The sequence below is a fragment of the Myxocyprinus asiaticus genome, chromosome 14, assembly GCF_019703515.2.
Source record: "Myxocyprinus asiaticus isolate MX2 ecotype Aquarium Trade chromosome 14, UBuf_Myxa_2, whole genome shotgun sequence".
Classification (NCBI taxonomy): domain Eukaryota; kingdom Metazoa; phylum Chordata; class Actinopteri; order Cypriniformes; family Catostomidae; genus Myxocyprinus; species Myxocyprinus asiaticus.
The window spans coordinates 34,504,333-34,618,843 of NC_059357.1; the positions used below are offsets into that span (position 1 = coordinate 34,504,333).

Below are 114,511 nucleotides of genomic sequence, written 5' to 3' on the forward strand. Positions count from 1 at the left end.
ACACACATGCAGAGCTGAGTGAATAGAGCTCCACCTGCACTCCGAACAGATGGGTGCAGAAAAAGGCAGGAGCATGCTTTTTCCTTCTCTTTGCCCTCTCTCTCTCTTACCCAAGGTTCAATTTTTTCTTTATTTTGCTTTATTTGTCCTCCTCCTGCAGCGTCCACCTCGTATTCTGTCCTCTAGTCTGGTGCACTGCATTTCTAAAGTGGTGTAAATGGTAAGAATAAGGCCAGAATTTGTTCAGTACTGAGAAGGTAGAATGGCTGTGTATTCTATAAAGGCATAACTGGGTGAAGATCATTCCTGGACACAACACTGCTCACTGTTTAAATACCTGGCCATTTTTTTTTTTTTTTTTTTTTTGTCTGACTACAAAACTGTGTACTTACTTAAAGGAATGTTAGGTTCAATACAAGTTAAGGTCAATTAGCAGAATTTGTGGCATGATGTTAATTGCCGTGAAAAATAACCCATCCTTTTCTTTAAAAAAAAAAAAAAACGCAACAACACAGTTACAGTGAGGCACTTACAGTGGAAGTGAATGAGGCCAGTTTCGGGAGGATTTAAAGGCATCTGTTAAAACTTGTGCATTATTTGACCTTTAAAGTTTAAATTGTTGTTTTCACTGTCGTTTTAGGGTTTACTGCATTTCGTCGTCATGGCAACGAAGTTGGAAAATTAGATATAACTTTACACAGAAAAGGTTAGTCACACCAAAATCATGTTAACGGGATAGTTCATCCTCATGCCATCCCAGATGTGAATGACTTTCTTTCTTCTGCTGAACACAAATGAAGATTTTTAAAAGAATATCTCTGCTCTGTAGGTCCATACAATGCAAATGAATGGGGGCCAGAACTTTGAAGATCCAAAAAGCATATAAAGGCAGCATAAAAGTAACCCATATGACTCCAGTGGTTAAATACATGTCTTCAGAAGAGATATGATAGGTGTGTGTGTGAAACGGAACAATATTTAAGTCCTTTTTTACTATAAATTCTCCTCCCTGCCCAGTAGGTGGTGATATGCACAAAGAATGTGAATCACCAAAAACAAAGAAGAATGGGAAAGTGAAAGTAAAAGTGGAGATTTAGAGCAATATAGGACTTAAATATTGATCTGTTTATCACCCACACCTATTATATCTCTTCAGAAGATGCGGATTTAACCATATGGATTACTTTTATGCTGCCTGTATATGCTTTTTGGACCTTCAAAGTTCTGGTCACCATTCACTTGCATTGTATGGACCTACAGAGCTGAAATATTCTTCTAAAAATACTTCATTTGTGTTCAGCAGAAGAAAATGAGTCATACACATCTGGGATGGCATGAGGGTGTGTAAATGATGAAAGAATTTTCATGTTTGGGTGAACTATCCCTTTAAAATGTATATTGTGTATGTCTTGTGGCTGAACTTTTAAAATAATGAGTATTTTAACTGTTACGGATTGGCCCCATTCACTTCCAATGTAAGTGCCTTACTTGAACACAGATTTTTGCTACTTTTTTCTTTTTTTTAAGAAAAGAAGGGATGAGTCAAACTTATTTTTTGTGGTAATCAACATTATTCCACAAATGCTGCTGATTGAGCTTAACTTGTATTTTAACCTGGAATATTCTTTTAACTATTTATATACTATTATGTCAGAAACATATGGTGCATTCTAAAGAAACATTGATTGTTACATGTAGAATCCCTAGATTACATAATCGTACACAGACATCATTTCTATCCATACCTAAAATAAGGAAGATTATTTCACAGAGATTTATACTTTGTGTACATATATAGATTCAAATACAATTTTGGGTGTTAATGTCACATAGATGTTACACATTAATATTTTTTTCACATAATCACACACAATGCGTGCAACAGTGCCAGCAACACCTGAAATTATGGAGATTTTTAAATCAGTACATGCATTATGTATGATGTGGCAATAAGCAAGTTCCACCAACTCCAACTGTCTCCTTAGTGTTCCGTGGTGGTGCTAATATTAAACTTCCACAAACTGATTGCAGTGGTTGTTATCTCAAGCTCCCTTCCCCCCTCCAGTCTCAGGGAGTAGGTAGAGCTCACTGAGACAGGCTGTTTGGTCTCATCTATAATGCATCTCCTGCCCCAGGACTTGATGGGTGACAAATGACCTATTTCTGCACAGACCCCCACTGGGCCTTGACCTGAGGGAGTGTGTGTAGTGTTGCGTTCAATTCTTGCGTGTATATCTCTGTTTGCATTTGGGTGTGTGTGGAGCGGGCCGGATGTTGTTTCATATGTGTTGAGTGTCCGTGTGGATGAAGATGGAGTGTTGCAGAGCATGTAGGCATATGAAAATGTATTCTGAGCTGTTGAGTTGTGAGGGGGCTGTTGTTCCAGAAAGAGAATGTGTTTGTTTGTGTGTTTATGTGTGCAGCGGAGATCGCAGGTCACCTTCATCTGCATCGGCCATGGATGACCTTGTGGAAATCTCAGCTAGCGCTATGTCTTCAACTGAAGTTCTTGTCTGATTATGCAGATTGCAGACAGTCACAGTACAGGTATCAGGCATCAGGAGTCAGAGAGTTACTGAGTGGGTGGTACTGTCGTTGGCGTGCAAATGCGCTGTAATGCATATCAGAAAAACAGCATTTTCTCGGTGCGGCTACAGTGAGTAATATACACAATGATGTATATTTTGGCTGATGAGTTCTTAGGAAATCAGTCGAGATGGGCGAGTGGGTAGATGCGTTCAAACTCGTTAACCCTCAGACAATCTAGAGAATAGAGATGGTTGTACATTTTTGGGTTACAGGTTAACAGGCCAAGCATTCTCTGGTAATTTTGACTCGTCGTGAGCTTTGGCATGGATGGAGATTCTTCATAAGTCTGTAGCATAGCATGTCTGTCATGCTCCTTTCTCATGCTCTTTTTCACTTTCAATTCTTCCTCTCAGTCCTTGTCCTGCATCTCTACCCCAGTCAGATTGTGAGTGTGGGCCCTGTCTGATATTTTACATAATTGCCTTACATAAGTAGCCAGCACAGCTCAGAGCTTGGATGATATTAGTGGCGATGAATATTGCATGAGGAAGGCACTCGTTAAGCGTTAATAAGAGGATAGAGATGGGCTCCACTGTCAATCTGTCTTAACCCCGCCCCCTCTACACTGTCAAGCCATGACTTTGCTCAGACTGTACTGTGTGTGTGCGCGAGGACCGGTCGCAGAGATGGAGGAGGGGACAAGGGCGACCGAGTGAGAGGGAAAGATTTATACATTAGGTGCGGGTGTTTTTTTCTGTTTTGTTTGATGAATAAAGGCAGTACTTGTGGCACAAAGAGCCCAGGTCTGTTAGCTGCCCACGGTTCTACACGCACCCCATTCACACTTAATGTGAATAAACCAGCTTAATTGCAGAGACTCATTAAGGGTCTTCACTTGCAGCAGGGCAGCTGAATCCAGCCCTTGGGTAAGAGGGCATGTGAAGCACCTATTCACCACCCTAATTCAAAGGATCAAGTACGGCAGTTGCTTAAAGCTCTTTTGGTAATTTCACTGATGATTTTTAATGTTCAGGAGCCCCTCCAGGAGAGGCGATTAAGAGACTGTCGCTTTTGTCCCCCATGGCATTACAGTACAAGAGACTCTAAGGCTCTTTTTTGCTCTTTCAATGATCATTGATTTTAGTCACTTTTTTAGGGCCATCAAAAGGTAGTTGTTGTGTGTAGATGGTTGGTGGAGAAAACTGAACTATGCACTGCTTTTTTAGCTAATAACAAAAAAGTGTCTGTTTTACATTTGTGAATTGTGGATTTACATATATGGGAAGAAAGCATGTAATGATTGCACTGAATCTACTTAGCACTAGCACAGGAGATATGATTGTGTTAAGCAGATGCGTTCCATTGCTAGAGCTAGTGTTATCCCGCTTATTATGGTCTCAAGTAATGGATTAGAGCTGCTCAAATTTCTGCGCTATTTGTATTTAAGTATTGCAGAATTTTTAAATGGTTGAATTTGAATAAAATATGTAACTTTTAATGTAACTCATTACCCAAAAATAAATAAACAGATAATGAACAGATAAATAATATGTACATGTACACCTCTAAACATTACACATGCGTCATTTGTTTTTTGAATTTATACAAGTACAGTCATACGGTATTTTTTAAATGTCAGATTGCTTTCTACCCCCACGTGAATTTGATTTACCTCCAGTCCCAAACCACCTCCTCTTTCTGATTCCTATCTTTCAGTATCCACTTTATGGATGTGACATTTTTTAAAGTACACTCAAAAATGAAGCCATTACCCTTACTCAATTGAATCTGAGAAAGTTTTTACAAGCAATTTAATTTCTTTAATTCAGCTTAAGTCAGTTTCATTCAGACAACATAACTTAGTTGGATTAGGTCAAATCAATGTACAATAGTAGTTTTAACTAAACTTTATTAGGTTCATCAAACTAAATTTACTACTGTTTAGTTTAATTAGTTTTCTTATGTTGGTCCAACTTGATTTATTTCATTTATTATTAGTATATGCTAGGTGAACAAGTGTAAGGACAGTGAAACTGTTGCACTGTCAATTTGATATCAACTGCTTAGAGCCAAGCAGCACTCGGATCAAACAGCACATGAAAGTAAAAGTCCATCCTCAACCTACAAATGCCATTCTTCACCACAATGGTAACCCTCAAAACTCCATCCTAACAGACACTCTTTTTAAATACCAATTAAACAGAACATTAAACATTAACAAATATCCTCCTATTCTCATCTTGCTCAGAAAATGCCTAAAATAACACTTAATTTCGACACTTGTTGACCCCATCCATTCCCATGCAAAGCATGCTGGGAAAAACTCAAAAAATATTTATAAGTAAACGTCAATGTTCTAGAATTGTGTTGCTTTAATCCATTTTAATTAAGTAAACTGAACAACCTGCAAAAATCCTTTTTTGAGTGTAGCAATACTTTTAACATAGTTTAATTTAAAAAAAAAAATTTTTTTTTTTGCTAACTACAATTAAAGGGGTCATGATGTATTATTTTTTTAAATAATTTTATTAACTTCCCTGAGGTCCAGTGATAATGTTATAAATGTTGTTTGCATCAAAACAGTCACAATTTAGTAATATCTGATCATTTTCCACCCTATTTTGGCCCTCTGTCTGAAACGCTCGGCCTCAGTGTCTCCTTTAAACGTCAACGTAAACACCCACTGTTATGATTGGCTAACATCATGCAGACCCTCAAATTCAGCAAGCTCAGTCGGAAGAGAATGTACAAGCCCCTCAACATTATAAACAAAATTGCAGGGTTTACACATAACGCACAAACAACACATTGCATCTGAATATATTAAACTGTTCATATCAAGCACAGCTGTTAACACTCAGCACCATAAACTACCAAACAGTCATGACATTTGAAATATTCATGAATGAAATGGTTTACTAACTGCCCCATCCTTCAATAACAGTTTCTTTGCAAAGCTGGAATCGTATTATGATGGTTCATAAACAATCAACACTGACATGAGCCAAAAAAAATGAACACATCATTGTCCAAAGCACGGCGAAATGATGCACACACATACTGAAGGCGCACTGAGGTGCACATTGCTGGAAACACACCGAAACGGTCAAAGACGTCCATCGTCAAAGACGTCCTATCTTTACATACACCAACAATTAAAAATAGCGCAGATGTGCAAAAGAACGCATCCATGATGTGTTTGTGCTCAAAGCAACAAGAGACAGCAGTTGAATGAAAGAGAATTGCTTTTCCCTTTTAGATTTGTAACTTAACACCGTCTTTTAAAAGCGGCAAGATACATGACAGTGGTCAAAGACTTTGTGTAATTCATGTTCATATACAAAATAATTAAAAATAGCCCAGATGGGTCCCCTTAGGTGTTATGTTAGTAATAGTTAGCCATGGAAGGCCTGCTCTCTTGACTTGAACTGCGCGCTGGTGGGTGGGGCCACGGCTGCGATGACGAATATTGTGGGATGTGTAAATACAAATGAGCAATGTTTTGTGATGTCACGAACAGACATATTTCAAAACGAGACCTTTCAGCAGGGTGGCAGCTATAAATGCTCTTTTTAGACTGGGGAGGCAGGGGTGGGTTTATGATTTCTGAGGCCCCAAGCAACCGACCAACCCAGGGCCCCATTTCGAATTATTTTAAATCATAATGTTAAATTCATCCTATCAGCCGTTGTAGCCAAGTACATTCAAAATGTTTAATGAAATAAAAATCTTGTTAAAGATAATTAATGCATGTTTTCCAGTTTTTCCACAATACAGTGATAAAAAAGCAATATTTACCTACATATATATTTTTTTTACAAAACACTTTTTTTTTTTTTTTTTTTTGTGAACAGGGGTGCAAAACTACTTCACCCAGTAACATTTTGGAACTCCGTTGTTACAGTATATATATTAATATTATAAACTAACAATTATTTATTGTTGTCCAGACTGTCATTATAATATGATACAGTAATATTATTATTACCTTGAGGATTTGTTATATATATTTTATATTATTATTGACTACTTTCACCTAGAGCTTATATTCTGATGCTGCAGTGTATTGTTCACCATGTTGCAAAAGGCTGTATTTTATGTAAGCATCATAGGCAACATTCGTTACAGTATTGTAACAGTAAACATACAAGGCATGACGGCCCCTCAGAACACTAGAGCAGCAGGGGGAATACATTTGACGTTTATCAAGCGCTGAAACTTTGCATGGTGCAGAATAATCTGGAATAATGTTAAACATTGTAACAGTCACCTCTTTGCAGCCTGAACTTGTTCAGAACGTTAAATCTTTGTGACACCTGCGCTAAAAGCAACCTAGATGCAGCACAATGAATGAAACAGAACGCAGGTGTCTCGACGTGCGTTTTTGAGACCTGAAGTTCTATTTAACTTGACACAATGTCTAAAAATGTTCCAGTCCTGCGTGATACACTGAAGAAACAATGAGCTTTGTGAGCCGCGCATGTACCCAGAACAACATGTCACCCCTCAAGCGGTTTTTGCAGAGCTTTCCTACCGGGGCACCAGGCCCCTGACGTCCAGGGCCCCACGCAATTGCGTAGTTTGCGTGGTGGTTAAAACCGCTACTGTGGGGAGGAAGTTTTGAGTTCTGAAATTTACAGTATGTTTTTATAGTATAGTTACCTCTTATATATCGAAATATGAAGGAAAATGTTATTCTCCATTTAAAAAACAAAAAAAACACACTTTTACAAAATGCTCTAAAGTCTGTTTTAAATACTTAATTTCAATGTTATCAGTATAATAAACACTGGAGCTTTTTTGCTTAAATATTCTCAAATATTTATTTCAGTAGTTTTTTAGAGCAACCGTTCAACTTTTTTTACAGACGTGTTGTGAATTAATAGTATGTCTACTCAAGAACAACATTTCAGCATAATTTGCACCTCTCTTCACATACTGAAAGCTGTAACACAGGATGTAAGAACATGTAATGAAGAGGAATCTCATTACCAGCTGAGCGTGACAGTTCATATAATCATAGCAATACGCTGTTTGGCATTTTTTATGACAGTCTTCCATAAAGGGTCTTGACACATGATCACATGGAATGCTGTTTTAATGTTGAGTTTACATGTAACATGTTGTCACCTACAATATGTGCAAACTGTAAGCAACACTAAGTGCATCTGTCAAATGATAGAATGTACAGTGAGGTCTTCTTCATTAAAACCAGGAAATAAACAAAAAACAAAAAAGAAAAAAGAAAGAAAAAAATTATATGACTTAAAATATAGAAGAAATATCTGAGATTCTGCACTATTTCCAGATCTGTAATTTGCAAATCCTTTGACGAAGCACCACATTTCCTTACTTTCATTGAAGCACACAAGATGCTTTTATTGAACATTGATTCGCACAAACTTGTGGAGTCCATGCCAGCTCGAGTGCATGCTGTCAAAAGGGTGACAAAGAAATTACTTAGAAATTTATGTAAATGTTTAAATTTTAATTTTCACTCTAATTATTATGCTGAAATATTATTTGTAATAATCTATGTGAAATTATAAATAAATAAAATAAAGCATTTTCACTAGTGGTCTCAGACTTTTGGACCCCACTGTAATATAGTCATAATTCATCAGTATTGAGGCACATCTGCAAATTAATTCTTAACCAAAGATTTATCAGATTGAATGTGGCTGAATGTGAATTTTCATAAGTAACAACCAACAAAATGAAAGAGAGAGTTGGACATGCTTGTTGGCTTGCTCTAAACACCACTTTAGCACATTTGTGATAAGGTGTGATAAGAGTGCTTACAAGATTAGGCAGTTATAATAAACACTCATAATTAATAAAGAACTAAAATTTCTCACATCTCCAATCACCCTTCATATGACAAATTCATTTATCTAAAATCTCATTTCCATTTTACACACATAACCTCCTTACGTGCGTGCATCACACATGACAGAGGTGTTTGTGTAGTGCCATTGAGTGTCTGTGCATTTCTGGTTCTGATTTTGCTGTCTTTTAGTAGAGACGAGAGGAGCTTCTGAGTCTGATAGGATTAGAATGAGAGATGGGCGCTCTGGGCCTGTGCTCCCACCGTTTAGTGGGTTCCGAGTCCTGGGGCAACACTCCCAGCCCCTCAGGGTGGCGAGGGCTAGCGGGACCATGGGGGGTGTGGGTTACTGGGTTGGTACAACAGTTCTTAGAGCCTCGCCGCATAGTTCTGGGCCATTTTCGGGTAATGGATATTGGCCTACTCTTGGCCCTGCATGCATTATTTGGCATTTTCTCCTCCTCACTCTGTTTTTCCTCCTCTGTGTTTTCTCCGGGCTATTATTAGAGCAGACAGGCTGGTGGGAAGATGAATCTGACTTAGACGTTTCTTGTCATCTTTTTATTTATTGATTCTCTTCAGCTTTCCATGCACCGCGTGCGTAGATGTGTGTGTTGGCATGCACATGTTCATTTGTGTGAGGCGCAGTAAACACATGCAAAAAGATGGAAGATTTTCCCCAGTTCCACGCCTATACGACACTTACATTTATGCTCCAGCATTTTTATTAATATGTTGGTGCTGTGGGTGGGATAAAGGCCCCATATCTACTAGAGAGCATGTTTTACACCCAATCTTGTTAAATATAGAGATGCCTTTATTAATCTTTCATCTAGACTGCGTTGGTATCCAGGGAGAAAACCTTAAATACACAAAGCACCAGAATGCCCTCTTTCTTTTCCATCTTGCTTTCCAACTCTTCCACTTGCACAAGCACTTGGGCTCTTTCTCATAACACATAAATTAGCACATCTAGATGCATCATGCACTAAGGAAAGAAAAGCCCCTAATGTCTAGCATGTCAGTGTACTTACCTAACCCTTAACGGCCTTAATGGAATTTGAGTTCCATGAAAATGTCTCGGGCCTAAAAATAATTGTGTTTTAGAATTGGACACATTCGATAGGGAAGAAAAACTCCAAAATATTACACATACACCACCCATTGTCTATTTATTCAAAGTACGGTCATTTTTCTTGAATGTCAGATTGTGTTCGACCCCCATTCGTATCAGATTTATATTCAGTCCCAAACCATCTCATCTTTCCCCTTCCTGCCTAGTCTAGTTCAGTCTCCAGGATTCACTCCTCATCTTTTCCTTTCCCTGCTTTTCTCTCACCCCACTGTAATGGGAGACTTGCAATCAATAGCACATTAGTCTGGCCGGAAACTCTACTGGAATTAAATATGAATGACTGAGATTGCAGCTCTACCTGCCACTGAGAGCACAGGATGAGGCCTCTGAGGGGGAGGGGAGTCAGTAAATATCCCACTTATGAGACAAACCATAGGGGTGTGTTACATGGTGCTGTGGTTTTATCCAAAGCATGCTGCTGAGGTTTTATCAGGTAAAATGTGGTGCAAGTCAAGAAAAACACTCACACAGTTCAATTTTAGAGCGTGCAGACTGTCCCTCTTAAAATATAGTGTACATCTGAGGCCTTGTGAGGCTCTGTTGCATGACCCTGGGCGCAGGGTCTCAGTAAACTGAACGCTGCACTGCTTTGATCGTTTTTATGGCCTGACCCATCAATAATGTGCAAATGCGCTGGAGTAACATGTTGTTTGATTTACTTGGGAGCTACATTTAATCTTAACAGAGATGAGGCTGTTTGTGACAGATGAAGTGATATTGTTCCCTTCCCCATCCCACGAGTGAACCCCTCCCTCTCCTGTTCCTTGACAGATGCAGAGGGAGGAACAGGGCCCACTTCTCTTTCTTCTCATTGATTTGCTTGCTTGAACTCTCATGGATGGTGAGCAGGGCTGTGGGGGTTGGTGATTTCCTGCAGGTTGGTTGGGGGGGGGGAATCAGAGAAGTGCAAATCAGAGTAATGCTTAGTTTTTTAAAGGGATAGTTCACCCCAAAATGAACATTCTCTCATCATTTACTCAACTTCATGCCATCCCAGTTGTGTATGACTTTCTTTCTTCTGCTGAACACAAAAAAGTGTTTTAGACAAATATTTCAGCTCTGTAGGTCCATACAATGCAAGTAAATGGTGGCCAGAAATTTGAAGGTCCAAAAAGCACATAAGCGCAGCATAAAAGTAATCCATAAGACATCATATCATTTCTGAAGACATGGATGAAAGAAAGAAAGTGTATGAGTTGGTTCATTCAAAAATGCACAACTTTTACTCCCATAGAGAAAAATAAACAAAACAAAAAACTATGTTATTATGATTTTTTCTAAGTTTAACCCCTAACCCAAACTTAAACCTGACCATAAAGTCTAACCCCTGACCCAAACTCTTAAACTAAATAAAGTGTTGGATAGGAGGCTAGCTAAAATGTGGTGCCGGTATTTTATCGATTTGAAATTCTGTTTGTTGAGTGGTTGGTCTCTATGGGAATAAAAGTCATACCTTTTTGTATGAGCAAAGTTGTACAATATCTTAGGATTTAACCATCTTGTGAGTTGTCATGAGACTATGTTTGCTAGATGGACATCTTTGACCACTGCACCGCATCTCACACAGCCGTGTTTTTAGATGCCGAATCAGGTAAAAAAAAAAAAAAAAACTCAACTGTTAAAAACTACTGTTTCAAACTGTCTTAAGACAGCTGCGTTCTGATATGTTCGTTGTGCTGCATCTAGGTTTTTTTTTTTTTTAGCACAGGAACGTTCTGTCTGAATTGTCAGTAAACACTAAACATGAACCAAGACTGTCAACACTTTCGCATTCATTACTATATGTGCAATGGTAATGATATTGCAGAAAAATGCCAAATAAATAAATAAAAAACCCTTTTCAAAGCTTTCTCGAGCAGTGAGCCTCTGAAACCAATGACCAGGCCAACACTGTTTGTACTGTTAGGCTTTAAAACATTCTAAATTGAAATACCCATAAAATACCCTAAAATAACATGCAATGTTTGGATATTGTCTTTTTTTTTTTTTTTTTTTTTTTGGGTCCAATCTAAGATTCTGGTTTGAATCATCATAGGCAGGGGTACAGGGAAATTTGAATCCCAGTTAATTTCTCTAAAGTACTGGTAACAATGTTGTATGAGTAAAATGCTGGAATGTGTGACTGTAGTGCACATACTTGAAACACTACCAATCATTGCTTATCACTAATCACCTCTTAAGGACACTGTAACAGTAAAAGGCAAAGTAGCAGTATAGATTTCAATATCTCTTGAGGAATTGGCAAGACTTTAGTAGTTTTGGGAGTCGTTAGCCAAACCTCCCACTGCCCCTGGCCCATCAGTGGCAGGACAAATTCCATTAAGTGACCAACAGCTGCCCCGTGACAGATGCTGGCCAGTGCCGCTCCTCTCCACCATTGCCTGGAGGCTCGGGGGTTATGGGGAAGACGAGAGCAAATATAGCTAGAAGGATGCGACGTGTCAAAACTTTTAGAGCAACAGTCAAATAAGCATCTGCCCTTTCCTCACGCTTTAGCCGGCATCACTGACTTTAAGAAGCTCAGTGCTTTCAGATGCCAAACCATGATCTTACCGCAGACTCCATGACTCATTCTGATATCATTCGCTTCAAAAATAAATGTGACTGATTATGTCAAACATTTCTCGTAATATTCTCTGTTCTGATCTCGGCACTATATTAGGAACACCTGTACACCTACTTATTCATGCGATTATCTAATCAGCCAATCATATGGCAGCAGTGCAATGCATAAAATCATGCAGATACGGCTCAGAAGCTTCAGTTAATGTTCAAATCAACAATCAGAATGGGGAAAAAATTTGATCTCAGTGTTTTCATCCGTGGCATGATTGTTGGTGCCAGATGGGCTGGTTTGAGTATTTCTATAACTGCTGATCTCCTGGGATTTTCACACGCAACAGTCTCTAGAATTTACTCAGAATGGTGCCAAAAACAAAAAACATCCAGTGAGCAGCAGTTCTGTGGACAGAAACAGCTTGTTGATGAGAAAGGGTTAACGGAGAATGGCCAGACTGGTTTGAGCTGACAGAAAGGCTTCGGTAACTCAGATAACATCTCTGTACAGTTGTAGTGAGCAGAATAGCATCTCAGAATTGACAACATATCAAACTTTGAGGCAGATGGGCAACAACAGCAGATGACCACGTTGTGCACTTTATGAGGACCATTTTGTTCCTAACAAAGTGCTAAAAGTGTGCATTTAAACAGTTAGTTCCGGCGTTCCAAGAGGGGCTGATATTTAGAATAACATCACTGGGATGCTTCACTCTTTGTATCACTCCACTTGTATGTCTTTGTAGTGTTCCAGGCAGGCAATCAGTATGCACTTCAAGCAACAGCTGCAGCTGGTACAGCTATGAAGCTGTCGCTACTTTCTGATGTTGTACTGAAACTGTCTACTACGTGACAGATTAGGGAAGTAAATGTAATGTTTAACAAGAGATGATGTGAAGTGAGTAGAGTAGGTAGCCTAACCATCCTTCTCAACACTCATATGTTTAATGTATTATCCATGGTTGTTTAGAATAGACCTTGAAAAATCAATAATATTAATAATAAAATATGTAAGTTTGTAATATTGACATTGTACAAGAGTTAAAACTCTTATTCTGAAAGTAGGTTATCATTTAACAATAAAAACAACCCTGCTCTTGCTGTTTTAAATGAATTTTTTTTCATGCTTGAATGAATGATTGCTTCATTCCACCATTCTCGATGTGGCTGCTTAAGTTTACTTCCAGTCGCCGTAGCTGTCCCATTTACAGCTGACGCTTAAATTCCCTAGTATGCGTGTAGCACGGCGACATGCAATCGTTGGTCCTGTGTTGGCTTTGTTTGGAACTATTTTCATTAGCAGAGTAAAAATAGACAAAATAACTTGCTCTACTGTGTCTAAAATATAAGTAACTCAAAATTAACTTCTTGTTTATAGAACTGTTTTAAAAGCAATTATGCTGTTGTTCCGTATATCAGCTCGACTGTGATTACCCGGTGCCCTGGAGGACTACATACAGTAAAAATTTACTTTGGCGAGTAAATAAAGCTCACCAGTTCGCTGGTAACATTTTGGGGAATGGGAACGTTACATGATTTAAAGGGATAGTTTACCCAAAAATGACAGTTCTCTTATCATTTACTCACCCTCATGCCATCCCAGATATGTATGACTTTCTTTCTTCTAATGAACACAAACAAAGATTTTTAGAAGAATATTTCAGTTCTGTAGGTCCGTACAATGCAAGTGAATGGTGACCAGACCTTTGAATCTCCAAAATGCAGATAAAGTTAGCATAAAAGTAATATACAGTACTGTGCAAAAGTTTTAGGCACTTGTGAAAAAACTTTCAAAGTGAGGATTTCTTAAAAAAATAATGACATAAATAGTTTTCATTAATCAATTAATGTCATACAAAGTCCAGTAAACAGAAAAAGAGCTAAATCAATATTTGGTGGGGCCACCTTTGCCTTAAAAACAGCCCCAATTTTCCTAGGTACACCTGGACACAGTTTTTCTTGGTTGTTGGCAGATAGGATGTTCCAAGTTTCTTGGAGAATTTGCCACAGTTGTTCTATTTATTTAGGCTGTCTCAATTACTTCGGTCTCTTCATGTAATACCAGACTGACCCAATGTTCAGTAGGGTCTCTGTGAGGGCCATGCCATCTGTTGCAGGGCTCTCTGTTCTTCTATTGTAATCTTTTCTATTTGCAAAAGGAATGTTTGTGAGTATAATATGTATATTTCCTATTGATACACTAAAGTAGCAGATATAAATAACCATCTTAAGACAAATGTTTTTTGAAACATCTTATGTGCCTAAGACTTTTGCACAGTACTGTATAAGATACCAGTGGTTAAATCCATGTCTTCAGAAGCTAAATGATATGTGTGGGTGAAAAACAGATCAATATTTAAGTCTTTTTTTTTTTCACATTCTGGAATATAGATTACTTTTATGCTGCCTTTATATGATTTTTGGACCTTCAAACTTCTGGCTACCATTCAGCATTGTATGGACCTACAGAGCTGAGATAGTTTTCTAAAAATCTTTGTTTGTGTCCAGGAGAAGAAAGAAAGTCATACACATCTGGAATTTCATGGGGGTGAGTAAATTATTTGTGGGGGGAACTATGCCTTTAAAAACGATACTGTAGGTACTTATGTAAGTGGTGTAAGCAATTCAAAACAAAACAATACAAATGGTTAAAAATTTTAAAGTTCCTCAGTGGAACATTTACCATCAGAAGTTTATCTAGGATGCCTAAAACCATGATGTGATACACAGGGTTGGGGAGTAACGAAATACATGTAACGAGATTACATATTTAAAATACAAAATATAAGTAACTGTATTCCACTACAGTTACAATTTAAATCATTGGTAATTAGAATACAGTTACATTCAAAAAGTATTTTGATTACTGAAGAGATTACTTTGCATTTTATTGTCATTTGTTTCATTTTTATATTTAGTCCTTTCAAGATGGAAAACATTTATACATATAAATGATTCAAAAATCCAAAGTGCATTTGAACAGCGGTGAAACACTTTCTTATGATGTGTTACATTCATACGAGCAGACAGAGAAGTAAGTCTGAAGTAAGTTTGGAGCACAAGAAATAGAAATAAACCTTGTGTAAATTGTCAGCTTTACGCTAAACTAAAATGCTATTTCTAGCCATTATACATGCACATGTTACCAGACACAATCATAGTTTTATCAAGAAAATTCACGTTGGATCATAATTTCTTTTTTTCTAGTAAGACCTTTGATATTAGGGCAAAAATCATATTCTTGATAATAATTTTTGTATTGTTTTCCTGTAAAAATATCTTAAAATCTTTAAAACAAGATCAATTAGATTTATCTTGTTTTAGAAACAACACTGCATAAGATATTTAGGTTTATCAGAGAATGAATTTTTAACATGTGTATTTTGTCTTATTGTACTGGCAGAGTTTTTATAGTCAAAACAAGTGAAAAAATCTACCAGTGCTGAAGAAGTAATCCAAAGTATTTAGAATACGTTACTGACCTTGAGTAATCTAATGGAATACATTACAAATTACATTTTACAGCATGGATTCTCTAATCTGTAGTGGAATACATTTCAAAAGTAACCCTCCCAACCCTGTGGGTGGGTTTGTTTCTACTTCAAGAGGAATAATACTGACTTTGCAGATTAGCAAGTACACCAAAAGCCAATAGGAATTTACTTTATACCTCCCAACCCTGGTGACACATATGTGGAATATTCCTCATAATAAACCATCAAAACTAAAACATTAGGAACAAAATCACAATATTGCTTTGCACTTTTGTAGCAGGTGCAGTTTCACAGAGAGAGTGACACAATCAATGACTCATGTTATTTGTCACAAATATGCAAGGAAAATTGCAAAACAGGGACGCAAACTCATAAGAGATGAGAAAGGAAAGAAATCATAGCAAATGTTCCAAATGTATGTTTTCAGTTGATTTGTACATTGCATTTAAAGCTTTTTTTTTTAGTCAATTTTCAAGTCAATTTAATAAGAAAAACATAGAACATTTTACCAAACAATTTGGGCAAATTAGCTTCAGAAAAGGTGACTTTAGCTGAAAGGTGAGTAGTTTGCATCCCTGAAATAATTCCATTGTCATAAGCACAAACACATTTTAAAAAAATAAAAATAATGCAAAATATAGTTTCATGGCCAGTAAAAAATATTATTGGCCTGCAAATTTTCTCAGATCAACAGGTGTGGAAAATACGCAATATTGGACCCTGAGTCTATATCATTAAAAAAAGGTTTACAGCTGCAAACTTAATGTCCTGGAGCAAGGCCATAGCAAGCAAGTGGTTAATGATATAAATGGAGCTGGCTGCAAGGGTGGGATGGGGAAGGGGGCGTGCACTGGGCATGGGCGTGTGGCAGAGTGAGCAGGTGGATGACGGGCAGCTGAAGAGTGGAGCAAGGGGGAGGGGCACGTCCATTTTGGAGGACTCTTGGGGTTCAGAGAGACCCTGAAAAAAAGGCAGCCCCATCTGGAAGAGGGGTGGGGGCTGGGGTGTGAAAGAGATCTAGAGGGTGGCGTCTGACACTCTCTCTTTTGTTCTTCGATAATGCAGCAGGGATGGGGGGGGTGCTTTCCTGCCCGTGGGGGATGGGGCAGTCAAACAATAGTGCTGGTCGAGGAACTGAAAGACTTCGACGAGGAGAGGCAGGAAGAAAGAGAAGAAAGGAAAGGACATGATGTAAATGCCGCCTGCCTGCAGCGAAGCTAATGATCCTGAGGTTTAAACTCAAAATATACAACTATTGATAATTCTTCATCTGGGTGTCACATGTTGCATCTCACTACCAAAAGAGTGCCATAGACTTTAGAAGCAGCACACCATGGATTGTATGACAGTCGCAATGCAGTAATTCTCTTAATGTAATTGCTCGAATGATGGTCCATTACTTCTCCGAGCCAGTCCACTCCCATTGGTACAGGCAGCTCATCCTTCAAAATCACCACACACACACACACACACACACACACACACAAACGCACGCAGGCACACACACACACACACACACATACACTCCCAAATCAAGTCATACAGATGATACAAAAATTCCTAGGGAGACAGCAATAGCAAAAATCCCCAAAGCTTCACAACACAATTTTCTAGGTCTATATTTATTCCTAGAGATACTAGCATCAGGTTTTAGTACTGCACAGTGTCTGGAGCCAAAAAGAGGAGAAAGATTCATTTATTTTCATTAGTATGGCATCGGCCCCAGAGTTCACACTGCTGTGAAGGGAATAGACTGCACATAAAAAATATAACATACATGGCCTTTACACAGCCCCTCCTAAAACACACTAATAATGCCCTTGTTCTCTCTGAGAACCTGAACACACACACACTATAACAGTCATTCCTTAGGTCAGTGCTGGCTTGTTGTACCTGCAGTAGCAGCTCTTCCTGGTGCTGAATTAATGGGGCATGGTGCTGAGCTGAGCTATAGGGAGGAGGCAGCCAGCACTATATGGTCATACCTCACTGACCATGGGGGATGGGAAGAGGTTACAGCAGCAAGAAGGAGAGATGAATGATGGCTTTGCTCTAAACTGATAAATGTTTGTCCTTGGGTGAAAGAAAATGTCAATAAACGTCTCTTGGTTATCTGCTTTTGGATGCGAGACTTGATTTATGTAAAGGAAACAGAGATATCGTACTTTTTAAATTATTATCATGAGATTATTGGCAGAGCTGAGATTCAATTTATTAGTGTAAGTCTGCGGTCTATACTATTATTCAACCAGCAGTGGAGGGTCTGTCTCTGAAATTAAAGAATCCTGGTGTGCAACAATGGTTCCTAGATATCTACAGTATAACTGAAATCCATTGTTACACTGAAGGACGCTGTGCGCTCACATTATCTACATTATTATTACTACTATTATTATTATTTATGCAGTTATTCAGCTCATGTGAAAAGATTCATGAAATCTGATTATCTGGTATTCTAGTTCTGGACAATACTGCTTCTAGACAATAAGGTGGAGAGTTGAGTGGTTATTTCCTGGCCACCGCCTTTTCAGACTCTGTGTCTCCAGAACTTGTGGAGTAGGACAGCTCTCTCTGGTGGCCATACAGCAATATAACTCCAACATAGTATGATGAAGAAGAGATTAGGTAGACTTACTGCACACATATTGCATTACATGATTAGGAGCATCAGATTCAGGACTCCAAAGGATAATGCTGTTTTATTGCGAATGTGAATGGGGCCAATGCGTAAACGTTAAAATACTCAGTTTTAAAAGTATAGCCACAACACGTGAACAATACGCATGTTAACCTGATTTTTAGTGTGATGAAATCGCTCACTAACCTTTTCCGTGTAAAGTTAAAGCCAATTTTGCAACTTTGTTGCCATGATGTTATAATGTCAACAAACCCTAAAATGACTGTAAAAATAATGATTTAAAGAACTTTACAGCTCAAATAATACATGAGTTTTAACATAAGACTTAATGTAAGTGCTTTTATAATATGATAAGCTTCACATTTCTGCCTTTAAGCCCTTGAAAAATTGGCCCCATTCACTTTCATTGTAAGTGCCTCACTGTAACCTTGATTTTTGCTTTTTTTAAAGAAAAGGAGAAATGAGTCAAAATATTTTTTTTGTGGTAATCAACATTATGCCACAAATGCTATTGATTTGATGCAATGCGACACAATGCAGCGGCTTGAGGCTGTCTACACTTGACACATCGACACAAATGTTCTAAACTGTTTAATTGTGTTGTAGTAGCGCAAAATGAAGTGGGACACCAGTATACTCTTGGCTGCGAAGCAAAGTGCCGCAATGGGTGCTTCCAGTGTAGACAGCATTATTGATTATAATGGGTTCTATTGCTTTTGACGTGATGTGCTGCGACGCACCATTTACGTCTGGTGTGGGCAAGGTGTAAGAGTCCAAAATTAACTCTTAAAATGGCTCTCATTTTAAAGGTGCACTCATTAAAAAAGGTGTTCTCCTTAAGAAATGAATCGTAATTTGTATTAAATCATGACCACTCACAAGAAATGAAGATAGTCATTATAGTCATATCAGTAACCTTATAAAAGCTGTTTTATTCTACATGGAGAGGGTCCCCTCATGGGGGCCGCCATGTTAGAATCACATGACCAGTCGAATACTACTTGCTTAAACAGGTCAGGTCAGGTTACTTTATTTATACCCGTAGGTAGATTTGGTTTGCAGTGGGTGATTTCATACGTTTGACACAGTATTTACAAAAACAACACAAACAGTGTACAACATAAAAAATAAAAAATGACATGATAAAAATGTCAGTAACCCCCTTGTTATTGGACACTTTTACTCATGGATTAAATTTATTATGGCTGACTGTGAATAGCGAAATTCTACAATGGCATCGGTAACAGAAAACTTTGGTGTTTGAATGATGCTGCATCCACGATGTTAGGTGTCAGTCTTTCCAGATGGCGACTCTCTGTGAAAATGCGCCTGAAGAACCATCGTGATGTTGCTTCTCATATTTTCAAAAGTCTTCTCAAGTTCTCCTGGTCTCATATTCACATTTTCATTTTGGTGGGTTAATGCAAGGAATTTCTGTGTCGCCACATGGAGTTCTTGAGGGGAAAAACACTGCCGAATGTTGTTGTTTTTTTGACGCCGTATAAAGTAAATTCCTATTGGCTTTTGGTGTATTGCTAATCTGCAAAGTCAGTATTATTCCTTTTGAAGTAGAAACAAACCCACCCACAGGGTTGGGAGGGTCACTTTTGAAATGTATTGCACTACAGATTACAGAATACATGCTGTAAAATGGAATTTGTAACGTATTTCGTTAGATTACTCAAGGTCAGTAACATATTCTAAATACTTTGGATTACTTCTTCAGCACTGGTAGATTTTTTCACTTGTTTTGACTATAAAAACTCTGCCAGTACAGTAAGACAAAATACACATGCTAAAAATTCATTCTCTGAGAAACCTAAATATCTTATACAGTGTTGTTTCTAAAACAAGATCAATCAAATTGATCTTGTTTTAAGGAGTTTTTAGATATTTTTACAGGAAAACAATACAAAAATTATTATCTAGAATATGATTTTTGCCCTAATATCAAAAGTCTTACATGAAAAAAGAAATAATGATCCAACGTGAATTTTCTTGATAAAGAAATATGATCGTGTCTGGTCACATGTGCATGTAAAATGGCTAGAAATAGCATTTTATCTTAGCATAAAGCTGACAATTTACACAAGGTTTATATCTATTTCTTCTGCTCCAAACTTACTTCAAACTTACTTCTCTGTCTGCTCATATGAATGTAACACATCATAAGAAAGTGTTTCACCGCTGTTCAAATGCACTTTGGATCACATCATTTATATGTATAAATGTTTTCCATCTGAAAGGACTAAATATTAAATTAAACAAATGACAATAAAATGCAAAGTAATCTCTTCACTAATCAAAATACTTCTTGTAATTTTTTAGAACTGTATTCTAATTACCAATTACTAGTTACTTATATTTTGTATTTTAAATACGTAATCCCGTTACATGTATTCCGTTACTCCCCAACCCCGTCCATACATCTCCTTGAGTTATCCAAACGATAAACATCGTAGAACCCCAGAGGCACAGTCAGGAAGGAGCGTCATTCCTTGAGCCAGTCATCGTCATCATCATCATGAGCAGCAGCAGCAGCAGCGCCATTCCGCTCCAAACCGATGGGAGGCGCCATTGTGCGTCAAAATGACACAAGGAAGCTTATATGACTCCGCTCCACAATAATATACCAAAATACAGGGAAACTGTAAGCCGCCCTACCTGTTTAGATGGGATGGCAACTCTAAACAGCGAACGGAGGGCGTTTGCGCACAAGATTAACAGGTAGGTTAACTTTTCAGATTATTAAACAGTAAATGTTTTGTAAAGTTGTTGTCCCAAGCATCGGGATTCACTCGCACGGGACAGATTAGGAGATCCGCCACGAGTTACAGAGAGATTGACCTTTTGTTTAGTTCAAAGCACCGCACTTCGCAACACTGACACTGCATCTAAACTGGCTCTGTTTTACTGTCTTAATAGATAAAGTACTTTGCAATGAAGATATGGTCAATTTATGCTATATATTAAATGATTAAGGCCTCGTGTAAGTGATAAATGTGGATCAATTCAGCGCCATGAACTGTAAAGTGATCACCGATAGTGATATAGGAACTAAGAATGTTGTTTTGAAAGCGGCTACACTTTTAACTATTCAAATAGATATCACTTTGCTTTTCGGGAATGTGCCTATAGGGTCATCCATTTATTTAGTGAAGAAGCTTGCTGCACTGAAAAGTTATGAACGATTACTTAGTCATTAAGATGACTAATGTAGCTAGCCAACTCAAGCGATTGGTCAGTTGCTATTACTGTTTGTCAAAGCAGAAAAACTGGGAAATATTATTTTCCCCTTTATAATATGTCTTTATGCCTGCTCATTAAGAGTTAAAGTTCTTAGACAGGGATCATCTCACTTTTTGCTGAGGATGCATCACTGGATCTTGCACGAAGAAAGACACAAACAGATCAGTATGTCTGTGTGATTTATTGATTGTTTTTATTATTATTTTTTTAATTAATTTTTTTCCAGAGAAATTCAGGCTGTCTTTGTTCGTTATAGACCAGGTTAGAGCAACCCTTATATATGATATAGAGATTAAAATCCCCCCAGCATTCCAATGAAAAAAAGACTATGAAGTCTTGGAATGTGGATGAAAGAAAACAAGCCTGCGGAAAGTGTCCTCAGTGTACACTGTTCCCTTACAAAAGGTACTGTGACTGTACCATGTTACAGACATGATAAAACCAGGGTACTTTGAAATTCCATAGTATTGAATGAGTATTATGTTCATACACCATTGTATTTACATTAGGGGCTGAACAATTTGACAACTAATCTAATTGCAATTATTTAAAAAAATACTGTGATTGCAGTTTGAACTTGCAGTATGATTATTAACATTAAAAACAAAATAGTAAGTGTTTTTTTTGACCAAAGTTAATTCATGGGCAAACATGATCCACTCTCAGTAGAAATACTGTTCATATTTGAGTCCTCTTAACAAGAACCAGACCAAAAAAAAAAAAAAAAAAAAATACAAATTTACATCACCTTCACTTTGTATCTGTTCACTGTGTACCTCTTTTTGTCCATTTTGCGTTTGGGTCTCAGCCCACGTTGCACAATTATTTTTTAGAACCCTATAAAAAGTTATTATAAAGAAATTATTATGGAAGTATATTTTTGTATATTTGTATTATTCTAAAACAGTAGTATATTTATGTAATAATTTACATTTAAACCTTAAAGGAATATTCCGGGTTTAATACAAGTTAAGCTCAGTCAACAGCATTTGTGGCATAATGTTGATTACCACAAAAAAAAAATATTTCGACTTGCCCCTCCTTTTCTTTAAAAAAAAAAAAAAAAGAAGAAAAAAAAAGAAAAAATCTAGTTCCAGTGAGACACTTACAATGAAAGTAAATGGGGTCAATCTGTAAACGTTAAAATACTTACTGTTTCAAAAGTATAGCCACGTAAACAGTACGCATGTTTTCATTATTTTAGTGTGATAAAATCACTTATGACGTAACGCTGTAAACCCTAAAACGACCGTAAAAACGATTAAAATAACTTTACAGCTCAAATAACACATGAGTTTTAACAGAAGAATTAATGTAAGTGTTTTTATAAAATTAATAGCTTCACATTTCTGTTTAAACTCTCCAAAAATTGGGCCCATTCACTTCCATTGTAAGTGTGTGTAAATTTTAAGTCATAATTAATTGTTGTGGTAATCAACATTATGCCACAAATGCAGTCAACTGAGCTTAACTTGTATTTGACACGGGTTATTCCTTTAAGCCTTTATTTTGGTGAAACACCGAAGGAAGACGCTCTTATCCACTCTTCTGTCCACAAAAACCCTGTTTTCTGGGGTTACTTTAAATTTGCATAGTAACTTTTAGCAGCAAAGCTAAATGTGTAATTAGTAAATCTAGAGTGCTATAAATTTTACCTGCTCACGTTATTAGCCGCACACGTGGTTTGAGTATGTGTAAAGGCCGATTTATACTTTTGCATTGAATGCCGTAACCTACGCCATAGCCTGACATGTACCTCTTCAAAAATGTAGTAGCACGTGCGTCGACTACACTTTGTTTCCTGAGACCGCCCCCCAACATAAGAAATTAATTTCTACGAGGTATCGTTGCATTTTCTCTAAGATTATTTTCATCGTATGTATCCACTGATCAGTGATCGTGGCATATTGTATTTGGACTTGTTTCATTTCTGCTGTTTTTATATTCTGTTTATTTCATGAACAACTGAAAATACGACAAAAGGCACAGCTGTTTACAATATATAAACTGTGCTTTTTTTTTTACTTGATATATATCTGGCATTTCGGTGAAACAGTTCTTGTATTTTACTGAAGACCTTCCGTATGATGACATGCGTTGTGTGTAGCTGAAAATGGCAAGCGCCAAGAGGAGAAAATGAGCCGCTGATAGAGAAGCCCCCTGTGTTATTCAGGTCTCCTGTCTGGGAACATTTTCTTTTTGCAGTCAATTACAACAGCGATGTCAACTTTTTTGACCAAAATAGGCACCGTTTGCAGACATTGTATGATGAATCATGTACGCCGATATCACCCGGAGAAAGATAGCACGCGGCGCACACCGAGCCGCAGGTGAACCGAAACTGCACACACCTCCGTTTTTAAGCAGGCACTCAGGGTTAAAGGAATAGTTCACCCAAAAATGAAAATTTGCTGATAATTTACTACCCACCTCTCAGGCCATCCAAGATGTATCTGAGTTTCTTTCTTCATCAAAACAGAATTTAAGACTTTCAGGATTTCATTTCAGGCCTCCTCCTCTAAACAATGCAAGTGAATGTACTCCATTTTTTGACGGTCCAAAATGCATATTTAGGGTGCATCAGAATAATCCACACGTCTCCAGTCGACAAATAAAGTTCTTCTGAATGCAAACGATTGATTATTTTGAGAAACAAAACAATACTTATATACTTTTGAACTACAAATGTTCACTTCCGTACGTCTCTGTGATGCACGCTCATGAGAGGGATGATATAAGCTCGTTGGTAAGGTCACGCGTCACGTGGAGGAGGAGTCAGGAAGCGCGTCAGTGTTTTCAAGAGAAACTTGCACAGACTAAATAAACACTGCGTGAGAGCAGCGCGGTCAAACTAGAGTCCTTTGTGTGAGACTTGACAGTAAAGTGGCATGAAGGTGAGTTATTTATGCAGGCAGTGATGAGTGAGTGAATTGAGTGCAGGTGCGGTGAATTAGAAATCGGGTGATGAGGAGCGGAGCGCTGAGGGAGGTGCAGAGCCCGAGGGAGGCGTGACAATGACAAAGTTTTCACACATACCCGAGTTCGCTGGAAATACAGTACGGGCACAGCCGATGAATTCAGATATCGACCCTTTGTTTCTTTTGATGGTCTGAAATCCTCAGGGGTAAAATGTTCACTGCACACCCTCCAGTATTTGAGAGAATGTAGGGGTGTACTGATATCCAGGTTCAGCACGATAAGCCAGAGCTTCAGTCGCTCATGATCATGTATAGGCAATCGATGAAAAGTTAATATTTTCCCGGTGTGCATTTCCTTTGGGGTTTCTGAAGGTTGAAGCATCCAGGATACACACGCCAAACGACCATTTTGAACAATACACTTATACAAATCTACAGCAAAGACAATTAAACTTTTGTACAGCGCTCCACTTGTAAACAATGACGCACTTTCTGCCTCCTCCACGTGACACGTGACCTTACCAATGAGCTTACATCATCCCTCTCATGAGCGCACGTCACAGAGATGTACGGAAGCGAACATTTGTAGTTGAAAAGTATTGTTTTGTTTCTCAAAATAATCAGTCCGTTTGCATTCAGAAGAACTTTATTTGTCGACTGGAGTCGTGTGGATTAATTTGATGCACCCTAAATATGCATTTTGGACCGTCAAAAAATGGAGTACATTCACTTGCATTGTTTAGAGGAGGAGGCCTGAAATGAAATCCTAAAAGTCTTAAATTCTGTTTTGATGAAGAAAGAAACTCAGATACATATTGGATGGCCTGAGGGTGAGTAAATTATCAGCAAATTTTCATTTTTGGGTGAACTATTCCTTTAATTCAGACATACATGAAACAATAACTAAAACACTTGTGGTGTTCATTGCCATGAAGTTATGTTGCCATACTTCGTTGATGAAGATGTGGGATTTCAGTGTATGATTAAAACACTCGAGCCACGACACGAGCACCCTTCTCGTATCCATATTAATAGCAAAGTTCCTTCTATATGATGTACAGCTTCCGAATGTTGAATATATGTTGAGTTGAGTTTGAAATGCACTGTATGTTGATGCATGTAGCGTAATTGTGCAGGTATTACATTAAAATATTGATTTAGTAATTAGAGTAATTTTTTTTTTTATGGTTCAGGTCCCTAAAGAAAATTAACCATGGTTTTACTATAGTAATATTGAAGTATGAAGTAACTATGACTGCTGTCACTGCTGGTTTTGATACAGTTAGCCATGGTTTTACCACAGTAATACTGTAGTATCCATATAGTAACCATGGTTTTTACTATATAACCATGACAGTAACCATGTTGATTTTGTGGTTACTATTATTTTACTACAAATATCATGATTAAAATATGGTTACTGTAGTAAAACCATGATTTTTATTAAGGACAAACCTGTTGAAGTGTTTGTTACCAAATACAGTATTCTTACTTTGGATTTGGAAGTAATATATATTTTTTCCGAACATAGCAAATACCGAACCATACCGAAACCCTAAAACCATGATACAAACCGAACCGTGAGAAATTTAAACCATTACACCCCTATTAAATACTACATACTTTGAACTTAGTTTTAATGCTTCAATAATTTCATAAATACTTTTAAATCCACAAATTGCATTGCTTATGTTTATTTATCAAATGTACAGTTATTTCATAAATTAAGGCATTTTCTCCCAATACAATAGCATTTTTGGCTGTATACTCACAAAACAACGCAAACACATTAATGCAGAACTACGCGTTGCCACTACGCGCCCTATGTCGTAGATTCGACGTAGAAGTACAAACCGGCCTTAACATTACAGAGAACAGAGCTGCGCACATACAGTAAGTGCAGCGAGCAGCAAGTGCAGACTATTTATTTATTTATTTAAATCAATCGAAAACCTTTGCGGTTTGATCGTCACACTACGTCATATCATAATTTCGATTTTATTTTGCTTAATCGTTCAGCCTTCCATTATGGTACTTCAAAGAATTCACTTCCAGTGAAAAGTTTGGACACACCTTACTGAATGTATGTTTCTCACTGTCTTAAAGACTTTTTGATCCAAAGGCATAAGCTTTAATACTTGCAATTAGTTTCTTAGACAAATGTAAGTGTAATGTAGTAGTATAAATCAAGAAGTTGGTTGAGAGAATGCTGAGTCTGAAATATGAGTTTTGTTTTTATTAGCTTTCATTGGTCACATCTTAATTCCTATAGAAAGTCCTGTCCAAATATGTCCCATGTCCAAATAAAATGTCCAAAAAAGAAGTGTTTATCATGGTAAAACCATGTTCAAAAACCATGGCAATTTCTTGGTGCTCTGGAACTTTTTTCTGTGTTGTTGCACAGTCTCAGCCTTGTATTGCAAATTTTCCAGATGACACTGTGTTTTTTTATCCCCATTTCATGCCCTACAGGCATGGAACATTGGTGCACTGGCTTATGTTTCATGCAGCTATTATCTTCTTTTTCGTGGTCCTCCCTGTCTTCCCTTCCTCCCTTTCATTGCAGGATATAGGAAAGGGTGGTGTGCTCCATTCCGTCTATTGCTTTTAGAGCAGACAAGTTTTCCCCTTTCCTTTTGAAGCAGGAAATGGGAATCCATGCATTCCTATAACCATGTTTTCTGTGCTGTAGCATTATTTTACAAGCTTGCACAACCTGAAGGTCACTCATTAGCGTGCATTTGTGAACACATTTCAGTCTCATTGCCACTCAGTGTAAAATAAACAGAACAGTATCATTCCAGCTTGCCGATACTGGCCTGTTAGGCCTTGAGTTTGTCTTAGGAGTTTTTTTTGCAATCTCAGGAAATGGTTACACATTGAAGTAGCTTGACCCTTGGGAAGGGGCCACATCTCTTTGTTAGGACTGCATCAGGCTTGTTTAAGTGATGGGCCTGATTGTGTAGTTTGAAGGTTTTTGTTATTAGTGCCAAGTCTGGATTTGTGCTTGGAAATAGAATGGAGCAGTAGTTAAATAGAATGAAGAAAATGTGGGTGGTGCTTGCCTGTGCTAAACTTGCCTTCACAATGCTAGGGTGTTGTAGGGTGTGGCCAGGGAGTAAGTAACCATGCTGTTACTTAGGTGTTCTGAGTTATAATTTGAAAGGCTTATGTGTGACATTACCAATCTTCAATAAAGGCCCTTTCCCACCTACAGTCCCAGTACTTCTCCCTTAGTGACTTTCTAGATGAGAACACCCGAGGAGACTTTTCCAGTTTTGCGTTCCAACTCACAGAAGTACCCTCCTAGTGACGTCATCTAGTATCAACCGTTTTTCTTCTGACATGGTTGGAACACCCGATTAAATAGCTACAAAGAAATCAACAACACTGAAAGCAACAACAACAACGGAGGATGTCTCGATCAGAGTTACAATTTTGTTAGGGCTGTTTTACACAAGCTTTGGCTGCATTTGAAAATGTAGGCAGCTGCCTAATCAGTTAATGGTTTACATGACAGTGTTTTTGGATGAATGGAACTGTAAAGGAAACTGGTCTCTGAACAGTTTAAAAAAAAAAACAAACACCTTATTTCATCCTACTTCAGCCCCCGAAGGCAGCATTTTCCCTTTTTCGGATGCAGTCCGTGTCTTCATGTTGCAGTTTAAACTGGGCGCCATTGTCATGCAAGTGATGCTGCGTCCCGAAGACTAACACGCAGCACGTGCTGAATATAGTGGACAACATGTTGAAAGAACTATAAACCTATTTATCAGCACAATCTTTTACAATAAAGGCTTTGACTCAACATAAATTACTGTACTGAAATACTCACTCATTGACTTAAAAAAGACGTCTTGATTCAAGTTACCACACAGTAACAGGCATGCAATACTTTCCTCATGTAAACTAAATTTCATGACGGTTTAGTGTATAATTGTTTATTTACCCACTCTTGATAAACATCTGATTATTTATATCCATCATCCCAGCAAAAATTAGATGTAGTAATCGAGAAATCACTTTAATTTCTGTATAGTCACACAGTACAAACAGTACAGATGCGATGAAAACTCAAAGTGTGTCTCCTGATGAAGTCACACACACACACACACACAAACACACACACGTGAAACGGCTGATCCTCTTTGGATACTTTGTTGGTTTTATTTTATTTCTCATAAGGGAATTGTAAAATTAGTCCAATCCTCTGAGTAGCATGCTAGCGGCTAGTTATTTACAAATGTCGGCTGTGGACTGCTCTCCTTTTTCAATGCTTTGTGCATCATAGGTTTTTGACCAATCACAGGCTGCAGCACCTCCCACAGTCACCTTAGCCATTATACGCCCTCAAAGTACCTACTCCAGAGTAGGAGCTAAAAATTCCCCTAAAACAGTTTCGAGGAACTACAGTTCCTTTGGTGCGAAAGCGACGAAAAGTACTAGTCCTTGGAAGAAATACCTAAAATGAGCTTTAGTATGGCCAGTGGGAAAGGGCATTAAGCTGCACGATATGAGGAATAGTTCATGTCTGTAGCATAAATGGGGTGGCATGAGTTCAATGTTTGTTTAATCTTAGGATGTTGTGGGTGGTTGCCAGGATGTTAATATGTTGCTAGTCTCACTTAGCAAGACCTATGACTATAGCAAAGGTCTGGGCTCTATAGAAGCGTCAGTTGGCCAAGAACTGCCCATAAGACAGGAAAAGCCTTCTAACTGACATATTAAGCGATCAAATACAGCCGGTTTTGTCATTATGGGGTGTTTAGGGGCAGGGTTATCAGAGATATGTCATACTATAATAAAAGTCCGACATGGGGAAAACAAATAATTGATATAATGGCACGCGTGTCTCTGCGAGGAATTGCACAGAAATCACACGGTAGAATAGCGGAAAATGTGTAGAGAGAGTGTAGAAAACCTCATTAAAGAGTATTTAACAGACATAACTAAGTGAACAAAGCAGAAAATGCAGCATTGCTCGTGGATATCCACTTTACTTGCTGCTACATGCGTCAAACAAAACTAATATCTTTAAAAGATTTGATGTCAATAACCTGTTAAACTTGAGCAAATTCTGTGATTATTTCATCCTCAAAAGTGCTCATTCTTTCAACACGGAACCTTGTGAACAAAACTCGGCTTCCAGGCAGACTGATAAAAAGTCCTGTGTGCTTCTACTCGCGTAGTTCAATCGAAACAGCCAATCAGATTTCTGCTAAGTTGATCAATAAATCTTTTTCCAGTTTTGTGTTCTATGTGCATCAGACAGTTGGAGAACGGACTGTGGGCGGTCTGTGGGTGTGCCATCTGAGACTGAGACTAAAGGCCCTGACACACCAAGCCGATGGTCGGCCAATGTCGGGCCGTCGGTGAACATCTGTTGGGTTAGTTTTTGCGGTGTGTTCCACACCGTCGGCTGAAGACGGTCCCCATCTGCTTTTTTCAGCCGATTGAGCATGTTGAATCGGCGGCGGAGCTCGTCGGTGAGTCGGATCATTCTGATTGGCTGTTCAGCTTAGCGAACCAGTGCACGAGAAGAAAAACGGAAGTGACGAAGGAAGCAAACGACAAGTCAAGAGGGAGCCCCTTGTGCCTGTCTCTGGAGAATCCATTATTTCACCCATTTAGTGCGATTTCTCCATATTTTTCACGTCCGCTTCTTCCTTTCTTCTTCCACAAGCAAAAGACCAAGGGCTGACAACGCCAGTGCTATTTGCAACTTATCAGACATTTCCGATATATCACAAATCCGTCTGTGGTGAGCGAGATTTGTGTGAAAATGGTAAGCAAGCGCTTCTTTGTTTATGTTTTGTATCCCAGCAGTCACTAGCTCTTCCGGTTTCCCGTTTTGAATAACGAATACAGACTATTTCCACCTGCTGGTACAAAAGTTATTTCCTCTCACGCAGGTGCAGAACGGACGTGCTAGTTGGCCGTCGGGTGTCGTCTTTGCGGTGTGTTCAAGAGCAACGTTTTGACCCAGACGCAGGCGACGTGAGCCGACCCCACAGACTGCTTTAGTCGGCGCTAGTTCTTTGACGTCGGTTTGGTGTGTCACGGCCTTAAAGGCCTTTACACGCGGGACGGCAAAAGCGACAAAAACTGCCGCTTTCTCTCGTAGTGGAAGCGTTTTGTGCAGTCAAGGTGGGGCTCACGTCGTGGTTTCAGTGGTGGTCGTTGCCATAGTTACAATCTACACGCACACCAACAGCAGCAGCAGACTTGCATGTATGTGAGAGAAATATTCGGCACATATTTTACCTTGAGGAGTGCCCTGGCAACACTGTGTTGTATAATTTAGCTAGATGCAGTTTTAAAACAAACAGATTTTAAACTGGGCTCACATTGTTTCTTTAACTATGTAAATAGTTCATAAAGTAGTTATATCAAATCATTATTTGTTCAGTTAAGTCATAATCAGTTGAGAATATGAAACATGAGATAAAACATGATGATAAATGAATGATAAATTAAAAATGGCATTTGTGTTTATTGTTGATTTGTGTATGTCTTACAGGCTTACAAGAGAACCTGATGCATTATTTTGCTCACCATAATCATGTATTGTTTGTTATTTATAATTTCATTAGAATTGAGTAAAATACTTTGTGTAAGGTTTGACTAGCATGGACTTCATGACACCCACTGAGTTCTGTTAATTTCCTTTTTTTTATAGTTACATTTAATTTTGCACTTTATTGTACCTTGCAAACCAACTCGCGCACTCACAAGCTCCCAAGTGCTGGCTTTTTTAAAACTCTACGAGATTTTTGAGGCATAATATAACTCGGGGGAAATTCCTCTTCTATGTTTTCAGCAGTCTGCTATGAGCTCAGTAAAAAAACAAATTATGATTGGCCGTGACTAAAGCATTCACTTATTGGCTAAGCTAGACGCAGCTGCTGCAGCCACTCAGAGAAAGATAAAAGGTGTGTTCAACTTCATGCAGCACTGTGTAGACCGATCGGCGCTGGACTTGAAGCAGTGTATGTTGGTTAGAATTTTTGTCCGACTTGAGACGGTGCCATCGCCATGTGGTATACCATCAAAGTACCGTGAGAGTGATTCGAGAGCAGTTGTTTCAGAAAAGCTGCACAATCTCTGATGACGACACAGCTCATTCAAGATTGGCCAGACAAAAACGTGACAACGGGTACACGTGTTTCTTGGGCTGCTTTCACAATTGCATACTTCATATACTACTCTTACTACTTCTGCTATGTCAGTCTATGGCAGAAATAACAGTATGGTAGTATGCTGTCAACATGATGTTTATTCTGACACCTCCAGTTCTGCAAAAACTCTTACAAATCTGTTTTTATAACAATACATCATGTTATGTTTGTCATAATATTATGTTTATTCATTAAAAACATTCAAAATGATTACAAATACTGACTCCTTTATTGATGTTAAAATAATACAGGCTTTTATTGGACTTCAAGCCAATTATTCAGGGGGGCCTGGGTAGATCAGCGAGTAAAGACGCTGACTACCATCCCTGGAATCCCAGGGCGTGCTGAGTGACTCCAGCCAGGTCTCCTAAGCAACCAAATTGGCCCAGTTGCTAGGGAGGGTAGAGCCACATGGGGTAACGTCCTCGTGGTCGCTATAATGTGGTTCTCGCTTTCTGTGGGGCGCGTGGTGAGTTGTGCGTGGATGCTGCGGTGGATGGCGTGAAGCCTTCAAACACACTATGTCTCCGTTGAGCAATGCTCAACAAGCCATGTGATAAGATGCGTGGGTTGACGGTCTCAGACGTGGAGGCAGCTGAGATTTGTCTTCCGCCACCTGGATTGAGGCGAGTCACTACGCCACCACGAGGACTTAGAGCGCATTGGGAATTGGGCATTCCAATTGAAATGAATTATTTATTCAACTGAATAATTTTTCTGATTATTTTGTGTAAAATTCAAGCATCTGTCTATCTGAATTCCATTTCATCTGCAAACATTGCATTATCTTCCGTGATTGGTGTGGGTTCAGCAGGTGACGGGAAGAGCAATGTGTCTGGCTTGGCTGCTCTCTTTTGAACTGCAACCGGCAAATCTCGGCGATTGGTAAATCGAGATGCAGTTGAAGTCGAACACACCTTAAAATAATTGATCTCTCGTGGTGCCTGCCACGAAGAGCTTTGCACGTGAAAGCGGCAGGATTTTGGATGTACGAGCACCACTTGCGTGCCACTAGCAAAACCGTCTGCGATTTGCCGCTTTCCGCATGCCTCTCATTGAAAATGAACTGGACACTTGCGCTTGCCGCATTCAGTGTGTAAGGGCCTTAATATGTAGCCTAGTTGCTAAGTTTCTTCTAAAAGAGGTTTTAGCACAATACTATTATGCATCACATTTGATAAATTAGACTTTAAAAATCATTATCCTCCTGAGGCCCAGCAATTCATTTTTGTGTAGGACATTTGTTATTTAAGTTTTACCCATACATGCTACATTGGTAAATCTTGGGGTATTATCAGAGGACTCCCTGGGCTTTTCAGAGTTTGGCCATGACAACTTTCTCTCCTTGGTCTATAAATATGGACTGAAATGTATCGTAGTTCAATTCAGCACATCAAATACAACATTAATAAAATATAATTTTTTAATAAACAATTTTTATCATATGTATTTTATGCAACAAACTCTATAGTGACATTTAAAAAAGGGAAATTGTAAAACTTTTTTTCGCTGGGTTTCAGGAACTTATGGTAAGATGACATCATAATAGTTTGTAATGTAAAATAATGAGATCTTTAATGACAGAGCAGGCTGCATATATGAAAATACACAGAAATATTAGTTCACAATTCAATATATCTTATAAAATGTATATGTCAGAATTTTAAAAGCTATGTGATTTTTTTATTTTTTATTTATTTTTTATTTTTTTGTGGTTGGCATGAATTGAATGTAATGGTGATTGAGAGAGATGCCTCAAAAGTCTGTTGTATCATATTTGATACATGCATTTCAAAGGGGGTTTTTCAATAAAATAATATAAAAAATTTAAAAAGTTGCTTATATTAAGCAAATAATATTTTTAAAATATCAGTAACAATATAATCATTACTGTCAATTTTACTTTATTAAAATAAGCTGTAATTTATCTCAACATAAGAGTAATTTTTCACACAAGTCCACCACCATTTTAAATAGATCGATATAAACTTTTAAACCACTTTTTTTCACAGATAACCACTAGATGGTGCCATAAACATGTTACACTTCCATACCATAGGTTGTTTGGCTCATCAGCTTGAACAGAGATTGAAACAGGAGCCATCAAACATTGTGTATCGTATTTGATACAAATGGCTTTATAGGGTTAAGTATCATTCATGTCCATTGCACAAACAGTGCTGGATGAGTTACACACTGAAGTTAAATGGTTTGTTAGGGGTTTGTTCAAATCCTTAACCCAAAATATGAGCAATAGTTATTGTGATACTTGCCTTAGCAAAGCAAATGCCACTAATAATGGGGAGTGTGTGCTTTGAAGGAATCAGGAGCATTTACATGTGTGTGTGTGTGTGTGTGTGTGTGTGAGAGAGAGAGAGAGAGAGAGAGAGAGAGAGAGTATGCATGTTTTGTGTGAGAGCGAAGCAGTTGGAGATTGTTAGGGAGCAGCTGCAGGCTGTGTGTCTGAGTGGATGAGAGGTTACTGGGTTATTGGGCTTTGTTGAGCACTAAAGACTCTCATTTGCTTTTAGTTCAAGCTGTGGCATCCTCGCTGCTTTCTGCCAGAGGCTCAGCATCTCTTCAAACATTCTGAGTTTGATCGTCCCCATCTAAGCAGCTGCTGTCTGCCACTGTGTCACTCAGATACAAACCCGTATCTCTGACTGTGTGGCTGATATGTTGAAATCTGTGCTGGTTGTGTAGTTACAGATAACATGTAATCTGTATTATGTAATCAGATTACAAAATTCAAGTACTCGTAATCAAAATGTAACTGTAATGTAATAATATATGATTGCATGTTAATAAAGCATAGGCAGTAAATTGTTCATATTTTAGTATCCCTCTAATAAGGGCTGCACGACTATGGTGAAATCATAATTGCTGATTATTTCCTTTGATATTGTAATTGCGATTATTCTTTTTGATTCATAAGATTTACATTAAAATACTTATTTTGTGTGGGGAAGTTGCATGCCATATTCTTTATGTAGGCTATGCATCAAAACAACTTGAGGACTGTGTTCCTGAAAGCTTTAATATTTGAACTGCATGAAAAACAAATAGTGTTTTTCACATTTTGAATAATTTGTACACAGTATAATTAAGAGTGAGCATTACTGATAGGCCTTAAGACTAATTTAAATGCGATTTACCTTTGCATTCATGCGCACAATGGCCCAAAAAATATGTTGTAAATAGAACATTTTGGCTCAATGGGAGTAGACCTAAATGGAATGCTGTAATTGACACTTTTCACGATTATATAATTGCGACATCTGTAATTCTAATCTTGATTTTTTTTTTCCATTAATTGTGCAGCCCTACTTCTAATTATTATTCCTCTAATCCCTCCAATTATTTAATATAAAAAAATAAAATAATTCTAAAGCAGCCCACAACTGACATGGAGTGGAGTTGCACACACAGACTTGATACTAGCCACCAGAAATAATTACACTGAAGATGAAGCATTAACCCGCACATAAATGCAGAACCGATTGCATTAGTGCGGTAAAGTTTAGTTTAGTTTCGCTAATTGTTTTTGGCTTCAAAGATGTAAATAAATGTGTTTTTCCGACAACTTTTGAGATTTTTGTATTTTGTGACATTGATTCACAAATATAACTGGTCTAATCTGTTACCACACATTGGTAGGATTTGTAATTCAAAAATTGCCAGAGTAAGAACATTTTAAGTGCCTTTTTTATTTCACTCAGAAACAGCCACTTGCGAGTAAAACACACACAAGAAATCAAATAAATTGTCATATTTTGATCCATTAAGTGAGTTTTCTTTAATTTTTAACTTCACAATTTAGCAGGTACAGTCTTATCCTACTCAAATCCATGTGACCGCAAATAAACAAGAATTAGGTCAGAAGTAATCCAGAAGCAATTAGATTAGATTACTGTGAAAATGTAATACAATGGATTACATTACTGATTACAATTTTAGTCATGTAATTTGTATTTAGTACCAGATTACAATTCAGAAGTAATCTATCCAGAACTGGTTGATCATCTTTGAGATCATCTTTGTAGTTTGCTGGTGAGCTCCTGATGTGGTTATAAGAATCAAGTACAGGGTAATACAATAAGAGTGGTATATTTCTGTATGTGTGTGTGTTATGTATCTGAACTATTGGCACAACGGGCCTGCAGAAAAAATCCTTATTGTTGAGCCCTGAAGTAAATATAATTCTATCAGGAAGACTCGCAGACTTGAGTGAAATTTAAGATTACATTTATTTGACGAATATAAAACAGAAATGTAATGTCTCTCTTTGGAGTAAGCCCCGTCTGGCGGTCCGAAGAATTTGTACTCCGAACCGTCATATCCTGCCGGAGATAGGAGGCAGGGGCGAGGAGCCTACCCCCGTGCAGTACGGGACTCAACTCGTGGTGGTGGGGTGGTGGAGGTTGCCATGTTAGCACACTGAAACAACAGTGTGACAGATTGTGAGCAGACTTATAAAGAAATGGCTTACATGTGATTGGCTAGGAGTTGCCTAGCTAATGGTGCGATGATGTACAACTGCTAGTCTTCCTGCTAGAACTACACTGCGCTTACATTTCTCGCTGATTCTCTCTTTTTTTCCCTTTTTTTTCTCACAGGACAGTAGCGTCTGAGGTCAGGAAGCAGGTTTCCCGAGACTATGGCTCTCCACAGCTCTCTAAAAAACGGGCTGGAGTTCATCAGATGGTTAGTGTGGTTAGTTTATTTATGTAAATTTCTGTTTGTCCTCACAGAATTCTGCAGGAATCCTGACAGGTCTCGGGTAAGGAGGATGAGGGTGTAATTTAAAGGTTTACAGAATGTTTGCTTTGAAAACAAACCTGGATGATTATACTGACTTAAATCTGATATTGTAAATCATGTATTGAGTAGTCTTTCTCACCTGGAATTCAGCAGGACTATTTACAATTAAATATTTATAAAATGTTTTCTCCAGTAGGATTCGCAGTAAAATGAGATTATTGACTGGGTGTACTAGTGGGGTTCAAAAGTCTGAGATGATTCTGAACAAAAGCTTTAAAGGGATAGTTCACCCAAAAATGAAAATTCTCTCATCATTTACTCACCATCATGCCATCCCAGATGTGTATGATTTTCTTTCTTCAGCAGAACACAACTGAAGAAAAATAGAATAATATCTTCCATACAATGCAAGTGGATGGTAATACGACCTTTAAATCTCCAAAAAAGAGTCATCCATACAACATCATCCATACAACTCCACTGGTTAAATGAATGTCTTCTGAAGTGAAACGATTGCTTTTGCTGCAAAAAAGATCAATATTTAAGTACTTTTTAACTATAAATCGTTGCTTCCGTCAGCAGCCGTATGCGCATTCACGAGAAGGTGGAGTTCACGCAGTCTTGCATGTTAAGGATTTAATCTCATGTTTTTCTTTCGGTTCAGACTTCCAGGATGAGCACACAAATGGCCCATTGCGAGTAAACAAACAGATACAAATACAGATCTAAACCAACGATGCTTCTGTACAGCATTCCTCCTACTCAGTTGTAAACAGTGCTGCTCTTCCGGGTGTCGCACATGCGTCTGTTCTCGTGTGAACATGCCAACACGATTACGTCACGCGCGTACTGCTGCTGAAAGGAAGCGATGATTTATAGTGAAAAGGTACTTAAATATTGATCTTTTTCGCAGTAAAAGCTATTGTTTCGCTTTAGAAGACATTCATTTAACCAGTGGAGTCATAAAGATGACGTTTATGCTGACTGTCTGTGATTTTTGGAGCTTCAAACGTTGGATAACCAACCACTTGCACTTTAAGGACCTACTGAGCTAAGATATTTCTCTATATTTCTTCAAATGTGTTCTGCTGATTAAAGAAAGTCATACACATCTGGGATGGCATGAGAGTAAGTAAATGATGAGAGAATTTTCATTTTTGGGTGAATGAACCCTTTAAACAATGAAAAGTTTGACGATGCTGTTGCCTGTCCAGCCCTAGGAGGTCTAGGTACTGCCCCTACTGACTGCGGAACACAAAAGCATCAAGGCTTATAACAGTATGTAGGGGAGCATGATTAATTGCGTACATTTTAAACCCGTTATTTTTCATAGAATTAATCACACTCACTAAATTAACGCTTTAAATGGACAGCCCTACATATAATCTGTAATTAAATTTTTTTATTTAATGAAAAAAGCTAAATAGAAGCATTTTCACTAGTGGTTTCCAACTTTTGGACCCCACTGTAAGTGGTTATAGTATAGATAGGAGTGGAAAGGGGAAGTGGAAATGACCACAAACCGCAATCACTTCCCTTTCTCTTCCCCTAATATGCACACTGACTCACTGTGAGCAAGGTTATTTTTAAGTTTTCTCTGTACCCTTTTCATATATGAAGTGTTGGAAGCTACTGTGAATCTTACTTTCCAAGCCTCTCTTAATTTAAAGTAGTTAAGCTACAGTCAAGCTACACTTTTGAAAAAGTATTAGCTATATTAAATGCTACTAACAGCAAGTAGCAAAATACACTGCAGGTTTATAAGACAAAATTAAAGTTTTGCTGCTTTTAGTCCATGTCTGTTAGTTTAAGTTCATCTACGTATGTGACAATGCACTTCTAAACGTCGTCAAAATTAGTTTTCAGAAGACAGAAAAATATATGACTCACAACTTACAGCATTAATTTTTCCAAACAAATGCTTTCTAGTAGAGATGCACTGAAATTAATATTCTTGTCCGAAACCGAAAATTCTGGACACACTGGGCCGAAAACTGAAACTTAAAATGATTATATTAAATTAGCCTTTGTTTGGAATAATTAAATTCGAAATGTTATTATTAAGGATGCATTGATACCACTTTTTCTATAACTACACAAGATCTCGCTGCTTAGATTAAATTTAATTAAACCAGTGTTTCTGTTACCAGATTTTACATTTATTGTTTCTGCCAAAAGTTTGTTCTTTTTTCTCTTTCGACCAAAAACCTAAAATAGTAAATATAGAAACATTTCTGCAGCCAAATTCCAGTACGTGCCTACTTTCTAGAATGAGAATGCACCCTCCCCCTACATCTGATCAGTGCACATGGCTGTGTTCTCACCATCGCAGATGATTTGGACTCAGTATTGTGATCGGTCAAGGAAAACTGCGTTCGTCAAGGTCACTTCACGGTGACTTTAAAGGGGTCAGGTCAGAAAAGAACTTTTTTTTTTTTAAGATGAGTTCTTTGTTCTGTGAAAAACACTGTAACTTTCAGAACTCAGCTTCCTCCTCAGTGAAAATGGAGGACCATTTAGTAAAACTTAAGCTGCAAATATGACTCGTTCTGTACTTCTGCAACTTTCTGACATCAGATGGGTGAAATCCATTAGAACCCAAGCACACATGACTGCAAAAACTGACAGTTTAATTCTGAGTCAGAGAGAGGATGGAAAATAGATTTTTAGGAAAATTATTTTTGTCTTCGGTGCAAAAACTTGACAAAAGTGATATAATGACATTAAATATATAATATGTAATTTCTCAGATACATAAAGTTACACACGTGTATTTAGGCATTTTATTGGAGTTTTCTGAGAGACAGGTCTGGTGCTGATCCTGTGGTGACCTGTACACCCTTGTAGGTTCCTCTGACAGAGGTGGTGGAGCCAGTGGACTATGAGGAGTATGTTAGCGGTCATCCAACAGGAGCAGAGCCCGGACCCCTCAGACAGCTGCTGGAGTTCCCCACTGATGACCTGGAGCTGGTGCTGCAGGAGAGAGAGTGTGCTACTATAGAGCCAGCTGTGCCAGAGGAGGAGTGAGTCACTTAAAATCGCACACACATACAGTGTCACAGTGTAATGAACCATGCCTTTCCTTGCGCCCTCATTGGTAATCACGTAATTTGATCATCTTGGAAAAGCCGTGCTGTGCTGCCTGTAAGTGTATTGAAAGAATCTGGGAGTCTGACGTTATCTTTTCTGTGCTCACTATTGCACTGTTGTAGTTCGCTGGACCCCAGAGTGAGGGATGCCCTGGGGGTCTACACCGACGACTGGCTCATCATTCAAAGGAAGTGAGTATTCTGCCTCAAACATGAACTTTGACAGTGACATACATGTATGTCATGGTGGTTTACTAGAGGACTAGGTGTTTAAAAAGTATACATATGCTGCATTGTGGTCTCTCAGGTATCAGCGATACAGCACGACACAGACACCACACAATTCTGAGCGGCAGCGGGAAAAGCAGAAAGGGCTTGTCAAGCAAACCTTTGAGCTGGATGAAGCTGCCATTGATCGACAGGATGAGCAGGTAACTGTCTCTGATGAATAATGTGGTGAATCAGTGGCCAGCATTAAACACACTCTTAGAATCTCTCAAGTAGACTGTACATTGAGCTGTGGTGCTCATGTGGCTGACGTGAGTTCGATTCTGGCTTGCAGCATTTCCCGATCCCGTTCCCCTTCTTCTCCCAATCATTCTTAATCATATTTAAAAAAAAAAAAAAAAAAAAAATCTCAAGTGGCTGGCCAAACTGCTGTGCATATGAAACAGATGGGGGTTTAAAACGGCCTGTATTTTGTCCTGAAATAAAATACACATAAAAAAAAGGGAAACAGAAATTGCCTAGATAAATGCTTTATCATTATGGTCATAATAAAATAATGTTTTATATAGATATATATATAAAATAAACAATGTTATAAGTAAAACTGATTAAAAAAAATCTCATTGTAAAAGAATAATATTTTTTTTGAATAAAAGAAAGAATATTATATAATTTAAACTGATAAAGATTTCTAGGAAAAATTATCTTCGTTATGTTCATTGTGTATATATATATATATATATATATATATATATATATATATATATATATATATATATATATATATATATATATTTTATTTGTTATTTTTTATTATTATTATTTTATAAAAAGATTGTTAAAATGGAAACTGATAAAATACCTTGGATAAATAGTCTTTTTTATGGTCATTGTGAAATAATAATGTTCTTAATTTGTAATAAAATAAAATATAAAGAATCTTAAAATGGTGGTTCTACGGTCATGGAAAACCTGTAGATATCATGGATTGTGAATTGTGATTTCCAGGCCTGGAAAAGTCATGGACATTTCTGTAGTCAATATAGTTTTTTCTAGCTATGCACATCTTTAAAATATTTTTAATGGGCTTGAAATTACTCCTTGTGGGTTTCTAAATATCCTTGGAAAAGTCATGGAAGTTCATTGGGTCAAATGGTGTGGGAGAAGTTGCACAGATAAATAGTCATTATTGTGGTAATTGTAAAAGAATAATGTTTTAACTTGTTTTGAAAGGTAACGTCATAATCTTAAATTTTGTCTGTGACAGGATGACTCAAAGAGGCACTCTGTGTCGCTGGATGACACGCCACGGGGGAGCTGGGCCTCCAGTATATTTGACCTGAAAAACTCCACTCCTGATGCGCTGCTGCCCTCCGTGTTGGAACGGACAGCAGCAGAGGATATGGACCGTCGCAACGCAGAGAACCGCCTGCAGGGCCGCCATACTGATCTGTTGGGGCTTTACCCTGCACCAGATGAGGTCTGAAGTAATTCATGACAGAGAGAAAAAGTTGATAACAATGGTGAAAGCAAGTAAGAGACAGAGAGAAGGAAAGGAAGAAAAAGTCCTCTATGCAGGCCTAAACTGCCTGTCATGAGTTTGGACACGCCTACTCTGCTTTATTATGACTATTTTTCACAATTTAGGATAATAGGAATCAAAAGGTTTTTAAGATCATGAGAAACAAATTCAATCAAGTGTGCCCAAGCTTTTTACTGCAAGTGTGGGAGACGATGAGTAACACTTGAGGTTTTCATGTAGGAGAGCTGTCAAACGCTGAATTTCAAAAGCATAGACGTCTCCTATGATCCATCATTGATTTTGTTTGAACTTTCTTACATGGCATGTGCTTTGTCTTTCCTCCCTCTCCTCCGCATTGTTAATGCTCGACTCTCGCATTATGTCTGTGTACACATTGTTTCTGCTGACTGAGCAAACGTTGCCATGGCATTGACTGAGCTGTCGCCATAAAGACAGTGCTGTGTGTTTGCCAGGACGAGGCCGTGGAGAGATGTTCCATCCCAGAGGTGCCCAAAGAGCACACCGGCCAGAGGATCATGGTCAAGTGTTTGTCGCTCAAGTAAGTCTCTCAACTATCCTTGAATTGATAACCGCATTCATTCATTGTGATGTACTGTAAAACACCCTCTTTAATACACATTCACACTGAACAGCTAAACCAGATGCAATATTTTCTGAGTTGTGCTTTGCCTTGTGGTTGTTCCCCCAGATTTGAGATTGAAATTGAGCCAATATTTGGATCATTGGCTCTGTATGATGTCAAGGAAAAGAAAAAGGTATTATGGTCATGTTCTTAATGTAGTGTTTCCCACAAGCCAATATGATTCGGTAATGTTTCAGTGTTCATCTTTGAAGTTGAGTTCAGATCCGTAGAACTTTATAAATGATGGGCGTCCCAATTCTGAACAGTTCTGATTGGGCATATTGTTTGTGGGCCTGCTCAAGAGATCATGATCATTTAGATCTAGATCCTGAATCGATGCCCGCCGTATTTTCAGCCACGCTCCTTTTCCTCTCTCAGATTTCCGAAGATTTTCACTTTGACCTGAACTCGGATCAAATGAAGAGCTTGCTCCGCCCTCACAACCCCCATGTAGCCATCTCCACCCTGGCCCGATCTGCTATCTTCTCCATCACATACCCATCCCCTGACATCTTCCTAGTCATTAAGGTATGACCAGCTGGAGGTGCAGTACCACATGGCCTTTAGAGGGCAAAGAAGGTCAGGGTACAATGATGGCGGACTATGAGCTCTGTGTGTATGTTTTTCAGCTGGAAAAAGTCCTTCAGCAGGGAGATATCGGAGAATGCTGTGAGCCGTACATGGTCATGAAAGAATCCGATTCCACTAAGGTACAGATGTGCGTGCGTGTGTATGTGTATGTAAACCAGTTTAGAAAGGGCCAATATTTGCCCCATGTAGTTGATTTTCAGTGGTGTTTTTACCTTTATGATCACATATTTTTTCTAACCATACAGCATGTCATCTTTTAATTTCAAATATTTAAAGATGAAGTTTGTCATTTCTGCACAACTAGCATCACCAAACGGCATTACAAAATGAATGACTCTTTTTAAAGGTGCACGAAGTAAGTTTTTGCAAATAAAAAAGTTTTACACAAAGACATGAAGAACATTTTCTAGAAATATGTTGAAAATGATGTACACTCACATGAGATGAAGACTCCAGTTATATCAGAAACCCAGTAAAAGCTGTTTAATTTTACATGGAGCGGGTCGCCCCCTCATGGGGGCTGCCATGGTGACAGCACATGACACTGTGTCATGCAATTCACTGAGTTAGTACCACTAATAATGACAATAATAATAACATACTTGCTTTATGTAGCGCTTTCAGCCAATGCGCAAACAGAAAAGTACATGTAAACAAAAGAAGCAAACCAAATAATAAAACAACAAACACAATATACTTACTACAAACAGCAACGGAACCCAAGTCAACAGTATAGTCCAGAGTGAGCAGGAGTGTGTGATCCACCAGACAGTCCGAACAGAATGAGTGCAAGTGGAAAGATAAAATGTCCAAACAAGAGGTCCCTGCTGGAGTCATGAAACAGACCGCTATGATACGCAGCTCTCACGGCGCGGATCACTGATAAACGGCGCGACATCAAATGGCAAGCGTGGGCACTCAGCCGGCAGAGAGCTTAGTCCACAGTCCAAAACGCAACAACACCTGAAAACTTAGTTCGAATTGAATGAAAGAATGTCCATTATAGGGATGTGTGTATTATGAGACGGATAAAAACACAGACTAAAAGTAACAAAACTTCACTTCCCCCGTCTTACATTGGTTGAACAAACATTAAGTCTTGCCCCAAATTCATACCATTTGTTGAGCTAATGTTGTTGTGTCTGGCTAGTCGGGATGCTCAATCAAACAGAACAATGTTTCGGTAGCGCCTCAGAGCCATTATTTTTGCTTTTTTTGGGGGGGGGGCAAAACAACCTACATCAGCTATTTTATGCAAAAATATAAAGAGGCCTAGAATAGCATATTAAAGGAATAGTTTACCCAAATATTAAAATGCTTTCATTATTTACTCATTAATGTCACCCTAAACCCATATGTCATTCATCTGTGGAACACAAGGGTTTTATTGTACATAATGTAAGTGAACAGTGACTCAGGTCTGTCTAACTTAACAAAAGGACAAAAAACACAGTAAAATCACAGTAAAATCATAGTAAAAGTAATCATGCAATACATTACAAGTCTTCTGAAGGTATACAATCACTTTGTGGGATGAACAGAATGAAATTTAAGCTGTTATTCCCTCTCATATCAAATCATATTAATAAATGAAAGCACTCTAATCAAATATGGCAGCTGTTTCGATATCATTCAGCCTCATTGGTTCTCATCAATGATGAATCTCATTGGTTCGCATCGCATCTCGTGACCTGTGCGATGCGTGACTTGACAGCATGAAGTTTGGTAATAAGACACAACAAGATCCAAGGAGGTTTGATGTTTAAAACCTTGGCAAAAATTTTTTTGAAGCATGGCCGGGCCTAATGGGGGTCTAGCACCCTGTCTCCAGTCGGACGGCGAAACGACTTTTGAAAGACCGGGGCCAAATTCCAGAGATTAATTGTCAGACGAAAAGAGAACATATAGACCTTATTCACTACAGCACCATCTTTGATTTTTGATGGGAATGACAACAAGGCTGTAAGGGATAGACTTGCAGTCTCTTCAATGTGTTGTACTGTTGTTTTTGGAATGTTCCGCTGATGAAACATCGAAAAAATATCTTTCCGAGAAATTTCTGTGGACAAAAAAACTCCAGACAACATGAGATGTGGAAAATTAGATGTAATCTAGGAGCTTTTTGATAGCTTTTTGAAGTGCATGTCATTGAAAAGACATTAAGTCCATCCCTCACAGCCTCGTTGTCATTCACATCAAAAATCAAAGATGGTGCTACTGTGAATAAGGTCTGTTGCCCACCCTAAAGGTCAAAATGCCCCCCCACCACCCCAAAAATCACATCCCTGCTGTGAAGACTTTAAAAAAAATTAAAAGGCCACCTTTATTTTCTTACCCTAGCGTGAACGTAAGGTTTTGTGCATGAGTATTTCATCAGGCACATCTGGCATGTTTAAGGATTTCTCAACTTGTTCTGGACTGCTGCAATATTTGTCGTTCTTCTTCAATATGAGCAAGGTCCAGGAGATGCTGGAATTGTTCTGATGCCAAGTGGCTTTTAGGCTGTTTGAAATGGCATGAAAAATGCTGCTCACCCATTACCTTTACACTGGTATTGGGTAACTACCTAAATTGCTGTACTGAAATGATTCAGTGGTTTTCAACTTTGTATGTGTGTGTGTGTACAGCATAAGGAGAAGCTGGAGAAGTTGAGGGCGCAGGCAGAGCAGATGTGCACTCGGTTGGGTCGATTCCGGATGCCCTTCGCCTGGACGGCCATTCACCTGCTCAACATAGTCAGCAGTGTTGGAGGACTCGAGCGCTCTGATTCAGACTCAGACACGGGTATTCACAAACTCTTGTCCATCATTTTCAGCACCTGTGCTAAACTCAGTTACTGCAGGACTTTCTTACAACCAGTTACCTTGAAGACTCCCATGAAAGTAACACATTTTCTTTGAAATGTTTTTTTAAAGGAGTCATTATATTAATCAAATAAAATAAATTGTTGCCATATAAATTCAAAATGTTTTAAGCAAAAAGAAAATACAGTAAAAATGTATTTATATATAATCAAGGCATGTTTTATATAGCTTATATAATATAGCTTTTATATATATATATATATAGATATAGATATAGATATATATATATATATATATATAGATATAGATATATATATATATATATATATATAGATATATTAAATATTTATTATTACTTCATGTTGGCAGCAATAGTACTTTGTAAAAAAAAAAATTTTCACAATAGTCTCTTCAAAACTGTGCAGGGATGAAGACATTGGGGGGGCCCAGAGCAGACAAAGTGTTGGTTTCTTAGGGATCTTTTCTACAAAAAGATTAAAATATTTAATCAGTTCATCAGTCGGGCAATTGGATATGAATATTAAAAGATAAGATCAACAGTTCGTTTTAAGCTGAATGACAGCATACATACCTATGTATGGGACATAGGAGGCCTTTTGATAGATCAGAAAATACTGTATGGGGGTTCAGGGGTGTCCCCTGAAAGAACATGTATAAAATTTAAGTCAGAATGGACCATTTTTATATAGTCCTTAAAGTGACAATCTACTAACACAAACAAACATTTTACATAAAAATATGTAGATATTTATGCAGCATAAAAATACTGTTTGCTGTATATAGATATATAGGCTGTAGGTATAAATTGGTTGACTATGAAATAATGGAATCGTTCTCAACAGCAGAGAACTCTACTAGGATAACGTCTCGGTTACGTACGTAACCTCAGTTCCCTGAGACAAAGGGAACGAGACATTGCATTTGCTAACACATATGAGGAGTGTCCTTCCATGTGACCTAGTTGAAACCTCCCTACTGTAACGCCAATATTATAAGATTGGCTATGGTGTTTGAGCCCCGCCCTTTTAGGCGCGAAGCTGTCCGCTATAAAAGCAGGTGCGCAAACACCATTCCTCCGCATTTTCTGAGGGACAAGGTGTGCATCGCTCGCACCACAAAAGAACTTGTAGTGTGGCCAGTGTTCGCAATGTCTCGTTCTCTTTGTCTCAGGGAGCATGAGTATGATGCCGCAAGTGAGTGACCCTCATGTTGAGCCAAGAGGGGAGCACTCAGAATGAATATAAGAGCTATAGTCATATAGTATGAATTAACCCCTTCACGAACCCAGTCGGGAAGGGAGTTTATTTATATTGAAAATGCTTGTGACTTAATGGTAAATTACAATGGCCTGAATGCAGGCGGTTGTGTAAAATGATGGGGAGCCTGTACTTAAAAGGAAGGGGCGTAAGTATATGTTTGGCAAATGAAATAGCAAGTACTCTAAATAGAGAGGACTTGTGAAGAGAGAGATGTTACGTCTAGATTGTAAAACCTTGCAAATGTGTTTTGAGAAGACCATCCTGCTGCAAAACATATGTCTTGTAAAGATACACAGTTCGTCCATGCCCATGAGGAGACCATGCCTCTAGTTGAGCGTGCTTTAATACCAACTGGGCAAATCTTACCATGCAACTCGTAAGCCAGGGCAATCGCATCAACGATCCAGTGAGAAAGTCTTTGCTTGGAGATGGACATTCCTTTCGTGCGTCCTCCATAGCACACAAAGAGCTGATCAGACAGTCTGAACTGGCGGGTGCGCTCAACGTATGTGTGTAGCGCCCGCACAGGACATAACAAATCAAGGATTATTCTTCATCTGAATTAAATGGAGGAGGGAAGAAGGCTTGAAGGTGAACCACCTGTGTTCTGAAGGGCACGGTTAGAACCTTAGGCACATAGCATTTTCTGGGTTTGACAGTGGCTTTTGAAAGACCGGGGCCAAACTCCAGAGATTAATTGTCAATTGATAGTGCATGTAAGTCACCGACCCGTTTTACTGAGGCCAGAGCCAACAGTAGTGCGGTCTTAATGGAGAGCATGTGCAAATACAGAGGGGGGCCCTGCGAGCACTTTTAGGACCAAAGTTAGGTCCCAAGTCGGGACTGAAGCCAGCCGAGGTGTATTTAATCATCTTGCTCCTCTAAGGAACTTTATGATTAAATCATGTTTGCCTTTAGTGGCGCTGGCTTCAGATGCGTGATACGCAGATATAGTCGTCACATAAACTTTGAGTGTTGACGAAGTGAATCCTGCATCTAATCGCTCTTGAAGAAATATGAAAATTTCATGTATGGGGCAGTTTACTGGGTCTTTGCCATGTGAAAGGCACCAGTCAGTGAACACATTCCATTTTAGCGCATAGAGGCATCGCGTGGATGGCACTCTGGCCTGTAAAATGGTGTTCATGATTGAATGCGTCAGTTCTGGCGCGTTTAGCACGCTCTGTTCAAAGGCCACACGTGTAGGCTTCACAGCTCTGGCTGGGGATGCCAAACCGTGCCTTGTTTTTGAGAGAGAAGGTCTTTCTTCAGCAGTATTTTCCATGGAGGCCCGTCCAGTATTTCTACCATATCTAGAAACCAGGACTGATTGGGCCATTTCGGCACAATTAACAGAACTGTTTCCATGTCCACTCAGACTTTGCTTATGACAGAATGGAGGCGCATCGGGGGTAGTGCATACTTGCGTTTCACCGGCCATACGTGGGCCAGTGCGACATGGTGACATATATACGCCACAACTGTTGTGTGTCCGAACGAATCAGAATGTGGTGATTCAAAGCTCTCAAATCTAGAAAGACAGTCAGTAGCCCTAAGCACGGCCGTTTCCAGGTATCGAAAGTTGGGCATCCAATACACACTGTGCCCCAACTTGTGTTGGATGCATTTGTGGTCAGCACTTTCTTTCTGAAAACTTGACCCAGCATAACACCCTGTTGGTAGAAGGATGGCGCTGTCCATGGCGCTAGAGCAGTCAGACAGTGGCGAGTTACCGCGATGCACATGAAAATGAAATGACTTCAGTGGTAATGTTTTTTCAGTTTGAACTGAAACAGACACCGAAGAATGGTCTATATGCACTCGTTCATGAGGTGCGCAAGCATGAACTCCTAAAAAGGAGATTTACTGGCTGGGGAAAAGTGTGCTTTTTGCCCAGTTGACATTAGACCAGATTTCTAACAGACCAGTCTCTGTGTTCGCTCAGTAGTGCCTCTGATTTGTTAGTAATAACCAATTGCTGAGGTAATTCAAAACACGCACACACTGTTCATTTTCAATGGGGCAAGCGCCGCATCAATACATTTCGTGAACGTGCGGGGAGCCAGAGACAGACTGAAATGAAGGACTTTAAATTGATACGCAGTTCCCTCGAACACGAATATAAAAAGCCACCTGTAATGTGGTGCAATTGGTACATGAAGTACGCATCCTTCAGATTTATTGACGTAAATCAGTCCCGAGGACGGATGTGCGATAAGATCGAGTTCACATTTTGAATGGGCATGTCGCGAGTGTGCGATTCAATCGTCTCAGAACTAGACGGGGCCAAGCCCTCCATCCTTCTCCAGAACAAGGAAATAACAACTGTAAATCCCACATACACCAGCATATCGTGTGGTCAGACCACAGATTGTCCTTGATCATTGTATACACCACATCAGCATTCGTGCAGTGGGACAGCAGGCTTATTAATTCATATGAAATGTATTTCGGCTCGTAACAACGGCACATCTTCAGACGGAACCGTGGAATAACATGATATAATGCGGCACTCACCATTGGGAAGCGGTTGTGCATAATGTGAGGCTTTGAAGAGGGAAAGCTCTTTATTGAAAAAGTGTGAGCATCATGTGCATGTTCAACAAGCGCTGTAATCTTTTTGCAATCTTTGTAATTCATTACAAGATATAATGTGCCACTCACCATTGGGAAGTGGTTGTGCAAAATATGTGGAATTTGAAGGGGGAAAGCCCTTTTATTGAAAAAGTGTGAGCTGTTCGTGCGAGCGCTGTACTATTTTTACAATCTTTGTTTGTTCATACATGATATAATGTGCCGTTCACCATTGGGAAGCGGTTGTGCATAATGTGTGGGCTTTGGAGTGGCAAAACCCTTATTGATAAAGTGTGAGTGTCTCATGCGAGCGCTGTACTCTTTTTGCAACCTTTGTATGTTTATACATAATATAATGCACCGCTCACCATTGGGAAGCAGTTGTGCATAATGTGCAAACTTTATTGCATGTGATTAATGTGAGACATAGAAAACAACATATTGAACAATATTCCTTTCCCAACAAACAGCAGTGATGAAGAGGGGAACAGTATTGTGTGTCAGGAGTGCTTTGCTGCACAGGGCTTACGCTGAGGCGGCTGCCTTCATTTGGGCTACTGCTTGCGTGGCTTTACCAGCGGCTCAGCGGCGACATTTGATGGCGCTGAGACAGCTAGTGTGGGTTTTTAGCCAGACGCTGGACCGAGACAGAGCGGGAGCGAGCGGTAGTGATGAAATACTGCTCCGTTTTGACATAAAATGTCTCATAGCCTGTGATTGTTGCTGAGTCATGACGTAGCGCTCAGTAATTCTATTCACAGAGCCTATGAAAAGGCTGGCTGGAGACACCGGAGCATCAAATAGAGTGGCTTTTCCCGTGTTACGCATTTCTGTGAGGGTCAGCCAGATGTGAAGGTCCTAAAACACTAGGTTGCTCATTGACTTGCCAATGCCCTATGCAGTGACTTTCGATGCTCACAGCGCTAAGTCTGTAGTGGTGCGAAGCTCTTTGAACGTCTCTGGATTTTAGCCTTGATCAGCCATTTGTTTGAGGAGCTTAGCTTGGAAAACATGAGTATGCTCTTCCAGCCAGTGCGGACGTTAGTCGTCACTGCTTCGAAAGATGAACGGGGTGTGAGTTCCACGCCCTGCTACTCACTGGGCAGAGATGTGCCGCTACCGCCTCTTTCATAGTTGGGCATAACCACTTTCTTCCCTGTGATCAACATTAGGGAGGATGTAATCGCTGCGCGGGCGAGCTGAAAAGGGTGCGTGCCAGGATTTTGACAGTTCGTTATGAACTTCAGGGAAGAACGGGGCAGATCTATGGGATGCGGTCGCTTGACTGTGTCCGGACTGCAGGAACCATTTATCAAGGTGAAATTGTGTAGGTTCCTCTGCAGGAGACCACTCATTATCGAGCTCTTTGACTGCCCTTGAAAGGATGTGAAGCATCTCCTTGTCAGTGTCGCATACACTCTCCTCACTTTCTCTGGGGGAAGGGGCAGTAGCATCATCCACTGACCACTCACCTAATGCAGCGAGAGACATGACATCATCATCATTCCCAGCGTCATAACTGGCGAACGGGACGAGGCCGTCACGCACATAATGTATCTGCATAGATGCGTTACATGGAGATTAAGGGGCTCACGGGGCATGTGCCGGCATGAGGACCACCTCAAATTCATTCTGCTCGACCTTGCTGCCCCGCCGTGCCTCCTTGTGTGATCCCCTGGGTGTCAAAGAAGATAAGTGGGTGGGAGGGCGCGGGAGGCTGAATCGTCCCTCAAAACGAGGGCGATTCGCGAGCGAAGCGTCTTGAGACTCGTGCCCTCACAGTGAGGGCAGTCTGTCTCCATGAGAGCTGACTCTGCGTGGGTGCAGCCCAACAGTGAATGCAGCTCTCATGCTGATCTGACGGTGGGATGTGCCTCTCACAAAGAACACAGTTAAAAAGGATACACAACTCCTGCCGAAGCGCTGCGGGGAATCAGGATGCTGATGCGACCCGTTCACCAGGGAAGCGTCAAGCAGCAAGGCGGAGTGATGTTAGCCGGAGCACTGCAGGGGAGCGGAGAGTCTTCTTGTTGCCGTGAAGATCCCGCCCGCTGATTCGTGTAGTTGATGGCGAAGCAGTAGAGGGCTTCTGGACGAGAGATGAATCACTGTCTTGAAGGAAGAAAATTTTGAGGAATGGTGTTTGATGCCTGCTTTTATAGCGGACAGCTTCGTGCCTAAAAGGGCGGGGCTCAAACACACTAGCCAATATTAGAATATTGCCGTTATTGTAGAGGTTTCAACTGTACTGAGTCGTAAGGGAACTTGTAATTTCAAAGTTTTGGTTGTCTTTTTTTGCCATCCATGACAGAGATGATGACATCTTTGATTAATTTTCACTTAATTAGAACAAAAATCAGTTTGTTTATTATGAAAGGCTCACAACATGCTGATTAATGAAGCTAAATTTAGACGGGGGAAAAAACGCTATAGGCGTTAACTTGTCCTGTCACAAACCTGCCTTAGCTGAACCATCGGAGTCATATATCAGACAGATGAAGATAATTTCACTTGCTTCATTCTTGTTTTCTGCAATTTGTTTCAGCGAAAGTTGCTAGTATCCATCTATATTGCTGCTCACCATGTCTCTGCTACTGTTGTTAAAATAACCGCTCCTGCAACTCTGCTTATCAGGGGTTATGCAGCACCTTATGTCTATAGCAGGGAGATAGAGGCAACGCGTGGGGAATGGGAATGAAGTGCGTTCGGCAGTAAAAAAATTATTAATTAGCGTGGTGTGTACAGCTCCGTAATTTTGACACGTTGCTCACTTAAATTGTAGAAACGGTAAGATGGGGCAACTGTTGTCATGATGCCTCATAGTCCGGATGAAACCAAGCCAGAGTCCGGTCCCAGACTGTGGTCTGCTAATTGGTGACCGCTGATGTAAGGGTTGAACCTAAAAATGTATTAATTTACCAACTCTAATGCCATTTTGGCTGCTGAAGTTTAAATAAGAGATCCTCTTAAAATATCTGTCTAAACGCTCTCGAGTTGCAAGACAAGAAAGGATCTAGATGAATCTAGTCAAATTTAGTCTTCATTTAACCTAATGGCCACATAAAAAGCTAATTAAAATCATAGCTATATGATGATTCTGTGATGAATGTTGCGTAATTTTATATCATTGAAAATATTTTTGGAAGATTAAGTGCATAGTCCAGTCCAAAATGTGGTTATTTATATATATATATATATATATATGAAAAAGTGATGTAGCAAACTGCATTTTTTTTGTCTTTGCAGAACGCAAGGGGACGTGGAATGAAAGAAAGAAGAAAGGATTCGAGAGGATGAGTTTAGGAGAGGACATGTGCAACTTCACCAACTTCCGTCCAGCCACTCTCACTGTCACCAATTTTTTCAAACAGGCCAGTGTCTGCTTGAGTATTTCTCATGGTAGTACATTAGCATGCTGTATTGTGTCCTTGTGAACGAATGCTGGCTCTTTCTGTGCTGCTGCAGGAGGGGGACAGACTGAGTGATGAAGACTTGTATAAGTTCCTTGCAGACATGAGGAGGCCGTCATCTGTCCTGCGTCGACTCAGACCTGTCACAGGTCCCTCTCCACACTTATTTTTTCTTCATCAGTTCTATTATTTAAACCTTTAGTCACACTTACTGTATCTCTGTCTCTCTCTAGCTCAGTTAAAGATAGACATCTCTCCAGCTCCAGAGGCCCCTCACTACTGTCTGTCTCCAGAGCTGCTTCATGTGAAGCCTTACCCTGACCCACGTGTGCGCCCCACCAAGGATGTGCTGGAGTTTCCTGCCCGCTACGTCTACACCCCTCACACCACCTATAGGTCAGTCCACACACATTCATGTAGAGGAGACTTTACAATGTGATTGAAATCACTAATATTACAGGAATAGTTCACCCTAAAATGAAAATTCTAAAATGTAATTAGTGAACGATCCTCTCTGCCCATATTTGGATGACTTCTACCTCTGGTTGCAGCAATCTGAATCCTAATATAGTTGGTTTAGCTTTCCATGATGATGGACAACGTACGTCATCATTTCCGATGAAGTCATCTGATCTAGGAAAGCTGATGTGTTTTAAGCCAGATATGTGGATTATCTAATGGTCTGTACATCTGATTACATTGTGTGTGCGCTCGTTTTAATGATAATCGCCTCCTATAAGTAATGGTATGTGATATTTTATGTTCCTTTTATTTTTGTATGAAGTAATAAGCGAAAACGGGGCATACGAGCAACAACTGTTAACATGTTACATGTATGTCAAAGACATATACTTGGCTATTACCCACTATATTTTTGTCTGTGAGAAAGAAAAAATAGGCTGGTTTTATTTTACTCTTTGAGAGCTTTCCACCGACATATGACACATGGCTATTTGATCAGTTTGATGTTTTTACTGATTACAATAATATGTGCAGTGAAAAATTAATAATAAATTATCAAAACGGAACACTTCTGATTTGTCTGCAAATTTCAAAGCACTTGTTCAGTTTTGGTCATAATGCCTGCTTGCATTGTAAAGTACAGCTTCTAAAATGTAAAACGATGCCTATTTTGTGTTGGTCAAGACTGTAGTTATTAGTATGTTAATAATTATCTTTTCCTCGCCAGCAGGCTTAAAAGGTTAAATTCATTATTCACTGAAAATCAAATATTATGAATTTATGATGCTTCTATGATGCTTATGACTGACCAAAAACAACATTCACAACCCTTTTGACTTCTGTAATGTGACATATTTCTGTTTAAAAAAAGGTTATTCAGTCAGAAATTATTTGGCAGGTCTTGATTGTATCTAGAAGGATTTAATTGAATTGCTGTGGGTAAGTTATCATATTATTGGGTAATGTTATTTTTTTGCCACCCGTATATGGCTTCCATTACATTAGCAGGAAAGAAAAGTTTTTACAGAGGTAGAGGTTTTTACATTTTGATAAAAGAGTCTGGAAATTAAACATACACAGAAATATTAGGAGCATTAAGGAAGAAATTCAAATCTGGATTTGGTCCATTTTAATTCTTGTCTTTAATAGAAAGAGATTTTAAAACAACACTTATCATTCTTTGGTAATAAGTTAGAAACCACAAATACGTACATATGATAGATAATTATGTATTATTCCATAATAAACATAGATAAACCAATGCAAAAAAACAAAAAACAAACCAAAAAAAAAAAAAAACAGGTGAAATTGTTTGTGACATTCTGCTTGTTTATGAAGTACGGAGCCCCTAAAAGGCCACTGTGGTGGGGAAAAAATCAGTAGCATGGAAAAAATAAGCAAATGCTTTTGCGTTCTCCCGCAAAACGTTGCATTCCCGGAGAATTTTTGCGTGCTCTCGCAAATTATTTTGCAATATGTGCATCATAATGACTTCTGCTAGCTCTGCTATGTGTATTCCAGCATTATTCCAGCGTTTCAGTTCAACAAGAATAGCAAGCCAGTGCCATGAAAGAAGCCCAAAAGTCTCTTAGGCAATGCACAAATCATAATCTTCAATTTATGAATGTGTGAAAATAAAGACGACAACAGATAAAATTACATTAAATGCGAGTGGTCTAATTGAAATGGAATGCTGTGGCGGACATTTGAAACACATATTATTATTATTGTTTTTGTTGTTGTGATGGTGTTTCCCTCTCCATTAATAAAGCAATAAAAAATGCTTCATTATTTGTGGTACTTAAATTATTCGTAGTTGTGTTTGGAACAACCCTTTAGTTTTGCCACCACGATTGCTGTCCCTTCGGAGTGCCCTGTGGAGGCATCATTTATGCGGTTTGGTATGTGTCCGTGTTGAATGATTGACTTCATTCATAACACAACTGTCGACATGAAAAATGGCCACATAAACATATGTACATATAAAATAATAGTTGATATTTGAGCATATGATATTCCAATTCCATGAGGCCTGTAGTTTGGGAAAACATGCTACATATATAAAAACTGTAGTTTTTGTAGCATATTTAAAGTTGCATTTTGAATTGCATTAAAATCAAATATTTATTTATTATTATTTTTTTTTTGTATATGCCATATATCAGATTTATGTATGATATAATGATGCGATACAGAGTCACTGTGTCTTCTCACTCTTTACATGTTACAAGATACATTTTTCCACAAAAAGTAGGCACCGGCACCTGTCATCTTGACTTATCTCTTATAAATGCAATAGCCTGCAGAGCATTCAGTCGTGAGAATGCATATGCGAGAGCACAAGCTTTGCGAGAGAACGCAAAAGAATTTGTGAGAACGCATAAGAATTTGCGAGTGCACGCAAAGTTTCTTGGGGGAACGGCAAATTTTGCGTGAGAATGCAAAAGCATTTGCTTATTTTTTTTCCCACGCTACTAATTTTTTCCCCACCACCTTGGCCTTTTAGGGGCTCAGTAATGAAGAAAGCCCAATGTGTGTGTGTGAGAATTATTAGCAAAGTGGACATATTTATTTTATAGACATAGGCCTATAGGTGAGATCTTTTTTTTTTTTTTAGTGGAGTGTATGATGAAGATTGCAGTTCTCTCTCTTCTCAGGTAAATAGGTCAGCTGTTTTAGTGGTTACACCACATTCTGAAATGAGAAGCAAGTACTGATATGAGCCTGTAGTTTTATGAGCTGATTATGTTTAATCATCATGAGTTTACTAGTAATTCTACACTCAGACTCACCCTTTTCTGTAACTCGGTCAACTGCTGGTTTTGAATCTCCAGTTTCAGTTTCTGTTCCTCCATCCACTTCATCAGATCCTTCATTATAGCAATGTTTTTAAGTGTTGTGTCCTGTCAAATGAGAGGAGTTATTTCAAGAGCAAAGTCTTGAGCAGTGGCTCTCAACTGGTGGGTTGCTGGTAGGGCTGGGTATTTATACAGATTTCCCTATTCGATTTGCGATTCACAAGTTTTCGATTCTGATCTGGATTCGATGTTAATTCGTATGGGTACATTTCTGTAACAATGTTCATTTATCTTATATATATGAAAGAAATTCTCTCTCAGCTAATGCTCTTATCTATAAAGGAACCTTCTAGGTACTATTTGAAAATATTATATAATATAAATAATATGAGTTATTTTATATATATATAATAACTTGTTCTCCACTATACTACTCAATCACTGGTGAGTGAAATCTGAACATTTACCAACCAGTGGCTAATCATGGACATTTTTAGTCATATAGCACAAGATTTGGTCGCATATGTGAGTGATTTACTTGCATTATAGAGGGTTGCCAAGTGAATGATCGATCTTGGGATTTTAGAATTGATATCGAGATCGTTCAAGTGAGGATCGCGATGCATCGAAAAATCTATATTTTTACCCAGCCCTAGTCGCTGGTCTGTTCTGTTTAGGTTGTAGAAGAAATTTTTATTTGTGGTAATCAACATTATGCCACAAATTCTGTCTATTGAGCTTAACTTGTATTGAACCTAAAATCTAATTTTAATAATGTCGCATTCAGTTGGGCCTATGCAGTTCATGATAATATTAATGCATTTCAGTGTTTAATTTTTTTTAAGGACCTTTTTGTTTATTGTTGTTCAGTAAACAATTTTTGTACTGTGTTGTGTTGCCATTTGATGTCCAATATAAAATCTGTGTCCTGAAGCAAAACCATTTGACAACCACTGGTTTAGAGTAAATACAGTTAATGTGTTTTAATTGAAAGATACTGAATTAAATGGATAGTTCACCCAAAATGAATGAATATTCAGTCATTGTTTACTCACCCCTGTGTTATTATAACCCCATATGACTTTCTTTTGGGGTTTTTTTCTTAACACAAGGGAGAAATTGTAAAAAAACAATTTGTGCTCAGTGATGTAGTACAATGGCAGTTTATGGGGACGACATTTTCAAGCATCAAAAGGACACAGAGGTATAATTCAGAAGTCTAATAAAATCTACCAAGATATAAGAGACTCATGTCTTGTTCTTAAAGCATACAATAAGGTTTGGTGAGAAACAAACCAAAATTGAATGTATTATTAAGTGAAACTCTTGACCGGCTGTTGATCTCCTGTGCACGTTCACGAGATTGCATGAGAGCAACGCTGTATCCGCTCTCGAGATTGGGTGTTCAAGCATTAACTCGTTCATTTAAAAACAGGACCACCACTGCTATAGTAACAACAGAACACAACATAGCTGCACACAAACCAGAGAACAGAACTTACAAAACATGTCTGAAGAGTTTGTAGTCGAAAAATAGATGTGTTTCTATGCCCAGCCTTATTTATTTAAACCGGAGTCCTCAATCAAACAGTGAGATGGAGGAGGCTGAGAAAGCAACACGTACACACTCAGAAGCTACAGTCAGAAAGAGATTACAGGAAATCATTTTTTGGATGTTTCGCTTACTGAAAGTGAACTGGAAGAATCGAAGAGAAAGGCGTAGGGTGCCGATATGTGTCACGTCATTTCCATGCTGAACGTTGTATATGTGACAGACCTACGAAGGAAGAGAGCAAGACCTCAACAAAACAGATGGTAGGTGTGACACCTTCGGCCAAAATGTAGTTGTTTTAGCCTAATAGTGAGATGCTGGCTGAATATACTTTTATGAGAATAATTTTGGACCGGTGCCAGTTCATAGCGGACGGGGCTGCACGCCGCAACGCCGCAAAAAGAAACCAAGCGAACAAGAGAATGTCACGTCACTCGTCGTGGCTGGTTAGGACAAAAACTCTGGTTAACATATAAAAAGTATTTTTTTTCTCTCATGTCGTTTGACACTGTGTGACTGGCTTCCTCGGCCTCTTCAGTCTCTCTGTTTGATTTCCGAGTGATTTCCAGTTCATACAAATAAGGCTGGGCATATACTACAACTACAAACTCTTCAAATCAATCAACCAAATCAAATCACTTTATTGTCACACAGCCATATACACAAGTGCAATGGTGTGTGAAATTCTTGGGTGCAGTTCCGATCAACATAGCAGTCGTGACAGTGATGAGACATATACCAATTTACAATAACATCAAATGAACACAGCACAATTTAAACATCTGATATACACATAATTACACTCAACAATATACAAATAATAACATACACTGTACAGTATACAATACGTACTATATAGATACACATTATTCAATAAAAATAAAAAATAAAAATATATAAAATAGTATATATAGAATGTACAGTATTGTACTGTATTGACATTCAGGCTGTCGGTTGATAGTAAGTTGTTAAGAGAGAATATAATATAATAATAATATAATTTATGACAGTCTGGTGTGAGATATAAGAGTAAGGGTAATAAAGTGCAGTGCTGATGTATTTGATCGTGGGAGATCAAGAGTTCAGAAGTCTGATTGCTTGGGGGAAGAAGCTATCATGGAGTCGGCTGGTGCGGGTCCTGATGCTGCGATACCGCCTACCTGATGGTAGCAGTGAGAACAGCCCATGGCTCGGGTGGCTGGAGTCTCTGATCATCCTCCGAGCTTTTTTCACACACCGCCTTGTATATATTTCCTGGAGGGAGGGAAGCTCACCTCGGATGATGCGTCTGGCAGTTCGCACCACCCTTTGCAGTGCTTTGTGGTTGTGGGCGGTGCTATTGCCGTACCAGGCGGAGATGCAGCCAGTCAGGATGCTCTCTACAGTGCAGGTGTAGAACCGTGTGAGGATGTGGCGGTTCATTCCAAACTTCCTCAGCCGTCTCAGGAAGAAGAGGCGCTGATGAGCCTTCTTCACAACGACTTCAGTGTGGATGGACCATGTGAGTTTCTCAGTGATGTGGACACCCAGGAACTTGAAGCTGCTGACTCTCTCCACTGGTGCTCCATTGATGGTGATGGAACTGTGTTCTCTGTCTTTTCTTCTGAAGTCCACCACAAGCTCCTTTGTCTTACTGACGCTGAGGGAGAGGTTGTACTCCTGACACCAGTGTGTCAGAGTGTGCACATCCTCTCTGTAGGCTGTTTCATCATTGTCAGTGATCGGACATACCACCGTCGTGTCATCAGCAAACTTAATGATGGCGTTGGAGCTATGTGTTGCCACACAGTCATGTGTGTACAGGGAATACAGGAGTGGGCTGAGAACACAGCCCTGTAGGGCTCCAGTGTTGAGAGTCCGTGAGGAGGAGATGTTGCTGCCTATTCTAACCACCTGGCATCTGCTTGACAGGAAGTCCAGGATCCAGCTGCACAGTGAGCTGTTTCAGCCCAGAGCCCGGAGTTTCTCATCTAGCTTGGAGGGCACTATGGTGTTGAATGTTGAGCTGTAGTCTACAAACAGCATTCTCACATAAGTGTTCTTTTTTCCAGGTGGGAGAGAGCAGTGTGTATTGTAGATGCAATGGCATCATCAGTGGAGCGGTTGTTGCAGTAAGCAAACTGCAATGGGTCAAGAGAGAGAGGCAGCACAGAGCAGATGTAATCTCTGATTAGTCTCTCAAAGCATTTGCTGATGATGGGGGACAGAGCAACAGGATGCCAGTCATTTAAGCAAGTTATTTTTGATTGTTTTGGAATAGGCACAATGGTGGATGTTTTAAAACATGTGGGGACTACAGACAAAGAGAGGGAAAGGTTGAAAATGTCCATAAAAACACCAGCCAGCTGGTTCGTGCACGCTCTGATGACGCGGCCCGGAATGCCGTCTGGGCCCGCGGCTTTGCGGATATTCACCCGTCGGAAGGATCGGGTTACATCCGCTACAGAGACGGAGAGTGAACTAACCTCTGTAGCTTCAGCTGCGAGAGCTCTCTCCACGAGGGCGGTGTTATTTCCCTCGAAACGAGCATAAAAAGTATTTAGCTCATCCGGGAGAGAGGCAGCGGTGTTCATGGCGGAGTTTTTATTCCCTTTAAAGTCCGTGATGATGTTAATTCCCTGCCACATGCTTCTAGAGTTGGTGGTGTTAAACTGTCCTTCAATCTTGCTCCTGTACTGGCATCTCCCAGTCCGTGTGATCAAAACAGTCTTGTAGCGTAGAATCTGATTGGTCCGACCAGCACTGGATCGTTCTGAGGGTGGGTGCTTCCCGTTTCAATTTCTGCCTGTAAGCAGGCAGAAGCAAAATGGAAGAGTGGTCCGATTTGCCAAATGGTGGGCGGGGGAGGGATTTGTAGCCATCCCGGAAGGGAGAGTAACTGGCTTTATTAAAGTCCCCGGTCACAATGAACGCGGCCTCAGGGTTTCCTGCTCACTTATACTCCCATACAGTTCCTTGAGTGCCTGGTCTGTGTCGGCTTGTGGGGGAATGTACACAGCTGTGATAATGATCGCTGTGAATTCTCTCGGTTGCCAGAATGGTCGACACAGAAGCATAAGAAATTCCAGATCAGGAGAGCAGAAAGAGTTGATAGAATGTACGTTCCTCTGATCACACCAGGATTTGTTGATCATAAAACATACACCACCTCCTCTGCTTTTACCTGAGAAGTCTTTCGCTCTGTCCGCTCGATGCACGGAGAACCCCGCGGGTTCGATGGCTGAGTCTGGAATCTCCGCAGACATCCAAGTTTCCGTAAGGCAGATAATGCAGCAGTCCCTTGTATCTCGTTGGAAAGAGATCCGCACTTTCAGAAATGTTTTGTAAGTTCTGTTCTCTTGTTTGTGTGCAGCTGTGTTGTGTTCTGTTGTTACTATCACTGTGGTGGACCTGATTTTAGATAAATAAAACAAGTTTTCGCTTGACTGTTTTCACGGGCAGGGATAGCGTAACTGCTGCTTTCGTGCACTCTCATGAATGCGCACAGGATAGCAATGGTCGGTGATGATTTGCACTAAATAGTTAATTCGATTTCGGTTTGTTTCTTACCAACCGTTATCGTATTCCTTCAATACAAGTCATGAGTCTCATGGATTAATTTATTAGACTTCTGCATTATTATTTTGCATCTTTTTGAAGCTTGAAGAGCTGGTCACCATTAACTGCCATTGTATGACATCACTGAGCGCACCATTTTTCAAAATTTTTCCCTTCTTCTTAAGAAAGAGGAAGTCAGTCTGATGAGGTTCACAGCCTCAGTCAACAACACAGGGGTGAATAAACAATGACTGCATTTTCATTCTTAGGTGAACTATACCTTTAATGTAGCACAGTTTAGTATCTTCAGTACCTTGTTCTTGTCTGGCATGGAGCTGTTCAAGTTTCCCTCCAGAGTGGTTAGTTTTTTCTTTAGTGCCGCCTCTTCCTGCTCCACCCTTGTGATTGTGCCTCTGTTCTTTTGGGCATGGGCCTGCAGCCCTTCCATCTGGGCCTGCAAAAGCAACAGGTGTTCAACACAATGACCCAACTCCCTCTGGGCCCTTAGCTCCCTGTATGCTGTTCCCATTACTTCCCTCTTTCCCTCTGATCTTAAACGAAATACTTTCTTTGTCTGCTAATCTTTCTGCCTATGTATTTTCAGAGAGACAGTCAGTACTTTCACATGCACTTTAAAAATGTGTCTTTTTAAAATGCTAGGTAAACACTTTAGTTAGACTGAAATCATACTAGTCTGATTTTTGTGAATATTTTAGCGATTGTAGCTTGGCTTTTAAAAGACGCGGTGTCAAGTTACAACTCTGAAAAGGAGAATCCACTCACTGTCATTCTGCTGCTGCCTCTTGCTGTTTTGAGCACAAACGCATCATGGACAAATTTTTTTGCCCATCTGCGCTATTTTTAATTGTTGGTTTATGAAAACATGCACTGGATTGACGTCATTGGTAGGTGGACGCTTCCATGGTAGACAACGTAATTGATTATAATGGATTCTGTTGCTTTTGACGTGACGCGACTCTCACGTCCGGTGTAGACAGGGTGTGAGTGTTAACAGTTGTGGTTGAGGTGAACAGTTTAATATATTCAGATGCAATATGTTAGATGTGCATTATGAGTAAACCCTGAAATTTAGTTTTATAATGTTGTGGAGCTTGTTAATTCTCTTCCGATTGAGTTTCAAATATGTCTTAATTTGAGGGACAGCACGATGTTAGCCAATCAGAACAGTGGGCGTTTACGTTGAAGTTTAAAGGAGGCGCTTATGCCAGAACTGAGTGTTTCAGACAGAGGGCCAGAGACAAGGTGGGAAATTATCATATATTACTAAATTATGTAAAACTATATAAAAAAAAAAAACATTATCAGTGGACTTCAAGGAAGATAATAAAACTATATATATATATATATAAAAGAGCATTTCTATTTTAATGTTATTTACATTATTGCTTTTTAGTGTATTTCTATCTATACTGTGGAAGGCTTTGTTTGGCGTATGTTACTAAAGCATTATTGTTGCGTTTTGTTTTTCTTTCCTAAGAAGGAAATGAATGCATTTTGACGGGAAAAGAAGTGTGTGTGTGTGTGTGTGTGTGTGTGTGTGTATATATAGGTATATATAGGTATGTAGTAAAATTTCAGCACTTTCAAAATCTACAAAAAACTATGCAATTAATCGCAATTTAAAATTGTAATCTACCGACAGCACTAATTTATAATTATTTTAATTATTCAAAATTATCTTTATTTGGGGGCCTTTCTCAGTAAATATTGGTATTCGATTAATAATTTGGCACATCATGTAATTAATTCAATAATTTTTTTTAATGATTGACAGACTGAGTACTTTTTGCTTGATCTACTGTAGATTTCTTTTATAAGTGTCGCTTAAGTTTCCAAATGCTTTTGGGACCACTATAAATACTGACACCATGTGGAAATACATTAGCCTAGAGGGCTAGAATCTTTGATAATTAATCAGCCTGGCCGATATTTATTGTTTTATGTATGTAATTGATCAAGTCACTAACGTGACTTCAATAAAAGGTCATAGGCTTACCTGAATAAGCTGGAGTTTCTCTTTTATCTGGCGTTCGGTTTGAGCTGCCTCCTCTGTGTCGTGGCCCAGTCTCCTCACTTTACTCTCAGTTTTACTGATGGCTTGCATGACGCGGGCCAGTCTGGCCCCTGTGTTCTGGTATATGTGGTGCAGGGACTCACTGAACTGCAGCACCCCATACATCAAGATGCTCATGTCATCCAGAGAGGCTAGTTTCTCCCTGCTCTGAGCAGACTTCAGCGGAGATGAGAAGACTATGTTCATGCACAGAGCCACACACAGCACACATAAGGCCCCCTGCATCCTGGAGCAGAAGTGCACACTGCCTTGTTCTTTTCAGTTTTGAGAAATCAAAAACAACTCTGGTTGAGCGCTATGCCACCTGCTTTTATAAGCTGTGATGATGTTGAAGTGTGGACATTGGGAAATCCGTGTGGACACAGTCCTATCAGAGCTTTGCTTACAGCTGTGTGTGTCTGAGAGAGAGACCTTGACTTGTGACTGTCAGACAGAGTTTTAGTGGTATTGAACCATGGACGTGCCTTACACTCTATGTCTGCCAACACATTTTTCCCCTGTAACCTCATGCCGCACTTGCCCAAATCATCCAGTGAATCAGTGAATCCATGTAACATAGTATAAAATGCAGAATTTGCTATTTTAGGTCCTTCTAAGACAAAACGATCTCTACACAGTTGCAAATATAGAGGGTTCCAAAAGTCTGAGACCACACTGAAAATCTGGGAGCCCCCCCCCCCCCACCCCATTACAATCCTAGAAATAAAAAGTTTTAGGATTTTGAACGTTGTAAAACAAAGGAAAGTTATGATGTAAAATGATGACGAAGTATTTAAGATTTTGCACTTTTTCTAGGTCACCAATGAAGTGTAAGCAAATCTGTGACATTGACCACGTTATCTGTACAAAAGGTCAGATTCCCTTGCTTCCATTGAAGCACGCAAGATGCTCTTTGGAACATTCTCAAATCCAGTCCATGTCAGAGAGAAAAAAGGAGAACATACCAAATACTAAGACATTCTGAAATTCTTTGTCACTCAATTCAATTTTTTATGCTGAAAATATAATTTCTTATGTAAATGTTTTGTGATAAATTAGAACAATGCAAAATTGAAACATTTTCATTAGTAATCTCTGACTTTTGGTCCCTACAGTATATAAATGAAGACTGTAAACAGTTGAAACTTGAGTTTTACGTAAATAATGACAGAATGATTAAAAATCGTATTTAGTGTCGCTGGCAGTCCCGAGAGATAGGGGCCTCTGTTCATGTTGCTATAATCTGTTCAGTGTTTGGTTAGGGGTGTGGCTCATTTTAAGGTCATCTGCATGGCTTTTCATGTCTATTGCTGTCTACTGTTCATAAACAGTTTACATAAGTAGCCATTAACTTAACAGTTTACAAAAGCAGTATGTTGTCTTCATGCTCTAAACTGTGTCTAATAGATTGCAGTGTTGCCCTCCCACTTTTTCAGTTGTCTTGGTTCTGGAATTATTTTTCCCATAGGGATTACATTAAATCCTTCATAAAAGAGTTCTGAGCCGTGAACCAAACCAACCAGCTCTGAGGTGAATCATAACATTACAAACTTTGATTTGAAGCAAAAAGTATTTGAAAATCTAAGTCAAAGGTATAAGACTGTGTACTTACCGTCTTTAATGAGGGAATGAATTGCAATCAACATTGCGAATTTGACGTAATCAGAAAAAATAAAGAAAAATATAAAACTATTGACTTAAAGCTGTTAATTGTGAATATATAAAGATGTTTTAAGTTTACTGCAGAATGTTCAGATATATACAAATATATCAGTAGTTTGAGAGTGTAGAGACAGACTCGATTGAGTCATTTACAGTGTGTCATGGAAATGCGTTGTGGGCAGTGGCTGTAGAGCTCTTTTGTCACAGTTTGTGTGCCGTAGTTCTCTGATTGTTGGATCTTTCCCTTCAGGATCATGGGTAGTGCAGTTATTCATCAGAAATTTAGCTATAAAGGATTTTTTTTTTTTTTATGAAGTTGAAATGACTCAACAGAAGCATATGCCGTCAAATAACAACATCAGAGCTCACTGTTTAAGTTATTGTCAAAAATCTATACCCCAGTGGAGAAAATGAATGGGATTTTTATTTCTATACAGCTGCTCAGTTTGTTGAGCTAAAACCGAGATGAGAATTAGCATTTAAATACTTAAAAGACGTGGTGTTCATAATTTGGTTTGTGCAGTGAAAAATCGAGTGCAGCATGAAACCATTGAAATTCAAGAGACACTTAGAAAGCAAACATTAAAACTATAAAGACAAGCCTGTTGAGAAAGCAATGGGATCTGAACACATCACAACAAAGCAATATAAACCGTTTATCACACTTGTGCTTGCATTTACTGTGTAATGCCTGCAGTATTTAATGTTAATAATTCTGCGTATTCTTTTCATCATCTGTTTCCCTCGCTCTCTTTCTCCCTTAGGAATCTATTGTATGTTTACCCTCAGACTGTCAACTTCAGCAGCCGGCAGGGATCAGTGAGGAACATTGCAGTGAAGGTGCAGTTCATGGCAGGAGAGGACCCCAGCCAGGCCATGCCTGTGAGTCACCATTCACACCCACACCCTGTACTCGCTCGGGGCTGAAGTCACACTGTCAAAACATATTCTCATTAAAAAAAAAACTTTTGGATGGTTTAAGTACATTTGATATGATGATCTCATCTCTTGAATAAACCTAATTATGAACAATCAGATCTGTGGCAATAAAATGGCATTGATTCATGTTGTAGTATTTTGCGGCAACTGAAAACACAGGTTACATTAGTCGCTTGGACTGAACTCAGTCTCCAGATCGATGAAGATGTGCTCTGGGAAATTTGGGGGATTTCATAGTGCACTTGCAGAACCTTTTTTTTTTTTACATTTTCTTAATCTAATCATGGATTTTAGAAACTCCCTAATTATGTTAGAACTGTAGTTTAACACCAGTTGCTCACTTTTTAAAAATTTAATTGATTTAAGGCTCATGTGAGGCCATATGTAGTGCAGATACATTAGAGGCAAAATTCAGTTTGTGATAATTAGAAAATCCATTCAGGGTGTTATGATTAGTGGTGACAGCATCAGAGATGAAATTATTTCCTTAGTGACATCTAGTGGAGTGGTTTAGCTATTATTCACAGATACAATTTGATTTTTTTCTGAATAGGTAATCTTTGGCAAGTCAAGCTGTGCGGAGTTTTACAAAGAGGCGTATACCCCAGTGATCTACCATAACAAGTATGAACCCTTGCCTGACTTTCAGTTTTGTTTACATTTTGTTTACTGACTCCCATGTCATTGCAAAACCATATGATTCTTTTTTTCTTTGGAAAACACTCTGCTCTTTTCTTTATAATGAAAGTAAACGGGGATTGTGCCTATCAATTCCCAAAAATGCACCATAAAAGTAGTCCATACGACTATGCTATATTTCAATTTTTTTTTTTTTTTTTTTTTAAATCAAATTGTTTATTATGTTCCAGGAGTGTTGGTTAATCATGTTTTTGAGATGTTAAAGACATTAAATCAGTAATTAGCATAATTAATTCTGATTAAAAGTAATGGCCAGTATCATCCAATCACTACCAACCATTCTAAAATAAACTTATACATTTATAAATTTTGAATCTGTGTACTGATTATCATTGTCCCATGTCCAGACATCATCTGCAGCCTGAAACTGAACTTTTGGTCATAGGATAGCTATTCACCTTATTTAGCCCCACCCCTTTTCAGTGCTGCACACTTCCATGTTTTGTTTCATAACCTCCAGTTTGCATTGAAGCTAATGAGAAGAGTCGATTAAAATGTATTTTTCACCAAGAGTTGGTAGTGTAAGTCTACACCACCCCTTTACCATGTAAAAATACTATTGAGGTGTTTTTTTCTGCCCCTGCAATTGTTTGTTGTTCAGACACTCACGGAGATAAATTGGACCTGGCAGATCACATTCAGACAGCTATGACCCACTACACTTTTACATGATACAAGCGTTTTATTGTCATACGTGTAATTCTCCTGAATTTTTTAGGTTCCAACTTAATTTGTGTAAAAATGTGTAGTTGACATGAAATTTCAAACAGTGACAGCTTGTACACATGCAAGTTCATAACATTAAAGGAAATTATAATTGTACTTTATAAATTAATTTGTCACCCCACATTTTAAAAAGCCTTAAATGTTTTTTAAATTGTTGTAAACTGAATTTAAAATAAAACATTTCACATTTATGTGTATGTAGCACCCCATCCTGGTTTAATACTACTACTAATAAAAATCTGCTCACCTTAACAATAACAAGATGGGAAAATGATACGAGAAGATTGTCAGAGGTTTTTTTAATGATTTTGTGTTGTCTCTTGGAGTTTCATGAGCACAGAGGCACATCAATACATCCACAGCTTGAAGGTAGGATCTTATGGATTTATGAAGTTAGCCTTCTGTACTCTGAATTCTTCATGCTTTAGAGACTTATTAATTTTCTGTGAAAGGATATTACATTCCGTGTAGCGTGTTTCTTACAGAAAAAGTGTATTCACCACGCAAATTACGCATATTCTGACTAGCGCGTCATTTAGTTCAAGTACACCCGTTCATTCACTTCACTGTGCAGATGCAAGTTGTTATATTACATATATGTTGTGGATAAAGGCTACTTTAGTGATTAAAATCATGTATAAATAGAATGCGTTTGAATGAGGTATTTACCCCGTTTTGAAGCGGTTCATTTTGCCCGTGTTCAACTCGCGCAGCTCAAGTGGAGAAATCCCCAATTATTAATGGGTTAAATGAATCTATATCTAATATCTTCTTCTAGATTCTATATATGTTTCTTCTCCTTTTCATATCTTGCACTGTTAATATCTTGCAGTATCATTTTTATCTTGCCATATTTTCATCAATAGTATACTTTAATAAAATTGTTGAATTATTGTCATGATGCGCCTTTTTCATCTCATCTTTGTTATCGCTGACGAAATAAAAAAAACGTTCATCAATGAATGTTTTTGTCAGCAATTTCGTTGACGAGATTAACACTGCAGTAAAAATCCATCACGACGCTGAAACTTCTCTGTCTTGCCTGCACTCGTCTCCAGTCTGCCAGGAAACGCTGTCTTCGCTCTCATTGGTAGTCGCTTGTGAATGTTGCTCGTCATTTGCATAAAGTTTAAATTTTCTCAACTTTGTCTTCTCACTCTCCACAGAAAACTCTCTGTCGCCAACGGGCCGCGCAGTGTCGCTGGTGGTGTGAACGGGGCTTTATCCTCCAGTGTGCTTTCTATCTTTCTATCTGTGATTTCTGGTCTCAGAAAAGTTTGAAATGCACATTATTTCCATCGATAATAAAGTGAAATATTTCATTGATTCTCAATGTGAAAATGCACAGTAAATATAGGATTTCTAAGGAAAAATAGCGCTAAAGTACACATTCGTGTACATTGTGTTTATCAGCGTGGCGTTTCGCGATAAATTGCTCAAATGTAAAAAATGCCACATCGGTTGAAACTAGAGACTCTAATCTTTTGACTCAAACAGATTTCAGTGTGAAAACTTTGTTAGGTTTCTTACCAGAAGTCATTATTTGCTATAAAAAAATCAAGTCCTCCATTATAACTTTCAAATCTCATTCACTTAGAAGCTGCATGTCAGGATTGACGTCAGTAAAGTCAAACATCACTGGTTCATGTGTGTCTTTCAACTAATTGACTTTTATGTCAATTCTGGCATGACACATATCAATGTTTGTTTTTTGTTTTTTCATTTTTGGAGCTTGACAACCCTAGTACCCATCCACTTTCATTTTATAGAAAAGAGCAGCATAAACATTCTTCAAAAAAATCTCCATTTGTGTTCCATGGAAGAAATAAAAACATGCGGGATTCGAACGACATGAGAGTCAGAAAATAATGACAGAATTTTCATTTTTGGGTGAACTATCCCTTTAAACCCATTTTTCAGATTCTGGTTCCCATGTTCCCTCTGCCCTTTTCTGTTTTTCCCTCATCTTTTCTCTCTCTCTCTATCCTTGCAGATCCCCAGAGTTATACGAGGAGGTAAAGATGAAGATTCCCGCCAACCTCACCGACAACCACCACCTGCTCTTCACCTTCTATCACATCAGCTGCCAGCCCAAGCAGAATACTCCCTTGGAGACGCCTGTGGGCTACACGGTAAGAGAAGGACCTCTCTTTCTTCTCCTCTTCCTCCCTTCCCTCTCCTGACAGTCACCCTCCTGCAGCGCTAGAGAAGTGCTCCAGGCTATCCGATGAAACACTCATCCCTGTTTGATCCCTCCACCCGGCCCCCCCTGAGAGACACCTAAAGCATCCTTACGTGTCTACTCCCACACACTCTACATCCCTGCTGGGACACAGTAACAGCCTCCCCTGCTTTTCCTTATGACACTTTTGAAGTTGTTGTGTCACGTGATTGTAGGCCGCATATAGTACGTTGATGCTTTTGAACTGCATGTTGGCTGTGTGCAAATATCGTGAGGTTAATCACAGTTTATGTTGCTCCCGCAGTGGATCCCCCTCATGCAGCATGGCCGTCTGCGCACTGGGTCGTTCAGCCTCCCAGTCTCTGTGGAGAAACCTCCACCCAGCTACTCAGTCCTCACTCCTGACGTAAGCCATTTATCCTGCTCTGGATTTGACAGCGGTGCTCGAATGGGTGTGGGAAAGTGTTGCTTTGTGGTTGTATTTGTTGTTTGTGTGTATGTGTGTGTATGTGTTCATCAAAAATGAAAATTCTCTCATCATTTACTCACCCTCGTGCCATCCCAGATGTGTATGACTTTCATTCTTCTGCAGAACACAAATTAAGATTTTTAGAAGAATATCTTAGCTCTGTAGGTCTATACAATGCAAGTGAATGGGTGCCTACATTTTGACACTCCAAAAAGCACATAAAGGCAACATAAAAGTAATCCATATGACTTCAGTGGTTAAATCTATGTCTTCAGAAGCGATATGATAGGTGTTGGTGAGAAACGGATCAATATTTAAGTTAATTTTTTCTAGATATTCTTCTCCCTGCCCAGTAGGGGGCGTATGCATGTTGAATGTGAATCACCAAAAACACAAGAAGAAGAATGTGAAAGTTAAAGTGGAGATTGACTGAGCAGGGAGAAATTATAAAGTCATACACATGAAAGTATGTTAATGACAATTGTCTTTGATACAAAAAAGCACGCTGAATTGTACTAGTTGAAAGGTAAATGCATTACATAAACTGGGGATGTAATTTAACATGGTTGTATATTTAACCTCTTTGCACATACAATCAAACCGGTGTGATTCCACTAGGCTGGGCTCAGAAGCATTTGATCAAACCAGTGCAATCTGCATAATGTGCTGCTGTGTAACAGCAGAGAGGGACTTATGTGTTTGTCATAATAAATCAGCTGCTTAAATAGTCTTTTCAGCATCACAGTATCTTTATTTTTTGGTTACAATCATTAAATAAAAGTTTAAAGCTGTTACCATTTGAAGCTGACTGTTTCATGCAGCATTGCGGACATGTTTTCTGAGGTCAAACAAAGAATGTAGAAATTCTATTTAGCCCACTTTAGCCTTCTCCCCTTCTATCCATCACTCATTCACATCATACAATTCCTGGTGCAACAAGTGGAAGGTCTAGGTTTTTTAGAACCTTCTATGCTTGATGAACTTAGAATCCAGTGCTGCATTGCAATGTAAACAACATGGTGGCGCACGTACCCGTCAGTCGCATTTAAAAATCACATTTTATGTTTGATAATCTATAATCTGTCCTCCAGTTCATCTGCTGTGAAGTGAAAGGTGTCATTTTTTTAATAACAGTGTACATTGAAGAACTCACGCTGGGGGATTAGGCAGTGCAGGAAAAACTCTTGTGCGAAAGCTGTGATTATTTCACTTGAAAGCATCATTAAAAATTAAATTATAAATATTCACCTTTTAAAGTTAGTTTCCAGAATGTTCCATTTTTATTATTCGACAGGTAATATTCGTTCCATTATATTTGACTTCACAAATTCACATCAAAAATTTCAGTGGTTCAAATGTAGTTCAATGCTTTGCTTATGCATATTAATTGTGTCATTTTGATGTTGCTTTATAACTTTCCTGTAATGTTACATAACTTAATTAATATTCATAAGCCAAGCTAACACCCTCTCATCAATTTCTGCCAGCAATTCACATTATGTAATTAATATTCATGAGCCATGTCTTAGATGTAGTAGGATTTGTAAATTCACACTTGGATGCTGTCTTACTAAATTTGGGAATGCTTACAGGCACAACAGAAAAAAAATTAAAAAATGCAAAGCTTTAGTACTGCTGCAGCTAATAGAAAATCAACAAGACTATGGCTGAATATTGATACAGATTTCCTGATTTGATCAGATTCTGATTCACAAGTGCTCGATTTGATTTGAATCCTATACTATTTAATTCGATTCAGATTCATTTGGGTAGCCTGTATTTCAGTGATAATGTCCATTTTGCTTAAATGTGAAATTATCTTTCAACTAATGCTATAACTTCTAACTTGGTAAAATATGAAAATGTAATAAAATAACAACAGTCAGATTTCACCAGTATTGGTATCAACAAATTATTTTTGGTGTAATGTTTATATTGGCATGAAAATGCATGAAGTAAGGATATGATGTGGCCTGTGTGAATTTCAGGTACAGTTACCAGGGATGAAATGGGTGGACAACCACAAAGGAGTCTTTAATGTAGAAGTGAGAGCAGCTTCCTCAGTTCACACACAGGTAATGCTTGTGTACACTGTGAAACATTCACCAACACACAACAATGACTGGGTGAGATATTCTCAAATATTCACATTGACTTTGCCGGCAATGTTACATTAAGCATCATTTTGAAACTTTTTATTTGGTTTCTTAAATACTAATTTTGCGATCCCTCCTTGTGAGTACACGAGCGTTAAGAAAGAGGTGTTTTAATAGCTCCGATTAAAACTTCAGATGCAAAATGATGGTGTTTAAGTTGGTAAGTTTGATGAATTCCATGAATCAGTTCAAACTGTCCGTTTCAGTTAACTGATTCCAAACTCTGAATTAAAGATTTGTTTGTCATTACTCAAAAATATGTAGGTAAATACTTCTGTGTTACTTTGCATATGTTGGTGCATGTAAATGAAAATGATTAAATATCAATCTTGTGTTAATTAAGTGAAAATCAAGGTGGAAAAAATGTCTTGCTAATTTTGAACTAGTTTTTACTGTATTTTACTTCTTGCATTAAACATTTTGAATCCACTTGGATACAGTGGCTTTATTTCAGAATTAATTAAGAACAACAATAATAACATATGCTAAGCTAGACAAACAAACCAAACAAGATACATTTACCATGAGAGAAAAATGTTGTAATATTGTGTGTTTGTTTGATGTGTGTGTATAGGACCCATACTTGGACAAGTTCTTCACTCTTGTGTATGTTTTGGAGGAGTACTCGTTCCCCTTTAGGCTGAAGGACGTTATAATCACAGAGGCAAACGTGGAGGCGGAGCTTAAGGCCAGCATGGCTGCTCTGAAGGGGGCGCTTTTGGACACTTGTGTGCGCTTCCTGCATCAGCTGATGAGCAAGCTCATACTACTTATCGTGCACCCTCCTGTCATAGCAGGACAGATCGGTGAGCAATGCTAACTGTGCTCTAAGGCCTAAAATATACTTAACACAAATATACAAACACTTGATTTTGTGCATCGTTGCGAACCAAAATGTGTCCAAAAATCCGGTTTAAATGGGAAGTGTGAAATTTCAGTGTCACTAGTGTCACCAAACGCAGGTGTCCTGAACACTTCCCTGTCTGCTAATGGTCTGAAAGTCAGACAGTCTCTTCCCAAAGTCACGTCAGGTTGGGTCGCTCAAACAAACAGAGCAATGCTTTCATAGCACCACAGTGTTTACACTTTTCTGTAAAATCAGCCTACGCATGGCTTACTTACAGTTGTCTATCCACATTAATCTGGGATAGGGGACACATCTGGTTTAGAAGCACAAACATTTGAAGGTAACTCTATCAACCCCTTGAGTACTGACCACAGTAATGCAAGAATGCTTGTTTAGCATGTGCAACAGTCCTGGCCATGCATTTGCATCTGCGTTTGAGTATGTTTCTGCCTGGCCTAAATCATTCCTCTATTTAATCTCTTTCTTTATTTCATGTCTTATTGCAACATCTTGTTTTTGCTCTATTTTTATCCCTTTTATACAGTTATGTGACATTTATTTTCTTGGTAGATGCTTTCTCACCAAAGTGACTTACAGGAATGCATATATTGTGTCGGGGCAAAAACCTAAGCGAGCCTTTTGCATTTCCATTGTTATTTTCCTTTTTTAATCCATTTTCTGTCCATCATGTCAAATGCAGTAAATCTTGGACGTGCTGCCTTTGAAGCCATGGCCCTGCTGGTAAACCAGATTCATAAGAACTTGGAGGGGAACCAGGACCACCATGGCCGTAACAATCTGCTGGCCTCTTACATCCACTACTGTTTCCACCTGCCCACCACAGAGCCTGTGTCGCCCCCTATTGGTGAGTGATAAACACAGCACTTAGTATTTCTTCTCTTTTTTTTTTTATTTTTGGTTACCAGAGCTCATTTTTGTGTCGCATCTCATTTTTATACCAATCCTTTTGCTGTTTATGGATTAAAATTGCAGAGAGAATTGTAGTTTTCAACTGGATTTGTAATTTATTCTCACTCTTGTTGTTCCAACCCCTGTGGCAGGGTGAGCAAGAGACAGACACAGTGGGTGTGGCGTCAAGTCTCGGAGAGGCATTTATTGGAAATAATAATAAAAATAACAAGTCCATAAAAGGGGTAATAATAAAGTGTCCAAGGGGGAATAGTGTTCATAATAAAGGGGGAATCTGGCATCCTTGCGGTGAAACGGGGCTCCGTGGAGGGCGGTGTAGTGTCCATAGAGTGGCCCAGGCATGAGCTGGGTCCGTCGGCCGCTCACGCTCCCCTCCAGGGTCCACGGAGCAAGGGGCGGCGGCGTCCTTGGCGGCCTATCTTCCCAGACCTGCGGCAGGTGTGAGGGGAAGGCGGCCTGGCATCTAGCCCGTCGGCGGCAACGTGTGCCGTTCACCCCCGGCAACTCATTAATGGTCCGAGGAATGGGTCCGGCAGCGCGTCCAACTCCGAACCCTCCCAGCTCTGGTCCTGGGCATGCGAGGATGCCAGCGTGTGCACACGTGGAGATTTGAAGCTGGCTCCCCGAGAAGAGGTGTGCTCTGCATTTAAAAGACAGCGGTGATGAAGCATTATTCACAACAGGTGCGCTTCATTCACTGCTGTCAAAACGAGGATTCCGCCACACCCCATATTATTTAGTTTTTCCTTAAAAACACAACAGGAGAATGGTTCAAAAGTGAATGGTTGTGAATGGTGGTTTACACTGTCAAGCTCTGAAAAAGAATAAAAATGCACCATAAAAGTAGTCCACACGATGGGTGCGCTGTATTCCAAGTCTTTTGAAGTCATAAGCTTTGTGTGAGGAACAGAGCAAAATTTAAGCCCTTATTCACTTATCTTCCCCTCCAACTAAGCATACAAATCACATTCATGCTTGAGTTCAAATAAAAAATGACATCTTTAGATGTGCCACGGCAGGTTTGACGTCATTGGCACCAAGCGCCATTAGTCACGTTACTGTTTACAATGCTGCAAGTTTGAATATTTTTTACCCCAAATGAGATTTGAGAGCTATTAGAGAGGGGAAGGTTATCAGAGTACAACTTAAATTTCAGTCTTTTTCTCATACAAAGCTATCATGGGGCTTCAGAGAACTTGGAATATAGTGCACACAGCATGTTGACTACTGTTATGATGCTTTTTTGTCTTTTTTTGAGCTTGGCAGTATGAATCTGGTGGTGATTCATATGGAAAATAGCAGTTTGCACATTTTGACTTGCTTATTGCTTTGTGTCTCACTAAAGAGAGAAAATAGCACAGGATTGGACATGGAAATGTCTTTTTGGGGTGAGCTATCCCTAAGTCTAGAAAATGCGCTCTGTGTAGTACTGTAGAGAGTTATTTAAACCAGTACTAAAACTGTAAACGTTACTTAACCTTTAAGCTGTGCTGATTCATTTCTCAGGGGCTCATGTGTTCTGTGAAACTGCTCCTCTCAGATTTACCCTCATTTGGCCTCAAGAGCAGCTTGTTTGAGGTCATACACTGAGTGCTTCCCCCTTCTTTTTTCAGTTGGAGCCACACCATATGAGCTCCCCATCCAGTATGCCACACTTTCTAGAGCGACTGCAAGACCCAGCAGCTTGCTCTTGTCCCGCTCCAAAAGCATTAGTAATTCCAACCCCGACCTGGCCTCCACACCAGCCACCCCTGACGAAGAGGTGCAGAGAATCATCGGCAGCAAGGTGGGCTATTCCTCTGCCTTGTAATTGGTTGTTTATGTTTCCCGCAGTGTGACTACTCAGTCATGTGTTGTTCTTATCTCGATTGGAGGCAAGAAGAATTGAGTATTATTCTGTATTATCTGTCATTATTTGCATGACATCATATTGTTCCAAATCCATATGATTCTTGATATTTTCCATTCCATGGCGGTTTATAGTAACCATGTCATGCCAATCTCCAAAAAGGACAAAAAAGCACCATAGAAAACCCCATAGAAGTTGTGCACTTTAAAGTCTTCTGAAGCTATACAATAGCCTTGTGTGATGAATAACCCAAATTTAAGTTATTAACTTATTACACGGGTCTCTGGAATACTTGTTTCCGATTAGTCAGTGCTGCCATCTAGGGGCCTGATATATCTGAGTAACAAATGCTGAGCTCTACAAGTAAGCTAATAAAATAATTTCAACTCAGATCAATGTTTCATGTCCATTTATTTATTTATTTATTTATTTGGCAATTAGTCTTGCAATAAGCTGGATAATGAGCAGTCAGACAGTCATTTTCACAAATTTAACACCAACAGAATTTCAGTGCAAACCGGACGTAGAATTCTGCTGATCAGCGATTTCTTTCTTCTCACATAATTACATAATTTCAACACAAAATCAATATTTTATGTCCATGTATTTATTTATTTGGTTAGTAGCCATATAAAAAGCAGGATAATGTGCAGTCAGCCAGTTATCACAAAATAAACCCCTTCAAGGTGATCCGCATCGCTTCGGGGTCCTGATCATACTTTTGGGGTTTATTTGCTGATAACAACTGGCTGACTTGAATGTTCACCTGCAAAATGAAATATAGTGCCTGTAGTGCAGGTAAGATGACGTTCGATTACAAGATACGCAGGAAGATTATGGTGAGGAACAGCTTAATTTAGGTCTGTTCCTCAAACTAAATTGTCAATTAGTCTTCAGAAGACCTGAAAAGCAAGTCGGTCTGCTTTTCTTTTTTTTTTCACCCAATTTGGTGAAATTTACACTTTTAAGTCCTCATGGTTGCGTAGTGATTCGCCTCAGTCCGGGTGGCGGAGGAAGAATCCCAGCTGCCTCCACGTCTGAGACCGCAAACCCGTGCATCTTATCACGTAGCTTGTTGAGTGCGTTGCCACGGAGACATAGCGCGTGTGGAGGCTTCACACCATCCACCGCAGCATCCACGCTCAACTCACCACGCGCCCCACCGAGAACGAACCACATTGTAGCGACCACGAGGAGGTTACCTCATGTGACTCTACCCTCCCTAGCAACCGGGCCAATTTGTTTGCTTAGGAGACCTGGCTGGAGTCACTCAGCACACCTTGGGATTGCCAGTGTCTTTTACCACTGAGCTACCCAGGCCCCCAAGTTGGTCTACTTTAATGACACTTTTATATTGCTTTTTGGTCCTTTTTGGAGCTTGAATGTTGTGGTCACTATAAATGGAAAATATCTGTGAAGATTCTTGAAAACGTGTCCTTTTGTGTTCCAAGAAAGATAGAAAGTCGACAAGTTTGGAATGAGATGAGAGTGAGTCAATGATGACAGACTTTTCATTTTTGGACAAATGATCCCTTTAAAGAAGTACTTTGAGAGATTTTTGTTGTTGTTTTTCTTTACACAGCTTGTAGGTTTTGCAATCTGCTCTCTATTCTCCTGATGAAATCCTTTTTGTGCTGTGTGCTGGAGCTGCAGGCTCAGATATTAATGTGTTTGCCTGTGTTGAGATATTTCCTGTGCCAGCTGTTGATTGCACTGCTAATGATTTGTGTTTTGCTGTGGTGCTGCTTTTCTTCTCCCCCAACCCTCCTTTACTGTGTCCCTGACTTTTCCCTTCCATCCTTTAAATGAATGTCTTGTTCCTGCACTTCTTCCCCTCCCTGCGACGCCTCTATGTGGCCGTTCGGCCTTCCCCGTTTTGTGCTGTGGTGTGTGTTTGTATCGTCGGTGGATAATCAGGGGATAGACCGCTCACATTCCTGGGTAAACTCTGCTTACGCTCCGGGGGGCTCCAGGGCCGTGCTGCGTCGGAACCCCAACTCCAGCTGTGAGCTCAAGCAGGTGCCAATCAAACCCTACACCCTAATGCATTCCCTTCTGTCTCAAGCCATACACTCTAATATGACCTGTTACTGTCTCAGACCCTCATAACTGGTAACAGGGTTCCCACAGTCATGGAAAGCCTCGATATCAGGGAATTTTAAGACTGTGCTTTTGTTGAATAAGTCATGGACATTTCTGTAGTGAATATAAACATTTGATCTAAAATATAATCTCTGGTCTTAAATATTTTAATTGACTAGATATTGCTCTTTGTGAGTGCTTGAGTAGAGTAGAATTTGCTTGCAAGCCAGTGTGATAACATCAGCCTGCCCATTGGAGACATCTGTACTCGTACTCTGAGTATAACCATTTAAATTTATTAATTCAACAGATTAGTACCTAACATACAAATGAAAATCCACCCTAGCAATCTCTATGAAACAATTTTATGTCCACGTATCCAGTAATAATTGATGACTGGAAAGGTTATGGAAATTCATTAGTCATAAGTGTGGGAACCCCGTTGTTACTGTCTCAGACCCTTTTTCCTGACATTACTTGTTACTGTCGCAACCTCTAAACCCAACATTACCTGATATTGTCCTCAAACCCTGTATATGCCCTAATAATACCCATTTCTTTCTCAAACCCTAAAACTAACCTAACCTGTTACTGTCTCCAACACTATGTCCTAACATTAAAATTAAATGTAACCCAAACTTTTTGAACTTTAAAAGTGTTGTTTGCTGCTGTCTCAAACCTTACACCCATTATAGTACTTGTAACTGTATTGTAATCCTAAATCAGACATTCTTTTACTGTTTCAAACCCAACACTATACATGCTATTAGGTCCTAATCTCCCGGTCCTACAACCTGATATCATCACTTACAGTCTCATTGCCTTTACTCCAGTATTATTTCTTTCATCCTACTCAATAATCCTGTGCCAGCTCCTTTGCTGCTCTCAGGTTGGCTCTGTGTTTGTACATGTGTGTCTATGTCTGGGCTTGTGCAAACATTTGTGTGGAAGGTTTTGTAGGCCGATGCCGCCTCCTTTTCATCAATCACCTCTCTTTCCTTTTCCTGCTGTGCTTTTAGTTACCATTATTACCAAGATCATTACTTGCCTTTGCAGTGATGGAGATATAAAACACAGGTTGCATACAATAAATGTATTTACAGTTAATGCAGTTACACACATATGCTCCCTTACATTATTTACACTTGTGTTTTTAAGAATTATTGCATAGTATGGATTATTTAATTATTTTTAGTATATTTTCACTAGAGCTTGCACGACTACTACTTTCTAGTTGTCGACTCCACGTACAGAAAAGTAGTTGACTAGTCATCGGGTCAGTGTTTGCCAAATGCAAATAACTCAAAAAAAAGAGCATCAGTTGACTATTTCAGTGATCCTTCAGGGCTGTAAAATGTATATATAAAAAAAAAAACATAAAATCAACAATATATCATATGTGATTATTAAACTGCAAAAGGCTGCAACTAAAGACACATAAACATGGTCTGTGTGCGCACTTTAGAATAAACGGGTGACGTGCTGTTCTGTGCACATACGCGGGTCATGGGCTCGTGTTTTTATCGCTTTTAGAGCAGTTCACATGCATTTTGAAAAAAGTACTGCATGTTCAAGCATTCACGCTATTCCAAACATTAGGAACTGCAACAAGTTATTATACAAATCTACAAACACGGCACATATACAACAGAAAAGGAAGAGATGACAGCAGTTTACCAGATGTGAAACACTGTACACTGTCAAATACACACAGCATTTTCAGTGTCAAAATAAAAGCTCCAGGTGACACCAAAAGTAAATAGGACAGAAAATATATTGCATTATAATATTTGGCAAATTACGTGCAAAGCTCTAATGGGCTGGGTCAAGTGCAATATAATTCTGAGGTTCTTCTCCAGAACCATCTGTGTCCTGTTATATAGTCCATTCCCTGTGAAGCACCAGCGATATAATACAGTGTAACCAAAACTATTTCTAATTTTAAATAACACTTAAAACTAAATGAAAATATAATTAAAATATGAAGTGGTAAAAAAAAAAAAAAAAAAAAAAATCATACCAAATTCAAACATTTTACCCTTCCCTACCTTTTACACTGCCCATTTTTCAAAAAAAAAAATTTGAAAAATCACTTCACGACAATAGGTGGAAAAATACCAATACAAATTAGATCATAAATACAATTGTAAATATAAACACAGAAATAACAATTGAAAAATAAACCATGACCTAAAGATACTTTAACACAAATCTCATAAATATTTGTTTCATAAAACGGCTACAAATGTGATCGTCAGGGACATAATTTGATGTTCCACTTTGAGTTTGGACATGAACTTTATTACCACCTTCTGGCGAAATCTCCAAATTGCAAATTCTGGAACTGAGTTTAGACTTTGTGCTGAGAATAGATGTGCTTTTGAATCGTCTTGGCGCAATGACCAATTTCTCAGGAAAATAACAAATTGCACTTTGCGCCACTTCATTATCATACAATACACCCACAGATAGCGCAAAATCTTCCACCCACGCTCACCTGTGGCGTGCGCTGGTATGTAAATTTAGCTTAAAATTAGCACTCTCAAGAAAATTGGATAAGACAGGTTTGTAGCGTTAGCATGGTCGCGTTGCATTTTGTGCACTTATGAAAATAGGGCCCTAAATCTAATTTTCCCTTGTGAAAAACTGTGAGAAACATGCCTTTTATTATTTAAAAAAAAAAAAAAAAAATTATTCAATGCCTTTAAAATATTAAATCTACTTGGCTACAGTGTTTTTTTGGATGAGATAATTGTCCCTCTGATTTAAAAAAAACAACACTTTTTTTGTTATTTCAGAGCAAATACGTAATTATCTACATATTAATATTGAATATCGTCAATAGGCTGAAATATCGAGAGAGAATTTTTTGTAGCCATATCGCCCAGTCCTAATTTCAAATATATCCACGCAAACGATGTAGAACAAGCACAACTATTCTCAGTTGATCCACAACTTGTTGACTAATGGACAAGTCAGTGCAACCCCTATAACAGTTGATCAGTTTGTAAAAGGACCTGGGTTTGTGCATCCAGCAGGCAATGTTTCATCCCTCTTTCCTCATTTTCTCTGATCTTCCTATCCATCCATCATCGTCATCATCACCACCATCACCACCATTCTCCTGTGTTCACCCGCTGGTCTGCAGGCCAGTGAGCGTGGTTATCGCATGTCTGCATTCATCGAGACTGCCTCCTTTCTCTGCCCTCCCTCCAGGCAGATCGCCAAGAAGGTAGAGCACATACTCACTCATTCACTCACTTGTTCACTTTCCTATTCATTCATCCATTCTTTCATTTACTCCCCTGTTCCTTTAGTCACTTTGTCTTGTTCACACATTTTTTATTACCATTTCAAAGTTTTCTGCCTTTATTGTGTGAACAGAATGTGTGCATAACAGGTTGTCCACTAAAACTTGAGTATGTATGTGTGTGCACGCATGTGTCTGGATCCAGTATATCTTCATGTTTTTCATGTTTTTAATAATGCTCTTCGTGTTCAGTTGCTTCATGAAGAGTTGGCTCTCCAGTGGGTGGTGAGCACCAGTACCGTGAGAGATGCGTCTCTGCGGCAGGCCTGGTTCTTCTTCCAACTCATGGTCAGTTGAACCTCCAACCTCGGCCATTCTCTGCAGCGACAATTTAAAAGAATAGTTAGCCTTTTTTAAGCCGAAGTTTAATATATCATCACTCATTCCTTTGGTGTGATAACAGGTGAAGAGCATGGCACATCATCTGTTCCTGTCCTCACGTCTGGACATGCCCAGACGCCAGCGCTTTCCAGACCGCTTTGTGGATGACATTGCTGCCTTAGTGTGCGCCATCAGTGTAGACATAGCCAGCAGATATCACAAGGTAAAAGACCAGCAGATCTGTCTCATTTTACTGCTGCTGGAGGAACATAGACCTTACTGTGTAGAAGTGGGTTCTGCTCTGTTTATTTAACTGTTTACTATTGTTGTTACTCAGGGGAGAGCTGAATCAACAGGAATCATGCTTATCTCTGTCTGGTCTTTTGTCTGTGTATGTTTCAGGATGTTGAGCTAGTGGAGAGGTTAAACAGCAGTCTTGCCTTTTTCCTGAATGACCTGATCTCTCTCATGGACAGAGGCTTTGTTTTTAACCTCATCCGCTCCTATTATAAACAGGTACAAACACAAACAAGCATAGTAATGGAAATCATAAAAAATGTAATGCACCTGGTTCCTTAATGATTCTTTTAGTACTTGAACAATAGTTGGTCCTAACTATGCACATAACAAATATACAAAGCAATACGAATACTATCTTTAGGTATTGTATTTTATTGTTTTTGTTTTTAATTAAAATTTGGGCTGTCAATCGGTTTACATTTTTAATAGAATTAATTACATGATAATTGCAGAGAAAGGCCCCCAAATAAAAATAATTCAATAAATAATGATACAAATGATTATATATAATTATATTTAAATTATCTTAAATATAATATATAATGAATAAAATAATTCAGGTTATTAAAATGCATTACATCATGTGGCAGACAAGTGGCTGGGTATTGATACAGATTATTTGATTTCAATTCACAAGCTTTCGATTCCGATCTTGATTTGATATCGATGCATATGGGTACATTTCTGTTACAATATCCATTTTACTTGCATATAAAATAAATTATCTCTCAGCGAATGCTCTTAATTATAAAAGAACCTTCTAGGCAACGATTCTAGGTACAATTTGAAAATATACATTTTACAAATTATATTTAATAATTAGTTTTTCTTAAAATTGGTCGCATTTTAGCTTTTTAAAAATGTACAAATTCAGTCTATTCCATCAATGAATGTCTTGAAATTGCATATATTATGTTGCATATACATTTTTATTGTTTACTTGCATAATTTGTACTATTGACAAGTATTTACATTGATATGTAGAACATGTGCTTAATCGATACGGTCTCTTTAAGTCAAGCTCATATAACGAGAGAAGACGTACGTAATTTCTTAAGCGCATCCATGTGTGATTAGAATTAAATGTTTCTTTTTTGTTGTTTTTAATCAACAACTGGCTGTAAAAAAAACAGAAAGGGTATTAAACAAGACATTCAGTGACATATGGATCCATGGATCTCATCTTTTGACACAGAACGGGTTAAACCAAACTTTTACTTTCAACACACAGTGAAAGGATCTCTGTGCTAATAACTTCTCCACTATACTACTCAATCATTGTTGAGTGAAATCTGAACATTTACCAGCCAGTGGCTAATCATAGACATTTTCAGGTCATATAGCACAAGATTTGGTCGCATATGTGAATGATTTACTTGCATTATGGAGGGTTACCACACAAAGTAAAAGATCTATCTTGGAATGTAAGAACCAATATCAAGATCGTTCCAACGAAGATCCCGATGCATCAGAAAATCGATATTTTTACCCAGCCCTGTTAGACAATGCAAAAAGTGGCTTTAGAGGTCAATAAATAATTACCATACAGTGCATTCAGAAAGTATTCACAGCGCTTCACTTTTTCCACATTTTGTTATGTTACAGCCTTATTCCAAAATGGATTAAATTCATTATTTTCCTCAAAATTCTACAAACAATACCCCATAATGACAACATGAAAGAAGTTTGTTTGAAATCTTTGCAAATTTATTAAAAATAAAAAACGAAAAAAATCACATGTACATAAGTATTCACAGCCTTTGCTCAATACTTTGCTGAAGCACCTTTGACACCAATTACAGCCTCAAGTCTTTTTGAGTATGATGCTACAAGCTTGGCACACCTATTTTTGGGCAGTTTCTCCCATTCTTCTTTGCAGGACCTCTCAAGCTCCATCAGGTTGGATGGGGAGCGTCAGTGCACAGCCATTTTCAGATCTCTCCAGAGATGATCAATCGGGTTCAAGTCTGGGCTCTGGCTGGGCCACTCAAGGACATTCACAGAGTTGTCCCATAGCCACTCCTTTGTTATCTTGGCTGTGTGCTTAGGGTCGTTGTCCTGTCGGAAGATGAACCTTCGCCCCAGTCTGAGGTCCAGAGCGCTCTGGAGCAGGTTTTCATCAAGGATGTCTCTGTACATTGCTGCATTCATCTTTCCCTCGATCCTGACTAGTCTCCCAGTTCCTGCCGCTGAAAAACATCCCTACAGCATGATGCTGCCACCACCATGCTTCACTGTAGGGATGGTATTGGCCAGGTGATGAGCGGTGCCTGGTTTCCTCCAGACATGACACTTGCCATTCAGGCCAAAGAGTTCAATCTTTGTTTCATCAGACCAGAGAGTTTTGTTTCTCATGGTCTGAGAGTCCTTCAGGTGCCTTTTGGCAAACTCCAGGCAGGCTGTCATGTGCCTTTTACTGAGGAGTGGCTTCCGTCTGGCCACTCTACCATACAGGCCTGATTGATGGAGTGCTGCAGAGATGGTTGTTCTTCTGGAAGGTACTCCTCTCTCCACAGAGAAACGCTGGAGCTCTGTCAGAGTGACCATCGGGTTCTTGGTCACCTCCCTGACTAAGGCCCTTCTCCCCGATCGCTCAGTTTGGCCAGGCGGCCAGCTCTAGGAAGAGTCCTGGTGGTTCCAAACTTCTTCCATTTACGGATGATGGAGGCCACTGTGCTCATTGGGACCTTCAATGCTGCAGAAATTTTTCTGTACCCTTCCCCAGATCTGTGCCTCGATACAATCCTGTCTCGGAGGTCTACAGACAATTCCTTGGACTTCATGGCTTGGTTTGTGCTCTGACATGCACTGTTAACTGTGGGACCTTATATAGACAGGTGTGTGCCTTTCCAAATCATGTCCAATCAACTGAATTTATCACAGGTGGACTCCAATCAAATTGTAGAAACATCTCAAGGATGATCAGTTGAAACAGGATGCACCTGAGCTCAATTTTGTGTGTCATGGCAAAGGCTGTGAATACTTATGTACATGTGATTTTATTTCGTTTTTTTATTTTTAATACATTTGCAAAGATTTCAAACAAACTTCTTTCACGTTGTCATTATGGGGTATTGTTTGTAGAATTTTTAGGAAAATAATGAATTTAATCCATTTTGGAATAAGGTTGTAACATAACAAAATGTGGAAAAAGTGAAGCGCTGTGAATACTTTCCGGATGCACTGTATCATTAAACATAAGCCTAACACAGTCCCCAGCAATCCATTTTGTAATTGAATTCATCAATCTGTCCGAGGTAGACTTATTAAAAGGGCTTTTTTAAGGATGCTTCAGTGTACACATGCGTCAGACGTCTCACTTTGGTCACGTTGCGTTAAATACATAGCATTTTATTATGCTGTGTCAAGTGAAACATAGTTTGAAATTTAGAAAAACACGACTCGATACCCCTGCATTCAGAGTTGTACTCTGTCCAGCTGTGTTTGAATGCAAAAACGGTGAACACTAGCTGCGCATTTCTGAAAATTTGACTAAAGAAAATGCGAAACATTTGCGTTTCCATAAACTGTAAATGGCCATTATCGTGAGGGAGCCTGCATTTTTGTCGTGAAGCAGCTGAATGACCTCTTTGCTTCGGGGAAGAGTTGCATTTGGTGTAATAAAGCAATTGTAAATTATGTTATTAAATGCTGCCAGGAGACGTCGCAGAATAAGTGCATTAGCTCACATAATGAGGGCTCAAATGGCTATTCCCATTCCTCGACAGCCTCCAAATACCTGGGAGCACCCGCGCTCAAAACAGTTCTGGTGGATTTTGAGGACCCACTTTAATGACGATCTGTGGGTGAAGCACTATTGACTAACCAGGACTATGTCTGAAGAATTGTGTGCCATGGTCGGGCCTTTCGTGGAGCCAGTCACACCAAGCTCTCGCACACCTATACCAATCGGTGAGCGCATTGCCATCGCCCTTTACAAAAGGACATGACATGTCCTCGTTCATGCGAATAAGACATTTCCATCACTTTAATGCACATTTTAAAGACAGATTCATTAAAAAGAACCAGCTCATAAGTCATTTGTTTGGGAGTCGGACTACACTGTCTGGTCGTGCGGAATGTTTGTTGTTGAGGATAAAAGCGTCTGCTAAATGCATAAATGTAAATGTAAACCGGTTCTTTGTTCCCAATCCTACACAAGCATGCATCACTTGTGTTTTCTTACAGACAGATCCTTTAGTGTGAGACTTTCCAATAACTGTTTGGTGCATTTGTGTGTGTTCAGATTAATAATAAACTGCACACAGCACAGAACCCCAGCTCTCTGACAGCACTGAGGATGGACTTCATCCGGATCGTCTGCAGTCATGAGCACTATGTCACCCTGAATCTGCCCTGTGCCACTCTCAGTCCCCCTGCATCCCCATCACCCTCCACATCCTCCACAACCTCTCAGGTACACACACATGCTCACTAAAACTCCTTCAAACACAGTTTTGAGGGCACATTATTTAGACTATCTCAGTGCTTTTCTGTTACTTGAAGTATAGCCACAAGACTTTATACATGTTGGTATAAGTTATATCAGAGACAATTTAGCAGAGATGGGCCACTTTTATTAAAATGAATGGGAGAAATTGGAGCACCCAATGGTCAATGGATGTAGAAAGGAAGTCCCGCCTTACAGGTAAAAGAGCCAATCACCTTTTAGATACAGACATCATCTGTCAATCAACTCTAGAGCGCACATGTGCATTAGTTTTACAAGCCGGGAAAATTTTACTGCTGATTTGAAATATATGTTCTTTGATCACTATTTTGACCAACCGTTTTGAGATTTCGGTCTTTCCCCATTCAAGTAGATAGGTGCTGTACTTTCATGAATGGAAATATCTTCCCAAAAGTGTTACCAAGATGGCCACCAGTGGACTGACTGATTTTGGCTATATCCAGTCTTTATTGTCAACTTCATTGTCATAACCATGTAAAGCCAGTAACTTTCGTGTGACATGTGCAAGGATATCAGAAAAATACAATTTGGACAACTTTACAGCTCTAAAAATATGTTAAGGTGCTTTAACAAAAATTTGAGTTTCACATTTCTGCTATTAAATCCTCTTGAACACTGGCCCAGTATTCTTTCATTGTAAATGTTACTTTAGCCGTTTTTTTGAGTGATGTTTAATTTTTTTCTGTGGTATTACTTTATGCCACAAATGCTGCCAATAGAGCTTAACTTGTATTGAACCTGGAATATTCCTTTTAACTCTTCGAAGCACAGCTCTTGATTTTGAATACTCTTGATGATAATGCATGAGGTGAATTAAAATGAGGCAGATATATTTTCCCTTAAGCACATTCAGCTTTGCAGGAAGAGTCAATAATATTTTGAGATCTAGAAGTTCATGGTCTTTATTGAAAATTTTTATATTTTGTAATTGCCCACATAATCCACAGAAATCTAGTGTTAGTGGTGTGGAATTTCTTAATTTGCATGTAACTCTGCGTTGAAGTGTTTGTCATAGTATTGATGGGAGATGACAGTTAAATTAATATTCTGTTCTGCTGCTGCCTGTCTGCCACATAACCACATTATAAAAAACTCAACACTCCTGGAGGGGTTCCTTTTAAAAAAAAAAAAAAAAAAAAAAAAAGTGCACTTTATCATGGTTGTGCTGAAGCATACGTTTTCTATGTCTTTCTGTTTTTTTTGTAGAGTTCAGCATTCTCCAGTCATGTTCAGGATCAAGGTGTGGTCAGCATGTTCGAACTGTCTGTGCCGTTCCGCCAGCAGCATTTTCTTTCTGGCCTGCTGCTGTCTGAACTGTCACTCATCCTCGAGCCAGACGGAGAGGGGTGAGACACCTTCACGTCAAGTTGTTTTACTAGGGATGCACTGATGTCTCTTTATTTATTTATTTTGCTGATACCAAAAGCCTATTTATTTGTATTATTTTGATAAAAGATATTACACATTTATACTGTTTTGCATGTTCTTAGTATTCAATACCAATAGCAGTGAAATTTCACAATCGTCCATACTTAATTCAATAGTACAGCATAATAATATGCTATTAAGCACAATCCTTTATTTGGAAAAAGTCAAATTAATTTATTATCCAATTAAATTAAAACAATGGCATGTAGCCTTCACACATTTCTTTTAAATACTTAACCATAAAAAGGGCAAGAAAATAAAAGATACCTTAATTTCTATTTTCCAACACATTAGTGCCTGCATAATACATTTCCATATTTTTTAAAATATAAAATATAGCTTTCATTTTAAATTCTACAATTTGTAGAAATCAGGAAATAACACTGAAAAGACAGGAACATTTGCCTCTAAGTCAGCTGCCTTCACAAAAAATGCTGCCTTTTTACTTTTAGATAAAGATCCTGAGTTGATACCCAACTTTATATGCAAAGTCGCATGTTCTCAGTATTTGCAGTGACCTCCTATTCAATATTTTTTACAAAAATTTGACCGACTCACTCATTGCTCCTCTTCTCAGCCTGTTAAACATTTGTATCCCCCATGGTTAAGTAAACAGTTAATTTTTCTTTATTAGTAATTATCTAAGTTAACTGTCAGTATTAATGTAATATACCGGGTTCAATTCAAGTTAAGCTCAATTAACAGCATTTGTGGCATAATGTTGATTTCCACCAAAAATTATTTTGACTCGTCCTTCACTTACTTAAAAAAGAAAGAAAAGAAATTGCTGTTACAGTGAGACATTTAAATTGAAAAAAATGAAGCCAGTCTATAAATGTTAAAATACACACTGTTTCAAAAGTATAGCTACAAGATGCAGTGTTGGGTGTAATCGGATTACAAAGTAATTCGTTACTGTAACGTAGTGTAACACATAACATTTTAAATTCTTAGAATATAGTTACTGACTTTCAGTGAAAGTAATTAGTTTTAGGTACATTACTTTGATTACAAATATTTCTAAAAAAAAATATTACTGATGTTTAATACAATTAAAATAGAAATTCATTTGTTGATGTGTATCTGTTTGCATTTCTGTGACAGCTGAAGGGTGTGTGATAATGAACAAGGAGAAAATAGACATTATTTTGAATTTGTTGAGTGGGAAAAACTAAAAAATGTTTAGAAAGTAACTTGAAAGTAAAATAATTAGTAGTGTGATTACTTTTTCAATGAAGTAATCAGTAAAGTAATCTGATTATAATTTTTTAGAGAAGTAGTTAGTAATTTGTTGTGGATTACTTTTTTTTGTAACTTTCCCACTAACAAGATATAAACATTAGAAATGTTAACATCACTTACTAACCTACAAAACCTCCAATATTACAATTAAGTTGCTATGACAACTAAACCCAGTAATCCCAGTACTGGAAATAACTACACAGATAAAGTTAGTAAGCAATTCCATCACACTAAAATCATGTTAACATGTATAATGATTACATCTTGTTGCTATCCTTTTGAAACTAACATGTTTATGGACTGGCCCCTTTCACTTCCATTGGAAGTGCCTTATGTAACTGCTTTTTTTATTTGATAAACGAGGGACAAGTTAAATCATTTTTATAGTTATCAACATTTTGCCACAAATGCTGTTAATTAAGCTTCACTTGTATTCATCCTGGAATATTCCTTAAAAATAAAGAACAGCAGTGCTTTAAGTTTTTCAGATGTCTAACAGGAGTACCGGTATTACTGGCACTTTTGTTTCCAAACAACAAAACATACCTTCATACGAGGTCAGATCACATGCTGCAAGTGAAATCATGCATCAAATTACTTTAATGTACATTAGAAAAGATAGAAAAATGGTTCAGTACTTTTAAAACCTGGCATAGAAAAAGAGTACCGTATAGTTTGAAGTGGAATTTTTAAAGGGTGAAAATCAGCCTAATCAGACCAATACCAATAATAAAAAAAATTAAAAAAAGAATTATGTGCAATACCAATATGGTCACCACTATATTGTGCAAATCCATATATTAGACCTGTTTTTTTTAAGATGCTCCTACTAGTAAGAAACTAACACCTCCAGTCACACAGCTCATATCTCTCTACATTTTTCTCTCTCTCAGTGTTTTTTTCCTTCACAAGAAGGCCATCAGTGCACTGCATTCTCTGCTGTGCAGTCATGATGCAGACCCCCGCTACACAGACCCTCAGGTCCGCTCTCACATCGCCCAGCTCTACCTGCCACTCATCCCCGTTGTCATGGAGACTCTACCCCAGCTTCACGACTTCACCGGTCAGTTAGTCTCTAGCCCAGCGCCCACAATAGAGCAGCCAGCTTATCTCTTCCGTTATTTATACAAACTCTGTTTATGACTTGAATAGTCTTTCAAAGGTCAGAGCTCCAGAGAGATATTTAAAAACACTGAACAAAAGTCCTATTTCAGTTGAGATATGAATCTTTCTACTTTTGTGTGTCACAGACACGTCCCCTCAGCGTGTACGTCACGCCTCAGCACTCATTGACGATAACGACCCAGACAATGGCACCATCAGCCAGTCTGTTGCTATGGCGATCGCTGGCTCACCACTCCCCCATTCCAAACCCAACTCTTTTACTTTACCTTCAGTGGTGAGTACCTGCTGAAATCATTTACTTTGGGAATTGTAAGACTTTTTATTTATTTTCAATGGGTCGTTTTCTCAGGGACAGTATGAACAAACAAAGCAAAGACCTTACAACAGGTCTACTGTATGGTATCAGATTTAAAATAAAGTACCAAATTGAATAAAATAATTATTTTGATAATTGTAAGATAATAGCAATATATTGAAGGTAAAAGGAACAATAAAAGTTACCTAAAAATTAATACTACCTAACTTATGACTCCAGCCAGGTCTCCTAAGCAACCAAATTGGCCCGGTTGCTAGGGAGGGTAGAGTCACATGGGGTAACCTCCTCGTGGTCACTGTAATGTGGTTTGTTCTCGGTGGGGCGCACGGTGAGTTGAGCGTGGATGCCGCGGTGGATGGCGTGAAGCCTCCACATGCGCTATGTCTCCGTGGCAACGCGCTCAACAAGCCACGTGATAAGATGCGCGTGTTGATGGTCTCAGACGCGGAGGCAGCTGGGATTCGTCCTCCACCATCCGGATTGAGGCGAATCACTACGTGACCACGGGGACTTAAAAGTACATAGGGAATTGGGCATTCCAAATTGGGTGAAAAAATAAAAAATCTACCTAATTTACTCACCCTCATGCCATCCCAGATGTGTATAACTTTCTTTCTTCTGCTGAACACAAATTAAGATTTTTAGAAGAATATCTCAGCTCTGTAGGTCCATACAATGCAAGTGAATGGTGACCAGAACTTTGAAGCTCCAAAAAGCACATAAAGGCAGCATAAAAGTCATCCAAATGACTCCAGTGGTTTAATCCATGTTTTATGAAATGATATGATAAGTTTGGGTGAGAAACAGATCAACATATAAGTCCTTTTTACCCTAAATCTCCACTTTCACTTTTACATTTTGGAAGTGAAAGCGGAGATTTATGGTAAACAAAATTAATAAAAAAGGACTTAAACATTTATCAGTTTCTCACACAAATGGATTAATTTTATGCTGCCTTTGTGATTTTTGGTGAATTTTTAGAAATTCTGAATTTGTGTTCAGCAGAAGAAAGTCATTTTAACTAACAATGAACAATAATAACTTTTGTTAATCTTAATGTTAATTTATAAATATACTATTATTTATTGTAAGTTCATGTTAGCTCATATTGCAAAACATGTAGGTTAAGTGAATTGGAGACTCTAAATTGCCCCGTAGGTGTGAGTGAGAGTCCCCCAGCCACTGGGGGTTGCGTCAGGAAGGGCATCCAGCGTAAAACCTGTGCTAAGTCAAATATGCAGATCACAGATGGTCTGCTGTAGCGACCCCTAATGGGAGCAGCCGAAAGAAGATGATGTTAGCTCATATTGCATTATCTAATGCTAACACATATAACTTCTAATGTTCAAAATGTTGTAGTATATCTAGAAATAAACAGCAAGCAATATTTATTTATAGATATCAATATTAAAAGTATCATTGTAAGTTCATATGAACTGTTGTATTCATTAATGTTAACATGCAATATCTTATTGTAAAATGTTAACAAAAAGACATATATTGTTTATTTGCTTACAGCTTATTGTCACAAAATGTGTAGAATATGCTTTTAACAGAAATAGAAGTTCTTGTGATACATGAAGGTCTTTGGAATTTTCCCTCATGTTGATTGAAAAGAGGTCACAGCTGCAGTGTCTCAACATCCATTAGAGGAGCCATTCTACTGCATTACCACTTAGGGAATTACTTTGTACCTGAACATACACAAGAGTCAAAAGTGAACTCACTGGCCATAAGTGAATATTAATGGCTTGTGTATGGCTGAGGAAATGAGGGTCATGTGTGTTAGTGTTTATTATACATACGGGTGTGTAAGGACATCCTCTGTATATACCTGCAACAAACAGGCTGCCGTTGTAATGTCTAATAAAGCCAAGCAGTGGAAGCCGACAGCTTTGTTGTGTTTGTTGTTGTGTGTCAGTATTTATTTACATTTTGTTTCTCTCTCAGGCGGGCCGTCAGTGTAGCGCCCTCTCAGCGGAGTGTAGCCGGACTCTGTTGGTGTGTTTCCTGTGGGTGTGGAAGAATGCAGACGCTGGTCTGTTGGAACGCTGGGTTTCCAACCTGTCTGTGCCACAAATCAACCGTTTGCTTGATCTTCTGCACCTCTGTCTGTCCTGTTTCGAATACAAGGTAGATCCACATTCCCTTCCCATCATTCTTGATCAATATGGATATATCAATGGCCGATGTATACAAAACACAAAATGCTGACTAACATGACCCCTTTAACTAAAATGTCAAATTGAAAAGATTTAAATTGTTTAAAAATGTTTATTATGTACTGTTTAAATGTTGGTAGATTTTTGAACTGACACAAATGACAAAGTCTGGAGCTACCATTTGGCCAAGCAGTTATTGGCCAGTGCCGATAAAATTGCAGATGTACTGGTCTATCACTATTCTTCGTACACCAAATACATACATTTTGATCAAATGTTTTTTTTTCACCTACATTAATAGTTCTAATGTTTCTAACACTTTTTCCCCTGTTATACAATCTGGAAATTACACATTCTGCAGATTTGTGTGTTGAATGCCAAACTTTTTTTGATCATCCTGTTCATTGTGCTCCATCTCAGGGGAAAAAGGCCCTGGAGAGGATCAACAGTTTGACCTTTAAGAAGTCTCAGGACATGAAGGCTCGTCTGGAGGAGGCCATACTGGGCACCATCGGAGCAAGACAGGAGATGGTCCGCCGCTGCAGAGGTACAACAGACGCTTTCTGTGTGTTCATCTGAATAAATGTTTCTGCATTAAGTTTTTTATTATTATTTATTTATTTATTTATTTTATTAAATTAATAATTTTGCCTTCTTCAGAACGCAGTCCTTACGGGGGCCAGGAGAATGTCCGCTGGAGGAAAAATGTCCCTCACTGGAGACAGAACGCAGACAGAGTGGACAAGTGTGTCTTTTTTTTTTTTTTTTTCATGTCAATTTTGAAATATTTTTCCATTGCTCTTCACTTTCACTGGATGTCTGTGATGCTGTGTTGCTCTAGCTGTCCTTCAAATTAATGAAGCACATAATCACAGGGTACATGTTTGGCTGGCTGTGTGTGTGTGTGTGTGTGTGTGTGTGTGTGTGTGTGTGTGTGTGTGTGTGTGTGTGTGTGTGTGTCGGGTGGGAACTATGAATAGCTCACTGTAAACACTGTCTCTGCGCAGAACTAAGGCAGAGGTGGAGCAGGAGTCAGTAGTGGATGGAAACTTGGCGACAGAAGCTGCTCTAATAGTCCTGGACACACTGGAGATCATAGTGAAAGTAAAGGAGGCTTCTCTCTCTCTCTCTCTCCCTCTCTCCCCCCTCCCTCTCTCTCTCTCTCTTTCACATTATCACATTAATATGTGGACATCATGCATGGAACTCCTTCAATACTCAGTATGTTTACAAGCACTTTAAAAGTTTGATTTCAGTCAGAATAAAACAATCATTTGTCTTAAAATGTCATGTAAACTCTCTCCTCTCCACCAATAGCTGGTGTGTGGTGAGCGTACTGGCGATCTATGGCTTCCGTCGCATCATCCAGGTGGATGCTGCACACTGGTGGTGGTTGAGGAGAGTTCCCTGTTTACTGTGAAAAGCGCTTTAGGTGTAGTGTCAGAAAATTGCTATATAAATGTAACATTCATTCATTCATGTAAACACTTAAAGGCCTGTTACAACCAAGTACATTTTTTCAATGCAAATGTTTGTTTCAAACAAGCTTTTTGAACAATGGATTCCCATTTCACTATTCAAACTGGGTCCGACAAATTGTCCTCCTACAATCCGAAGGATTTTTTTTTTTACAGAGAGTGGTCAGATTTTTTTGTTTCAAGCTTGTAGTAAAATATCCCATAAAAAGATTGTTTGCATGCAGTATTTTACTTTAGACAACCGAATTGCAGAACCACACTTATATTTTTATTGCAAGGTTAATATAACAAAGTATTCCTAAAGTTATATTGCTCTTTTCAAACTATGCACAAGAAACCCTGAATTCAATACAAGTATGCAATAATTTAAATACAGAAAAGACCTTGAACCAGTGATTTCTTTTATGTTATTTTTAATGTTATGCATCATATTTTATATTATACCTGTTATTCTTAACGTTCATTATACCACATGTATTTATTTCACTGCACCTTGTGTTATTTAATCCAGGCATTAAAAAAAGAGAAGTTGGGTTTGGGAGTCCCATTGGAATATAACTGTAGCAAATTACATGTGAAATATAAATATGCTCATATTCATACTCATCTCACTCACATAAAAAAACACAGATTATACACTCCTCAAAATACATCAACACCATGGAAAGAAAATAATGAAACAGGTAGGCCAAATTAGGTAAATAAATGCTTTACCTGCATTCAATATATTCATCTCTTGCATTGACAGCTGAAGGGTCTGGGCAGGAAAGAAGTATAAATGTTTGTAGAATAGCAAAAGCACCGCCTACTGTACAGGGGTGAAGTAGTTTTTTGTTTCATTTTTTACGGATTCGGTGTGAATAGACCTTTTGTCGGAAGTTTGTTTTGCAAAATCGTCACGGATTTGGTGTGAACAGACCTTTAGTGTGCATCATACCAGTTCAAATTCTACAAAGTTGGACTAACAGACCTAGATAATGCAATGGTAGCTCAGCTTCGTCCAGCATGTGTACACGTTAATCGGACAACAATTGGACTCTACGTTCTGCTTAAGTTCCGAAAGACAGAGGTGATGCGCAACATGTATTCTGGCACTTCCTCAGCTAAAGTCCTTCCATCAAATATTCAATTACCATTGTGTCATGTGTACTTGGACAGATACAGTAGATTAAGACTGTAGCTGGACTATGCAAAAACCCTTTATAGCTTGATTATAACTATATATGTAAACATACTGACTGTTTAAAAATTATGCCTGGTGGTACCTGGTTTAGAGAATTCCAAAGTATTTGTTTAACCTCATTTGGTCACTACATAATTTCCATACTTATATTTGTGTTATTTCATGGTTTTGAAGACTTTGCTATTATTCTGAAATGTTGAAAATAATAATAATAAAGAATGAGTTGGTGTACAAACTTTCACATAGGTAAAGGCTGTTTGTGTGTGTGTGTGTGTTTGTGTGTGTGTTTGCATCAGACGGTGGTGATGTCAGAGCTGAAAGAGAGTGTGTTGGGTGGGGTGCTGAGAGTTCTTCTCCACAGTATGGCAGGAAACCAGAGTGCCCTCTTCCTGCAACACTGCTTCAGCACACAGAGAGCTCTGGTCTACAAGGTGCGTGTGTGTCTTTTAAAGTGTCATTTCTGTTGTTTTCTATGGAAAGCATCAATATTAAAGTTACTATTGCTCATGTTCTGGGTTCAGGATTTGTTAAGATCCCTGACCCTGAGTATTAAAGGGTGGCATAAAATTTGTTCTGCACCATTTGTTCTATAGACATGAATGATACATCAAATTAAAATGTGGATACATTTTTTTTTAGATCAGAGCATGACGACTTATCGGTTCTTCAGTAAAAGAAGCTCATTGGTCACTTGATGAGAACACAAGAATCCGCCTGGGCGATCGAAAAAAAAAATGTCTAACAAGATTGATCTACTTTCTCACCTCTCACAAATTATTAGAAAGAAGAGTTGAAGCTCTGCTTGTGTGTGTTTATGTAGTTCCCAGAGATGTTATTTGAGGAGGACACAGAGTTGTGTGCCGATCTGTGTTTGCGGTTACTGCGTCATTGCAGCAGCAGCGTGAGTTCTGTACGCAGCCACGCCAGCGCCTCCCTCTACCTGCTCATGAGACAGAACTTTGAGATCGGCAATGTAAGGCACATTAAACTCCCATGTTTGTTTCCAGTGCTTTCATACCTCTAGAAAGTTGTAGACTTAGAGATCAAGTGTTGATATTGTTTGGTAATCTGTAAAGTCTGTTGTGCCTTTTATCCACATTCTGTAGAATTTTGCCCGTGTGAAGATGCAGGTGACCATGTCTCTGTCGTCACTCGTGGGAACCTCCCAGACCTTCAATGAAGAACATTTGCGTCGCTCATTAAAGACCATCCTCACATATGCCGAGGATGACCTGGAGCTCAGAGATTCCCCCTTTCCTGAGCAGGTACATTTTAACATTTGGAGTCACTTGTTGTGGATAAAGATCCTGGATAGGAACCAAAAGTTTGTTGGTTTGAATCCCACATGGCATGACAACCCTTGAGTCACCTCTATTGTACCCTGGAGTAAGGATAAAAGCGTCTGCTAAATGACTTGCTTAGATATCTCATGTAGCCATTAGGGGTGTAACGATCCATCAATCTGGATCGATGCATCGATCCAATAACCAATGATCCAATGTTATCTATATAATGCGTAAATATCGATATAGACATTTTTTAAGTTGCACTTTTATTTAAATACTCTCATGTCAGCCACATCCGTACGCATTTCCATCAGGTGATGAAGCAACCTTATTACATTCATTTCACTTTATGAGAGCTAAATACGCTTTTCTTGTGGGACGGATGTGCGCGGGGTCTTTGAAGCCAATTTGCACTGTGCTATCCGTGTGAACGCGTCAACCAGGCTTCCCGCAAAACGCGAGCTCCAGACCAGTGACAGGATCGGTGCGAGCATGTCAACCAGGCTCTCCTTAAAATGTGAGCTCTTGTGACAAACGCAGAGCGGCTCACATGTGCGATTAATTCGGGCTTCCATCAACATCGGTTGTGCATGCGACTGATTTGAATTTTACATGAGAATTTGCCATTTTAATGTACCATGGAGAAGTTCAACCATGTGAAACATCTTGACAACGCCGACATTCTGAACAGCACTAACGAGGGAAATAGAAACACCTGCTCAGCTCCAGCATCAGTTATAAGACTTTACACATCTACACATCTGCACCCTTACTTACATTTATCCCAGTTAATTGTAACAGAATTTTTCATTACAACTGTGGAAGTTGTAGCCAAGAAAACCATGGATAGCACGGATAATTGGAAACAAATCATGGATAAGTAAGTATTTTGAATTGGACTAAACTGAAAAATTAGCTGTCATCAAACGAGTGATGATCACTTGTGTGCGACTTTATTTTTATATTATTTATCTGTATAATTGTTTTCAACATCTGAAGTAACTTATTTTGTTGTGGATGTCCCAATGTGTATACAGAGAGCTGAATAAAATTATATTTTGGTTGCATTTGAGGGCAAACATTTTTTAATTGATTGTGTAAATTAGGCACATAATATCGGAATATCGATTGCAGGCCCCTGCATCGAATCGTATAGCGGCAGACATTGAAGTATCGCCAAATATCGTATCACAGGCCAAGAGAATCGATATAAGATCATATCATGATGAAACGTCCGATGTACACCCCTAGTAGCCATACTTCTCTGACTGCTTAAAATCTGGTTCACTTTGCAGATTATTTTGGTCAAAAACCACCCACTCAGACAGGAACTGTCTGATTGACATGTAAAGTGACCAACCATAGTATTTGTTTTTTATATGCCATTCAGGCATGGTTCAATTTACGGGGGGTCTCAGAATGTAACAGGAGACCCCCTAATTTCATTTCAAGCTAATTTCATTTAAAATCATGTGAGTAGTTAAATACAACATTTAAGGGGATAGTTAACCAAAAATTATAATTCTCTCATCATTTACTCACCCTCATGCCATCCCAGAAGTGTATGACTTTCTTCTGCTGAACACAAATGAAGATTTTTAGAAGAATATTTCAGCTCTCTAGGTCCATACAATGCAAGTGAATGGTGACCAAAAGCTCCAAAAAGCATATAAAGGCAGCATAAAAGTAATCCATAAGACTCCAGTGGTTTAATCCATGTCTTCTGAAGTGAGACCAGATCAGTTTTGTGTGAGAACAGATCAAAATATAACGAAATTTTCACTATAAATTTTGACATCAGCGGTCACCTTGGCAATCATGATTTTTAAGCTCGATTCTACTTCCTAGTGCCATCTTGCGCTCTGCGCATGCATCAGTGTTTGAGAGAATTTTCAATTTTGGGTGAACTATCCCTTTAACTCAGTTATTTTTTAAACACTGTATTATTGCATTTATTCAATTTGACATTAAAATGTTTATTTCTGTTCTGTATGATCTGAATCGGAGCTAGAGTCTCTCTGGCTCGCTCGCTTGCTCAGTAACTCACGCATGTGCACAGGACGAGACGTTTAACATGTCATTTGCACTCTTTGTATGGTGGAATTTAATAATCATCAAAGCTCAACAAGAGAAATATCACCCACGTGTGTTACAACAAATTTTTTTGACCTGAAAATGATAGAAATTCTGTTTTTTTTGGGGGGGGGTTGTTTTGTTTTCAAAATGTATTGAATGTAAATGTGAATATTGTGTGAAAGATTGCGAAGTGTACAAAGGTGTAAGTGCAAAACAGTAAAAGAAACAAGTAGTTGTAATGTTATCGTAAAGGGGGAGAACAAGATGACGGGACTTTTTATTTTTTGTTCCAAAATGGCATAAAATGTTCTTCTGCATAATTTTACAATTTCCCCTGGAATCGTTTTTCCGTCATTCACAAGTTGTGCCTGAAAAAATATATGTAGGCCTTTTTATAAACATATATTTTGTTGCCTGCGTTTCTAAAATCAGTTACTTGAGGTGGGTGTCCCTACTTCACCCCACCCTCCTCAATTCCCCCATTTTTATGACCTTTTTTTGCCACTTTCTCTTGTGCAGGTACAGGATCTGGTCTTCAACCTCCACATGATTCTGACGGATACTGTGAAGATGAAGGAGCACCAGCAAGACCCAGAGATGCTTTTAGACCTCATGTACAGGTAAATACTCTCCCTTCATAAAAACTCTGAGACATTTAATGTTGCTCCTTTGCTATATGTACACATCCCTCTTCTTTTTGTGTAGGATTGCTAAGGGTTATCAGAACTCTCCCGATCTGAGACTCACCTGGCTGCAGAACATGGCAGGGAAGCATTCAGAGAGGGGGAACCACGCTGAAGCAGCTCACTGCCTGGTGCATAGCGCCGCCCTGGTGGCTGAGTATCTCAACATGCTCGAAGATTGCCGCTACCTCCCCATCGGCTGTGTGTCCTTCCAGGTAATTTGTGTATGTAGGGGGAATACAGGTAAAGTGGGACGCTTTCTTATAATGTGTCATTGAAGTTGTTTTTAAAATATAATCCAAATGGCTACATGCATGGCATCCCATACTATTTAAGGACTAACTTGATGCTGGTTTTAGTATTGGAAGAATATACACATAATGATAAACGATTAAGCTTAAGTGTCCCACTTAACCAGTTGTCTCAGTTTTCAAGTATTCAGCCTGTGTATTAAGCTTGTTAAAATGCATCTTATCAATATGTATTGGTTGGCGCATAGTGAACTGAATGCTACATGCCTTCTTTTTTACACAATTTCATCTCACCTACTTTTTTGTATGACCGGTATAGTTCCTGCATTGTACTGTTAAAAAAAAAAAAAAAATACCATTTAAAGGAAACAAAATAAAATAACAAAATAATAAAATGTTTACTTTTTAATAAAAAAAAATCCTTTTATAAAAAATTATAATTAATTATATAGTAATGTATAGTATATAATCATAATACTAATATATAACAATATCAGAATATAGTAGTTTTATATTAATAGTTCTCTAATAATTTAGAAAAATGTTTATTTAAAATATAACATTTATTTTTAGAATGTCAAATATTTTATGTATTGAAAGAAATGCATTGAAAATGGAAATATAATTGAAAAAATTGTTTTCTGCATCAAAAATACATTGACCTTATCAAACCGAATCGAACAATGAATTTTGTGAATTGTTAAACGGGGAAATTACACCCTATTTGCCAACTTTAACACTTAGGTTACATTTTCACAGAGTATCTCATCGAATGTGCTGGAAGAGTCGGCAGTGTCGGATGATATCCTGTCCCCAGAGGAGGAGGGCATCTGTTCGGGGAAGTATTTTAGTGAGTCAGGACTCGTGGGGCTTTTGGAGCAAGCAGCTGCCTCTTTCAGCATGGTGAGAGCTTCACTACTCTGGCTGCATTGGTATCCAAGGGAGTCAAAGGGATTTAGACTTGTATCCAAGTCAGCGCCACAGATTTTTATGCTATTAACTATTAGCTCCGTAATGGCTGACCACAGTTTCTGTCTTTCTTCTAGGCTGCCATGTATGAGGCCATAAACGAGGTCTATAAGATCCTCTGTCCTATTCACGAGGCCAACAGGGACTTTAAGAAGCTTGCATCTGTCCACGGCAAACTCCAGGACGCCTTCAACAAAGTATACAATCAGGTTTGTTGAAACAGGACAAAGACCCTATGTAATCGAAATTGGAGTTGTGTAGCTTTTAGTCCATGTCTTTAAGCTTTGAGGCCATCCATATGCTAGTGTACACCTAAAAGTTGAAAAAATTAACCTTCAGCAGGTATATTTTCCTGAGACCCGAGGATGACTGCTGTGTGCATTTTCCATTTCCCTTTTTGATTTGTAACTAGTAGCACCTAATTAACAAGCAAAAAAATAATAAAAGAATATTTCTAGAGCAAACAGTTTTCCTAAAAATGTATGGCAACATATGTGGACAGCAGGACTAAGTAGTGAAAGTTTACCAAACTATAGAAAGTCAGATTTTTTAATTAAATTGTTTATTATGTCTCCAGGAGTGTCGGTTATTCATGTTTTTGAGACGTTACAGATATTACATCGGAAATTTGCATAATTAATTCTGATTCAAAGTAATGGCCAGCATCATCCAGTCACTTTATAATACACTGTAAAGTCTGAATCTATGTACTGATTACCATTGTCCCATGTCTGTCAAAAATGTTGAGTGCTACATACATCATCTGCAGCCTGAAACTGAAGTTTGGATTGAATGCACTTAACTGCATAGAGAGTTATAGGATGCTCCCTTGCTCTCTATTCAGTAAATTACTTAACCTCCAGTGTGCTGGCTGTCTGCACTGGTCTCAGAATAGTTCGAAATGTAGTAACTCCATATAAAGCCTCTGAAAGCAACACTCAAAACAGGTTTCAATGTTAAAATTTAAGTTTCTTACCAGATGTACTTTTGTTGCCGTTTATCCCAAAGACAAACTCCGCTGTGATCGGCGCCATGTTGTTTTGTCACACGACTCCATCCTTCGGAAGTTTTACTCTTTACTGACAGCACAGAGTCTCCTGAACTGAGATCAGTCGGTTGAAATGAATTTAAATTATGCTTTGCGTATTCTCCGTATGCACCAGAGAAACTAGCGCGCAGCCATTTTGAAAATGTTGTCTTTGAACTACTTTATAGAAATCTATGATGTTGATATCAAAATGTACTTAGCTAGCGAAGTGGCTTTATAGGTTGTAGAGTTGTCAAAAGTAATGATGAGTATTTTAAAGTGTCCAGGGGATGTCACAACAACAGGAAGCAGAGCAGGGAGATTTTAAAACAAGAGTACTTCATTCATAAATCCATAAGTATTTGTTTTTATATAACAATAAATCCTTAATACTGTGGACGTACCGATTTGCCTCTGTGCTCATGAAACTCCAAGAGACAACACAAAGTCATTAAAAATATCTCTGCACGATATTTCTGGCCATCTTCTCATATCATTCACCCATCACATTATAGTTAAAGGTGCTATATGCAAGATTGACAACAAGTGTTTGAAATGGGTACTGCAGTCCAAATTCAAAATATTGGAGAGTTGTCTGCCCCACCCCAGACTCGAAGCTCAAGTGGGTTGCCTGAATGTTTACACGCGAATTAGCCAACTTAGCATCCGTTTTAAAGGATTTCTGGGCTTTAAGCTGTCTCCATCTTCTAAAGGCATCTCCAGTATTTATCCTTGTTTTACTACGCCTCTGGCCATGGTGGTTTTTAGATGGATGGCGAAGCTTTTTAGGTCAGGTGGAATCTGTTATCTCTGATCCAGTTCGTTTGCTGGCTTCCATGGCTGCAGCACGCAGTGTTGTTTGCCTGCAAACTTGTTCAAAACTGGCAAATACTATTGGTAAGTGGGCCAAAACATAAACAGAAATTCCGGGCCGGAATGGAAACTTCAAAGTAGAATATGCTGGCTGTAGCATTGTTATCAGAGAAGCCAGTATTTCAACTGTTTCCTAATTCTCTAATGACACATTATGGTCATTTTATGATTTAGTACAGTAAAAATATTACATATAGCACCTTTAAGGTGAGCAGATTTTTTGTTAAACTGGGACGGGGGAGGGGTGCCACTATATACATACACATAAACATGTGAAAGTGTGTGTTTTATTTTAAATTCTGTTTACAGCATTTTAATCACATTTAAGCCTTTTAAAAATGTGGGATGACAAATTAATTAAAAAAAAGTACAAATGTATCTTATTTTAATGTTATAAACTTGCATGTGTAATAATACGAGCTGTCACAGTTTGTAATGTCATGTCAACTACACATTTTTACACACAAGTTGAAACATTTAAAGTGACAGGAAAACACCTCACTAGCATTTCATTTAGTAAAGGGGTGGTGTAGACTCACAATATCAACTCTTGGTGAAAAATACTTTCTGTGCTCTCACACGTAATCCATTTCGATTGACTCTTCTCAGTAGCTCCAATGCAAACAGGAGGTTAAGAGACAAAGCACACAGCGGGGCTGAATAAGGTGAATAGCGAAGACAAAAGACAATGTCCACGCATGTGTACGCAAGGTCGCACGAGGATACACTTTTCAAATGTACAGTCTTTCTTTTCTGGGAAAACATAAACAAATTTTGTCCCATCAAAAGCTCTGTAGAATGAGAATGTCCCCTCCCCCTTACCTGTTTGCTTCTGACAAGCAATAGCAAGTAGAAAATCATGGTTCATGGCTGATGCAAAGTAAAGGCCATTGCTGTTTAACAAAGGAGACAAACTTTGTCTCAACCAAATGTCTTGTTTGAATGAAAACTGTGCACATCCATGTGGTCTTTAAAGGTCTAAACATGTCTACAGACATATTGAGCTCTGTGCTCCTCCAGCGTATGTGGTTTGCTAAGATAAAATATTTAATTGGTGTCCATTCTTTGTTTTGTCGGTGATGACATGTCCCCTGCTGTGTCCACGCACAGAGTTCTGGATGGGAGGTAAGGCTGATTGATCTCACTGTGCTCCTGTATTTATCAGTTCCAGATGTTGCACAGTCTGTTTTACCCGATTATGTTTTTCTTCCACAAAATCTAACTGTCTCTGGTCTTTATCTCTTTTTATTTCTCTGCTCTGTGTGGCCCGGCCTGTGTCTGCCTGAATGTTTTCCTGGTGAGTGCATGGACATGAACTTTGATTGCCCGACATAAAATGAATGCTGTTTCATCCCACACTGAAATTCACTCTCTCTGACACACTTATGTAAGGCCATTTCACAAGAATGGCAGAAGTCAGTGTGCTCCGAGGGCACAGTACACACATTGACTTGAAACCTATTCCTTCATGCCAACAGTAGTGTGCCCTTAGGCATGATGTGTCTGAAACAGAGTAAAGTGATGTTACTCAGGTTTTTATGTGACACTCATGCTCATTTTCTTTGTCTTCTCTCTCCTGTACTCAATGCTCAGGCCATAGAGGATGTTTGGCACCTACTTCCGTGTGGGATTCTATGGATGCCGCTTTGGAGATCTGGATGAGCAGGAGTTTGTTTATAAAGAGCCTTCCATCACCAAGCTGGCTGAGATCTCACACAGACTCGAGGTACGTTTCTGAACTAGAGTGATGATAAGGATGACAAATTTAAGGAATATTATTTGTTCCTGTAGGGAACACACAAACTGATAAAATGTATACCTTGTATGCACTGTAAGTCTGCCAAACGCATAAATGTAATGTAAAATGTGGATTTATCGGTAGACGCTAATGACCCAGGTCAGAGGTCACCAATTAGCAGATTGTGGTCCAGATTTAGGTACAAGATTTGCTATTCGATTCACATAATATAATTATAAACATAGGGTTTTTAATTAATGACAAATGATTCATAATCCATGGGGGAACTCATTTTAGAATGGGATCTGGACCGTGGTCCGCTTATTGGTGACCTTTGACCCTAGTGCTTCTGACAACCTCCTGAGACCCGAGCGTGACTGTTGTGTGCATTTTCCATTTCCCTTTTTGATTTGTAATTAGTAGCACCTTATAAACATGCAAAAAAAAAAAAAAAAAAGTTTTTTAGTTTTCCTAAAAATGGACAGTGAGACTAAGTTGTGAAATTTTAACTAATACCAAGCTATAGAAAGTCAGATTTTTTTTATTCTGTATCCAGGAGTGTTGGTTATTCATGTTTTTGAGACATTACAGACATTACATCAGAAATTAGCATAATTAATTCTGATTGAATGTAATGGCCAGCGTCATCCAAATCATCAAACATCATCTGCAGCCTGAAACTGAACTTTTGGTCGGATTTTAGGAGTGAATCCACTTAGCTGCATAGAGAGCTATAGGATGATCTCTTACTTCCTTTTTAGTGAATGACTTGACCTCCGTTGTGCTGTCTGTCTGCACTGGTCTTAGAAAGTTCGAAATGCACCTTATTTTCATCCTAACTCCATATAAAGCCTCTGAAAGCAATGTGAAAATGCACAGTAAATAAAGGATTTCTATGAAAAACAATGCTAAAGTACACATTAGTGGACATTGTGTTTAGCAGCATGGCATTTCGTAATAAATCGCTCAAATTTAAAACATGACATATTAGAGGAAGCTAGAAACTCTAATCATTCGACTCAAACAGGTTTCAATGTAAAAAAAAAAAACATTTATTAGGTTTCTAACCAGATGTAGTTTTGTTGCTGTTTCTCCCAGAGACAAACTTTGCTGTGATAGGTGCCATGTGGTTTTGTCATATGACTCCGTCCTTCTAAATGTTAACCCTTTACTGACAGCCCAGAGTCTCCTGTACTGAGATCAGTCGGTTTAAATGAATTTAATTTATGCGTTGTGTATAGCCAAGCTAAAATACAGTGTCTGCACATGTGTACGCGGGGTCACACGAGGTTAAATTATATTTATGCTTGGGGGTTGTAAATTGAGAGCCTAAAAATAGTCAAAAATGGTTAATGGAATCATAAGGGAACCAGAATCATTAAGTGGAACCAGAATCGTTAAATTCCTTAAGATTCTCATTCCTATTTATTCTTGTTTCTTTTGAAGGAATTTTACTCCGAACGATTTGGTGACGACGTGGTGGCGATCATCAAGGACTCCAACCCTGTTGACAAGAACAAGCTGGACCCCAATAAGGTCAGATTAGAATACTTGTGACATGGGATCTTTTTATTAAACAAGGGTACACATTTATATTTAAATTATTCAGTTCTCAATTTCAATAGTTGTTAAGCCACAGTTTTTTTTTACAAATAGTCACCATATTGACCAGTGTTTTGTATGTTTATTTTACCCAGGCATACCTTCAGATCACATACGTCGAGCCCTTCTTCGACACATATGAGCTGAAGGAGCGCATCACATACTTTGACAAGAACTATAACCTGCGCACATTCATGTACTGTACCCCCTTCACCCTGGACGGTCGGGCCCACGGCGACCTGCACGAGCAGTACAAACGCAAAACCATCCTGACCACTTCTCATGCCTTCCCCTACATCAAGACCCGCATCAATGTCATCCACAAAGAGGAGGTGTGGGATGCTTTTGTTTTAGGGATTCGAAAATTGATAGTACGTAAATACATAATTTCTAACTACGTTTCCACTGTTCTGCAGATCATTCTGATGCCGATGGAGGTTGCGATCGAGGATATGCAGAAGAAAACACAGGAACTGGCTTTTGCTACCCATCAGGACCCTGCTGATGCAAAGATGCTCCAGATGGTGCTTCAAGGTTGTGTGGGCACCACTGTTAATCAGGTAAAGATTAACACAAGATTACACTAAAGAAAACTTCAGTGTAAAACAGTTTTATTTCCATTCATGTTGGCTAGTTTTGTGGATGTGAATCTGTTCATCATTGTTTTCATTTAGGGTCCGCTGGAGGTGGCTCAGGTCTTCCTGTCTGAAATTCCTGAGGACCCCAAGCTCTTCCGCCATCACAATAAATTGCGCCTCTGCTTTAAGGATTTAACTAAAAGGTGGAGTGGATTTGTTATACACACTTTGTTGCATGTTATCAGATTTGGAGACCAGACTTCTCAAGACCAAAACACATAAACATGGTCGTGGTCTGCATCTGGGTCTTGGCTAATGTGTCAGTTTCAACCACAAATCAGTAGCTTGATGCATTCATGTGATCCATTCAACCCAAAACAATCAAGATGGCGGCCCATGTTGTAGCGTCGTTGTTGTGCCTGATATTCACTTTGATAGCATTGTTAAAGATAAATGTTACTTTGTACAAGCTTTACATTGCATTTCTTTAAAGGCGACAGGAAGTTTACTCTGATTTGCTGTCTAGCAATGGAACACGTGGACAATTGCTTTTCAGACATGGAGCACATGGAACGGCGATTATTTGCATGCGCTGTAAGGGGATTTAGGAGTTTTCATATGTTATAGTGTGGACGAGAAACTTTTTGGAAAACATTTGATAACGACAGTGTGGATGGAGAGCATTTCGAAAACGAAAACGGCATTTTCAGATGTATCCAGATTAATGAATAATGGACGTAACTTTGGAGGGTCTAGCCTTGACTCCAACTATGCTTGTTATATAAAGTGCTTGTGCATTTAACCAACTATCTGCAATGTTCTTTACTCAGGTGTGAAGATGCTCTTAGGAAGAACAAGTCTCTGATTGGACCAGATCAGAAGGAATACCATCGAGAGCTGGAGCGGAACTACACTAAACTGAGAGAAGCTCTTTACCCCCTTATTAACCGCAAGATCCCTCAACTCTATAGAACGCTTCCTCTGCCAACCACACCAACACAGAGGTATCACCCCACACGCATTGCTTTACACTAGTATATACTAGTCTCATGGAGACAGACTGTTGTTTATCGACTTAGTCTGGTCCACTTTCCAGCTTATTCAGGCCAAGAACCGCCCACTCTACCTTAAATGTAAAATCACCAACCAAACTACCATTTTTGTGTGATGTTTAGGGACAAGTTCTGTAGCTGCCACCCAATGAGATTGGAGCTTGGGATTTTTTCAAAGCTCTTACCATTTTTGTGTGTGCAATATGCTTCAGACTGTCCGTGGGCTTGATATTTGAGACAAAATAATAACATACAGTTGTAGTAAATAAAATAAATAATACATATAAAACAATATATTTAAGGATAATAATCAAATACAATAAAGTATTTTATTTTAATATTAAAGGAATAGTACACTCAAAAATGAAAATTCTATCATTATTCACTTACCATGATGCCATCCCAGATGTGTATGAATGTCTTTCTTCAGCAGAACACAAATGAAGATTTTAGAAGATAGAGCTCTGTCAGGTCCTTATTATGTAAGTACATGGGTTCCAGCACTTTGACGGTCCAAAATTCATATTTAGGCAGCATAAAAGTAATCCACAGGACTCAAGTCGATCAATTAATGTCTTCTGAAGCGAATCGATAGGTTTATGTAAGAAACAAGTCGATAATTAAAACGTTTTTAATAGAGCCTGACCGATATGGGATTTTGTAGACTGATTTTAGAGAGGGAAAATTCACCGATTACCGATATGGTGGCCGATATATTTAATTTTTGAGCTGGTGCAAAGGTCCTCAGAAGGCTGCTTTCTTAAACAAATATTTTTATCAAAAAATATTTGACATTATTGACTCCATTGTCAATAAATTCTAGAAATGAACACTGAGAAAATAAAGAATAAATAAAAATACAATAAATAGCTGAATAAACATTAGTACTGTTTAGTATCAGTCAAATGCTGACCATTAAAATAAAGAATAAATACAAATAAAATAAATAGTTAAATAAACATCAGTACTGTATGTTTAGTATCAGTCAAATGCTGACCATTTAAATAAAGAAAAAATAAAACAAATAGCTAAATAAACATCAGTACTGTTTGTTTAGTATCAGTCAAATGCTGACCATTAAAATAAAGAATAAATAAAAATAAAATAAATAGCTAAATAAACATCAGTATTGTTTAGTATCAGTCAAATGCTGACCATTAAAATAAAGAATAAATAAAAATAAAATAAATAGCTAAATAAACATCAGTACTGTATGTTTAGTATCAGTCAAATGCTGACCATTTAAATAAAGAATAAATAAAAATAAAATAAATAGCTAAATAAACATCAGTACTGTTTGTTTAGTATCAGTCAAATGCTGACCATTTAAATAAAGAATAAATAAAAATAAAATAAATAGCTAAATAAACATCAGTACTGTTTGTTTAGTATCAGTCAAATGCTGACCATTAAAATAAAGAATAAATAAAAATAAAATAAATAGCTAAATAAACATCAGTATTGTTTAGTATCAGTCAAATGCTGACCATTAAAATAAAGAATAAATAAAAATAAAATAAATAGCTAAATAAACATCAGTACTGTATGTTTAGTATCAGTCAAATGCTGACCATTTAAATAAAGAATAAATAAAAATAAAATAAATAGCTAAATAAACATCAGTACTGTTTGTTTAGTATCAGTCAAATGCTGACCATTTAAATAAAGAATAAATAAAAATAAAATAAATAGCTAAATAAACATCAGTACTGTTTAGGATCAGTCAAATGCTGACCATTAAAATAAAGAAAAAATAAAAATAAAATAAATAGCTAAATAAACATCAGTACTGTTTAGTATGTCAAATGCTGACCATTAAAATAAAGAATAAATAAAAATAAAATAAATAGCTAAATAAACATCAGTATTGTTTAGTATCAGTCAAATGCTGACCATTAAAATAAAGAATAAATAAAAATAAAATAGCTAAATAAACATCAGTACTGTGTATGTTTGGTAACAGTCAAATGCTGACTATATTAATACTGCCGAGTCAAGATAAACAGATAAGCAGCGGTGTTACACCGAATTCTGCTATACAAGTTCAGAGAAACTTTCAATGGTGGAAAACCAGACTTTTAAATATTACATTTTGTAAATGCAATGACTGGAATTTTTCAGTTGAAGGGGGTACCAAACTGTGAATCCTGAACAAAACAGTTTGGTGAATACATGTTTACTCATTAGCTTCCACTCAGCTGATAACAATGAAAGTAGCAACGTAGTTAGCTAGTTAGCTATAAGCTCGTTGTCACGGAGAGTAAAAGATGGACTTTATTTACTTTTTAGCATTGCGTCTCACCAACTAGGTAACAGCAAAGCGTGAAATCAACACTCAACAGACACAATCCACAACCGCACTGTTGTCTGCTGAGCTGCAAAAAGATGCTCTGATGTTTACATTTCAATCTGCTACATTACTGACTGCACTGACAAACTATAGCTGGCTAACAGCAAACAGACATGAGTGACATGGTTGTCAGGGACAAGGTTAATATTATATTAGTTACATTGAAAAGGGAAAATGATGGGGTCATTGTTTATTAAGTTTCCAGTATCTATTTCACAAACTAGTTAACTTACCGAGACACCGCTCAACTCCGCCCTGTCTGCAGAGCCACCGTCAGTTCAGAGTCAGCTCTGTAAACAATTGAGTCAGAGCGCGCTCTGCTGGACAAACTACCCTATGACACCAATTCTAAAGCATTGTTTTCTGCATTATATTTTCTGAAAAAAAGTTTTCATTTCAGCGCATATCTGTAAAATATATGCCGATACCGATATATCGGTGAAAGGCTAATATCGGCCGATATATCGGTCGGGCACTAGTTTTTAACTTTAAATCTGCGCTTCCATGCAGGGCTCTGATGCTGTTTGAAATGACTGAACTCTCGCGTGACATTCGTTATTCTGTTGTAAATAAGCGCTGCTTCCGAATTCTCGCGTGAAATCGCCGACACGCTTACGTCACACTTCGCGTCAGCTGCTGGCAGGAAGTGCTTTTTAAAAGTTAATAACGTTTTAATTATCAATTTATTTTTTTACCCAAACATATTTATTTGCTTCAGAAGACATTAATTGATCGACTTGAGTCATGTGGATTACTTTTATGCTGCCTAAATATGACTTTTGGACCGTAAAAGTGCTAGCACCTGTGTACTTGCATTTATAAGGACCTGACAGAGCTCTATCTTCTAAAATCTTAATTTGTGTTCTGCTGAAAAAGACAGTCATACACATCTGGGATGGCATCAGGGTAAGTGAATAATGATAGAATTTTCATTTTTGGGTGAACTATATCTTGCTCTTCTTTACAGAAATTCTCTTAGTCGATCCAGTTTTCGGCGGTTGGAGAGCTGAGGTGTGGCGGAGCTGAACGCGGGTGGATGTAAAGCCAGACATGATCTCTCACTCCAACATTTCACCTCCCACCCACATACTAAAACACTGCACATTCCTCTCTCATGCATCAAGCCCTTCTCTCTCTCTCTCTTTCTCTCTCTCTCTCTCTGTCTCTCCGCCTGGGCAATTGAAGGGGCTTGAGCCTGTTTACTCTGAGAGGTTATCTGCTGTAAACTGTCATTATGATATTCGTGGGCATTGCAGCATAGCTGGTCAGAGTAGTCATAAGAATAGAAAAAAAAGAGGCTCCTTACTTAACATTGGAGGTAATTTTAAGTAATTCCAGCCAGCACATGAGTATCCACTTCCTCCTTGTTTGTTTGTGCTGTCTTTCTCTGTCTCGTGTGAGTGTTAGAGAGAGGCAAATAGTAAGAGCCACAGCCCTTACAGGCATTTGTGTGTGTGAATTTGTTGCCACATAAATCCTTGTAGTGCTGTTTGATTTATCTGCTTGCACTCAGTGGATTAAATCATTTGTGTCTTTTTCAAGACAAACCACTGACAGACGGAGACACTAGCTCTCTCTTAGAAGACTCACTTAATCCACCAATTTATCACAAAGTAGAATTCATAAACTGTTTTTAAAACTTATTCTGCTGTTAGCTGATAAGCAGAGAAATGCTGGATTTGTTTCAAGACTATAAAATGTATAGTGGAAATCTCTGCACCATTATTTGGATTTGTGGACCTTTAGGAACAGAGGAAGAAGAGGAAAGCATAAAGCATTAATATAGTCATTATCTGTGGAAAGTTCTTCACTGCACTAATAAAAGAGCACACTAACATTCTGCACTGAATTTTTACAGCCACTGCTGCACCGAATCGAACTCTGACACAATTGTTTTAATGTTGTGTTAAATGCACAGAATGTAATGTATACTATCCACGTAATGTACAAGTATGTAAACTGGACAAAAGAGAATGATTTTAATGTGACCATTTGGTAAAGATAGAGGATTAAATGTTTTCTTGAATGTAGACACTGCCCTGAACTAGCAATACTTATATTCACCTACCTAATATAGTTGAACTGCTGTAATATCTGTCTTGCACTATTTTAATGTTCGTGTGACCTCTACTGCCTGTCTCGACACTATACTGTGCGAGTTGTTGGTTTACTGTATTTTTAATAACCAAAGTGTTTTTTTATTTATATATGTATGTTTGTGTTCTTCTTTTCTAATTTTACTTTTTGTATTAAAAGACATTTCTCTTAAAGTAATGTTTTGTAGTAGCATTATCTCATTAGTTCTGCAAATATTGGGGAGAAAGTCTCTCTTTTTTTTTTATGTCATCATACACTATGTGGCCAAACATTTGTGGACACCATATGTGCTTGATGAACATTTGATTTAAAAACCTTAGGCATCAATTTTCCCCTTTGCTGTAATAAAAGCTTCCACTCTTTTGGGAAGGCTTTCCACTATACTGTATGTAGTAACATGGCTGCAGGGATTTGCTCTCATTCAGACTCAAGGATTTCAGTGAGGTCAGGAACTGATGTTGGTCAATGGGGCCTGAATCACAGTTGCTGTTCCAGTTCACCCCAAAAGTGATCAGTAGGGTTCAGGTCTGGGCTTTGTGCAGGCCTGTCAATTTCTTCCATGCCAGACACAGTAAACGATTTCTTTATGGACCTCATTTTGTTCACAGGGGCATTGTCATACAGAAAAGGGCTATCCCCAAACAGTTGCCACAAATTTGGAAGCACACAAAGCCCAAGCCATTACATAAAGAAACATTAAGATTTTTCTTTACTGGATTTAATGGAGTAACCAAATTCGTTAATTAGAAGGGGTGTCCTCAAACTTTTGGCCATATAGTGTATTTACTGTGCACATTTACAATTATAAAATGTTATATTACATTGTATTATAATTACATAATATTACATTTTAAAACTAGTAGTTATAAAAATAAATATTCACACATTTACAATTATAAAATATTAGAAAAAAAAAGTGTTAAAAGAAATGTATCCTAAAGTCCTGTTCTGCAGTAGCAGCATCCCTTTAGTTCTGAATTTTGTTAAACAAAAAAACATCATATCTATTGTAAAAATAGTAGTCCTAAACAATACTGTGAGAAACATTTACAAATGTTATTACAAAGAAAGAGAAAAGAAAAAGAACATATTAAAAGAAATTTCTATTAAAGTCATGTTTTGTAGCAGCATACAGTGCATTCAGAAATATTCAGACCCCTTCATTTTTTTCACATTTTATGTTGCAGCCTTATGCTAAAATGCTTAAAATTTAAAGAAAAAAAAATCACTTCAATCTACACTCCATACCCCATAATGACAGAGCAAAAACCAGATTTTTGATAACTTTGCAAATTTATTAAGAAGAAAAATCTGAAATATCACATTGACATAAGTATTCAGATCCTTAACTCAGTACTTAGTTGAAGCACCTTTGGCAGCGATTACAGCCTCAAGTCTTTTTGGGTATGATGCGACAAGCTTTGCACACCTGGATTTGGTGATTTTCTGCCATTCTTCTCTGCAGATCCTCTCAAGCTCTGTCAGGTTGGATGGGGACTGTCGGTGGACAGCCATTTTAGGTCTCTCCAGAGTTGTTCGATTGGGTTCAAGTCCGGGCTCTTGCTGGTTAGTTGTTGTTTCTCACAGTCTGAGAGTCCTTTAGGTGCTTTTTTGCATGTGTTGCACTGAGGAGAGGCTTCCTTCTGGCCACTCTGCCATAAAGTCCAGAGTGTTGCAGTGATGGTTGTCCTTATGCAAGTTTCTTCCATCTCCACAAATGATCTCTGGAGCTCAACCAGAGTGACCATCGGGTTTTGGTCACCTCTCTTACCAAGGCCCTACTCCCCCGATTGCTCAGTTTGGCCGGGCAGCCAGCTCTAGGAAGATTCCTGGTTGTTTCAAACTTCTTCCATTTAAGAACTATGGAGGCCACTGTGCTCTTGGGAACCTTCAATGCATCCAAAAAAAAAAACTGTGCCTCGATACAATCCTGTCTCTGAGCTCTGCAGGCAGTTCCTTTGACCTCATGGCTTGGTTTTTGCTCTGATATCCATTTTCAGCTGTGAGACCTTATATAGACAGGTGTGTTCCTTTCCAAATCATGTCCAATCAATTGAATTTGCCACAGATTGACTCAATCATAGTGTAGAAACATCTCAAAGATGATCCAGAGAAATTGGATGCACCTGAGCTAAATTTCAAGAGTTACAGCAAAGGGACGGAATACTTACATCCATGTGATATTTTTTCTTTTTACTTTTTAATACATTTGCAAAGTTATCAAAAATCAGGTTTTTGCTTTGTCATTATGGGGTATGGAGTGTAGATTGATGTGAAAACAATAAAGCATTTTAGCATAAGGCTGCAACATAACAAAATGTGAAAAAAATGAAGGGGTCTGAATACTTTCTGAATGCAGTGTACTTTAGTTCTGAAAATATTGTGAAAAACATTTTTTTTTATTTATTTTATTTTTTTTTATTCTAACAACAAAGCACCTAAACATATTGTAATATTTACACATTTATAATTATAAAATATTATTAAAAATAAGTATTAAAAGAAATCTAACCTAAAGTCATGTTCTGTAGCAGCAACCCTTTCATTCTGAAATAAAAAATAAAACATGATGTGTTTCTTTATTGTAGAAACAGGAGTCCTAAACACTGAAAGTAATATTTACACATTTAAAATTATAAATTATAAAATGTTATTAGAAAGAAAGAAAAAGAAAGTCATGTTTTGGATCAGCATCCCTTTAGTTCTGAAAATATTGTGAAAAAAAAAAAAGTAATTTTTTTACAACATTTTTGAAATTAATGTTAAAAAAAAAACATTTTTTTTTTTAGTTGTAAAAACAGAACGCCTAAACATATTGTAATTTTACACAACTAAAATATTAAAAATAAGTATTGAAATAAATGTATCTTAAAGTCGCGTTCTGTAGCATCATCCCTTTAATTAGGAACATTTTGTAAAAATATATATATATATATATATATATATATATATATATTTCTTTATTGTAAAAATAGTAGTCCTAAACACTGAAAGTAATATTTACACATTTGCAATTATAAAATATTAGAAAGAAAGATATTAATTATCCAATATCACTGTTTCTGCAGATTGCTGATTGAGTTGAGACATTTGTGCTATTAGGGCAACAAATAATCCAGTCCAATTCATTTCCTTTAGCCACCAATTTGACTAATTATCCATGAAGGACGACATATCAGATTCTTGATTTGAAACGGATGGTG

The 114,511-nt window shown here is 38.5% G+C and overlaps 1 protein-coding gene across 4 annotated transcripts; it reads left to right on the forward strand.

Annotated features, from left to right (window-relative positions):
- The first annotated feature begins 20,772 nt into the window (after positions 1–20,772).
- Positions 20,773–111,498, forward strand: LOC127452086 (dedicator of cytokinesis protein 6-like). Of its 4 annotated transcripts, XM_051717261.1 has the most exons (50): positions 20,773–20,906; positions 36,141–36,228; positions 39,133–39,308; positions 39,498–39,566; positions 39,682–39,805; positions 40,870–41,082; positions 41,598–41,683; positions 41,834–41,900; positions 42,146–42,295; positions 42,397–42,477; positions 44,986–45,142; positions 52,263–52,387; positions 52,482–52,575; positions 52,660–52,822; positions 65,276–65,393; positions 66,004–66,074; positions 68,869–69,007; positions 69,362–69,463; positions 71,515–71,601; positions 72,257–72,488; positions 73,230–73,394; positions 75,073–75,245; positions 77,226–77,327; positions 80,539–80,622; positions 80,893–80,988; positions 81,104–81,244; positions 81,424–81,537; positions 85,568–85,738; positions 86,999–87,138; positions 89,356–89,525; positions 89,713–89,861; positions 91,854–92,036; positions 92,486–92,612; positions 92,726–92,810; positions 93,073–93,169; positions 95,023–95,157; positions 95,547–95,699; positions 95,833–95,991; positions 98,608–98,708; positions 98,794–98,986; positions 99,782–99,925; positions 100,069–100,200; positions 103,002–103,016; positions 103,492–103,617; positions 105,076–105,165; positions 105,327–105,563; positions 105,648–105,791; positions 105,906–106,012; positions 106,640–106,813; positions 110,179–111,498. In XM_051717261.1, exons 1-50 carry the CDS (start codon positions 20,788–20,790, stop codon positions 110,219–110,221), a joined length of 6,411 nt encoding a protein of 2,136 aa, XP_051573221.1. In that variant the 5' UTR covers positions 20,773–20,787; the 3' UTR covers positions 110,222–111,498. The 4 variants fall into 4 exon arrangements, with proteins under 4 accessions (XP_051573221.1, XP_051573222.1, XP_051573223.1 ...); XM_051717262.1 differs by lacking the exon at positions 80,539–80,622 and having other exon boundaries at positions 110,179–111,497; XM_051717263.1 differs by lacking the exons at positions 95,547–95,699; positions 95,833–95,991; positions 98,608–98,708; ... (9 more) ...; positions 106,640–106,813; positions 110,179–111,498 and adding an exon at positions 95,366–95,527.
- Positions 111,499–114,511: the final 3,013 nt, after the last annotated feature.

Bases quoted from the DNA above. Each gene is read 5' to 3' on its own strand.
- LOC127452086 (XM_051717261.1), top strand. From the start codon at position 20,788: ATGACTCCGCTCCACAATAATATACCAAAATACAGGGAAACTGTAAGC. The intron at 81,245-81,423 runs GTAAAAGACCAG...TGTATGTTTCAG, and splicing joins TAGCCAGCAGATATCACAAG to GATGTTGAGCTAGTGGAGAG. The intron at 89,862-91,853 runs GTGAGTACCTGC...TTTCTCTCTCAG, and splicing joins CTTTTACTTTACCTTCAGTG to GCGGGCCGTCAGTGTAGCGC.